General features: G+C 44.7%; 1 protein-coding gene across 1 annotated transcript; it reads left to right on the top strand.

Annotated features, from left to right (window-relative positions):
- The first annotated feature begins 27,402 nt into the window (after positions 1–27,402).
- On the top strand, positions 27,403–82,592 carry LOC147712387 (putative G protein-coupled receptor 139). Its single transcript, XM_086920328.1, has 2 exons — positions 27,403–27,618; positions 80,385–82,592. The coding sequence occupies exons 1-2, from the start codon at positions 27,546–27,548 to the stop codon at positions 81,383–81,385; spliced, it is 1,074 nt and encodes a 357-aa protein (XP_086776454.1). The 5' UTR covers positions 27,403–27,545; the 3' UTR covers positions 81,386–82,592.
- Positions 82,593–139,868: the final 57,276 nt, after the last annotated feature.

The raw sequence follows: 139,868 nt of genomic DNA, 5'->3' as shown, positions 1-139,868 counted from the left end.
GAGTACATCTTACGTTGGGTAAGAGAGTAATTTCCTGGGTAAGAGAGTGATTTCCCCGATGTATTTGTCTTAATATCGGCTTCCACTGGAATTGCGTTCTCTCCCTGATATTCTCTGGGCTACAGGTCCTAATGATGTTGGCCTTTTGCAGATTCCACCCTACGTTGTTACCCTCAAGTCGAATGCTAAGCTACCTCGCATTTCCCAATACAGGATCTCTAGGGATGGCGAAAGAGCTCTTTTAGCGATTATCTATGATTTGGTTGAGAAATGTGTGATTGAAGAAACGAGAGGTAATGTGTGTAACAGTCCTGTTTTGCCTGTCCTTAAGCGTACTGACTCTTCCCAGCCACCTGTGTATCGGTTTGAGATCGACCTTCGAGAGGTCAATAAGATTGTTGTGCCACAGTTTCCTGTTGTCCCGGACATTACTGCTTTACTGACTATGATCCCTGCCTCAGCTGCTTGGTTTTCTGTTATTGATCTGAAGAACGCTTTCTTTAGTATTCCAATTGCCGAAGAAAGTAGGGATATTTTTGGCTTCTCTTTAGGAGGCCGCAGTTTCCGGTTTAAGCGCGCTCCTCAAGGTTATTGTAAAAGTCCCTCCATCTATAGTCAGGCTTTGAAAACTCAGCTTGATACTTTTGTCTTGCCTCCTGGTGCGACTCATGTTCAGTACGTGGATGATTTGTTGGTCGCTGCTGATGATGAAGAGATTTGTAAAGAAGTTACTCTTTCTTTGTTACGGCACTTGTCTGACCTTCACCATAAAGTGTCACTTTCATAGTTGCAGTATTGCCACCAAGAAGTGACCTACTTAGGTCATCTCTTGTCGAAGGAGGGAAGACGATTGACCCCAGAGCGTATACAAGCAATTGCTCAAATGACTGTACCATGCACACAGAGAGAGGTGCATGCTTTCTTAGGTATCACCTCGTATTGTAGACAGTGGATTCCGAATTTTTCTTTGCTAGCGAAACCTTTGTTGGCACTTACTCTTAAGGACACACCAAACCCTCTTCCTTGGTAAGACGAATGTCAGAGAAGTTTTTCTGAATTGCGCGATGCTTTGTGTTCTGCTCCGGTGTTGGGTATCCACGACTACAGTAAGCCTTTTACACTCTACGTACATGAGAGAGAAGGTTGTGCGTTGTCAGTGTTGACACAACAGTTTAGAGACAAGCAGCGCCCATGTGCGTATTTTTCAGCTACATTAGATCCGGTAGCTAAGGCGTTGCCTAGTTGTTTGAGAGCTACAGCGGCAGCGGCTGTTTCTATCCCACAGTCTGCTGGTTTGGTATTGGATAATACATTGATTGTGATGGTCCCACATGTAGTGGATACCTTATTGAATAAAACAAAGACTCAACATCTTACTAGTCCACGTTTGTCAGGTTATGAGTTGACTCTTTTGGCTAGTCATGTGCACACAAAGCGGTGCAACACATTGAATCCAGCTACATTGTTGCCGATTTCTGTAGAGACAGATGCTCAGGAACAGCATGATTGTTTTCTCCGAACAGAGGAGGAAACGAAGGGTAGAGTTGATCTGAAAGATACTACTCTTTCGAATCCAGGTGGTACCTTATGGGTAGATGGTTCATGCTTTAAGCTTCCGAATGGCGATACGACTGCAGCGTATGGGGTTATGACTTTGCACACGATTGTTGAAACTGCACGTGTTGCACAGAATTCAGCTCAAGCAGCAGAGTTCATTGCACTGACGAGAGTGTGTGTGTTGTCAAAAGGAAAGAGAGTGAATGTGTATACTGATAGCCAATATGCATTTGGCGTGGCTCATAGCTTTGGGCGCTTGTGGAGAGAGAGAGGATTTCTTACTTCCCATGGTACGAAAATTCAGCATGGACAATTAGTGAATGAACTTCTTGAGTCACTTACTTTGCCCATACAAGTTGCGATTGTGAAATGCAGCGCACATAGGAAGGTTACGGATGATGTTGGTCGTGGCAATGCATTTGCAGATGAAGTAGCGAGAGAAACTGAAAGATGTGACGAGTCGGATGTATGTTGCAGGTCCTGCTAGATGGGTTACGGCAGGAGGAATGTGTGAAGATACAATAGAAAGTGTGAAATCGATTCAGGCAGAAGCTACTGAGAAAGAATTGAGTGTGTGGAGAGAGACTACGGGAATGTTGGATTCGACTGGCTGTTGGGTTGAGTTGTCAGAACACCGGCGATGGTTGTTGCCTGATGCGTATGTGCTTCCAGTGGTTACGATGGCTCACGGATTGGCTCACATCTGTTCAAAAGGGATATGTACGTTGTTTGCTCCAGTCTGGCAGAATGCTGGAATTCCTGAATGTGCTGAGAATCTGGTTAAAAACTGCATGATTTGCTTGGTGCATAATCCTGGCAAGGGAACCCCAACTCCAGCGGGCCATTTCGCTCCTCCAACGTGTCCGTTCGAGGTGCTACAGTTAGACTTTATTCATATGGAAAGATGCAATAACCTAAAGTATGTCCTTGTGGTTGTTTGTGCCTTTTCCCGATGGATAGAGGCCTACCCCTAAAGGATAGTACTGCTTTATCTACAGCCAAGGTTTTGCTTAAAGAGTTTTTCCCTAGGTATGGATTGCCAAGGATGGTATGGAGTAACAACGGAAGTGAATTTGTGGGTCAGATTATGAAGAAAGTGTGAGGGGGTTTTGGGAATCAGGCAGAAATTTCATGCTGCGAATCACCCCCAGTCATCTGGCTTGGTCTAGTGCTACAATGGCACTCTTAAACTTAACTTGGCCAAAATACAAGCAAGCTCTGGTCTAACATGGCTGGATGCTCTACCACTGGCACTTTTGTCCACAAGAACGACAGTACATTCTCGTGTGGGACTTAGCCCATACGAGATTGTTTTTGGTCGCCCGGCAAATGTTTGGGGTGTGCCGAGGCCAAATAAATACAGTGATATCGAGTATCCTATGTTGGTTGATTACTTACATGACTTGACTGCTAAATTGCGTGTTCTTCACCAACAGGTGCATTATACTTTACCTTCAGCCTCTGTGGATGCAGGTCACTCGATTCAACCCGGCGAGTGGACCCTCTTGAGAAACTTTCAAAGGACAAAGAATCTGGAGCCGAGGTGGACCGGGCCGTATCAAGTATTGTTGGCGACTCAGACTGCCGTCAAGGTTTGCGGCAAGAAAAACTGGGTGCACGGCACCCATTGTAAAAGGGTACCCTTACCCTTACCATACGATCAGTGGGTCAAGGATGGTATTGCCGATTCTGAGACTGAAAGGGTTCCGAGATTTGTACCTTTTAGTGACGCACATTTGAACTGGACTCAGTCGGAACGTGCGGATGATGAAGTTTTGCAAGAAGCTGTGCCGCCGCATTTGAGACTTGATACGGGGAACATCACTTACAACGCATTTTTTACAACGCACTACCATTACATCGCAACCATTACAACGCATACCATTACAACGCATTGCGCTGGGGGGCGCTCTAGGATAAGGAATATATTTAATTTACTATCCAACACCTTCCCTGCTATCCACGGGGACTGGAGTTGGAATAGTAAATTAAATAATTCACTATCCAGCGCCTAAAAGCATTATGCGTTGTAATGGACTGCGTGGTAAAAACCGCGTTGTAAAGGCATGCGATGTAAAAGCATGCGTTGTAGTGACACCAATCCCTTGATACTACACACCCAGAGACACTCTTTCAGGATCAAACTGTGTCTGGTAAAGAACGCTATAATCTACGGACTAGAATGGACAAATAAATTTGAATTTTTTTGTGAATTGCACTCTTTGAAACAAGAGACTTTTTTTCTTTTTCTTTTTCGAGCCACCATCCGGGTTCAGCTGCAGGGTCACGGTATAAGTTCTTAAGGGGTGACCCGCGTATTGACGAAAGGTCTGTGGTTCTAGGGACGTCTAGGACGCAGGGACGCACACTTAAGTGAAGAAGGAAAATTGCTGTGAGCAGCACTTTAGAGGATGGAGTCTTTTGTAACTGAGAGAGTTGTTGAGAGAATAGATTTTAAGATAAGATTTTGTACATTGATGCGTAACAAATGTTTTATTATATTGTGTTCTTTTATGTTTTTAAGTATCACATTAGCTTGTGTGGGTTGGATTGTTTATGCTACCCCACTGATATCTGCACCCACCTCTCAACCTATGCTTTCCTCTACTACTGTTTATTTGCACCAATTTTATACGTTGCCTGAACATGAACAGACAAGGAGGTCAGAATTTGTCAACAATTCGTTTATACAGCTGTTGCATCAGCATCAGTTGGTAGTAATTACCACTAATTGTTGGGTTTGTGGTCTTATGCCTCATACGACAGATAGAGGTATGCCCTATCTGGTTTTGCCTTTTTCTTTCAACGGGTTTGTATGGGCTTTTCAGACTATGTTCATCTATGAAATGAGGTATATCCCTTACGTTCCGTGAAAGACAATCCGAGTATTAGTGCCTTGATAAAGGGAATAGTGGATATGATCTGAGATATTGATGCATATAATGCTATCCCTAAGGATGAGGCACAGGCTTATGTTGGTTGGAACATGACTGGATATAGTACCAGTTTGACAGAGAAGGAGAGACGAAAAAGGTCTCCCCCGATTTGGAATGTACCCCATCGAGGCCACTTTTGTTTGCAAGGTAGTGGTCAAAATTTGAGAGCTCAGCTAGGTAAGATTGTGTGTGCTCAAACCTATGTCTATTCATCTCAGACTTCTCCGTTTGTGCCAGCTAAAGGCACATATTTCGTTTTTCACGACAGAGCCTACACATGGTTACCGTCTGATTTTTCAGGAATATGTTATGTGGTGTTTCTGCTTCCCCCTACATACACTACTACTTCGGACTATCATAGAACAAGATATGGTAGAGGTGTCTTCGATCAGGAAGATACTGCAGCACATGAAGTAGGAGACTTTTTCAAGGGTTTCCTACCGTTTGGGGTTATGGCCAATAGCAGGAATATACAACAACTTAAAAGAGTGGTTGAGGCCACTATAAATGAAACTGCAGGTGCCCTTAGTAATGTTACAGCTGAGCTTCAAGCGGACCGTCTTATGACGTTGCAGAATCGTATGGTGTTAGACGTCTTACTTGCAGATCGAGGAGGGGTATGTACATTGATCCCATCTAATTGCTGTGTTTTCATACCAGATAATGCCCCTACAGTGTACCAAGCCATCTCGAGATTGCATAAGATCTCTGAGTCTATTCATGTAGACAAAGGAGACTGGTCATTGACTGGATGGTTTTGGGGACTACTGTTCAGATGGGGATGGAAGATTCTGATGTTCCTTGGTATGTTTTTAGCTATCCTCTTCTCCTGTTGTCTTTGCATCCAGTGTGGTCCCGCCATTTGTAGTCTTTGTGCTACCATGTGGGTGCGGAGACCTGTCTCGAGAGTAGTAGAGAGTAACAGGATGATGCTCCAACGACACCTTGATGATCTAATCAATATTGATATAGACCTAGATTCAGATTAACATGAGTTTAGGGCTATTGACTACGTAATGGCAAAAGGAGGGTCTGAGGTTCTGTAAATCCTATCTCGTCCCGTGAGATTATGGTTCCGTCACGATTTTGGTGAGGTCGTACCGTATTTAGTAAGTTTGGCTAATATGGAGTGAATTTGTCACGTTAACTAGCAAGTTCATTGCGTATTCAGAACCTTTGTCTCGAATATGGGTTCCATTTTGTTTGTGCCTCCATTTTGTGTTGCCATCACGTAGGCCGATGAATGTGGTCGAACGAATAAAGCAACCTGGCCTTTTCGTACCAGTATACATTAACTGGGTTCTTCTTGACTTTAAGATGAACTGTAAGGACCTGACTCCTTCACCTGAAACTGACCCTGCTAAGCCAATTTCCTTGGTTGATCGGTGTCTGAGATTGCCAATCAATGTTCAGGACATCGTTAACTTTTAGTTTCTTTACACATGCCTTATCTTGCTCGTTATCTGTCATTGTTTCCTTTCTATGCTCCTTCATTATATGCATTGTGCTTTCCATTATAGGTTTGTCCGGCTAGTGGAGATTGGATTTGGGACATTCCTAATAATTAACTTTGGGTTGGGTTCTTGCAAACTGAGTTTTCTGTCATGTGATACTTTGTTCGAAAATCTACCTTATTGGCTAGAATTTTGTGCAATAGGCGTACATTTGAAATGTGAATATTGTGTATAAAAAGAGATGTCTCGCCTTACAAAATTGAGCAGTCTCCTGAGAATTTACACTGTGATGTACTTCTAGGATCACTGTTACTAGCTGCAGCTAATAAATTTGGTCTTTGACGCCACCCAGAAGTATTCCGTGTCTCTTTATACCAAGACAGGTGAATCCGAAGACTTTGGGCGTGCCCCTGGCGCCGCTGGGTTTAAGACCCGGTTCTTCATCCTGCCCAGATACTCGATCGGGGTAAATGCTCTTGAAATCTCAGCTTTCATAACAGAGGAGGTGTGGCTGTGATATTTTGTGCTGCATGCAGGATTTGCGGCCACACAATTCTTAGCTGTCAAATCCCTTGAAACCTCTTCATTGTTTGTGTAGACCAGCGCTGGGAGATGCCCATGGGAGCCACAAGCCGCACTAGTGAACACAGGCTGCATCTGCCACTGTCCACAGGTATACTTCTTCCCCAGGGGGGAACCTTTTGTCCCCTCTAGGGGACAGGTTGAGACTATTTACTTAAGGGGCTGGTCAGCAGTGAAACTCCAATCACCGCCGCAGATGAGCTACTGACCGGCAGTGCTGATACGTGCTTCTCTGCTGTTTGATAACACTGCGTGGAAGTGCTTTTAAAGCCCTTCACATTTCATCGTGGAACTCCTCCTTCTTGCGCTGCTCTCACATTCACCATGCACATTGTTGCCTTCCCCCCCCACGCTACACTATAGTCGTGTGACACAGCAAGTCAGGCTGCAAGTGTTTAAAAAAAATATGCAGGCATTTATTGGGAATATATTTCCATTCTGTTAGCACATAATCGTTTCCCTCTAAGTAGCTGCTCCCACTTCAGCGCTCAGTATATTATCTAATCTGAGCCTGGGGAGTTGAGCAGGAGCCGTAACATCATTTAGCCATCTCTAGGATACTCCCTCTGCTCCACGGTCTTGACTGTTGCAAGAAAAAACGTTGTCAGTCCTCTTCCTGAGTGGGCTTTGCTCCCACGGTATTAACAATTCTTGCAGTTAAGCGATTCTAGGGCAGTCACGGCTCATGGGTGGTGGCCGGGTGTATGGGGCACATGGGGGTTCGCGCTGTGGGGGATGTTAAAAAAAACTTACCTTACCGAGTCCCGCTCCACCTCTGCACCTGACCGGTCCTGCACACGCATTTTCCTGCTGCAGGAAGCAGACACCCCCCGCCCCCCTCCCCTAAGCCAATCATAAAGCCGGAATGGCAGTGGTGCAAGCCATTTCTCCCTGAGCCCCAATGAGGCATACCTCCAGCCGCCCCTAACCAGGCATACCCTACCTTCTGCTTTCTCGCACGTTGAGAGGCAGAAACATAAAATGGTATGTAAAACACCATTTTATGTTTCGCCTTCTCTCACTGCGACAAAGCAGTGGTCGACGCTCCTCCGCCCTAATGGAAGAGCCACACCTGGGCTAGGGGTACAGAAGTAGAGGGGAACTAAGCAAATGGATGCTGGTTACAAAGTCGGGAAAATCCAGGTTTCTCAACCCCGAATGACGTGCAGCGAGGAGTGGTGCATTACCCACTCAGCATCTTGGATACCGTCAGCATGCCAGAAACAACCTCAACAATGAATCATGATTGGTGATCTACGTGGCTAAAAAAACGAACAGTGGTGTTCTTGCGCTCGTTCTGAGGAGTAGATTGAAGCTCCCAAAGGCCTTTATACTGACCATTTAGATATAGGACACTCGAGCTGTTGGACACCAGGCACATAGCTTCTATATACAAGATAGCCTCAACCTTAAAGGCATCCAGAAACAAAAGGTACCAATCATGGCAAACTCCACTGACTATCCATACAACAAACATACAAGAAAAAGACAATAATCAACCTTTAAAGCCTGCATGAACAGGTCCCTATGCCACGGGCAAGTACAGACGTTAGACTCAAGTGTACGCTGTTGGTTTCACGTAACATGACCAGGCACATGAATCAAACAACAAAATAGAAATGGCACAATATTCAACTCATTTTCACGACCTACCAAGTACTCAATCGCAATATTCTACCACTCACTTATGGCAACATACCAATATGGCTGTTCGAATGAAGAAGATCACCTGGAAGCAGTTAGTAAATCCCGCACCTTGAGACCCTCGCAGGTGATTTGCTGCCCTTTATAAATCCCTTACTGATTCATTGATTGAACACCTTCACCCACAGCAACCAAACAACATGACATTTGCAAGACAGTACATACACCATATGCCACTACCTTCTCAGGGCCTCACAAACAACACTCCGACTCAGCCATCCATAAAGAGTACCGCTCCAAAAGTAAACTTTACATCATTAGCATATACTTCAACATATAGAATACTAGTTCTCCCACAAAGATCAAAACATAAGCACAAAACTGACTGACACAGGCATTAATTGTGTCTGCACTGAAGGCATAGCTAATATTAACCCAGTGTCAACTAAACAACGTGATTGCTTACCTACAGACTACCATGAGCAGCCTAAGCGTAAAAGACCCACTAAGAAGCTCATTTAATCCGACTACTAATACCAGCAATGCTCATATCTGTTATTGGAAGTCGGCCATCATCTCATGGATGTAATAATAGCTGCCACTTTATAGCACTTGCTTGCAACATTCAAACTTTCCACTAGACATTTTTTTACACATCAAACCAATGGTAATTGCAACTATGAAACCATTTGCTATGAAGAAGAATACCAAATACAGTGTTTTTGTCAGTAGCAGAACAATGCTCGGTGGTGCCATTTCATATATAAGAAAACTAACCGTAGAACACAGCTTTCCTCGAGGCACTAGGAGATAAACATCTGTTGTCTAGTTACCCAGTGTCTGCCGTTTCAGACACACCCCTTCCCGGTTACTGATCATGCATACGCCAGTAACTCCACCGGGGTGGAAGGAGTAGTGGAGTGAGCTGGGTTGAGAAAGTAGGACCATGAAAGTCGCTTTAGTAATCCTGAACTACCACATGAATTGGTACCCCTCGTTCTTATTCCCCTGGTGTAGTGTAGTTACTATATCCCTGATAGGCTGTGCGTGTTGGAATAATATACACTATAGATTTGACATAGGACTGATTAAACTTAATTACTCGTGTGTGCCAGCTAACTCAGAGGTCACTAAAACTTTCTCGAATGAACAAGAAGGGATTCATTTCTGACTACCGCATAAACATGATAACTTTGTTTCCCTTAGAGTCGGAACAATATCTTCAAAATCGTGGAAACAATATATTACAGTTTCATTCAGTCAATTGTGTATGCTTTGTTTCTACAGAGTTGCATAGAAATAGAGAGACGGGCATTTCAATGAAAGGGTTCATTGAACAGTCTTCTTTCTCATGCAAGAGATATGAACTGCTACAAGTGTAAGACAGAATGCGAAGTATAAAACGTACAGCGTAAACAGTAATACAAAATAATATTGTGATGGCATGGTCTGTAGCTATGACATATATAAAAATACATACATAAATAACACAGGTTAAAATACTCAACTGGTGCTTCTAAAATAATCCTACCCCAGTGTACCTAACCTAAGTCTAGTACGAGGGAACAAGTAGGTGCTGTTTTAGCTATAGTCTAGTTTAGTTGTGCCAAGAATTGCCGAAAGTTTCTCTAGGTTCTAATCAGCTCCATACCTCAGAATGAGAGAGGCTGGTATCTCTTTCCCAGTACTCGTTCTCTAACACCCCGCAAGGGGAATCAGAAACACTGGAGTTGGATTCTCGGCTAGGAGGATGACAGCGTCTGGTCAGTGCGTCATTTGGGGACTTGACTTCCTTCGGGACGTGCTGTGGCGAGCCACATCATGCAAGTAGGTAGTTGAACCGCATCATGCCATACCATAGCAAGTGAAGGTACATTTATACCTTGAAGGTATTTAGGAATGCCTGTATTGACGTGTAAGTCTGGCATATGAATGTCATGAATGAACCCCTGAGGAATAGATGTTCATGGATAATAAATGAGTTCTTGGAGAAATCAATATCCAGGCAAGGGAAAGTCCTAAAGGCTTAAGAGTCTGGTTTTCCAAGAACTTGTTGTGACTAAGAGGATCGGATGTAGTTGACCATGCCTGTATTTGGTTAGCATGAGCAATGCCTAAATAAGGGCTGGATTTCTATGCCTAAATAAGGGCTGGATTTCTATGCCTAAATAAGGGCAATGTGAATTGTAGCTATAAAAGGGCATATATCGGGAAATCTGTATAATATATCTAAATCAACACAGAACACTGGGTTTTACCCATTTCACCTGGAGATTTCAGTAGCTTGTATACCACAGTGGCGGCTGGTATATAAGGAGGGTTGTGGGGTGAGAGGAAAAAAAATAAAAGTTATAAATAAATAATACAAAATTACACTTACCTTTTAATCCTAGTGCAATGTCAACCTCGTTTGAGTCTTCTCCAGGAGGCAGGCTCCAATGCAGGACCAGGGAACTGCAGTAACCAATGTTGGTGCTGCTTTCATGCAGCATAAAAGAAGCACCAGTATCGGAGGGAGTGGCCTCCTTCGGCACTCTTGTGGACACTGGAGCCCTATGCTGTCTTAGACAGCTGGGTTAGAGAGGTTTAAACTGCACATTTCTGGCTGGCTGTCACAAGACGGCCAACCAAAGAGACATGCGCTCTTTAAACTGAAAGTGCAATGCCCATCACTGCATTCTACTGCTGCCTGACTGAAATAATGATGGATGTAACCCAGAACTCTTGACTGGGGTGAATGTTTTGATTTGTTCTGCATTCCGTCCATCAATTGTGTGTCACTCGTCTGGCAGCAGCAGCAGAAACCAGAAAACCCTGCCTCCCTGTCCTGACATCCGTCTCGGGATGGGGTTTTTAAAAATAAAATGGTAATAAATTAACTATATTATACAGATCAACGAGAGAGAGAGGACTAGGTAAGCTAGCCCGTATCCCCAGTATTATATATATAAATCAATGTGGGCTAGCTAGTAAGAGGGAAGAAGTTTTTTAGGTGACTCAGGTACGTCAGCAAAAAGATAAGGAAAAAGCACTGTTTTCCTTAGAAAGCCCTCACCCACCGACCTAGTCGGTGGCATGCTTCATCATCGGGCCCACCACAGTGGCACCGAATGTGCCCCGGGTGTGCTACAACGCCAGGTGACTGCGGAGCTGGTATATTGCTGAGTGTGCAGTGAAGGGATGTGATACGTGAAGTTTAAAATGCTATACAAGAGGTCCCAGCACCCGAGGGTTAACAATATTTAATAAACTAGGCCTCTGTTAGCTGATTAAAAAGGCAAAAGGACGTTAAAGGAGTGTTACAATGACCTCCGGCGTCCAGTGTGGTCTACATGTTTCAGCCAGTGCCTTTTAATTCTAAGCTGGCTTTCCTCAGGACCAAAGAGAAATGTGAAAAAGTGCAAAATTATAATAAACTTAACTTAAGTGTGTGTCTGGTTTTTACTATGTGTTGCGCACGCTAAGGCGCTATAACTGTTAGAGGGGGATTCCCTCAGGCTTTTCTACACAGAACACATAGGACAAGGACAAGACGTACAGGGGAGAGTCATATTAGGGTTGCATGAGTTAAGGAACCACTGTATGCCGACTTTTAAGGTGGTGTACGACCTATATGCGGCTATGGTGAGCTCATGGAGACTCCATGGAGCTGGTGAGGGTATAATGAACCGTTAGTGAGGGGTGGTGGGCTAAAAAACGAAATCACAAGGTGAGGTACAGGTAAGTATTGGTACTAGGTCCTCACTCTGTTATTTCTCAGTAAAAAGCCTCATGGGTCGCCTGGCAGAGAAAGAGACCCTGTGAAGATAAATGAGATATGCAAGGCTATCTAACCTGTAAGGAGAGAAGTTGCTTACCCCAATGGCAGGATTAGGAGGTAGGTTGTTACTCACGAGTAGTTCGGTCTGGTTCCTCCTGGGACCTAGTAGTCCATCCGCGGCGCCCGATATGCGGTGAATGGGCCGCCTAGTATGTTATATATACTCGTCTCTTAATCTGTTTCACCTATTCGGGATAGAAAGAGAGGGAGGGATGCGCGCAGACCGCCATGTCATGGTGGTCCTGTCTGCGCAGGTGCGAGAAAGCAGCGCGCGTGATAGCGCATGCACAAAACTATAATGCGCGTCTCCACGCATGCGCAAAGTCGAGCTGTCTTCGCGCATGCGCTGTGCCTCGCCGTGTCAGTTTACAACGCGAGCGCAGATGATGGTCTAGTATGCGCTTGCCTGTAGGGCTTCAAAAACAGTGTTTGAAGTGTCAAGTGCGCGTGGGGGTATTTAGCATATATTTTGAAGTGCTATATAGAAAATGAGAATTACTCACATGTGCATGATACGCACTGGGGGACAAAGGGAAGGTCACTGTGGGAGAGGGAGGGTCAGAGAAGCGGGCGCTCATGCAGGGATGCACTGGCAATGGTAATCTACCTTATACAGGTGATATGAGGAAAATGATCCACGCTAGTATTAGGTACAGCTAGATTGGTTTGGCAAACCAGGGGATTATATGGAATGCATGCAGTGCTGTCAAGCAGTGCTATCAAGTAATGAAATTTCAGGCAGTATGTTTGTGCTGTGATTATACAGTTAAGCTATTCCATGGAATAGCGTCGTTCAGGCCATGGATGTGAGTGGCTAGACGGAACATAACACCCCCCGAAGCTTTGTCTTAGACTGCGCTGCCCTGGCTCTCAAAGAGAACTATTTTGAATATGAAGGCACGTACTACTTGCAGACGAATGGAACGTCTATGGGCAGTGTTTTTGCCCCAAGTGTGGCAGGATTGTATGTGGCCCATTTTGAAGACATACACGTACAACAACCCACCAACCCTTTCTCCACAAACATAAGAATGTGGCGTCGATATATCGATGATATACTTTTAATCTGGAAAGGAAACCAAGAATCATTGGACAACTTCATGCTTTGGGTTAACCAACTAGACCCCTATTTACGCTTCACGTGTACCAGCAGTGCCACTGAACTACCCTTCCTGGATTTGAACATCAGACCTGAGAATGGGAAACTCACTACCACCACCTTCTACAAACCAACAGCAACCCCCCCCCGCTAATCTCTGGTGGCCTACTGTTTTGAATCCCCCCCCCTCTCCTGTACAAGCGGCTCGTAATCTTGGTTTTACCTTTGACAATGCCTTGTCTGGAAGGGTCCAAGTCAATAAAGTGGTAGGTGCCTGTTTTTCCAAAATGCGAATGATCAGGAAAATTTTTCCTTACCTCCCGCAATCATCTCGCAAAACAGTTGTTCAGGCACTCATTACCACTCACCTAGACTATGCGAATAGTCTATATGCTGGTGCTCCCCTTTACCTAATTGACCGCCTGCAAATTGTCCAGAACGCGGCAGCGCGGCTCATTGGTAATATCCCCGCTCGTACCTCGGTCAGGACATACCGGGAAGAGCTTCACTGGCTCCCCATAGCCCGTCGCATTGATTTTAAAATTCTGACCCTAACATTCCGAGCAATCCATGGAATCGGCCCTCTCTATCTGAGAAAGCGTCTTATGATCTCTTCATCAGTTAGACACCTAAGATCTAATAGTTTGTGTCTTCTGAAGGTGCCAAGATTTCGGCTTTCTCGTAGTGGCGGCAGATCGTTTACCGTTACTGCTGCTAAGCTCTGGAACAGCCTTCCGCTTGATCTCAGGTTGTTGGACTCTGAGCTAGCCTTCCGTCGCCAACTTAAGACCTGGCTGTTTACTATTCATTAGAGCTGCAGTTCTTTAGGCTTAGTATTTTCTTTCTGGATTTGATGTATGCTTGGTTTGCTCCTTTGTGGACTCTCTTGTAATCTCAGCGCCGGGACACTTCCGTTGGAGGTAGCCGTGCGCTTTATAAGCTTCAAATAAATAAATAAATAAATAAAAAGAAATTCTTTGTTAAGGTTTGACAGCTTCCACCCCCGACACCTGAGGGAAAACTTGCCCTACGGGCAGTTTTTACGCATCAGGCGTAATTGCAGCAACATCAAGGATTATAAAAAGCAGTCTAACGACCTGGTACACAAACTCAGGGACCGTGGCTACCCCTCCAGGATAATAAACCAAACCCGCAAAAGAGCTAGGAATCAAAACAGGGAGGCACTCCTAGAAACCTTCGACAAACCTGAGGAAGAACCAGTCCTTACCTGCGTAACAACGTACAATACAGTATCGAACCAAGTATCAAACATCATACAACGAAACTGGAGAATCATTAACTCCGGCACCAGACAATGGGAAAAACCGTGTTTTGCCTACAAAAGGGCCACCAATCTAAGGGACCAACTGGTTAACACCAGGCCACGCACGACAACTCAGAGCAAAGACAACACCATTGTCAACGCATGGGGCCTGCCCAAAATCACCGGACACCAACCCTGTAACAACTGCAGCGTGTGCCACCTAACATCCCCGTCCAAAACACTTAACTTGGAACCAGGTAAAACCTGGACACAGCGACAGTTTACGAACTGTAACTCTACCAACTTGGTATACTTGATAACCTGCAGATGCGGCCTGAGATACATCGGCATGACAACCCGCAAAGTACGCACGAGAATGACTGAACACAGAAGCACAATAAGATGTGGGAAAAATATCAGCAAGCTCACAGATCACTTCCTGACCCACAATCATACACCAAATGACTTCACCTGGACCGTCATTGAGAAATTTGACAATGCCAGAGATGAGAGATTTCTCCTACAAAAAGAACAGCGCTGGATATACCGTCTAGCCACTCACATCCATGGCCTGAACGACGCTATTCCATGGAATAGCTTAACTGTATAATCACAGCACAAACATACTGCCTGAAATTTCATTACTTGATAGCACTGCTTGACAGCACTGCGTGCATTCCATATAATCCCCTGGTTTGCCAAACCAATCTAGCTGTACCTAATACTAGCGTGGATCATTTTCCTCATATCACCTGTATAAGGTAGATTACCATTGCCAGTGCATCCCTGCATGAGCGCCCGCTTCTCTGACCCTCCCTCTCCCACAGTGACCTTCCCTTTGTCCCCCAGTGCGTATCATGCACATGTGAGTAATTCTCATTTTCTATATAGCACTTCAAAATATATGCTAAATACCCCCACGCGCACTTGACACTTCAAACACTGTTTTTGAAGCCCTACAGGCAAGCGCATACTAGACCATCATCTGCGCTCGCGTTGTAAACTGACACGGCGAGGCACAGCGCATGCGCGAAGACAGCTCGACTTCGCGCATGCGTGGAGACGCGCATTATAGTTTTGCGCATGCGCTATCACGCGCGCTGCTTTCTCGCACCTGCGCAGACAGGACCACCATGACATGGCGGTCTGCGCGCATCCCTCCCTCTCTTTCTATCCCGAACAGGTGAAACAGATTAAGAGACGAGTATATATAACATACTAGGCGGCCCATTCACCGCATATCGGGCGCCGCGGATGGACAACTAGGTCCCAGGAGGAACCAGACCGAACTACTCGTGAGTAACAACCTACCTCCTAATCCTGCCATTGGGGTAAGCAACTTCTCTCCTTACAGGTTAGATAGCCTTGCATATCTCATTTATCTTCACAGGGTCTCTTTCTCTGCCAGGCGACCCATGAGGCTTTTTACTGAGAAATAACAGAGTGAGGACCTAGTACCAATACTTACCTGTACCTCACCTTGTGATTTCGTTTTTTAGCCCACCACCCCTCACTAACGGTTCATTATACCCTCACCAGCTCCATGGAGTCTCCATGAGCTCACCATAGCCGCATATAGGTCGTACACCACCTTAAAAGTCGGCATACAGTGGTTCCTTAACTCATGCAACCCTAATATGACTCTCCCCTGTACGTCTTGTCCTTGTCCTATGTGTTCTGTGTAGAAAAGCCTGAGGGAATCCCCCTCTAACAGTTATAGCGCCTTAGCGTGCGCAACACATAGTAAAAACCAGACACACACTTAAGTTAAGTTTATTATAATTTTGCACTTTTTCACATTTCTCTTTGGTCCTGAGGAAAGCCAGCTTAGAATTAAAAGGCACTGGCTGAAACATGTAGACCACACTGGACGCCGGAGGTCATTGTAACACTCCTTTAACGTCCTTTTGCCTTTTTAATCAGCTAACAGAGGCCTAGTTTATTAAATATTGTTAACCCTCGGGTGCTGGGACCTCTTGTATAGCATTTTAAACTTCACGTATCACATCCCTTCACTGCACACTCAGCAATATACCAGCTCCGCAGTCACCTGGCGTTGTAGCACACCCGGGGCACATTCGGTGCCACTGTGGTGGGCCCGATGATGAAGCATGCCACCGACTAGGTCGGTGGGTGAGGGCTTTCTAAGGAAAACAGTGCTTTTTCCTTATCTTTTTGCTGACGTACCTGAGTCACCTAAAAAACTTCTTCCCTCTAACTAGCTAGCCCACATTGATTTATATATAATAAATTAACTATATTATCATTTTATTTGCCATATCTGGGGGTAATTTGGTTATTGGAGCATTGCTTCTCCATCTTAATGCAGAAGCCGCCCCTGGTATATTCAAAATCTGTGATTTCTGTAAAATGTAATACTATCTAGCCTGTTCTGGTTGTACCACTGTCTTTCTCAATTCCTGTTGTAAGGTTTGTGGATGCATGCTTTACTCCTGTACTTCGTGACCGTGTAAAACAGGACAGCTTTGTCCCACTGATATACCAGCATTTGTTTATCTGCTTTTATTACCTTACCCTTCTCTACTAGGAAGAATCTGCCTACAATTAATGTTAGTGATTTATAGCAGAGAGATAGAGAGACATGATATCAATATACATCATGATGTTCTTGGGTGTGTAAATAAAAAGATTGCAGTGCCTGATATCGAAGCAGCTGTTAGCAAGAGGGTAAAGAGTAATATAAGAGGAATGCTTTGGTACGACTGAGTTTGTATGGCAGAATAATATGCTGTCAGACCCCGTTCAAGGGACAGCGAGGGAGGCAAGGGCTACTGCTCTCCAACCATGGTAGTTGAGGTGATTTGCCACTGGTGACCACCCTACTGTGGCTTCACAAACTGGTCAAAGTACACCCTTTCCGCATTTGACTCTCATGGTAGTGAAGGTGAGCAGCCAAAAAGCTTCTTAGGAAAGTAGTTTAGAGGACATCCACACAGAAATTAAAATGTCAACCAACAGACACAATAACATATTGTCAAGCCCAGTGCTTATATTTTAATAAAATAAATTACTTTAATCTCACAGCAAAATGAAATGCCAGACAGCACAATTAGAGTTGTCAGTTACAGTGTTGTACTGCTGACTGCGATTTCCAGTGACGTGCTACTGTCCTTCGGTACACTCCCCCACTCTAGGAGTTTCCTAGTGTCTAGAACCTCTGCTGTATATCATTGTTCTAGGTTTGAATTAGGTAGAGTTCACTCAAAAGTACCTCAGTGTTTAGATGTACAAAGAGTTCAGTTCACTTTTACCAATTCAAGTTCATGCTGTAAAAGGTTTAACTGTGGTCTGAGGAATTCTCCAGCTTCCCCAGTCTCTCATTCCATTTACAGTTAAGCCCTGTGGTACCTGGGTTACTGTAGATGCTGCTCTAGCAGTAGGGGGTGGGCAGATTTAGCTGTCCTGCTCCAACAGTGGCAGTTCTTGCGCTGGGGAGAAATGACCTTACTGGGCGAGTTCAGCACATTGGCTCACGCGGTAGGAGCAGTCTTATGGGCTGGGTGCAGATGGAATTGGATGAGTTATTCTGATGGAGTACTACAGAGTTCTTCAGAGACCTTATTGTTACTCTAAGTGCACTTGTTGGGATGGGACTACCCCCTGCATTCTAAATGGGCATATGCCCTTGCCCATGAAGTCTGGACTTGCTGCACGAGGAGCTGATAGTCTACCTGAAGATTAGAAGGATGCCTATCAGCTTAGACGGGTGGGGGGGGGGCCTGGCCATGCAAGAGTAGAGAATGACACACCTTCCCATCCAATTACAAGATATAGACAGTAGTCCTATGCCCTCTATGGGGGTACAAGTTGTGTCGTTCCTTCAGGTCACAGAACAGTGACAGGCCTTAGCCTCTGCACACTTGCTAGATAAGTGTGTTGCCAGGGCTAAACAAAAAGCCAGAATACCAGTTTCACATGCAGTCAGGCACTTAGGGCAAGGGCATATGCCCATTTACAATGCAGGGTATAGACCTGTCCCAACAAGTGTACTTACAGTAAAGATAAGGTCTCTCAAAAATGTTGTAATAACCGTACAAACTGAATAACCTGCATTAAAGTATGTATGGGAAAGTCCTACACCAGATATTCAAGCCCCCTCAAAGGACTCGAACAAGCACTAGCAGAGTAAATCAGTTCAACTTATTTTGCGTGTATATAATTGTTGTAATGGCTTTATGCTGTATGCAATGCACAACCACAACACACACAAATATACCAACACAGAGACACAAACAGTTACCCACACAATATATATCTATAATAGCCACACATACCGGCATGTTCTTTCTGAGTTCACCACAAACCCAATCAGACTTCATCCCACATATCTGTCTTTTCCCAGCCTACTAATAGCATACATTTTCGTTTAGTGGAATTCAGGCACATATTTTCAGTGTATGTAACCAGTGTATATGTAATCCATCTGCAGTGAAAGGTTTCCTCACACCACTGCAACGAAAGTGCAGATGCTATGGGACTTATCCACGTGCCTCAGTGCAGCTCCTGTAAATTTAAAGAAGCCACTGGGGCAATGCTTGTAGAAAGCACCATTACTGAAATTACCACACTGCAACTCAACACCACCTGAAATCTGCATCCTGATTTCCACGGTGTTGTCGAGTGGTTCAACGTTACTTTTGAAAAGATCAGTAATCACTGTTCTCGAGGCCAATAGCACTTTCCATTTTGGGACAGGTAGTTATTTTTCATACTTCTATTAGTAGGGGCTTGAAAATACCAGCAAACAAGTGTTGTTGGAAAAAGAGCAAGGGGGTGACTGAAGATGCAAAATATACATAGGTCCACTTGGAAGCTCTAAGGTGAGGAGCAGTTTGCCCTCTATGATTAATTATACCATGGTACTTTTTAGGCTGAACCCTAAGAGTCACTAAATTAAACTGAGCTCAATACCCTATTGGTTATAGTACAGAGCAGACAGGCTTCATATAGGGAATTGTGTAAAGTATGTATGCACTACCAAACAGTAATGAAGTCAAAACACCAAGCAATAAAATCCCAAGCCAAATTAGAAAAATAGAGTAAAATATAAAAAGAATCATGACACTAAAACAACAACAATCCTATAAGTGAAACTGGAGCTCTGAATATTTAAAGTTGCAAGTAGAATTAACGCCAATAAGCACAAACAGCAAATAATGGTCTATGGAAGTGGTAGACTCGATCTTGGCTCAAATTGAGACTAACTGTAATGAAGCCCTGAATACAATAAAAGTGGATTGATCTCGGTCTAAAGCCTTGAAGTAAACATTTTTAATACGTTTCTAAGTCCCACTTCAGAAAGGGAAACAATCCTCCCTGGGTGGGCTGCAGCTGAAATTGTAGCTGCCACAGTGTAGCTGAATGCAGGATACCTGAAGCACTTTGGTCCCTTAGGAGCTTTGGAGATTTCTTGTGAACACACAGAATGGAACTTAAATGTTTTTTCAGAGGTTGGGGTACCTTTGAGCAGGATGAATCTGAAATCCAATCCGAAGCTATGAAAATGCTGATCAGATACTTTTTCCTACAGGTTCCTTGAGCTCTGGAGGAAAAGGTTTGAAACTTTTACAAACTTTCTTCTGGTACCCAAACTTCCAAAGGAGTACATGTCTAAGGCTCAGAGGACCTCAGGAGAAGGCAATTAGAGACTTTCAATGTGTCACGCATAGGCCAACAGAAAACTCCAGTCCAGGTCCAGTTGCCACTAATCAGGTGGGCACTTCAGGCAAAAACACTCTTGCAGCTTTTTTGTTGTCTCTTTAACCACACAAGACGTCAGCCAACCAACACTTGGAGGCTACTTCTTTGTCCTGTGTACAAGAGAGAGCAGGGCCAGTCCTGTCCTTCATGGTTCCTCTGAGGTTACAGAGAGCAGGCCTAGAACTCTTCTATCTTCTGCAGGTCCAGTAAGTGTTCTGAGGAGGTGCTTGGGTTGCCATATTTATGCCTGGCACCAGCTATAGGGTGGGGGTGACTCCTAGGTACTTACCAACTAGTGAGGTGAAGGTTTTTTGGGGGAAGGACAACCCATTATTTCAGCAGTTCCTGTTTGCCCTACTGCAAACAATCCCACAGTGCCTCTTACCCTCAATATCCAAGATGGGCGAACCCTTCTTCCCTTTTCCAGAGCCTATGTACCCACCCAGAGGTGTGGCCAGGTTAATGAGCAGTCGTCTCCTCTGTGGTCACTAAAACAGTTCTGGTGATATCTTTCCTCCCACTTAGTTTGGTTCCAGCCTAACTATTGTGACAAAGGCTCGGCCTTCCCAAGTATCATGTGACCTATTCTTGCAACATGGCAGGACCCATTGAAGTTAATGAAGGTCCTGGGTACGCCATAGCTGGTGTTCCTGCACAAGGAAAGCTCTGGGAGCAGTTCTCACACCTCTTTCACTCCTCATTCAGGTGAAGCACAAGCTGGGCAGTGGCTGAAGAGCTAATGAAAAGTAGCGTCCAGCGAGGCACGATGGCGCCCGTTTCGGACACGTAGGTGGATCGGTCTTGCCCCTACTCACGGCGATTGGGAAATTTGCCACAATGTTGCCAGCTTAGTCCTCCAGCGATACAGTTTATCGCACGCTGACATTGTCAAGGTTTGGGGGAGCATTAAAAAAACAGAAATACTGACTTTGTGACTGTCCCGGATTCGGCTTGGATCTGTGTGCAGTTTAGCGCTGCGTGGAGAGCCTGAGCCCTGAACCTGAGCCGAGCCGCCTACTGGAGTAGCGTGAGGAGTGTGGGCGGTCTTCGACACCCGGCAGTCGGTTCTGGGTGAGGGCTGGTGGATCGAAGGCTCCTGTCTCTGAGTGTTGAGTGGCTGAGAAACACGATTGCAGCCTCTCCGTTATGCCACTAAAAGGAACGTGTGGCAGGCCCCGGGCACCAAACACAGCGAATTTGGACGACAGTACAGCTGGTGCTGAGGTGAGCGAGGCTACACGAGTGGCTGCTGCTAAACCTGCAATGAGCGCTGCTGCTGGCGTGTCTGCTGTAATGGATGCTGCACTCAGTAGAAACAAGGATGGCCGTGAGAAGAAAAAGATTCTGGTGATATTTTCAGTAAATCAAGATAGGGGTAAGGGTAAACAGCCTGTTCTTCCCATCAATGACTCTGCTCAAATAAGCACCACGGCAGATTTGTCTCTCAATATTGAGGTTAGTGAAGCCCTAATGCAGAATGTTGCTATAGCTATTGCTGAGAATGCGGAGACTGGTGAGGGGAATACTAAAGTTGTCTCTGAATTTTATCCAGCTACTACTATTCCCCTAACATCTGTTGGAGACGCTGACTCGGGAGAGCGTGTTGTGATTTGGCGACCCGGGGGGACATGGTGCTGTGGGCTAATGAGGGCAATGAATATTCCTGTGGGCTTCCCCGCTTAGTAAGGGAGGATCAAATGCTCATGCCAGATACAGAATCAGGTCATTTTTACTCACTCTCTAATCACTCAAACTCATCCTGTGAGGACCTAACATTACAGTATACAACGCAGATGAGTGTTAATGATGGTAGTGAACATAGTAGCTCATTTTTGGAGGAAGCAGGAGAGCTCAACGAAGGGCAATCCCTCACTGTTCACAAAAAATTAGAGTTAACTATCTGCAACGGTGGTAGGACCACAGAACGTCCTGTATCTGAACAATTACCTCTTGGTGAAGATGAGATATCTCTCTCACTCATATATCAGTCAATTATGTCTCATCATGCAGAAACAAGGGAGAAGAGTCAGAGAGTTCAGAATATTTGAAAGAAATTACAAAATTCGGTCCGACAGATGTCAAAATCGCATGCAGAATTTCTGTTGAGGTTTAATGCAGCTGAAGCGCGGATCTCGAATCTGGAGGATCAACTGGCTCAACAAAAAATTAAAACTGGCTCTATTCAATCGGTTAAGGACGACAAGCAGTGGAAGATAGCCGATATTGAAAATCGTGCTCGTAGGAATAACTTAAGAGTGATTCAGATTCCGGAGGGGAACGAAGGACAGGATCCTCGGCGCTATATCGTTGAATTATTCACAAAAGCCTTCCCGGAGTTGTCTAAATGGGACTGGGACCGTGAAATCAAGAGAGCTCACCTCTTTCCATTTAATAGGCGTGTTCATACAGGTAGTGGTTCTATGCAGCTAGTTGAGAGACCAAGAGCTTTTTTGATTTCACTTAATAGCTTTTTGGCACGTGAAGATGTATTTCATCTAGCATAAAAAAAAAAAGATTGGCGGGGGATTTTGAATTTTTTGTGCAGCCGGACTTCTGCCGGCATACGGTTGAACTCTGACGGCAGCTATGTGAATTGATTCCTCGATTTTAGGCAAAAGGTGCTCAAGCCTATTTGTTAAATCCAGCAAAGCTGAAGGTGATCTTCAAGGATCGCACTCACTTTTTTTCTAACGAAGGTCCCGCTAATGAGTTCTTGAATTCAGTTTAGTGAGTGCTGGGGTTATATAAAACAATAAATTGTAGCAGTGTATTTAGTGTGGAAAGATATTTTTGTGTTGGCATAGTCTTATTTTTTTCCTTTTTTGATATACTAGAATTAGGTAGAGTCAGGAGTAGGGGCAAGGGGGAGTACGATCACCTGCATCTACAGGACCATGTCTCCTAAAGCCTTGTTATGGGGGGGTGGGGGGGTTGGTGTGGGGGAGAGGGGGGGTTCTGGGGTGGGTCCCCTAGGTGGGGTAAAAAGGGTCAAAAAATCACAGTTACTCCAGGAGGAAATACAGTTAGAGTTGTTTCTCTGGCTTGTTGTATAATTTGTGTTGTTATCATGTTTAATATAATGGTGTGGATAGAAGTGTTGTTTAACTATCATTATGACAGTTAAGGGGGTAAAGATCTGTTCATTAAATGTTTCCGGCCTTAACCCCTTGCGCGCTAGCGGTTTTCCTGCTGTGTGCTGGATTTTTCAAAAACTCGCGTTACATGACGAGCTCAGCTCGTCATCAGCATACGAGCGCCGTAGCTGATGACGAGCTGAGCTCGTCATCAGCATCGAAGGGGTTAAAAACTCGCATAAGAGAAATAGAGTCACAGCAGAGTTGCGTAGTATTCAACCTGACTTGGTATGTCTCCAAGAGACACATATACCTTGGTCACAACGGGCAATTTTAGGAACATTTGGCTTTTCTTTAGTGGTGGCCTCAAAACAATCCTTTATGATTAGGGGAGTGGCAATATTAGCCAAATCCAATATTGTTAGTGTGGGTCATACTTTAGCGGCTAAAGCAGGCAGATGGGCCATTGCTGATTGTATGATTGGAGATATTGAATATACAGTCTGTACAATTTATGGCTTCAACTTAGACGATGCTTCTATTTTTGAAGCATTAAATTTAGAACTAGCAACTTGGGGGACACCTTTGATAGTATGTGGGGATATAAATATCAATTTATCCACTGTAGATTTGCAAACGGTGCCTCGCAATTATAATGGTCGGAAACTAAGAGTGTTTAAAGCTTTATATAATCTTTTAAAGGATCATGGTCTGATTGATGACTGGGGTACAATAAATCCGGCAGATCCTGGGTTCACTTATTATTCCTTTCCCCATAAAAAGTTTGCACATTTTAGATTATTTTTTTCTATCTGCCCTGTCATTAGGTGGGGCTCCAATTCAAATTTTCCCAAGGGTATCTTCTGACCATTCTCCAATTGTACTTTCTTTTACCGCCACTGCCCAACATCTGCCGGTAAAAACATTTTCTTTTGACCGGAAACTATGTTTGAACAAAGATTTTCAGGGACATATGCTTAAGTGGATTGCTGAGTTTTCTTCTATTAACAGAATAGAATTTAATGATAAAGTAGAATTTTTTTCTAGCTATTACAGAAAAATGTATTTCAGAAAAAATACCTTTTGTTTGCGTAATGCTTCTAAGGCCTTTCAGTGCCTTCCAACTGTCACCTGACAGATGGTGATTACCCTGTGGTGAGGTATGAACTGCTCCCAGAATCAAACAATAGACCGACCTGAATGGTCAGAGATAACCCATCTGAAACTGATATCATTTGGAGGGGAGAATCCTCTTTGACATTAAAGTGTCAATTCCTGTTTGAATGTCACACCCTGCCGAATGGATCTGCTGGGGTTTTTTCATATGAAACTTGGGGCATAATTCAAAGATGCCTTCCCTGTCACAAACACATGTTAGCTGACACTTGGCCAAGGCTCCTCATTTGTCCTGTAGCCTGTCAGGCTTCATTCACTGTGGGACTCTCTTTGACATTACAGTGTTACAGCCTGTTTGACAGGTCTGCTGGATTTATATATAACATTTTGAGGTTCACTCCATAGTGGTGAAACAGAATGCTAAAACACTTTGTGAGTATCAACTGTCTGGTTGAGGAAAGCTCATCTTTGAATTTACCGGACTTCTGTGTCTGAGTTTGTTTGTTTCGGGGAACAGGGACTGCCTAAAACTGGATTTTAGTGGTAGATATTGAGAGAACTCCAAGATTTCCATAGTACACTCCCCTCACACATGCACACAAAAGCCCTCAGACCACAAGTTCAGTGTGACTGAACCTTCGGCCATCTTGAAAATGCCCAAAAGGGTAAGGTTAGCGCCAGGAATCGTAATCTCATTAGCTAGTGCATCTCCAGGGGTCTTTCCCACTTCTAGTTCATGCCAGACATAAACGTGGCACCTCCAGGCACCCACTTCAGAACTCTCTTGGACCTGAGGAAAATCAGAAGAGGACTGAACCTCCTATTTGCAACCTAAGAAGAACCCTGGAGGACTGGACCTGCACTTTATCTTGTACATAGGACATAGAATTGAAACACAAGGGTCATAAGGATGACCTCCTGTTACAGTTACAGAGACACAACAATCTACAAGGGGTCTTTTCCTGCAACTGCCCAGCTGATAAATGGTGGCTCGATTGGACTCTCCTATTGACCTCTGCCTGCCATCCTGTGAGTCTCTAAATGACTCCTGTGAGTTCTAGGGGGCCTTTAGAAGTTTACTCCTGTGGTGGATTGGGTCATTCATTCATTCCTGCTGTTGACAAAGATCTTACTGTGTGGCCCATATGTGACTTATCTATAACTTGGTGAGATATCTAATAATTTTACACAGTCATCTGCCCCTTCAATATGTACTTTAACTATAATAAAACATGCATCCTCATTCTGTCGAATAATGACAGGCAGTGAGCTAATGGGTGAGTTATGCCCAAGGAGGGAGCATAATCCAGTTATCTACCCATCAACTCTGCTGTCATCCAGCACCCAGTGTATGTGCTCTGCCCCTTAAAACAAACAAAATTGGTTAATTCCTAATTTGCATATTTAACTCTCTTGTGAGGTCATGGTATATGGTTTGCAAACTACTCTCATGGCATGGAAAGTTTAATATTACCCATGGACTGCAGGATTTTTTATGCCATCTACTAGTTTGACAAGGAAAACAGGGCTTGAAGCCATTGCAGCCTGCTGCTGCAGTTTAAACCTGCAGACTGATCCGTCAAAATAACCTTTTTGATAGTGGGGGAAAAAATCAAATTTTAACTATTAATAAGTCATCCCTATGTAGGATTAAAATATTATTTCTGCTAACTCAGGTTTGGAACAAGGTAAGGTAATAGTTCAACCAATATTTTGATTTTCTTTACTAAAGATCTAATAAAAAAATGAAGTTAGATTTTTACTAAATATTTAGGAAAGGAAACTTTTTTAAAGTTACCTTTTTCTGCCTGAAGCTCCTGTTGCCTAATTTGCATTTGCCTGTCAGCAGGTGCCCTATCAGTGCTTGACAATACTGAGGTGTAAAAACTGCTGCCAAAGCAGATCAATGGCTTAGGTCTGGTGACAGGATCCACCATGCATGTGAATCCACCAAAGGGGCGACTTCGCTGGGCAAGAAAGTTAAGTTGATCCCACTCAGCGTTTTTGCTGCTCGAAAATCCTGTTCAGTGGACCCTTGCAGCAATTCTATCCAACTTCGATGTGACCTTCCCAAATACAGCATGAAGCCTTGCCTTGCTGGAGAATTCTGAGCTCCAAAATCGATACTAACACTGAACGTAGAAATCTGACCTGGCAAAGGTGCCAAAAGTATCTGAGTGACAAGAACACTTCCCTGGTTGCAAAATTTGAACTTTTCCTGCCTGAAGTTTTCCCTGCCAAAACCAACGGCTTTAGCAGGCCACTCACTTACAGCGAGCATAAGGAAGGGGCAGGATATGTCTAAAACTTTATGGAAAAGAGTTTTATTTAATGGCATTTTACATAAAAGACCAATAATACATATACTTTGCATCAGTGAATTCCAATCCTGCCCCACCACTTCCACAGATCGACCAGTGCAAAACAGGCATATGGCCTGACAAGTGGATGCAGAAGCAACTTCTGTATCATCCAACTGGTGCAAAAACATTTTTTGTTTTTATTGTTGGTTGAGTGTACCTATGTGTTTTTGCTTTTTATCCTGTTTTCTAAACGTTGGTACAAAATTGCTCCACAGCAGGGCGGTGTTTCAGAAACTAAACATGTGACAGATTGTCACAAGACCACAGTAACCTTCACCAGATGTTGATTCCAAATGATGCCAATCACGTTTATAGTTTAAATTGTTGATAGATCTGTAACGTGTGAAGTAATGAACAGAATAATCTGAGCCCTAGGTATGTGCCGGTCACAGTACAGGCCTGTCAGTGCTCTTCCTCTTTCAGCGTTGTTTATCACGGAGCACTTCATTCAGCCAGCGATAGCCAAGCTGGGCTTTAACTCTGCAATCAGCATGTTATCCGGGAACACTAAATGTGGGCCATAAACTACCTGTATATTGCATATGTCGTTAAAGCGATATTCATGCATCTGTGCTAAGGCAAATTACATCTGGGCCGGCAGATTCATGACGGAGATAACGTGACACATTGCACTCCCAAGGAAAATAACAGTGCCACTCAGGGTTTGTCGACTGACGTAGATTGGGCGAAGAGACCTAAAGAGCTCGGCCCTGCCCACCTCCCGCGCTTGGACGCCCTGCGAGGTTCCCTTCTTTTCCTGTTTCACGTCGCAGCCCACACTCGGCTGCAGGCAGCGCCGGCTGGGGGAGTAGGTTATGGGCCGCCATGACACGGGCCTGTCTGGTGACGCCGAAGGCACCCCAGATTTGAACTATTGAGACGGCTGTTGTGCTAATCTTTGAGAAGAGGAAGACAATGGCTGACACTCACTGGATGGTGTATCTGCAGAAGATATTTTATCCACTTCTTGCTATCGTTGGGATTCCGTGTAAGTAGAACAAATATTCCACCTCTTGCCTCTTGCGTCCACCACCCTGCCTTCCCTTTCTATTTGTCTCGCACTTGCCGGTTCTTTTTCATCCCTGCTTTCCAACCTTGTCATTGACATACCATCTTTTGTGCCTTCTTCTATCTCCTTTTTTCTCTCTTTCTTCGCTTGCTTTGTTTCAAAGTCTGATGGTGAAAAATAAATCCTGCTCCCAAAAATGAGTTCTGATGCCCATCACTTGCAACCATTGGCAAAAAATAAGCTCTGCAGGTAAGAGTCATCAGTATATGTTCTAAGCAGAGACTTGAGCATTGATGGAACTTTGTACTGTGCAGAGCTCTGACCTGACTTACAATTTTTGTCTCTATTAAGCAACTTCTGTCATGCACTCCAGTTAGTAGTCTATTACACCTGGCAACTATCTTTAATATCAATTTATGACCCCAGACTCCTCGCCGCTGTGCAGTTTGCTGTATGTGTATTTGTTCAATCAAATTGTAAATGCAGATTGTGAGGGTAGGCTTCGCCTATCACCCTGTTGATTACCAGGCAATAGATAATTTTAATGAATTAGAACTGTTAAGTGCTCTCTCTTGTGGATGGGACCTGGAATTCTAGCATGCTTTATGTTTGAGCCTTTTAGGTTCGCTATGTCATGCATGCTGTGGCAGCGCAAGGACTACAGCGGGCATAAAGTTCCATAGATCACTCAAGGTTATTTGGGCTTCTTCCTTGCGAGCTTTTGGGCAGCCACTGCATTTTATGTGGCACAAAAGCCTTTTCTGTACATGCAGATACTTCAGAACGCATGCTGCATGTGGCAGCTGATTTCAATTCGTCACCGATAACTTCTGGAGTGAAACTGTATCCAAACAATAAAACATACCCCCCCCCCCCCCCCCCCCACGTCCCCCGTTCCCCGTCCCCCACACTCCCGAACTTTATAAAACACGGAAGGTCTGATTTACAGTATAGTATAGTAATGAGTCCAGATCCGATCGACACAGTCACCATGGTACAAAGTCCAAATATAACTCCAATATTCCAATGAATTTCAATATTTTCTGGGACAGGATTAATTTGTGGAATGTTTTGTATGTATGGAAAAAGAAGAAGTAAAAGAAGGAACAAGAGATAGAAAACAGTTTTGAGCGATGCTACCTTTATATTACTATTTTTGAGGTTATGGAGGCATAATGGATATGTATATCTGTCAATGTTTTAATGTCTCTTTATAATACTATGTTTTGGGTTATTTTGGCATAATGGATACGTATATTTGTCGATGGTTATTGTCTCTTTAATTTTCTCATTTTACATGTGTTGTTTATTTCAGCCGTGAATTATAGGATTCAGATGTGGCAACATTACCATAGATTGGATGATGTATATTTGTATATTACTATATGTCATTCTAACCATTGTAACACAGTTTGGTTACCCAGGCCTCTATTTACAGATTGCGGATCTGATGTTAGTCCAAGAGATAATATGTTTTAGCTATAATTATTCTTTATGTACTATTTGTACCTGATGGCACCGATTTTCTTTTTCTTTTCACTTTATCACCCCATCTTTCTGTCCCCTACTCTTTTCTCCTTTTTTCTTTTGATTGGATTGGAATTACATTTATGCAACTCCTCCCACTTGATGGTATATATTGCCATTAGTAATACCTTATCAGTACTGTGGACATTGAGACTTGCTTAGGATACTAGGATTGGAATGCAGGAGTAGAACGTTGAGTCTATAGATGCTTAAAATGTGGGATTGATGAAATAGTGAAAATGTATTTTAAGGACAGTTAATTATAGAATGGTTAAGGTAATGATCAGTGTTGAGAACTTAGCCTATGAAGCGAGCAGCAATATATTTTCTCACAGCGTCAGTGTCGAGGTCTCCATACACCCTCCCTCACTTCCCATATTAGGCAGCATGACGAGTCAGCCCAGTGGACGTGCGCAGAGGGCGCGCCGGCGGCGCGCCAAAGGCAAGCCCGTCCGCGACCAGCTGGGACCAGGGGCCACCCCCCCTTGCTCCCGGTATAGTTATTCCGCTAGGGCATTAAGGTCCTGGGCATCGGGAGACTATGGCTTGAATGAGCGGATCCTCGAGAACCTTTTGGAACATGGGTTATTGAGAGATGAGGTCGTGGGTAAGCGGGAACCTGCTGCGGCCATTCCCCGCCTTGATAAACTATGTGGACTTAATATTAGAGTCCTGAATACCCGCTCCCTGCAAAAACACCATTTAGAGGTGTTTACCCTGCTCCATATGAGTGATATTGACATCTTAGCTCTCACAGAGACCAGGTTAGGGGATTCCTCTACCTCGGACATCATTGCGGCCCTTCCAGAAGGCTATGAGGCCTTTTGGTGTAACAGACAGGGAAATGCAAGAGGTGGTGGTGTGGGTATTATCTTCAAGAAACGGTACATGCTCACCAAGGTCCTGGCTGAACATCTTGAGGGGACAGACCTACTGGGGGGTAAAATCCTGTTTAAAAACTCCTGTCTATTGCTTATGGTTGTGTACCGTCCCCCACAGTCCCCCCCTACTTTCATTGACCTTTTCATTGAGGTGGTTATGGATTTATGCACCCATTATAAAAGGGTACTAATAGTAGGTGACTTTAATTTCCATTGGGACAATCTTCAAAAAGATCCCTTAGCACGCCAGTTGGACTCGAAAGCACTCGACCTTTGTCAGCTGGTAGATTGCCCCACACACACTAAAGGTCATATTTTGGACCTAATTTGGTCATCACAGCCATTAGCCACACAGATAAAAGTCGACCCCTGTATCTGGTCTGACCATTTTTTAGTTAGTTGTTGGGTCCCGAGCAAAGGTCGGCCATTGCAGTAACCACCAGATTGGAGACTAACGCGTGACTGGAAGAAGGTTGAAGCCAGTCATCTGGCTTCCGCCTTGGGCGCAGCCACTAGCACTAACCTCCACCATAACAACCTGGCACAGGAGTATGATCAACTTACAGCAAGCCTTCACTCTGCCCTTGATCAAATTGCGCCAGTGAGAAAGGTAAAGATTAGAGCCCATGGTTATGGCGCTCCCTGGTTTAATGATAATCTCCGGGACTTGAAGAAAAAGCTGCGCCAAGCCGAGAGGAAGTGGCGGTTAAATTATAAACCAGAGGACCATAATTCATATAAAATCCTGTTCTCCTCCTATAAATCTGCCATCATGGAAAGGTAGACAGAATTTTATGAGGGCAGAATTCAGCAGGCCACAAACAAGCAAAAAGAAACCTTTACAATCTTGAAAGAGCTCAGCCACAATACGGGGGCAAAATCATCAGCCCCCCCCCCCAATTGATAGTGACACCTTTCAGGTGTTCTTTCTTGATAAGGTTGATAAAATCCTTATGGAGATAGAAAACTCCTCAACCAGCCGTGGCTCTAATCTCCAATCTATAGCCCCTTCTCCTCTGGAAGGCCGCCTTGTGGAATTCCCCCCACTGGATGCTCAATTTCTCCTTCCTCTTGTGTGTCGGGTGAAATCAGGCTCACCAGCAGATCCATGCCCCCCAAGAATTTTCCAACTGGCTATTCCCAGTTTGGAAGGCTCAATTCTCACGTTATTGAATTCCTACCTGGAAACGGGATCCCTCCCGCCCCCCCCATGAAAGAGGCAAGAGTCATCTCCCTACTCAAAAAAGCCGGTGCGGATGCCTCCGCCCTTAAAAACTACAGGCCAATCTCCCAGCTCCCATACTTAGCCAAAGTGCTGGAACAACATGTCCTCAAAACACTTTCCATCTTTCTTGAGGAACATAGTCTATTACATCCTAGACAAGCTGGCTTCAGAGCCCATCATAGCACGGAGCTGGTGATGCTATCCGTTCTGGATGAGATGATGGTCATGGCGGACAAGAAAGTATCAAGTGCCCTGATTTTATTAGATCTGTCAGCGGCATTCGATACGGTCAACCACAAAATCCTCTTGTCTCGTCTTGCTAATGTGGGTATAGTAGGATCTGCTTACCAGTGGCTCGAATCCTTCTTGACCAACCGGACTCAGAGGGTACAGTTAGGGGATCTGATCTCGATCGCCGGCCCCCTGGTTTGTGGTGTCCCGCAGGGCTCGGCGTTGTCACCCTTGCTTTTTAATCTCTACCTCCAATCATTGGTGGAGATCTTGGCCAAATTGGACTGCCAGGTCTTCCATTATGCAGACGATACTCAGCTGCTTGTACGGATCAAGAACTCCAGTGCCTCTCAGGCACACGTACAAGAGGTGCTGCATTTCACAGCAGGTTGGATGACCGATAACTCTCTTAAAATAAATCCTGATAAGACGGAGATCCTGGCCGTTCCTTACACCAATAGTCCCTGGTGTAACCTGTTCTGGCCGCCGGAACCGGGAGTCATCCCTAATCCAGTTCCAGTGGTTAGAAGCCTAGGCATTAAAATCGATGCCGACCACTCTATGAACAATCAGGTGTCGGCGGTGGTTGGCACCTGTACAAGGATATTGAGGTGTTTGCGAAAACTTGTTCCTCTCCTTACTACCAATTCCCTTAAGGTCATTGTTTCCACCACAATTTTATCTCGGTTGGACTATGGGAATGCCCTGTACATTGGCCTCCCTTGGAAATTAACACGGAGATTGCAGGTGGTGCAGAACGACGCAGCACGTCTGGTTTTTGACCAACCCAGACGGACTCATGCTTCCCCCCTGCTGGCTAAATTACACTGGCTACCCATCAGGCAACGAGCCTCATTTAAGGGCCTTTGTATAGCCCACAAGGCCTTTGTTTAGCCTACGGTCGAGCCCCAGCTTATATTAAGGACCGGGTGACAAGCTATATTCCGGCTCGGACCCTACTCTCTTACGTAGCCTGTCGTTTGGTCAATCCCCGGTTTCACTTGGCCCGCAAAGGCGGTATTGCCTTCTCCACCTTGATTCCATTGCTTTGGAATGATTTACCTGACAGTCTGCGTAAGGAATCTGCCATCCTTCCATTTAGGAAAAAACTTAAGACTATCTTGTTCCTGGAGGCATTGACCACAAAATAACTCATTCACTTCAGCCACGCACATTGTCTGTTGTAATTCTTTCCTCTAGAAGCGCGAAGAGACCGGATGGTGAACCAGCGCTATACAAAAACTAACATAACATAGTATACATACATGCGTGACTTAGCGAGTTGAAGTGCATTAGAGGATTACGGTATCGATTATGACGAATAACGGATGTGCAGGGGCTAACATTACAGTTAGAACTTGCATTCGTACTCTAAAGATGGTGCCCGTTTCTTAAGAAAGTATTGAATATAGGTCGATTCCGTGGGTAAACACTCTTTTTTGTACTAGCCACACCATAGGCTAAGAATGTGATGACCAGTAACTGTTGCTATTACAATGCTCGATGACTGTTATCAACACAAGTATTTTGTATTACAAAGAGGCATTACAAGATGGCACCCATGACCTGCAATGGACGTTATTACTGTGACCGGTGAATTGTAGTTGTACGGTTTTATATAATTACATTAACATTGCACGTTTTGTTATCATGATACTGGTAATCTCCCACAGGCGGATTATATTTATTAATTCATTTGGAATTTTGGATCGTATTTGATGCACCCATAGACATACACTTCGTGGCTCCTATGTTCTGTTGCACATTTTAAGATGGCGCCTATGATTTTGAATTATAAAAGACATTACAAGATGGCGTCCAAGTAGAACGCCGGTTCGGGGGAGTGAGGATATTCGCTACCTCCTCTTAGGGTGAGTTCCGAGACCGAGTTCTTATCTTGGAGTAGGAAAATACTACTATTATAGTTTGTATAGTGACAGTTGCCTTTGGATATATTTTACAGAACTTGAATACTAAGTGAAGAATTGATTCAGTGGAGATTTACCACATTGGGAGGAATACTAATACAAAGAGGGACGAAAATTGAGGGTGAGTAGGCAGCTGTGACAAGATAGTAGAAGTGTCTGGGGTGAGTTAGTAACGATCTAGTAACATCATTTATTGTATACTTTGGATTCTAGAGAATTGCTGATTCTGACTGGAGAACTGTTCTAGATGATAAGGGAACGTTCTGGCTCATGGTTTTGAAAATGATTACGCGGTAATATGAGCACAGTTTTATTTCTTTTTCTTTTGATTTTAAAAAAAGGGGATGTATGCAGAATTGCCACACACATAGGGTGGCTATCAGGCTTTAGATAAATAACTTGATTACTCAAGACTTTATTTTATTTATTCTGTTGAATAGGTTGGTGGCTTTGACGATTTGATTCAGGGGGAAGTAGATTGTGTGTGATATGTTTCAGGATTTGCGGATAAGAGTTTGGTTTAACGTATGTGGTCAGCGTTTTTGAAGGTTTCAAACAACCAAGATATATTATCATTTCAGGTGGTTTTGATGGTTAGACATGCATATTGGAGGAAGATGAACATGACTATTGTACTTAACAAACAGGTGACCTTCTTCCACCTTAAGGATTTTCTTGCTTTACTCATTTCTTTAATACCTTTTTGACATCTATTTTTAACTTGATGGTGACTGGCATCTTACATTGGGCACATGAATGAGGTGCTACTGATGAATGGGCTTGGGGTCCGTTCTTTTTTCTTTCTCTCTTTTCACTGGGACCTTGCATAATTATAATGACTTATTTTTTTTCTGGTTTTCTACTGTGGATACAAAGGAGGTTTCAATCATTGTAATAATTTTTATTTGGGTTTCTGCCCTGAGGAAGTCAATGTGTTTATTCAAGTCACGAAGAAACACGTGTTGGCTGCTACTTTTGGAGAAACCTATTGTATCTTTGAGATGAAGGAGAATTTGAAGAATTAAAACGCTTTTGGATCACTTACTCTGGAATATTGGAGTTATATTTGGACGTTGTACCATGGTGACTGTGTCGATATGATCTGGACTCATTACTATACTATATCCATGAGATAATATGTGTCCATTATTTTGAGTGCTCGGGAGGTATTTTGTTAAAGTTTGGGTTTACCGTGGTAAACCTTGGTGGGTGTATGGTAACCGCATCTTCTTCCCTAGGAGCACCCTTTATAATATATACTGTGTTATTCTAACTGTATCCCCTTGATCGTGCAGAGCACCCTGTTGTCTGTGGGTTACCCCCCTTTTTTCAGAGTGTTTTGCTTATGTTGCCGCCATATGTCTTAAAATAATTGAAGAGACCATTTCCCTCTCCATGCTGTACATTGTATTGTATTGTATTGTAATGTATATGATAGTAAGGCTTGCAGGGGGCATGCACTGTCGGCATCTACAGCTTGGTAGAATGGTTCAGGGTTAGGCATGTAATCTCCAACCAGAATAAGCATATCTCAACCGCTGTATTTGTGGGTAGCCTACCTCAAATGTATATTGGTAAGGCTTCTAGGCTCTATATATAGTCTGCCTCTAGGGAATGGTTAACTCGCCCAGGCCAGGAGCCTGGCACCAAATTTCCAACAGGCATTGGTGTACCTAAACATCTTGTAGGGTGTATTATTTCTATCCTTGAGTAGGTTGACGTTTCTATAATGTTATTAAATAGTGAGATCCATTCCCTAACATCCTTTGTGTTTCTTTACATGAGCAGAGGTCTTCTCTTGGCAGTGCCTTTTTCTCCATCGTTAGAGCTTTTTGTGCCATCGAATCCACCAAAACCGTAAAACTGAAGTGTATGCAGATGAATAATGTAAAACAAACTTTATTTCGAACTTAAGTATTTCTCAAACATGCTGCAGTGCCTTAGACTTCACTTATTTGGTGTATTGATGTATTGTGTCTTTTTCAAACCCCAGCTTGCTCATGAGGTCAAGGTGAATACTAACTGGGAATGACATTTACTGTTTACAAACACTTCCTTAACCACCTTCCTATCTCCTTTTCACTGTCCCATCACAAAAACAACAGAAAGCGGTCACAAAACACATAGTCTTCTTCTGGTAGAAGACGTTCTTTGAACCAGTAAGTAGCCTGAACCATGTTTACCCTGGTCTTCGTAGCAACAATGCTAGATGAACAGATTGTTTGCCTGGTAGCCCCACTTCTGAACTTTTTTTTAACAAAGGAACCTCTAAAGTGAAAACTGGCCAGGGATTTAATTTGCAAGAGGGTAGAACCAGCGCCCATTCTCCACTATGTATCTATGGCAAACTGAGAAAAGTATCCCTGTGCCACCAGTAAAAGTCTGGACTTGCGCAAGTCTTGTACGACAAGAGTTTGATGCTTTTCTTGGTTCTCCTTATACTGTGGAGGAGGGACAGCTTGCGAGGGGCTTCCCCCATGCCACAAGTTCCTTGGATCCTTGTCAGTGTCCTGACCATTCGCCTTTTTAGAGAAAGGAGACTCTCAGTACAGTCTTTCTTCTTCCTTCCTTCTTGTCACATTTTCACCCCCTCGGGAACATGTTCAGGACCCCCCAGATGCTGCAGTCTTTTTCCCAGACACGAGCCACAGGCACTCCTCCCAGTCATGTTTCAAAATCACCCGAGGAGCACACATCAGTCAGGGAGCAGGGACTAGCTTGAACCAGCAAGTCAATGACGTCTCACCTGCTGATATCTTGGCCGCCACGCCCCTTTTCTAGAGGTGCCAGCTGTTGCACTGAAATGAGGTAAACAGAAGTGAGTGTCACAGTCTCTCAAGCCTTGCATGTTAATGTGGTGGTGCTAAAATGTCAATACAGCAGGCAGCTTGCCCTGTGACAATAACTGAAACTGTGAATGCCCGCGGAAAAAGAAATTATTTCAGAGAATTCACATCTATTCTCTGGCAACAATAATGCAGCTATTCATCCCTGCCACAAACGTTCACGATGAGGTGCTCACAACTGCAAATTAACTCGTGAACTTGTGGAGTTCGGTATTGCACAAAAGATTTCGATTACACAAAATACATGCACATTTCTCAAGACGTTTCCAATAGTGGGGAAGACATTTAAAAAGTGAATTCTATGGAGTTGGGTCTAATGTTCCCAATTACATTTCATGAAATTCTCTTTACTGATAGGGCAAACTGTAAATTCCGTACATATTAGTAGAATATTCTCTTTCTTAACATAAAGCCAAATTGTATTTGCTAAAAAAGGACTGATCCGAGTCAAATAACCATGTGGTCCCCTCCAAGCACATGTCCATAACCCAAAAAATCCTCAAATGTTCCCTCTTAAGTCTCAATACTGTGGGTTAATTCAAGCTGAGGATGTTTATTTAAATCCTGAACCTCAACTACGTCTTTGGTGAAAGCAGACCCAAGGAGCATCCAGGAAGGAAACATATTCTGCCTCAACCTGGACCCGGGTGCACATCCTCTGCCTCAACTATGAACAGGACAAGATTCTGCAGCTGGAGTTTGTTAGAATTTGGGGTCTCTGGTTGGCGCAAGTATGCGCTTGTGACAAGCAGGGACCCTCTCCAAGTCAGGGCAAAGGATGACCCCTTAGAATTACCCTTGCTCACCCTCTAGGTGCGTGGCGTGAGCAGCCAAGGCTATTCTTCAGGCGTTATGGAGTTAAGCTCTTGTAATAACACACACAGTAAAATGTACCAATCCCCCCACAAATGGACACCAGGCTAGTATTGTATATAAAAATACGTTCCTTTATGTAAAAATATATATATATATATATATATATATATATATATATATATATATATATATATATATGTAGATATATATATATATATATATATAAGTAGATCAGACTTATCACAAGACCAGTATAATACAGGTTTAGGCCACAAGATCTTAAAAATAGGAAGTGTTTCTTCTCAGTTACAGTTAAAAAATGATTCATTTTAGTCTCTTTGACCTTCAAAAATAGTTCTTTTGGTTGCAAGTTGCTTTAACAGAGGATGCACAATGTTCAGTCTTTTAAGGGGTTAAATGCCTCTAAGACCGCTTCACTGTGCTTCAGGCACTGTTTTTAGGGGTAATGCACTGTCTGTTCAAGGCCTGGGCCCTCGGGAGCGCTCTTTTGCGCTCCGTACGATAATCTGCGCCGGCCCTACCAACCCTCACGCATCTCGCGTGAGATGCGTACACCGAGCCCTACCAATGCTCACGCCTCTCGCGTGAGGCGGCGTACGCGGCGTACAATGGGGGCCCAGGAGTACGAGGCTACCAGCCTCGGGGAAGCCAGCGGACAGTGCGAACAGGGGCACAGCGCACAGAGAGGCGTACCAAGGCGGGGAGGCCAGACGTATCGGGGCAATCACCGCGCACAGTGCTCAAGGGGAAAGAAGAACGTTGCGGGCCCCCTGCCCGTGGTGAGCACTGTGCGTTGGCGAGCGGCGTTGTTTTCCCACGAAGGCAGATGCGGGGCACGCAGCGGCTCCGGTCAGAGCGAGGCTGGCGCCCGAGGCGTCCGGGCTTCGATGGGTCTGTTCTCTGTGTCTAGGGGGGACGTCAGGCGGGAGCGTGGGGAGTGCACCAGCGAGCCTCCAACGGCGGTGATGCGGCGATCCCCCTTAGCGGGGGAGAGCGGCTCTGCGGAGCGGGGCTCTCCCTCGGCGGGGACGGGGGACACAGTTGGATCACGGCCTCGAGGAGGGGCTGGGGGGGCACCAAAGATCACGCCAGCGAGCCTCCCAAAGCGAGGTGACTCAGTGATTTCCCTCAGCGGGGGGAGAGCGGCTCGACGGAGCGGGGCTCTTCCTCGGCGGGGACGGGGAAACGCGGTTGGGTCACGGCCTCACGGAGGGGCTGGGGTCACCAAAGATCACGGCTCCGGCGGCGCAGAAGTCCTTGCAAACGAGCAGAGAGCAGGTTGAGCCAGATGGTCCTGTGGCTCAGGTCAGGGGGCAAGCTCAGTCAAGCCCTTGGAGAAAGTTTCAGCACAAATCAGCAAAGTCTTTTTATCAAGTCTTTTCCTCTCCTTCTTCAGCAAGGCAAGCAGCAGGCCAGTCCTTTCAGTGTCTTCTTCTCCTTCTAGTTGGGCAGAGGTTCGTTGTGAGAAACAGGATTCTGATTTACAAGGAGCAGGGCTCCTACTTTTATACAGCATTTCTTTTGTCTTTTCAGGCCAGGGGTGGCCTTTGCATAGTCCATTTCAGTGTTGAAGCACTCTGTTGTGCAGTTCCTGGCTTTTCCTTTCAGTGTGAGGGGCAGGCACATCAGACGCTCCACAGGAGGTGGAGCCAGCATTGTGTGGACAGGGGCAGCCAGGAGTACCTTGTTGACAGTGCTTCGCCTTTCCTGGACCAGGTGTCGACTGAGTCATCAGTCGCTCCCCAGGGGGCGGAGCCAGCATTGTGGTGGCAGAGCACAGCCCTATTGAGAGTCCAGGGGCACTCCCACCTCCCACCAAGGTGTGATCCTTGCATTCACCACCTGTCATCCACCAGCCCTGTCACTCACATAACCCAGACAGTCAGATACACATCCTAGCAGAGGCGGGCTGAAATGGTTAGGCAAGCAAATGCTAGCTTTCTAAAAGTAGCATTTGCAAACACAGGATATTAAAATACACTTTACTAAAAGATGTATTTTATTATTCTGAGTTCAGGCATACTAGACTTGACTTTCTACCATGTTCCCTGAGCCTGCTGGGATTATAGGGTGTAATAATTCCAGCAAAACGAATTTGGCTGTAATTCACTATTAGGACATGCCACACACATCAGGGCTTGTCCTACCTTACACTTACAATGCACCCTGCCCTAGGGCATTCCATAGGGGTGACTAATATGAAGTTAAGGGAAGGTTTAGAGGCTGGCAAGTGTGTGCACTTGCCCAGCCAGCATGACAGTACCCGACTGCACACAGGTTCTCCAATGGCAGACCCTAGACACATTTTAAAAGGCTGCTTCTGTGGGTGGCGCAACCAGTGCTGCAGGCCCACTAGCAGCATTGGCATTTAGAAGCCCTGGCACTCCTGGTGCACTTTACTGGGGACTGACAGTAAATCCAATGAACCAATCATGGAAATCAATCACATATACATTTTGCACAGGGAGAGCATATGCACTTTAGCACTGGACAGCAGTGGTAAAGTGCCCAGAGTCATTAAACCAACAACAACAGGTCAGAGAGAATATTGGAGGAAGGCAAAAAGTTCAGGGATGACCCTACTAAGAGGGCCAAGTCCAACAGAGTTCAAGGCATTTCCTCGGCTTACATGAAACCTGCATTGCCCTGAATCAAGTTTAATGTGCACTATGAGGCATTAGGGAAACAAACTCTTCTCTGGGGCAGGAAAACCTTTTCTGCTCGTTCTCAGCCCGTGGCTGTAGCAACCAGTCTCAGTACAAACACGAATGTTGATATTTGGTAGCCATCGGTAGTAGATGCTATCCATGGTTTGCCTTTTAGTATCCCTGGCACTGACCTTGATACTCATTCTCTGGGAGCACATAAAGACAATGACAGGTGCAGACATGAAACAAGGACCTGAAGTTTAGCTTCTGTGTTTTCCACTTCTTGCCCTTCTCAGCCACAGAGCTTCAAATAGAATGCTTGGTAGGGACTAAAGGTGGGACAAGGAGTCAATCCTGCGATGTCAAGGTCACAAAAGTGTGCAATGCCACTTATGGTTCCCATGGGGATTTGGTGAATCAATGTTTATGAATACTGGAAAGGATCAATTGATTGACGCTGATGGACATACTCTCTACTTGGATAATCATATTGTTTAACCCCTTCTGTGCTGCGCGAATTTTGCTGCGGTGCTGAACGTTCCATTGGGCCTATGGAACCATGACAGAACGGTTCCGTCATAAGCACAGGCCAACCGACGCTCATGACGGAACCGTTCCGTCATGATCATGGAAGGGGTTAACCTAATGACATCCTACACCTGCCAAATGTTAGACAGTACCAGGCTTCTAGATGGCAGCAAAGAATATTATAACTTTCCTTGAAGTAGAAACACCTATATTTCTCTTGGACACATTTAGTTTAGTAATAGACAGTTACATAATCCCAAAACGAATTGAAACCCTGTAATGATGCATGATTAAGCCAAAAGGGCTTTGTTGTGGTTTGGAGCAGCTATGCGCCATGACTGTGGACGCCGCCTGTCATAGAAACATATGCAGTGGCGGCTAGTGGAATTTGAAATTGGTGAGGAGTGTGATCAAAAAACTAATTTAGTCATGCAGTTGAATGAAGCGAGCGAGCTTGATGTTTATCAGTAGTGTACAGGGGGTACCCCACCCAAGAACACTTTTTTAAAATGGTGTACAGTGGCGCAATTTGCAGCACAATTTCTGTGATAAATGGATACAACATTCAGTTCTTATATGCATTTGTAAATAAAAAATCATTTAATATTTAATTGGACCAAAAATGCAGTTCTTGAAAGCATTTATGAAGGAAAATTGCCCAGCTGCGGAAACCTTGTGCTCCTAATTCCTGCCTTGCCTGAGCAGGTCTGTGCCCCAGTCCTGCCCTGAACCTCCTCTGTACCCAGGTTTAACCCTTCCCTAGCCACCCTGTGCTCCTTCCATGTCCTAAAGCCACCCTTGAGCCCCGGTCCTACCATGAAGCATCCAGTGTGATGTTCTCTAGCAGTGGAGAGAGCAGTCATACCTCAAGGGGACATGTTTTGAGAGAAGTGAGGTGCTTCTTAAAATGTGACCTATTGATAGGTATACTGGCAGCTCGTTTCCTGGTTGACCTCTAAGATATCCAGGCTCCCAGATCAGTATTACTTTATGGGAGTTCACTTTTCCCATTGTATACAACTACAAAAGTTTGAATGTGAAGAATAAAAAGAAGGACCACAGACCCCAGCACCTGCTCCCACAAAGAAACTGGACTAAAATCACTGACGACCAGCGTTTACCGCCCCATTCTGCAACTCCATCCCAACCATCACAGACCCCAACATCGCAGACCGAACTCCGCACAAATGGATCTCGGACAGCGTCAACACCATAGCCCCCTCAAGAAGAACAACAACACACACGCCAAGAAAGCCAAATGGTTGACTACCGAACTTCGAGAGTACAGACTCACATACCACCACCTAGAAAAGACCTGGAGGAACTCCAAATCCACAGAAGCCTACAACAACTTCAGAGCGGCCGCTCACGTCCACCACCAACTCATCAGAAATATGAGAAAAATAGCGATCAAAGACAGAATCTCCACACGCGCGCACAACAGCAAAGAACTCTTCCGCATCATCAAGGAGTTCGCCCAACCCACCAGCGATTCTACAGACATTCCTCCCTCTCAAGACCTCTGCAACAAACTCAGCACCTTCTTCCACCTCAAGATCAAGAACATTTACGACAACTTCGGCGAAGACTGCTAACACACTGAACCCTCACCATCCACCCGATACCCTGAAGCCAACGATTGACAGCTGGACAGCCTTCACCACCGAAGACACGCTAAAGAAGATGAAGTCAATCCATTCCGGGGCCCCCATGGACCCCTGACCCACCACATCTTCAACAGAGCCGCCAACACCATCGCACCCATGCTTCGCCACACCATCAACCGCTCCTTCGCAAACGCCTCCTTTCCCGACGACTGGAAGCATGCCGAAATCAACCCCCTTCTGAAGAAGCCCTCAGCAGATGCTACCGTCCTCAAAAACTACACACCCATCTCCCTGCTCCCATTCACAGCGAAGGTCATCGAGAAATCCATCAACAGCCAACTTGCCACCTTCGTCGAAGAGCACAACATCTTCGACCCCTCCCAATCCGGTTTCAGGAAAAACCACAGCACAGAAACCCCCCTCCTCACTGCTACAGACACCATCCGCTCCCTCCTGGACAGAGAAGAGACAGTAGCCCTCATCCTCCTCAACCTCTCAGCCCCCTTCGACACAGTCTCTCACTGCACCCTAACACACAGACTTCACGACACAGGGATCGGAGCAAGGCCCTCGATTGGGTCCAGTCTTTCCTCTCCGGCAGAACGCAGCGGGTCAGACTCCCTCTTTTAACCTCAGACCCTACACCAACCACCTGCAGAGTCCCCCAGGGATCCTCACTCAGCCCTACGCTGTTCAACGTCTACATGGCTCCGCTCACCCCCATCGTCAGAACGCACGGACTCAACATTGTCTCATACGCAGACAACACCCAACTCATCCTCTCCCTATCCAACGAACCCAATGCAGCCAAGCACAACTTTCAAGAAGGCATGGAAGCAGTCGCCAAATGGATGAAAAGCAGCTGCCTACAACTCAACACTGATAAACAAGAAATACTCATCATGGGCCCCCACCCCAATGCCTGGAACAACACCTGGTGGCCCTCCGCCCTCGGAAACACAACCACCCCCACGGACCACGCACGCAACCTCGGAATCATCCTGGGCGCCAAACTCAAAATGGACCGCCAGATCAACTCCGTCGCATCCTCCTGCTTCCACACCCTCCGCCTCCGATACAAGACTTTCAAATGGATCCCCCTCGAGCACAGAAAGACCCTCACTCACGCCCTCGTCACCAGCAGACTTGACTACGGCAACACACTCTACGCTGGAGTAAACAAAAAATTCACCGCAAGCTACAAAACATCCAGAACGCCGCTGCAAGACTGGTCCTCAACCTGCCAAGACACTGCCACATCTCCCAGCACCTGTGCACACTCCATTGGCTCCCCATCAAAGCTAGAATCACCTTCAAGATTATCACCTTCAAGATTATCACCCACGCACACAAAGCCCTCCACAACACCGGACCTGCATACCTGAACAGCCGACTCGAATTCCACGCACCCCAAAGGACCCTACGATCAGCCCAGCTCTCCTATGCCATGGTCCCCCGCACCAGGAAGTCCAGATCAGGAGGAGGCACCTTCTTCCTCGCAACCAGAGCCTGGAACACCGTACTGCTCCACCTCAGAAAGACACATCACTGCCATCTTCACAAAAAACCTCAAACCATGGCTCTTCGACAGACCTCCTCCTTGATGGGCAGGAACCTGCACCTCCCCAGTGTCATGAGACCCTCAGGGGTGAGTAGTCGTGCTCAACAAACCCACGATTGATTGATTGATTAAAGGACAAAGTTATCTGCGCAGACACAAAATGCCTGAAGCATTGTCTGTTTCACCTCACAGAAACTGACGCCCGAGTTGGTTAGATAGCTTGGGGGAGAGAACATCCGCTGGAAAGCTCTATGCTATCTGAAAATTTATGGTTTTTGTAGTGCCTAAATACATTCCTCCATTCCGTCGTATGTCTGAGTTTACTAACCCCCACCCTACACCACCGACAGCACGCCCTATGCGTGCCGCCACTGGGGAAAGCTGGAAAGCGTGTCAAACTTTGCTAGGAGTAATGGGTTTGCTAATCTGTTTTCTACAATTATTTCAACAGCAAAAGCTGAGTTTTGCTAGAACTCCCACCCCCCCACCCCAGAAAACGTAGCATTACAGTATTATCCGTGAACTTCATACTTTTCAGTCATAGTTATGGTTGCGTAACCGCACGTTTCGTTAAATTCACAGTTAGTTCAATGGCTAATTGTCCATGCTGCACAAATCTATTTAGCCTGCAAGTCAAACGGTGAAAATCTGGCTACTAGGCACATCATTTTTCAACCTGCGAGTGAAAGGTTGAAATGCTGGCCCAGTGTGTATGTTGCACAAATCTATTTCATCAGCAAGCCAGCTGTTGTGATTTTTGGCTAGTGTGCATGTTGCACAAATCTGTTTAACTTGCAGAGCAAATGTTGACTTGTTGGCCTAGTGAGCATGTTGAATAGATCTGTTTCACCCATGTGTCAGGTGTTAAAAATGTTGACCAATTTCGATAAAATGCCAAGGGAAGAGTATTGCGGTACCACCCCCCGCACTCCTCATTTCCATACACCCCCTTAATAAGTCATACCTAAAGTGCCTTGATGGGGGCTCTACCTAGATAATAGCATGCCTAGGTGGGTGTGATTATACAGGCGAGCCCCACACTGGGCTCTACAATACGCCTAACAAGTGGCTGCCTCCACGCTAGGCATGGGCGAATTTTGCGAATCTCCCATTCGCGAATTTTGCGGATTTGCGAACTCGCAATCTGCAAAATCCGCGAATTCTCGCGAATTTGCGGATTTTTTTTTGTGTTTGCGCGGGTTTCTGCCAGTTCGCGAGGGTTTTGTACAATTTCGCAAACGCGAACTTACCTGTCGGGTCGCAAGTTTTGCGAACTTGTTGTTTCTACGTGTCCAGCCTGTTTGGGACACTCTTCTTCATCACTGCCACTCTCTGTCACCACTGCCACTCTCTGACTACTCATGCCACCCTCTGGCCCACCCATGCCACCCTCTGTTTCATTACAGCACCCTCTGGTTGTCCAGTGTACATTATTGTGGCAAAGCAAAGCACACCTTCCCTGCCTCAAGTGACCTGAATTAATTTGGGGCTGATTAATGTGTCACAGAATATTTTTTTAGCTGGCACCTGCTTCCTTAGTGCTTCCTGATTAGTGATCTTTTGCACTTGCTAAGTGCTTTCATTGTTGCAAAATTAGTTACAACACCTGCCCTGCCCCAACTGACAATAATGAATTAGGGGCTGATTAATGTGTCACTGGATTTGAACTTCCAGCCTGGCTCCTGCTTGTCTGCCTTAGCTGTAATTCAGGACCTTTGTGTAACTATTCTGAGGGTCAGAGCAGGGTCACATAATAGTTGCAAGTAGGCAACTGAACTCTGGAGGGGCCCCTCAGGAAGCACTACAGGAAATGGCTACTAATGATGAGCTTGAACTTTTGAACCTGGTAAGTAGTTTCAGTTTTGCTAAGATCGTATTTCTGCAATTTAGCGCTTATTCGCGGGGCGCGAAGTTGAACTGGGAAGCCGCGAACTCACGCGAACAGTGCGAGCAAGCCATAAAATCCGCTGCTCGCGGATTTGCGGATTTTGCGGGAAATTCGCGAATCTCGCGGATTGCGAATTTACCGAAAATCCGCAAAATCCGCGAGCGGAACGGATTTTCCGCCCATACTTACTCCGCCCACCCCCACACACATATAAGTTCTGCAAACCTGCACCGCAAAAGTTCAGAATCACTTAATTAGAAAATGAACTGGGGGAGGTACGGTGTATGTCTGGGGGAGAGTTGGGGGCAGCAGCTCCTGCGAGGTAGCACGGGCCCTGCCTAGGGGAGCAGTAACACAAGAAGAGTGGGGTTTGCCAAGGGACTGTGGGGAGGGCAGGACTGGTGAGGCACTCTGACGCATGGGCACCTGCTGTGAGGTGGGAGTACAGAGCAGGGCCTGCTGAGTGGGAGCAGCGAGGACAGTACCACCATCTCATGCCCCCATCTTTTGCCCCTCTAGCCATCAGTTGTGGCACAGGGCTAAAAGTAGCAAGCAGCAGCAAGAGCCATTCCTAGACAGAGACTTATCTGGAGAACTGTAGCTCCTCAAGGCAGGCAGTTTCAGTGCGAGCATCCTTGCAAAGGCCACCGCTTCCCTCCTGAAGAGGGGAGGGGCAGCTCAGGGGCTGGCGCCATAACCCACACCGAGCCCCAGTGGGAGAACCGGTTCTCGGCGCCCAAAAGTGCCCAGAAGCACCAGGCGTAGAAGCTCGTCCCCCACGCCCCTCGCAAGAGCGCCCGGTGGTGCCAAACCTCGGCCAATGGGGTGCCGGGGCTAGGTATGAACCCCCCAATGGGGGTTCAGCACCTGGACAACAGATAGTGCGAGGGGGGGAGATAAACTGCCTTTCTCCCAGGCAGCTCCTAACTACGTGGAGCGGGGAGAGCGGCGCACCAGAGCGGATTTTTTGGAGAGCTGGGGACCCGGAGACTCAAGGTGAAGCGCTGCAGCTGCAGGACAAACCGAAGAAGAGCAGAAGAACCCTGGGGCCTCATCCTGAAGAAGAGGACCCTGCTTTAGCCCAGCTGGAGTCCGTCTGAATGGTGCACCCGTTCTGCGGAGGGCAGACTTGTTGTCGAGCCAGGAGCCGGATTGGGTCTGCGGCATCCAGTCCGCAAGAAGTACACCCCGTGCAGCTGCAAGTGTGGCAAAGCGGAGCAGCAGGAGGCGATATTGCAGGAAGTGCAGGCAGAGCGGCAGTCTGGGCAGAGAAAGGTCGTGGCCGTATCGGGACCTACTAGTGAGTCGTAGCAGTGGCCTGCGTATCCCCGCGGCAGAGGGCGGCTGACCTTCTCCCCCGTCACCCCCCACTCATCTAAACACCGGCATGGTGGGAACCGTGGCCTTAAGTGGGCGCACGCAGGGTCAGGTTGCAGGCGCATTGGTGATTCCCCGGAAAAGCGCGGGAGAAACCTAGCTGCAGCAGCGGCCCGCGCTCCACTGCCTGGGCAGGCGATTGCGGCCTCGCTCGCAATCACCAGCGTAGCATCAGCTTGGCAGAGACTGCGGCCATATTGGGCAATTAACTTGACCTGTGTGCGAGCTGAACCCCTGTGCCAAAGCACTTGTTGGGCCCCAGCGCGGCTGGACATGTGATCTCAGAGGCAGACCAGGGGAAGACACGAACCTTGGCGCAGCTTCCTGCTACCCCAGGGAATTAACAGGTCATGGTTGGTGCATCAAAGAGCGGCAGCACCCCGCCACCAGACACGAGCCTCCCATCAGCTCCCTGTTATTTCAGAGGAAAGCAGGAACAAGACATTCAACGGGAGCAGGACTACTTGGCAATCCCTCCCTGCACAAATCAAGAAAGCAATACCTCATTTTGGTGCATCCAAGGGCGGCAGCACCCCGCCAGGAGCAATGTCAGAAGGGCAGCCAGAGGATATTGCATAGCTGCTGAGGCGCATCATGGAGGTGTCAGCAGTGCACGGCGATGAATGGCTGCAACCACACCTGGGCCAGGAAGGAGGTGAAGGGTCAAGGGCCCAGGAGGCTGACAACGCAGGCCCACCATCACCCAAGAAACGCAAAACCACAGCCCAGACGAAAGCCTCCAGGAAGAAACCACTGAGAAGAGAGCGGCCACCTGGGGACACAGCGGCAAGGACAAGTGAGCACTGCGGGGCAGTCAGCAGAGTGAGCATATTACCACAATTGTCCAAGAATGTTTAAATCAATGGCTCCCTTGTTATTTAAGGGCCTGGGTCAGGGGATAGAAGGGCTGGGGAAGCAGCGCGCAGAGGAGACATCAGGTATCCCTTGGCACCTATTAGACCCTGGCTGGGCGCGACAGTCTAGACTACAAGGGCAAGTGACTCAGGGTGCCCAGGGCGAGCAGGGGTCCCCAATGGCGGAATGGGGGTACACAAGCAACACAAGCAGCCCAGCGCAAGAGGCAGAAGCCTCAGATGCGTACGCCAAGCCATCCCCGGGTCCTGCCTCATTGACCACTAAAGCCACCGGTTTAGCAAGCCATATTCCTTTGCTGGTCAAAGAAAGGATTTGGGGAAAGGAGTTCATAGACATTTTTTCCTTACTAGAGATCCAGCTGGAGGGCTGGACCTCAAAACCTGTGACAAGAAAGATGAGGATAGAAGGGAAAGGAGCAGCGCAAGAAATATTAGGAACTTCGATAACACCGTTAGAATTATGTCATGCATCATAGTTGAAAAATTCCCGCGCTGCACAGCAGACCTTTGGCTATATGAGCCAATATTCACTGGGAAGAAAAGCAGTTCCCCGGGGATGCATGGCTCGAATATGACAAGGGTTTCAGGCAAAAAATGCAGAGACTCCCAGAGATGGAATGGAATGAAGAGGATGTATCAGGATTTATTCACAAAATGCTGGTGGCCAAAGAGGTAAAGGCTTGGGCAGGAAGAAGCGACCAGTCCTTTCGGAACCACCAAAACAAAGGGAGGGCAAGGCCTTTCACAGAGCAAAACACAGCACGAGGAAACATCCATCCTCCAATGGAACCACAGCAATTTGCTGGAAATATGATGTGGGGGAGTGCTCATGGGGGGCAACTTGCACATTCCAACATGCATGTTCCAATTGTGGAGGTAGGCATGCAGCAGTGGGATGCAGTGGCAAGCAGCAGCCTAAAGGCGACAAAAAGGATAAGAAAAGAAAACACTAGCGCAGAGCTGAAAAGGGGAGAGGGACCACAGGGCCTGCAAGATTGTCAGCTAGCCAGATCCCCGATTAACATACAGCAGCTGCGCAGTCTTGCGAACAAATACCCTAACAAAACGGCGCAGCAGTTTTAGTGGAAGGTTTTGAAGAGGGCTTTGTGATACCATTCACAGGCCCACTACCACTCGGGGAGGGACAAACAACCTAAAATCTGCAACACAATACCCTGGGGTGATGCGCAACAAACTCAACAAAGAAATGTCATTGGGTAGAATAGAGGGCCCCCTTCCACCACATTTGCAGAAGGGCTTGGTTATCTGTCCTCTTGGGGTGGTCCCCAAGAAGGACCGGGGGCAATTTAGACTCATCCACCATCTCTCATTTTCCGAAGGGACATCAGTAATTGATGGGATAAGCGCAGAGGCGTGCTCAGTAGGATATGCATTGGTGGACGATGCAATTGACCTTGTAAAAGTCGCGAGGTACGGGGCTCTCATGGCCTAGGCAGACATTGAGTCCGCCTTCCAGCTCTTACCAGTACACCCTTCCAGCTCCCACCTGTTAGGTTTCCAGTGGGAAGGGGACGTATTTGATGACAAGGCAATGCCCATGGGTTGTGCAATATCCTGTGCATACTTTGAACAGTTTGCCACTTTCCTAGAATGGGCCTTGCATGACAGACACCCGCTGGGCGGGAAACTTCACTACCTCGACGATTTTATGTTCACGGGCCCCACAGGGTCCGCAGTTTGCGGCAGCACACTGGCCGCGTTTGAGGAGCTTGCCGGGATCTTGGGTGTCCCCCTGGAACCGGAGAAAACAGTAGGCCTCACCACAAAACTCACGTTCCTGGGCATAGAGCTGGACTCAGTGTCAGGAACAGCCAGGCTGCCTGAGGAAAAAGTGAAGGATTTCATGGCAGAAGTCAGGGGCCTTTGCGGTCACAACAAAGCAACACTCCGCGAAGTGCAATTGGTAATTAATTGGTAAGCTCAACTTCGTGGCAAGGGTAATCCCCGCAGGGAAAGTCTTTGCTAGGCGCCTCACACAGTTGACATCAAGCATCACCCACAAGCACCACCAGTTCCGCCTAGGGCTGGGGGTCAAGCAGGATCTATTAATGTGGGACAAATTCCTGACAGATTTTAACGGTGTCCTCATCTGGAGAGAGGGATGGGTAACAGCTATACAGATAGCTCTATTCACAGATGCTGCCGGGGGCACAGGTTTCGGGGCAATCCTGGGAAAAAAGTGGTGCGCAAGCCAGTGGCCAGAGAAGTGACGAAGGCATGTCACCACCAGTAATATAACATTCCTTGAACTGTTCGAATTATAGTAGCCTTGACAGTATGTAAATGTGAGCTGAAAGATATGAAACTGACATTGTGGTCAGACAACAAGGGGGATGTACAGGCAATTAACAAAGGCACAGCAAGGTGCCATGACACTTTAAGGCTAATGCGACAGTTGATTAAATTACAGCTGGAAGGGAACCTGGATCTGAAGGCACGCCATGTTCCAGGGGGGGACAACGCAGTATCAGATGCCCTGTCCAGGTCACAGATGAGTTGTTTCAGGAAACTGGTGCCAGGGGCGGACAAGGAGATGACCCTTTTTCCTGCATGTGAGAAGTTGGCCTGATATGTGATGTCCACTGTTTTAGTGGGCACCCTGTATCAGTCCAAACAACCCTTATGGTGATGGTTGTAAAGTCAACCTTATTGACCAGCTATCCTAGTGGTAGCATGGACAAAGCAGTCTTAGGCTAATACTTCAGAGAGCATGTGAAGCCAATTGTTTTACCAATAATAACCCCTTGAATATCAAATGAAAGGACACCACACAAGGTATATATCAAATATATATGTATTTATTACTAACAAAACCCCTCTGCACTCTTTATGAGGTCAGAGTTTGAGATACAGCACAAGTTACTCAATAAGCATACTATAAGTTGCACAAATACAATTCTGCCCTAGGGGCCTCATGAACCATATTATAAGTAAGTGGTATAAGAACCACTTCAGAACAGGTGACTAGGCCTAGGGCCTAGGGACTCTCTGGGACTACACTGAACAACCACATGTAGGAGTCTCACAGGAGGCGTGTGCAGTGTCTAAACACACACGTGAGTTTTCATAGACTTTCAATGGGAATGTAAAAGTTTGAAATTAGTTGATTTCGGACAGTCTGGGTGGACTTGCGGGGAAACCCATTTAAAACAGGACATTTGGGAGCACCGGAGTACTCAAGTTACCTCACCCAGGGAAGCCGGGTGCATAGGTGTGAAGTCGTGTCGGGTTTTGTCGTCGATTCCTATGGAGAGCTGCAAGAAGATGCTGCAGGCGACCAGGAGGAAGATGTCTGGATGGATCCAAGGGTGGATTGAAGAAGTGAAGAACCTGAAAGCAGAGGGGACAGAGTCTAGGTCACTAGCCAGTGACCAGGAAGGAACTAGGCGATGTCGAGCTGCAAACATGTGAAGAAGTGAAGCTTGTCTCTGCAGCCACGTGGACCAGGAGGCGTCGACGACAACTAGAAGCTGGATACAAACTGTCCCACAAAAGCTCTCGCTGTTGGCCATGTCGGCTTCCGGATTGGAGTCAACAAGCCTTGGCAAAGGCAACCCATGCAGGAAGTGAAGATTGGCTTTTTGTACAGACCAGCAAGGTCTGTGGAGCTTCCCCTTTACAGGAAAGCAAGAACAAGCCCAGAGCAACCAGGCAAGCAGCATTGTTTCATAATGGAGTCTTCAAGATGGCCACTAGCCAGCAGGCTAGCAACCACAAAGACGCGTCAAGAGGAAATGCAAGAGCAGGCCCCACGCGGCACTCGTGGAGTGTGGAGGGCTGAGCTTCGGTGCACTTACAATTCGGTGTTCCGGCTTCTCAAGTCCCAATGCACAACTTCGAGAACACCTCAGAAGCTGCACAATTTAGCAAAGAGCAAAATGGCCAGGTGTCCGGTCCCACGTCTCTCGTGTCCGCCACGAGTCTCAGCTTTGCTGGAAGTGTGGGTCGGGGTCAGAGAAGTCTGGAAGTCCAGTCCTGTGAAGCAGGGTCATCGGGATCCTTTGGGAGCAGCGACAATGCAAACTGGCAATTCGCTAGGTGGTGCCTGTTTGCGCAGTGTGGTCACTCCTTGACCACAAGGGAGATTCTTCAGTCTTCTAGTTGCAGTAGAATGTCGAAGGTCCAGAGTTTCATTTCAGAATTTCAGTTCAGAATAATCTAAAGTTTCTAGACTCAGCTCCTAGCTTTATACGAATTAAAGGGGTTGGATTACCTGCTAGGTCCCTCCTATGGGTGGAACCTGGGAAGGGGGTGGTTACACCCCTTTCCCTTTGTCCAGTTTCGTGCCAGAGCTAGGGCTGGAGTGCCCCAGCAACTGGTTTGAACCGGGCTATGCATGGAGCTCCTTGTGTGCCCCAGGCAGTGTCTCATTTAATTCAACCCACCCTGCCCCAATACACTATAGCCTGTCTGGGGAGGTGCTGGCACCTCCCAAGGCAGGAAACCTATTGTCCAGGCCTCCCTCGCTGGAACATCTCCCAGCTGCAGGAGGTCCGACTTGCGTCTGTGGCAGCAGCATCTATTTTGTGGTGCTGAGGCTCTGTTTAACTTTAACCGGGTAAAGCTACAACTACATGTCTTCTCCCGCTAGAAGGGTGGAATGCTACCCCTGCCGCCAGGACTGGCGGGGGGGGGGAAGTATTCCAAAGCGTATGACACCTTACACGACATGTTTAGATAAAGCCAAACCATAGTTAGCATTAACCGCGAGGATTATAATGCACTTAGGAGTATATGGTATGGCTATATCATAGAACAGCTATAAGGACATGGTTCCAAAAGCTGCAGACAGGCTCAGCTCATGCTAGAGCACCATTTCACATAAAACCAAGCACTATGCCTTCAGGATTGTCAAGGCCTGCTATAGGAGTGACTTATAGGTATATATGTGTCTATATATAATGGTAGGTATAGGAATACAATACCTAAGCAAGGGGTGATTACACAACCTTGCCCCAGCTGAGTGATCAGCCAGTTGTGTCATTTTGGATGGCCAGCCAGGGGTGACATAATACATGCTGCAGCCCCTGGTAGGCCTTGGATGCACCTATGCCCTGGGCACCTATGGTACACTATACAGGGGCTCACATTGTGACCCAATATCCAATTGGAGATGTACCTAAAGTACATGGAGTCCATTTTACAGAGAGTGCAGATAGCCTGGGGCCCTGATTAGCAGGATCCCAGGCCAACTAAGTAAAACACCAGCTAAACACTTGCAAAAAGTTGGGGTAACCATATAGTCAGATATCCACCTTCCTACACTGCAGACCTGTGGGACCTGGGGGATAGATCTATCCACATTAGTGAACCAGTCCCTGACCCCAGAAGCATTCCAACGGTACAAGAAATATGCAGCCATGGTAATGAAGATAGGGGGCATACAATCACTGAACGATAGGCTGGGGACACAAAGAGCAGTGGAGCGATTCATACAGTGGGCTTTCACCAGCAAAAAGACACGGTCATGGGCACAGGCCCACCTGGCAGCCATAGCCCATTTCTCCAAAATTCACACAGAGGAAGATCCTACGGCATCCCTGTACCTCAAGGCGGCACTGAAAGGGTGGAAAAGAGCTGAAGGGGCAAGGGCGGATAGCAGGCGCCCCATCGACCTCAAGAAGGTGTGACAGGTAATGGAGGCACTAGCGTTATGTACAAGCGACAGATTTTAGCTTCAACTTTTTCAAGCAGCCTTTTCCACTGCATTTTCAGTGCCTTCCGCAGTAGCAAACTGGTGGCACCTAGGAAGCAAGGATCAGCACAGCGGTGCCTCCAGGCCACAGACTTCAGACCTAGCGCAGATTCAGTGGAGATACTCTTGAGAAGATCAAAAACGGACCAAGCAGGGAAGGGAGCTGTGATACAGTTGCAATGCATTAGAGAGAGCAAGTATTGTGCAGTGTGCTGCTTATTCAGATATATGGTGGCCCTCCCCGCAGGTGATGGACCACTTTTCGAACATCAGAATTGGAGCAATCTGAGCAAATTTCAGTTCACCGCCGTGATGCGCCAGGCCCTTTTCAAAGCTGGGCTCCACTCAGAATTCTTTGCCCCCCAGTCTTTTAGGATTGGAGCAGCTACCTCGGCATCGCAGCATGGCATGCCAGAGGACAGAATACAAGCAGTTGGCAGGTGGCGGTCCCGGGCATACAGAACCGACATCCAACCACAGCTACTATAGGTCACATGGACAAGGGACGGGACCACTCACCTTGGGATGCCGCACGGCAGGGTAAATGACACAGTGGGTCACTTTGGGATGCCGCATGGCAGGGTGTCAAAGGATAAGTCAGGGCGCCTCCAATACTGCAGCATCCGCCTGACCTAGCAATTCTTTTCTCCAGCAGGTAAACATCCCCGGCTGGTGTGGGTAGTGGGACATTCCTTTGTGTCCAGGATGCAGACATGGTGGCGGCAGGGAGACTACAGGATGGCGGCTAAACCCAGAGCCACTTGCTTCCGCTGGGTAGGGCAGCCTGGGATGAAGTGGAGCCAGCTGCCGGTAACACTCAGAAACCTGCTAGCCGACTCAGCATGGCACCGTACTTGCTGATCATATGGCAGCTTGCAAATGACCAATATAACCACGTATCATTCTAACGATGACCAAATAACCAGTCCATGTTTATTCCTAATAAAACTGCAGCCAACAACGACCACAACATATACAATCCTTGTTGGCTACTTTTATTGGGATACCAGGGAGGCAGGGTTGGGGGAGTATCGCTACCACGGAATGGGCGCAGTGCGAGGGTTATTGCAGAGGCTGCCGCTCCCCCCCAAAGGGGGGGGGAGGTGGCTCAGGGGCCGGCGCCATTATCCAAGCCGAGCCCCAGAGGGAGAACCGGTTCTGGGCGCCCAAAAGCACCCAGAAGCACCAGGCGTAGAAGCTCGCCCCCCACACCCCTCGCAGGAGCGCCCAGTGGCGCCAACCCCAGCCAATGGGGTGCCGGGGCTAAGTATGAACCCCCAAATGGGAGTTCAGCACCTGGACAACAGGTAGTGCGAGGAGGGATATAAACCGCCGTTCTCCCAGGCAGCTCTTACCTTTGTGGAGCAAGGAGAGCGGCGCAATGGAGTGTATTTTTTTGGACCCACCCGCCCACACCTAGTTTTCAGCAGTGTCGCAGTGCTGGACAGCAACGCAAGTGTTTGCAGAAATTGGTACAATGGTTGGCTACAGAGACACACCGGCAGGGTGGTGTGTAGAAGTAGGGCCACTCACTTTTGGATGCCGCATGGCAGGGTGAGGTGGCCCGGCTAAGGAGGGGAGTAGCAAAAGGAGACGGCACTCGCGGCCCAGACCCGGCCGTATGGCAGGGCACAAAAAGGTAGCGAGTTGGGGGCCTAACACCTGGGAGAAGCTACCCCTCCCTACATGCAGAGGGCGTGGGTGACCAAACAAATGGTGGTCTTAAAAGTAACATGACAAAGAGGACTACCAAGGACTAACAAAAAAACTGATTTGGCGGGCCATTTACGAATTGGATGTACCACAATATAATATGCACAATATGATGACGACATGTATGATTTATGACCAACATATGGCAGTTCGCAAATGACCTATATAACCACGTATCATGCTAACAATGACCAGATAACCAGTCCATGTTTATTCCTAATAAAACTGCGGCCAACAACGACCACAATATATACAATCCTTGTTGGCTACTTTTATTGGGATACCAGGGAGGCAGGGTTGGGGGAGTAGCGCTACCAAGGAATGGGCGCAGTGCGGGGTTAAGCAGTGTATTGACACAGACCTATGATGAGCAACAGGAAGATTACTCGTCCTACCAAGACCCTCCTCACAAAAAGAGAACCGTGACCGCATGCACCTCTCACCCAAGAAATCCACTGCAGAGCATGTACCAAATCCACCATTGACATAAGCGTGCTAGACGTGCAACATTTTCATTGTCTAAAGGTGTGTGTATTCCCACATACCTTCAGAGACAAAAGAGAAAAAAATAGGAGTGCCACGTGACTCCATTTTGGAAGAACTACATGCTTCTCAGATAATTCAAACGCAAAGCAGAGACTTCAAGACCCAGAATGCATTAGAACCCATTCTAACAAAACAAGAATTGGAAATCTCATGCTAAGAGAAACAAAATCAACCTGTGACCATATGCTTTCGGGACTTGTTTAGACTCAAGAGTTAAAGTAAAGTTTATACAGCTTCGAAGCAGTAAACTGAACTGATGCCTCTGACAACCACAAGACACATCAAACACACAGGCTGGCACGCACGAGGCAACGGCTCCAGGCTGGTCCCTGGCTCACCTGGCAGACCCTACGGCTCTGGTTTAGAGGTTGCCAGTAAAGTCCCAAAGTTTTTTGCTGCCCCCTCAGTGCTTATGCGATTTGCTAGCCTCTGATTTAGATGATAAGAGGTATGGTTTAAACAGATACTCTTTTAAAGCATGTCCAGAGTATCTGCTTACAGTATGCGTGTGACCCGATGCATTGCATGCTGTTTGAAAGCGGGCAATGGCATCTCGGCCTTCTGTCCCAACCTGCGTGCCTGGTTGAACCAATCAAGATCCTGCAGAGTAAAGCAATTATTGACTTGGCAACGCGCTGCGAACTCTCCTTAGGAGATTTGGGGCTCTGGCAGCAGAACCCATGCTCCTACACTGCCCACTGGAAAGTGAGGGTTTAAGTGCGCATGTTGGCCTGGAAAGAGCAAGTCATGCGTCCAACCCGATATGCGCGCTTTATCTTAAGGCAGGCGCACAATGCCCATTCGGCTGAAAGGGTTTCAGCCCCGCCCCCCGTCGTGTGTGGCAGCCCGGGCTGAGACAGCTTCCCGGGCACACACACAGCCGCACCCGAGTACTTCACAGCTCTATAAAAGACCATTTACTTGCTAACGAGGCTTTGTTGTTTATTCACCCCTTCTTGAACCCCTGCATCTCGACTCTGACTATCGCTGGAAGAATGAGCCCCCCCAATTTTTTCTTAGCCCCCCAAAATTTGGCTTTAATTGCTTCTCTGCCTTAAAGAGCCTGTCAATCCTCAGGCTCCGAGACATGCTCCAATCTCACACGTTCGCCCTCTACAGCTGGCTATAAAAAAGCAAGAGCCGTTCCACGCACTTGCATCTATAAAAACAATGAATAAAACAAATGTTTATATCGCTTAAGTAAACTGGGGGCCCAGCAGAAATAGAAACAGTGGGGCAATGCCCCCACACCCCAACAAAGAAACCTCCACTGAGAAAATGCACTTGTGTGGCTCTGGGTCACCCTACAACAACCTGGCTGAAAGGGGAAGCTGTCTTCAACCACTTCATTACCAGTGCACTGTGCCTCAGACACAAGAACGCTGATGCGCTCTTGGGTAACATACACTTGCTGTAGAAGGATCAATGCCAAATGGCCCCAATACTTTCAGAATACTACATTTTATAGTATACATGATCAGGAATTTTCAGTTCTGTTAAGGACACGCAGGCCAGGATTATGCAGTCTATTCTTCGCTTTTTATTTTCCTTCAGTAGCCATTCAACTCACAGATGTACATATAAACAGCCATGACTAGAAAAGATCCGACTCTTCTTCTCGTGAGGTACCAATGCCACCTGTAAAGTAACGTTTTGGATTTTTCTTGCTTCTGATCTGAAACTGAAGTAAACACAGCGTTAAGTAGAAAATTCAAAAATGTCCTTAAATAACAAATGTATGGTGGATATCAATAAAAAGAACCATTTCACATATAAAATGTACATTTCATAAACTCCACTAAGAACAATTTGGGTAAGCTACTCCTTGCCTCCATGTCCATAATAGACTTGAAACTTCTTGATAACTTATTATGAGTAATTAGGTATTTGGTTGAAGGGAGAATGACCCCTGTTTAAGGAACAGCCACAATCCCCGTCAGGGTGAACCACAAAAATTCACATGGCCTCTGTACCCTCCTTTTCGGAGTGGTACACCCATATTTCTGAGCTGTCAGGGTGCCCTGGGTGGCTACATCTCCTAGCTCTTCCATTACTGGTGACCACTTGTTCCCCAGAATAAAGTCAAAGGGCATCTGAGAACTAACTATCACTCACCTCTGGGTCACTCTCACCCCACTCCAGGGATACCAGGGCCATGGGGTAGAATACACCCTGCCCATGTGCCTGAGTTACACTACACCTGACTGGTGTATTGCTCTGGGGAAAACAGGATTTATACTACCATGGTCTGACTGGCCCGTGTTCCTCAGAGCAGTGACAGGGACTCATTCGCCTTGACTTGGTAAATTGACTACTCTCATACTCAGGGATCATAAGTCTACTCTCTAAGTTCACCTCCCAACTAAGGGGGATTTGGGCATGGTTACCTCCTGCCCCTGGGGACTACTTACCCTGCTGGCCATATTGGCCCGGTTGCATGTTAAATTATCGCTTACAAAAATATCAAATCCCTATACTTAAACAGGTAAGTACAGTAATATCGACTCAAAAATATCGAGGTAAAAAATATCGACTCTAAAAATAACATAAATAAAACATAATATTTAAATAATATTAATATTATTAACAAAATGAATTAAATGTAATATATATTTAAATAATTATAACAAATAAACTTAATGTATTAAATATAAACACAAAAAAGTGTACATATACATGTATTTACTTAAATACATTTTATTAACTATTATCTGTATTGAATTTATAAACTTTTTAAATTATATAAAAATAAAATAAACATATATAAATAATTAAAAATAACATTTTCTATATTTAATTAACACATTAAACTATTTAAAAAAAATACAAACATTTAATAACAAAATAAAAATATTAGTAGTTAATACATTGGATAGCTAAGGGTTAAAAATTACTATTCCCACTCCTGTGAGAGCAATATTAGGGAAAGCGCTGGATAGCAAAGGGGTAAAAATGACTATTCCCACTCCAGTGAGTGCAACAGTAGGGAAAACGTTCGATAGGGTAGGGGAAAAAATTACTATTCCCACTCCAGTGAGTGCAACAGTAGGTAAAGCGCTTGATAGCGGAGGGGTAAAAATTACTATTCCCACTCCAGTGAGTGCAACAGTAGGGAAAGCGGTGGATAGCGTAGGGGTAAAAATTACTATCCACACTCCAGTGAGTGCAACAGTAGGGAAAGCGGTGGATAGCGTAGGGGTAAAAATTACTATTCCCACTCCAGTGAGTGCAACAGTAGGGAAAGCGCTGGATAGCGAGAGGGTAAAAATTACTATTCCCACTCTAGTGAGTGCAACAGTAGGGAAAGCGCTGGATAGTGTAGGGGTAAAAATTACTATTCCCACTCCAATGAGTGCAACAGTAGGGAAAGCACTGGATAACGGAGGGGTAAAAATTACTATTCCCACTCCAGTGAGTGCAACAGTAGGGAAAGCGGTGGATAGCGTAGGGGTAAAAATGACTATTCCCACTCCGGTGAGTGCAACAGTAGGGAAAAACGTGGATAGCGTAGGGGTAAACATTACTATTCCCACTCCAGTGAGTGCAACAATAGGGAAAGCACTGGATCCCAAAACAATAAAAAACAAAAAATCAACAGTTTTATTAAATTTAATTTCCAAAATTAACATAATTAATATATCATTTTAAATATATTATTATTAACAAGGAAAAATTACTATTCCCACTTAAGTGAGTGCAACAGTAGGGAAAGCGGTGGATAGCGTTGAGGTAAAAATTACTATTCACACTCCAGTGAGTGCAACAGTAGGGAAAGCGGTGGATAGCGTAGGGGTAAAAATTACTATTCCCACTCCAGTGAGTGCAACAGTAGGGAAAGCGCTGGATAGCGAGAGGGTAAAAATTACTATTCCCACTCTAGTGTGTGCAACAGTAGGGAAAGCGCTGGATAGTGTAGGGGTAAAAATTACCATTCCCACTCCAATTAGTGCAACAGTAGGGAAAGCACTGGATAACGGACGGGTAAAAATTACTATTCCCACTCCAGTGAGTGCAACAGTAGGGAAAGCGGTGGATAGCGTAGGGGTAAAAATTACTATTCCCACTCCAGTGAGTGCAACAGTAGGGAAAGCGGTGGATAGCGTAGGGGTAAACATTACTATTCCCACTCCAGTGAGTGCAACAGTAGGGAAAGCACTGGATCTCAAAACAATAAAAAACAAAAAATCAATAGTTTTATTAAATTTAATTTCCAAAATTAACATAATTAATATATCATTTTGAATATATTATTAATAACAAGGAAACAAATATTTACCCATTATTTAACACTATAAAATGCACAACAAACACCTACAATTAATTTTACATTAAATTCAATAATCACTAATTAATTAATGAAAAATAAGTTATTAATATTTATTAATCAATAACAAATTCATTACTTACCACCTTTCATACCATTTACACATATTAACAACAGACACCTAAAATTAATTGCACAATTACAATTAATAATTACAAATTAATTTTAAACTATTTAATAATTAATCAATAAAAAAATGAATTACTTACCACCCTTCACACAATTTACACATATAAACACGACAACACACACCTAAAATAATTAAGCCATTAACATCATTATTTAATAATTAACTAATCAAAATTAATTAACAACTAATTATTAAAATATAATTAATTCATCAATTAACACATTAATTATTCAGTACATTTTATAAAATTAAATTACTTTCCACCCAATTCCCCTATAAACCCACAACCCGCTACGGAACTAAAAACACAGAATTAAACTTAAAATAAATTAATAACTAGTAAAATTAATAAAATTACAGAACATTCTCATTAAAAACACTAAAATACATAAAATTATTAATAAATCAATATTTTTGTAAACTATATTTTTGTACACGATATTTATTACAACGATTATTATGTAATCGATATTACTTACCTGTCAGTCGATATTCTTGTCAACTATATTTTTGTTGTCGATATTTCTTCCCCATAATATTTTTGCAGCGATATTTCTGTCTCAAGATATTTTTGTGGCAATATTTCTACTTTGCGCCAATGGCCCGACCTATAGAGGCCCCACCAGTGGGTGGTTTCTAAGGACAGACAGAGACCCTCTGCTTATGTCCTAGCTGAGAACAATTGGAGCAGCGGGATTGGGAATCGGGCGACATGGGCATCACCCTCCAGAACCTCCCTCCTCTTATGAGAATGAGCATGGGGAACCCTTTCCCCCTACCTGGCTCTGGGACTTGACTGTGTCTCTTTTAACCTTCCCCTCACTCTGCTAAGCGGAACCTGAACCACCCTTCTTGGGGTCACTTCCATATACCTTCTTGTGGACCCTGGTGCTGATCCAGCAACCACCTCTTTAGCAGGCTCCCTGTGTCAGGGGCCTTACTAGCCACAAGGTGTTAGTGCAGCTCGGTAAAACAAAAATTGAACATGTGCTCTCTAGCAATCAAGTTATACAGCACTTTGTAATGAATCACTTCACAGCCCTTCATCCAACCATCTGGTTTCTTGGAAAAATGATCCCTACAATCCAGCCAGGACTGTAGGGATAGCTTTTTTGACTCTCCGAAAACTTTTGCCTATACCTTCCTGCCCATTTTACCTGGGGATAACTGATCCTCCCTCCCTTCATTGGGAGCATGCCCGCAGAGGCTAACCCCAATCTTCTTTAGGGACTTTATTCATCTCCAAGGCAAACAGTTGTCTATGCTATCCCCACAACAAAGTTAGGCACCACATCCTCAGGGATGGGGATTCCCCTTTCTCCATTGGGCAATGGGGTAACATTACTACCAATACAGCTGGGCTCTGCCTGCTTGTCTCTGATGTCCAGCTCCTTGAGACTGAGCTCATGGACCACCTTCCTCTCCTCCATGGCCAGTCTTTCCCTTGCCATTATCTGCCCTAATTCCAACTTTAGCTTGGGCAGCTGCAGTTTGAGCTTCCTCTCCACTTTATTGACCTCCAGCTCCTCTGGGAACAGACCTAGGCAGATACCCTGCTCCATGCCCCAACCTGGGCCTCTTCTGGGGGTGAATGTGCTCCCCTTGCAGCTCACGTCCCAGGTCTGGGTACTCCATCCCCTTATCACTCAGGTTTACCCCCTCCTCCTCTGGGTCATCCTCCTCTCAGTTGGTCTTCAACCTCTGTACCCTCTCAAGGGCTATGTTGGCTACCTTGAGATCCAGTTTGGTAGCCTTCCTATCTGCCTATAGCCCCTTCCCTTTGCAACGCTTCAGCAGCTCAGCCTGCTTAGGGTGTCAAACTGGATCATACCCATCTCCATGGTACAAAAAAGGAAGGCAGGGCACAAACATCTAGAAAAAGGAGAAAAATAGCCAATAGAAAACAAAGAAGAATTTGAAAGAGAAGTCAACTCTGATGTTGAGCATTATCGCAAATATCCATATAAATAATTTGACACCAATGTGAGAAGTTGGGTTTTGGTTGAAAGGGGTGTAACCCCAAATCAAGCAAAAGCCATAATTCCCATCAGGGTGAACCATAAAAAGTCCAAAATTAACCTGTGCTTAACCCTCTGGTATCTTGCCACAAAAGCAGTCAGGCTTAACTTAGATGCAATGTAAAAGTATTTGTACACCACACACACAGAAATAAAATGAAAATATAACACAAGATAAACCCCACACCAGTTTAGAAATAGGCCAGCAAGTATGCTATAAAATGTTTGATTCTATGACAAGATCGGAAGCTTCAGATTATGCAAGTCTAAAGCGGATCGACAAACAAAGAACAATAATGTCTTAATGGTTTGTAATCCAATTCCTTAAACATTGTATCCAAACACCAGTCCACCATGTGAATGGTGTTTTGCAGAACTACACCAAAATAAATGGATTCAGAGACTGCTTCACCTCTAAGTGAGCTCCAAAAAAATGAAATAGCAATGCCTCCTTTAAATAAAATCCATCTGATCCATCAAGGTCAGAAGGTCAAACAATGGAAATATGTAGTAGGGGACGATCTGAATTCTGCAGTTACCGTTTTGTAAGCTCTTACGCAGTGTACCACAACGAATTTGCTTTCACCTGGAAAGCTGGGAAAGAATTCTGTCCTCCTTAATATGAGAACGGTAACTCCTTCTTGAGTAAAGTACTTACCTGCAAGATCCAATGCTTCAACATCCAACACTGTTTTACACGAAGCTAAGCAAAGACGCATGGCCAGGTTGGCAGAATTTGGATTCCTGGTTAAATACTTATCAGACCATGCCTGGAGAAATTATTGAACCATAGAGACCTCTCATAAAACAGAATATCCAGGATGACAAAGTGAAGAAAATCTAATTCCCACACCAATTTAGATACCAAAGGATGCTCACCAATGGGTTGCTCTTCATCCAGTACGACCTGAGAAATAGGTGTGCTATACAAGTTCAAAATGTTGTAGGATAGACCTTCAGATGCCTGAGAAAGTTATGTCTGTTGCCAGAGGGTCCACACCCTGGTCTGTGTACCAGCATGACTATCTGCCCTAAGCTAATAATGAGCTTTTGTGAGTAGAATCGGACCAGGTCTTATAGATAAGCTTGACAGCTTGCTTTGAAAAATTCTGGCAGTAGCCATCATCCCCGGAAACTCTCCAAGCAACCATATGCTGTTGATTTTGGATGATGAACAGATAAGGTTGACTTACTGGGTCCATAAGTAGATTTGGAAGAATCGGAAAACTCAAGGGATGTTGGCAAGATAGTTCTAGGAGGACTGGAGACCAAAGTTTAGTCCTCCACACATAAAAAATTGAAATCACCTCTGCTTGCTGTTTCCTTTTTTGAAGAGCTACCCTCAACACATAGAAAGGTTGGAAGACATAGTTCAAACCCTTCTAGTTGTGCATGGACACATTCGTCGCCAGAGTTGAAGTGTCTTGCTTCCAAATGTAACAGTTGCAAGTGAAAGTTCAGATGAAAGGCAAAGTTATCAGTTTGGCATGGACCCCAATTCTACATTATCTTGGCAAACACATATGAGATCAATTTTCATTTACTTGAATCCCTGCGGTGTCGGAAATTCCAGTCTTCTATACTGTTCTCCCTACCTGGGAGGTGAATTGCTATGACAGATAAGTTGTGAATCATGTAGTAAGGCAAATAGTCTTTGGCATTCTTCGCATATAGTTTACATGCTGCACTGCTGGAACATTGTTTATTTCCAGGTAGCACAGCAGTGATATTTCTGGGTGCAAACCACAAAAGATTCGACTAAAAGTTCCAGACAGTTTGGTGCTATGGGGCAGAACAGGTGATATATCAGAGCCGGGGTTGCCCAAGTAAAGGGGAAAAGATATGGGGTGCCTGGGCCAAGCACAGAGGCCATTGATAGATACCAGGAGGAATGCTTTGCGTTTGCTTGAAAGAAGTGACGTTAAAGTTTACGCCAAGAGAATGAGGTTATCTGATAGCTGTAATTATTATGGGATGCACACCATGCTTTTGAAATTTGGGTCATGTGTCTCTCCTACAATGACATTTTGGAATTGATGTTGAGCTAAAGCCTGTATTATGTTTAATGAAAAGATCTTTAAAAAAAAAAGTTTCAGACAGTTAATGTGTTAAGACAGTTCCTTCTGAGATCATATTCCGCCCGTTGCTAGTTCTCCACAGTTTGCACCCTAGCCTATACGATCACTATATCTGCAAGAGACTGAAAATGAGCCTTCCATTCCACACTTTTATATGGTCGAGTCACACTGCAGATCTTGTTGCATGTATGTCGAAAAGTAGAATTAATCAAAGTATGAGAGACCCCTCCTCAGTAAAGGATCTTAAATCTCTGAAGGGCGAGGTAGTGCATAGGTCCTGGGATGACCTCCTGCTTGGAGGAGGTTACAAGACCTACTAAACTGATTATCCAGATGATAGTGATATTCTCTTTTGCAAGGACCCAGAAAAATTAGTTCTTTATGTAAAAAATCGTTTGGATTAGTAAGGACAAAGAAGCTGAAGTGGAGTCTATGGCAAAGCCCAAGAACGTTATCTGTTTTGAGTATTGAAGATCTGATGTGTCTCGGTTCATTACAAATCCAAGGTTATAAAAGAGATCCTTGTCATGTTTTGCTGGTATTTCAGGGTGAGTGGTTCTTGAGACATGATCAAGATGTTGCCTAAATAAATGATTAGACAAATCCCCTGAGTTCTTAGAAATTCCACCATTTGTTTCTGTAACTTGCTGAATTACCAAGGAGCTGAAAACAGCTTGAATGGAGTGAATTCCTTGACACTGATAACTAGACAGAAAGACGTTGTTGGTGGGGATTCTGAGTACATGGTTACATATCTTGTTTCTGAATTAGTAAATTCCACTATTTTGTTTTATTACTTTTAGCTTTTATAGCTAAAGCGCTATAAAAGAAATAAAATAAAATAGTTGTACTTGAATTGTTATTTGTGTAAATACTGGAGTGTCCAACATATCTCACATTCGCATATTTGCATAAAACTGGGTCTGAACTGGGGTAACGAAGTGAGCTGAAGAATGATGATGGATTCAACCCAGATCTGTAACTGGGGGTGAGTGTCTGAAAAGTTTCAGCACACCGTCTATCATCTCATTGTGTTTGCTTTGTTTGCCCTAAGTTGGCAGGGCATGGCCAGACGTGGGTTCCTTGCTCACTTTGCCACTGGATTCAAGCTAGCCTGGCTAATGAGGGGTGTTACCCCGAAACCGGTCCCAGGATGCTTGTTTCCGCTCCAAAGAGGACCTGACTGGGCTGGACTGTTCCCATGAGGCAGAGGGTCAAGACTGATTTGCATATAGCAGGGTCTGAACTGGGGTGGCGAAGTGAGCTAAAGAACAAAGTTTGATTCAATGATGTGGAGAAGTGTGGCTCAATGGTTAGAGCGGCAGACCCTGATGCAGAGGTCTAGCCCGGGACAAGTGTTCAATTCCCCGCCTCGGCAGGTCTTGGGCTCAAAAAAATTCCATGGACCTGATAATTCTCGCCTCGGTGCCTATTCCAATCATGGAATCCCACTCTGCAACTCTGGGCAATAGCTTGCTTAATCTCCACAACAGCCCCCACAACGCTAAGGATGCCTGGCCTCCACCTTGGGGGTGCCCAGGAGTGGACGCCTCACAGGGAAAGCCAGGATGGGTTCAACAGCGGTATTCGTACAAGCGCCTTGAGACCCTTGCGGGTGAGTAGTGCGCTATACAAGTATCAATTTAACCCCAGATCTGTGACTGGGGGTGAGTGCCTGAAAAGTTTCAGCGCTCTGTCCATCATCTCCTTGTGTTTATTCCGCTGAAAGCAGCCAGCTTTGCAACAGGGTAGACAGCAGACAACAATGCTACCAGACCTAGAGGGGACAAGACACCATTATCTGCAAGGTTCCATGAGAGCCCAGTGATTACTGATAAGCACACATGCCAGAGCGATTCAAATTCAGTCAAAAACATCCAGTATAAAAAGCAAGGAATTGAAGGATTTCCTGATCCTAGTACACAGATCTTTGCCCCAGCCCCTCCGTTCTGGTAAATCTAGCTGCCAGCTGCCATGCCTCACTTCCCAGACTGCCCCCACCCAGAACAAGAACACGTACCAGACAAAGACCCCCTCGAGCTTTTAGCTTTTGTTGGACGCAGACTTCAGAAAGAAACAGCAAGACACCCAAAAACAAAGGGGCGTGGCTAAGCACGCAATGGCGGAGGACGTGCCTGGATAGAGCTCCGAGCCGAGCTCCCCTTCCATGGGCCATAACTCCGTTTTAGTTATCCCGAATCGGCCTACAATACCAGCGGAGCTGTACGAGGTGGACATCTGCTGCCCTGCCGAGTTTGGAGCCGGGGGGATGCTCTCAGCCGCATCAAGGGAGACATAAGTTGGACTGCCTCCCTCGCTGGTTCCTGATCGACGACCGCACCTACACGAGGCCGGGGACTGACTTTCACTGCAGGGCCCCGGAGCCGCGGCCTGTGCCCACGGAGCTGAGGAGCGGCAGCTCAGAAACTTGCGCGGACCTGCCGAATTTGCACCATTGCCCTGCTACCGGGAGAATCTATCTCCCGATACCTGCCGCAGGCGCTTCCCAGGGCGGAGGAGTCGTGTTCCGGGCTGGGTAGCTGAGGTGCTGCCATTAATTACTGCCGCTGTGCGGCCAGCACGGACTCAAGGGTGCCCGCGACTGCCGGCAGCGGAGGTGTTGCCTGATGATAAGGAAGGTGCCCGCCATCCACCACCCCTGCCCCCGTAACTGACTGCCGAGAACACCTACGCAGATATAGGTGAGGACCCCTACTTGAGCTTACGGGGGTGCAGACTGCACTAGATGGTGGCGCCTACCCACCTCAACCTTCCCCTGCTGCACTCCCGTCTTCTGGCCCACCACGGGGTATGACCTACTTGCATAGACTGGCAGCAATGCTGCCCCGCGCCCCCACGAGTCTTGGTGCTCCTGGCCTCGAGGGCTGAGCGGCCTCTCCAGGATCTGAGGTGATCACTGCGCGCACTGCCAGCGCGACACGCATTGCATTGCCCATGTCTGGGGGTACCAGGACTAGAACTGGCGCTGGCGGTACACAGACAAATGGGAGAATGGAGAAGGCGGCGAAACCGCTGACCTGGACCAGACAGCCTCTAAGCTCGACACGGTGCTGGCGGCGAAGGAACGCCTAGAGGAATCAGTGCAACTGACCCGCACCTCCCTGGAAACCAAGATAGATAGCGTCGCTATCGATCTTACGCACCTGCGGGCTGACCACAAAAACCTGGAGGACCGCACCACCAACCTGGAGGCCACCACTAAAGATCTTGTGCCTAAAGTCGCACAAACGGACAGACACGTGCAATATCTCCTCAACCGCGTGGAGTTTTTAGAGGATCGTGTGGAGGATGCAGAAGGGAGGGCACAAAGAAATAATGTGCGCATTGTGGGAATGCCGGAGCGCTGGGAGGGGAGAGAGCCTGCGACGCATATGGAGGAATGGCTGCGGAATCTGCTACTAGGAGGTGCACTCTCGCCGCACTTTGTTGTGGAGCGAGCACACCGGGTGCCGACTCGACCGCCCCCGGCAGGATCTAGCCCCCGACCGATGCTCATCCGTATCCTGAATTATCACGACCGCAACGCTATCTTGCGAGAAACCAGGAAGCTGCAGGAAAATCCGGGTTGAGAATGCTAAGATCATGTTCTTCCCTGATTACACGATTCAGGTGCAGCGCCAGAGGCACTCCTTCTTGGCAGTCAAGCAACAGCTCCGTCAGTTAAATTTGAAGTATTCCCTCCTTTTTCCAGGACGCCTATGGGTGGTGGTCCAGGATAAAACACACTTCTTCACCACTCGAGCGGCGTTGCAGGCGTCGCCTTTGCCACGCTTCCGAGGACCCAGACGCCACCGCAGAGGCAGGTCGTCGCCGGTGCGAAAGTCACGCATGGTGACAGAGGTTGGCCCTCCAGCTGAACTTATTCAAAGTGAACAACAAGAGGCCCTCCGTATGGTGGCGGAACGTAGCGGCTCCTCGGACACAGACTCTGCCCTGGAAGCCAGTCCACGCGAGTTGCCCAGTGACGATGAAAATATATATGGGTTGCCGGACTCACAAATGTCTATGGAACCGCCGGATGTCACCCCGCAGAAAGCTGATCTGATCCACTGAATGTGAGACTGGCCGCCTGGAGAGCATTGCTTGTCTCTGGGTATTTCTAACGCCTTGTTGGACCCGATTTCTGCTGGGCGATTTGTGGGTGCAGATAGCTGGAGCCTGGCCCCAGACTAAACCTAATCTACGAACTGAGTTGCACAGCGAGTACTGTCCCGGTTGATGAGGCAGTTGGAACATTCTGGATCTGTTCGGTGGTTGGGCGGGACTGGCGATGGTGGCTGCACGAACTTTAGGAGTGATGGGGCAAAGCATGATCTGCCTCTCGGCGATACCTGGACACAGAGTACTGTACTTTGTGGGCCTTGGGACTCCTGGTCAGAAGTAAATCTATTCCAATTAAGCCGACTGACACGAATAGCCTGTATGGAGGGATACATCCTCTGCTTGCTTTACAAACGCACCTGTGATAGTTGAGCCGAGTGCTCAGTAACCCCCCTAAACTTAAGAGTTTGCTACCTCATTAGAGTGTTTTGGACGACGACATGTTCTGCTGTCGACCTTTTGGCATTGTTCAATTGTTTCTTATGTTCCAAGTGCTGGTTGATTTGTTTTTCAATTTCTCTCATCTCATGCAAACCCAGAGGGTACACGCTAATTCCTCCATTGTGACTTTAGGTGTGTGGCCCGGAGGGGCATCACATTGGCTGTCTGTGGTGGGCGGGTGGGGGTGTGTGGTCGTGGGGAATGCCTGGATACATCATGTCGACGATTAAAATCTGCCCATGGAACGTGCGCGGCATGCATACGCCATCACGCCGATACCAAATGTATTCTTACCTTAAACGGCATCACATTCATTTAGCCCTTTTACAGGAAACCCATTTAACTGGCCCGGAAATGCAGAAATTACATCGTAGGTGGCGGGGGCAGTTGTATGCCACTGGATATTCGGCCTATGCCCGAGGGACGTTAATTTGGGTACAGCCCGGGACTCCGTTTGCACTTTCCCAATTTAGGGTGGACACGGAGGGCAGATACGTAGCAGGGAGGCTTCTTTACACGGCTGTCTGCGGTGCTGAAGCACTGGTACGGCATTCCTTTGGTGCTGGGGGGTGACTATAACTGTGTCCTGGACGTTGCCCTCGATCGCTCCTTTCCGCCCCTTGCTAGTGCACCGGTGCATGAGGCCATGAAGGCGCTGACGAATCGGGCGTCGCAATGGGTCTTACATGATGCCTGGCGGAGTCGCAATCCACACACTAGGATATACTCTTACTACTCGGGCGCACACACACTGCATGTTAGGCTGGATAGATACATGTTAACAAGTGACTTGCTCCCCCACGTCACTGACACTTACTATATGGGTCGCACCCACTCCGACCATAACCCTCATATCCTAGAACTAGCATGGGAGCGCCCGCATCTGCCGAAACTCACCTGGAGGCTCCAACCTGATCTATTACTAGATGCCCCATTTCGCGACACGCTATCGGTGCATCTTGTACAATATTTTGAAGAAAACAATCACACTGCATCCACCCCTCAGCTCGAATAGGACGCGTTCAAGGTTATCACTAGGGGCCATTGCCTAGGTGCACAAGCTGGTATGCAGAAACAAATAGATGGAGAACTGACACGCATTGAGTGATTTGCTGCAAAAGGAGCGGGAGGCGGTGGAGGGTGACGTGGAGTAGAAGCCAGGGAGACACATGCGCGACTATTAGATAGGCTAAGACATTTGAACTATACAGCTCATTCAGCGCGCACACATCACCTCGGGGATAAACCAGGCAAACTGCTGCCGTGGTTGATCAAGCAAGATGCCCAGACCACACCAGTGACATCAATATGCGCTAAACAGGGTAACACTGTATACACGCAGAGAGCCGTTCATGATGCCTTTGCGGACCACTATGCGGACCTTTACCGGTCCCGACTGCAAACCTCTGCTACTGACATAACAGAATATCTTTCTGATATACCCTTCCGTTTGACGACTGGAATTGAGGTCAGCTGACTATCGACTCTGTAGAGACTTACCAAGGTTTCTATTATCGTACCCTTCTGATATCTAAAAGGGACCTCCACCCAGTACTATCGTACTATACTATAAAACGGGCTTACATTTTCCTGTGGTACACTGTGGATAGGTTTCGCAATATTCAGACATGGTATAACTGACTTCGACATGAGTTTTCTGCCTACCGTTAAAAGCGATGAACAATAGAAGATTTTTCTAATATCTTAGCCGTGAAGATAGACATGAGTTTTCTACCTACCGTTAAAAACAATGAACAATAGAAGATTTTTCAAATATCTTAAGCCGTTGAAGATAGGAATTTTGGGCATTTATTTTCCATCTTTAACATCTCTATCATTATGGAGTACCCATTTTTGGGTGAACATACTCCGACCTACTAAATTGGACCCTGGACAGCATTCCTATCTGCACCTTTATCTTCCTTGCCTTGAAAAAGTCTCTGTGAGACGAAACACGTGTCGGCGGTGTGAGCTGTGAAGTTGTTTTAATAATATGGATTTACAATAAAAATTTGGAAGAATACGACTTGGCTTGGATCTCTGAATTTGGAGTTGTGTGAAAAAAATTTACATTATATATTGATGTTGTGGACTAACGCAAGATATAACAACTGGTGCTGACATTAGGTGGAGTGCATAATGGCCTGCTCTCAATTTTTCTTGATTTCTAGGCACTTCGTGCCTTATAGACACTCCTGGTGGTGGGTGTGCATCAGGCCACTAGAGCACCCATTACAGGTGGCATAACAACCACCACTTTTTGTACTATACGTCTGAAAGAATATTTCTCTGAAGGACATTATCTCATGTGCTGACGTTTTCCCTATTGTTAGGGGAACACTGCCACCATTCCTCTTGTGTATATCTTTCTGATATACCCTTGCCTGGGTTAGACAAAGCACAGCGTGACGAACTAGGCGCCCGCTGATGCCTGAAGAATTGTGCGCAGCCATTTTTTCCCTCTCTAATGGTAAGTCCCCGGGTCCAGACGGGCTACCTGCCGAATTTTATAAAGCTTACTCTATTATCTTGGTTCCGGAACTCTTACGGATGTATGAGGCGGCCTTCACCGACTCTGCCCTCCCGCCCATGCTGAATGAGGCCAACTTAATCTCCCTCTCGAAGCCTGGCAGAGATGGTGCTCAATTAGGATCGAATCGCCCACTGACCCTCCTCAACACGGATTACAAAATTCTGGCTTCCACACTAGCCCAACGCTTAGCTCCCTTGGTGCCCAACCTCGTCCACACCGACCAGAATGGTTTTGTGCCAACTCGTAGCACCTCACACAACATTCGATGCTTGTTTAGGGTACAGAGCTTTGCCACAAGTCGGTGGCCCCACTCTGGATGCTTGGTGCTCGACCTTGAAAAGGCTTTTGATTCCATAGAGTGGCCTTACCTGGTGGTGTTACAGAAATATGACCTTGGTGATGACTATATCTAAATGGTGGAGCTGTTATATCAGAGGCCCACAGTGCGGGTTCGTACAGGCAAGCTGCTGTCTGTTACTATTCTCGTGCGTAGAGGGACCCGACAGGGATGCCCCCTGTCCCCTTTAATCTTTTCATTGGTGATGGAGCCCCTAGCAGCGCAGTTGAGAACATCTGATGCAGACTGGGAAATCCCCCTAGCTGATGGCCTACACACAATATCGTTGTACGCTGATGACCTATTACTCTATGTCAGGGACTTGACTTGTTTTCCATTAGCTCTAACTACCATCTTCCATACCTTCGAGACAATGTCGGGGCTTAAAGTCAATTGGGCCAAGTCTGGCGTATATTCCTTTGATGCCGCCAGCCGGAGAAAGGCTCAACTAGTACCCCACAAAATTTTGTTGCCTTGGTTTGTATATTTATAGGACCCTCACGGATGTGTTGGAGGGCAATTTAGTACAGGCGATCTCCTCCCTGCAGGCGCAGATGACCTTTTTATTGTATTATTATGCCAATCTCCCTGTATATGTCCCCATACGCATATTCCGAGAATTAGAAACCTCGGTTCGGAATCTTATCTGGAATACGGGACGGCCCGAGTGGCTTTGAGGACGCTATATGCCTCCACAGATGCAGGGGGCCTGGCAGTTCCCAACCAGGAACTTTATTATTTAGCAGCACAGCTGCAGTGGGTGGCCGGCTGGCTGAGTGGGAAAAATCTGGGAGATACCGCTACGGACACCACAGTCCTGACGCTCACGCAAATTCACACACTGTTTTATCCTCTGACCAAAACCCGTTGTCCAACACAGTTGCACTTAGCAGTAACGCGTAGGTGCTATATGAGAAGCTTGAAACTCATTAGCTCCATGAAGCCGTACGCTCCGATGCTACCCCTACTGGGGACACCCAGGGAGAGCGGCGTGGTCACAGAGACGGTGTTGAGCAGCTGGGCGCAAGCTGAGGTAGATACTGTAGGAGATTTATATGCAGAGGGGATGTTGGTCCCCTTTGAGACTCTAGCCACTGACATGGGCATCCCAGCAGGACAGTTTCTGCTACATGCAACACTCATACGCACGCTAACACGGGCCTGGGGCGACCTCTCTGAAGAACTACCAACTCATCTGCTAATACAATATTTGCACGTCATGGGGAACGGGTCCCACGTGGTACACTGGCTTGCGCAGGCCCTCCATACCCACACACAATTTTCTTCCCAGCGCCTGCGGGACAGGTGGGCGGAAGACAGGGGACGGGAGTGGACAGACATGGAGTGGCAGTGGTACTGACTGGCGCAACGAATATACCGCGCAACTCCCGCTTTAAACACATTCAGTTCTACATCATACACTGTGCTTATTTGTCTCCAGACAAAATCAATCGCTACTTCGGGCTCACAACGTCTGAGTGCCCCAGATGTGCACTTATAGCTGCAGATCTTTTGCATATGTTTTGGTCATGCCCCTCGCTACACGCCTATTGGCGTGCAGTGACAGCCTCCTTAGCTTAAAGTGTAGGCGGGGAACTGCAACACACATGGGAAACATGCATCTTAGGCCTCTACAAAAGAACAAAGCAGACAAGAGTTCCCACTAGATTCTGGGACCTTGGTTTAATCACGGCGAAAAGGTTAATTACTAAACGCTGGAAAAACAGCGAGCCCCCCCCAGGCGGCACATTGGCGCTTCTCTTTTGACAATTGGGCGAGAGCGGAAAGCATAACACTACATAGGGAAGAAACAGCGGGATTACGATCATACCCTATAGCACAGTCCTGAGATGACACCTTGATTGTCTTTCACCGGGCGTGCCTTCAATGTGGAATTACGTAGACGCACTCTCTTTGGCCCAATCTGTGAGCGAGACATTATCACAAGAGGTGGCCCAGTGCAATTTTTTCATGCCTGGATTCCACCTGGGGAAAAGTCATTTGCGAAGCAGCGTTAACATATTCACATACTGAATTCTGATAACTCGGTTCCTAACGTGCCGAAATCCTACTGTCGACGCTGAGGCCATTATTGACCCTTGCACCTCCCCTCTGAACCCCCCCCCATCCGACCACATCACCTACATATCCCCTGACTCCCAAATAAGCCACATCTCACATTAGATGCATTACATTAGCGGTAACACAACATTGACAACCAGCCTCTCTTTTTTTTTCTTCTTTCAGATTTTTTATATATTTTTTTATTATTATGTATTACGTTATTGTTGCAGTTTTTGAAGATAGTTTCAATGTTCTGAATATTGATTTGTACAAGCACCCCTTTGGGCTCTTCCCAATGACTACACTTGCGGATTTCGTTACACTGGTCCTATAATTGTTTAATGATACACACTACTAGAGGCACATAGGTGAGACTATACCTTTGGAACAGAATCATCAGCTGCTAGGAAGAACGGCTAGACAGACCACGATGTCATGCACTCTTTGCATTTCTTTTGCTTCATGTATCCCCCGCACCTTTTAACAACTTAGGTAATGTGGCACTACATTATTTTGAATTGTATTTTCCTTTTCTCTTCTATGTGAACCCACCACATTTTGGAAGAATGATTCCTTAGTAGACGTGCCTTAGGCTGCATATTTGACATGTAAGATATGGAGCATGAGTAATACCATCGTAGCACACTGTTGTCTCTACTGCATATCTTTATATGACTACGAGTTTTTATGATACATTTTAACTATTGGTACTTTTGATATGTAAAGCAATCCACATAAGAAATGCAATAAAAGGTATTCAAACAAAAAAAAAAGATACCCAAAAACAAAGATAAGCGTAAGCAAACTGCTATAACTCCTTTTGCCGGCTCAACAACTCTGGAAGAAGAGCCAATAACTTAAACAAACAAACTCACCGAAAACTGATCAGCATAGCCACTAACCTTCCTCGGTCAAGGATCTTACTGGATGGAAGAGTTGGTAGAACTCAAACAGTAGAAAAAAGTAAAACAACATACTGCAGTGGATGTCTGCTTGCAACACATTTTAAAACAACCCATGCTTACAGACAATGCCATGCAGGGGCAAAACCAACATACCGCAATGGAGCTTGAAGCAGAGCAACAAAAAAAATTCTTAATTTATCTTCAGCACGTAATTGATAAATTGTGGTGTAAAATGGCACCCATCCTAAGGCTGTCCATATAACCCAGAAAGAGTGGAGCAAAATTGAGCTGGCATGTTTATGGCAGACGACCATGTCAAAGCTGTAACTGGTGAAGAATGCAGTAGCTAGACTTACGCTGGACATTCTTAAACAGCAGTCGGCATCAATAGGTCTAGGTGATCTGCATTGGCTTTCGGCAGAGAATCGTATATCCTTTAAGGCACTCTGCATTGTTCATAAAGCCCTCTACTCAGCAAGTCCTGCGGATTTTGAAAAATGTTCCAATTGTATGTACCAGCCAAAACACCTCCACTCTGCAGATTGAATGTTTTATGGACAGTTATCCAAATAAACTTGTTTTCTACCTAGCTGCAGCTCGTAAGCATGTAATTATTCCCAGAGTCCACAGGAAACGTGGGGAGGCAGAGCCTTTTCGATTGCAGTAGCAAGGTTGTGGAACAGTCTACCCCTCTATCTTGTCTCCAAAAAAACACATCTTCCCTTTAGAAAGGCGTTAAAAACCTGGCTCTTTACACTTTAGCAAGGCATAGGAGATCTGGGAAATATTACCATGCTCTTTTCTTTTTTTTCAGTTCTTGCCAAGCAGCCCATCAGGACTACAGCGCCTTCATACCCATGGGCATTTGTTGCACTCAGAGATCAAGATCATGATGATCATCATCATATGCAGTCCCTTGGGGTTTTGATCTTTAGGTGTCCAGTGCCGTCTTCTGCCCCTGTACACAGCATCCCCCCCTAGAATGCATTATTCCCTCACTTGTGCTACCAGAGTCCAGGTTTCCTAAACTGAAAGTAGCATGTTTCAAAACGGAACCCTTTTTTCTTCTCAGCTGCAGTAGTTGTAAAGAACACACATTTTCCATCCAGTTGATCTTGAGGAGAGACAGATGTCAAACATATTATACAAGCAAGTTAAGCTGCCATTCACACTTAATGATTGCCAGATGTTGAGGAGCAGAGCTGAGGACATCAGAAAACCTTGGCAGAAGAGGCTGTTTTGAAATACAGAAAAGAAAAAGAGGGAGAAAAGAAAAACAAAGAAAGATTATAGGTGACCGAGGAGAAATGTCTGCCGCAGGAGGTTGAAAAGCAAAACGAAGGCTTTGTTCGGTCCAGCAGTCATTTGAAGCGTGAAGCTGAATGTCTGCATATACTAAAGTTACAGTGATACAGAGAACTGCACAGTGGTCCTGCACAGGGTGCATAACGCACGCGTTCCTCAGGAGTCACAGGGTTTTAAAGCAATGGACCACAAATGCATAGCTTCGCGAGATTACAAGAGACTCTAATAAAAATAAACACCAATGAGCTCCATAATCAGCACATTCTAAACAGTTACAGATGTAAGACAATATGAAAATAAACTCAGGCCAGTCACACAACCACAATGTCTTCAACATTTACAGACTTAAGAAAGCACGAAAATAAATGCAGGCCAGTCCCACAATCTGCATACCTTAAATATTTACACACAAAAGAAAGTACGAAAATAAATGCAGGCCAGCAGCCCCGCAATCAGCACATCTTAAATATGACACACTGGATAAAGTACAGTCAGGCGCCTGAACACCTGATAGTTAAGCATTATAGAAACTACACACCAGAAACACCAATATTCAGAGTGGAAAGAGGCTGAATCTTTGTTATACAAAAGCTGGGTGCTCTTTTTCATCAAGCATACATGGATTTCTCCCTCTGATGTGTTTGTTCAGTCTAGTTAGTTTCCAGGTTAGAAGCTGTATGCAGCACCCTCACAGCCCAGACTGTAAAGTTTTGAACCCAGGTGCATGTGGGATGCCACAGTTAAAGCTCACTAAAGAGAGATCGTGGTGTGACCACAGAGTATCCTGGAAGACGTACCTTTCTTGATGTCGCAAATGATTAAAAAACCATGACATGCTGTATGTGTGGAACTTCAACAGAATGATGAGGCATAGCAGCACATATTAAAGGCTGTAAACTGGAAAAAGCTGTGGGCCGGGCATCAGAGTCTGTGTTGTGTTTGCTTCATAGAGACTTTAAGGCAATAAATGACTTAACCTCAGAAGTATTTTTTAAATCTCAGCGGCTGAAAACTGCACACCTAGAAGATCATTATCTAAAAAAAGAGTGCAATGAAACAAAAAGAAATACCCAAAAAAAGAATAAATCTTGTAAGGGGCCATTCGCCAGGGCCGAGAACCACCCATGAACAGGAGGGACAATTGTGAATAATTAGCCACAGAAAGGAAAGGAATTTCAAAAATCAAACACAGGAACAAGTGGCAAGTGAGGGGTGTGCTCAAAGCCCACAGAGGAGATACAGCATGTCCCAAAGAGAAGACCTAGGAATCCTAGAAAATAGGTTAATGACTTCCCACCACCCATCTGTGCTGCTTCCAGGGAAAAACACCATAAATGATCTCATTATCCAAGACAATTAAATAGCATGTGTGGCCCTTGAAAGTTCAATCTCAGGCAGCTTGATAAATAAACAAATTGATCGCTCTCCTGGTATTCTCACAGAATTGTCTGGAGTAAGCATGGGCGGAAAATCCGTTCCGCTCACGGATTTTGCGGATTTTCGGTAAATTCGCAATCCGCGAACTCTCGCGAATTTACCGAAAATCCGCAAATTCGCATGCCGCAGATTTTTTTCCTGGTGATACAATATTGCAGCGTGCGGCGTTCACTTACCGTCATTCAGCGTTTGCCAAGTTGTTTTTCTCGATATTTTGCGAGTGCTGCGCCATTTTGGATCTTGCTGCGGGATCCCGCGGGAGTTTGGCGACGCATCGCGAAAGTTCGCAATTGCGAACATGTAGGTGCGGCGGGCAGCAACAATCTCGCACTCGCGAAATTACAAAATTTGCAATTCTGCACAAGAAATCCACTAGCAAGCAGCATAGACCTTCTGAAAATTAGGATTTTTATCAGAATAACTCCTCAGTTTGACATTTGCCTGCACTTTTTTGGATTTGAGGCCTTTTGACTTTCTTTGGATCACTTTTGGATTAGAAATCAACTTTCACAAGTAAGTTTGTTTGTGGCATTACAGTTGCTGTTCTGCAGAAAAACGAGTTTTGCAAAACTGAAAGCACTCAGCAGGTGCAAAAGTTCACTCATCATTAGTAACCATTCCCTGCAGTACTTCCTGAGGGGCCCCTCCAGAGTTCAGTTGCCTATGTTTGTTTGGGGCATTACAGTTGCTGTTCTGCAGAAAAACGAGTTTTGCAAAACTGAAAGCACTCAGCAGGTGCAAAAGTTCAAACTCATCATTAGTAACCATTCCCTGTAGTGCTTCCTGACTGGGGCCCCTCCAGAGTACAGTTGCTAGTTGCAACAATTCTATGACCCTGCTCTGACCCTCACAGCAGGCTCATAGAATAGCTACAAGTAGGCCACAAAGGTCCTGGAAAAAAAATTGCACTGCAACAGAAAGCAAATTACAGATAAGGAAGCAGGTGCCAGACTGGAATTTTAAAACATAAATCAACCCCAAATTAATTCATGTCAGTTGAAGCAGGGCAGGTGTGCTTGCTTTCCCCCCCCCCATATTCTACAGTGATGAACCAGAGGGTGGCATTGATGTACCAGAGGGTGGCATGGGTGAAACAGGGTGGCAGTGGTGAAACAGAGGGTGCTGGGAACCTGTGATGATGAACCAGACGTAGAAACAACATAGTCGCGACCGTTGCGAGCCGACAAGCAAGTTTGCAATTGCGAACTGGTACAAAACCCTCACGAACTGGCAGAAACCCTTGCGAACACACAAAAAAAATCCGCAAATTCGCGAGAATTCGCGGATTTTGCGGATTGCGGGTTCGCAAATACGCAAATTCGCAAACGCCAGATTCGCAAAATTCGCCTATGCTTAGTCTGGAGACAGATGTACTGTCAAGAACCAATTATTAACTCTACAAAGTGTTCTTTGTCATGCCAAAAGTAAAGTGATATGTAACTTGCCCATCTCTAAACTAATGTGAAAACTGATTCTTTGCAAAACTGAGATAGCATCTCAACACTTCTCCAGAATCTGAAAGTAGTTTAGTCAGAAACCTTTGGGAGTCTAGTGCTGAAAAAATATATACATGTACATGTTAATTGTGTTTAATCAAATTTTAAAAATTATTTTTTTAGTCTACATTTTTGACATCTGATTGTTAGTTGATAATAAACAGCAATGGTTCACAACATGAACACATGCCTATTTGCAACAATAAACTGTTGTGTTAGACAGAGTCCTTAGGGCATTCTAGGAAATCTCATTGACTATGATTAAGTTAAAACATGATCTGTTTTTCTAGATAAATGAAAATGACTCAGTAGTTCTGCTAATTTTTGCTACGCAGCCATATTCCATATAAGCTTGCACTTTCTCAATATAGGACCCATATCCAATTTCTGAGGTCAGTACTGTGATGGCATACATTCTCACATGTAAGTTTCCAGAGTATGCAATATAGGGGCCGATTTTTTTGTTGGCGGTAAGCATACACTGTTGCAATGATGGAGTATGCTTACTGCCGATAATGGTCTGTCCACTGAATTTAGAAGCAAGCAGACCATAGTTAGGCTGCAGCGGAGACTACTGAGTCTATGCCATGACCAAACTTCTCCAACTGCCCAATGGAGTAAGGGCCATCAGAGATTTGGTTATATATGTTCCCCCACCAACTTTGGACGGGCAGACATATAGCCGTTTTTACTGCCCATCACAGCCATGAAAATCCTAGCAGTAAGGGGCATTAAAAACCAAAAATGGCCCCATCTCCATGTGAGATGACTCATGGCAAAGAGGGGCAATGTCTTTGTTTTTTTCAAAAACAAAAACTTTGTTTTTAGAAATTAAAAAGCTTTGGAAACTTTGCTATATGGCTCTGTCATGTTTGACTGAGCCATACAGCAAAGTTCCACTGCATTCACAGGAACCGGCTTCATAGCAGTTGCTGTGAATACTTTAAATGTCTACCGGGTAACAGACATTTCATAATATGGCAGTTCGGACCTCTGCCAGGGCGATGGAGTGAATTACTGGTGGAGTATGGCCCAGCTGGTAGATTATAAATCAGGCCCATAGTTTGGACAAGACAGTTATGCATATATCATAGGACATTGGAACCCAGTGCAGGTTTTATATCTAGGTTTTAAACCTGCCTGTTGTAAACTTGCTGATATGGTGATTTTAATTATCAAATATGGCATAAAAAACAGAAAACACTTGAGGAATGCATAAACAGTTGCATAAATATTGGCATAGAGGCCCTTGGGTATCAACCCTTTCCTTAGACTCAGAATAGGAAAACCCCATTGAAACATCAGGCCCAGAGTGCAGTTAACTGCAGCCTCAGCAATAAAGCGAGGGTATCCACATGAGCGTGTCATGCAGAGGAAACCCAAAGTGGCTTTTGTTGCAAAAGGAGAATATAGAGTCAAAAATATCCTTATGTCCCCATATGGTGTCCTTACAATTCCCAGTGACATAGCTCGCAACAGAGGAAAACAAAATGTAGGGTTCTTTAGTGTGGCTATAATTCTGCAGCTTGTTTGGTGATATGTCTTCAGTTCTTCAGTGTCTGCTTGCTTTTTGTAAAACATATTTTTATGTGAGACTAACACATTCATTTATTTTTTCAAGCCAACATTGTGACTATTTTGGTCTTCTGGAGGAGAAACTGCATGCTGTCGGCATCCAGCCGCTACTACCTGATGGCCATGTCTGTGGCGGACACGATGGTGCTCATTTTCATTGTTATCCTTGAGTTGATTGTCAAATACCACATCCCCGAGCCCTTCTGGTTCAAGAACCCCTGGTGCACGATCCGTGACTTCTTCAACTATGGTGCCTACAACACTTCGGTGTGGCTGGTGGTGGCTTTCACAGTTGAGCGTTTCATCTCCATCAACACATTGAAGCTCAAGGCTCGCATCTGCACACCTAGAGGTGCTCTTTGTGTGATAACAGCTGTCTTTGTATGCAGCCACATCTGTGCCATTCCTTACTTCTGGGCCAATGAGTCCAGAGCAAACAACAAGACTGGGAAAATAGAGTGTTTCTACAGTACCGGTGTACCACACTTCTATGTGAAAGGGCTGGTTTGGTTTCAGACTACTTTGGCATATATCATCCCTTACATCATCATATTCACCTTGAATGGGTTGACTTTACGGCAGATTTACCGCAGCAACAAGGTCTACAATGGCATGATTGAGTCTTCCCAGAGATATCGCACCACCACCCACTTTCGGGCTCAGAAAAGGAAGTCTGCCGTGCTTCTGGTTACAGTGTCAATGACCTTCGCCTACCTGTGCACCACCCGGTTTATCACACAGATCATTTTGCGAACCTCGTTTTATGGCATTAATAGAAATGACTATGAGAAGGCCATCAATGTGGCAGCTGATATAGGCACCATGCTTGACCTCACCAACGCTGCTGTGAACATGTACCTGTACGCCTGCACCCAAGCCCGGTTCCGACAGGAGGTGCTGTCATGTGCAAGAGCTTTGCTGCTCCCGTGGAAGCAGAAAAAGCACCCTGAGGTGGTCTTCCAGATAGATTCGGGTCTGCAAAGTCCGACGAGGAGGGTTACTGAGGTGTTTTCCAACAAGAAATGTCTTGAATCTCAGGCATCATAACATTTAAAAAGTCTTCACCCCATTACATCTCAGACCAAGAGACAGTCGAGGGCAATGGCTTGTATATGGGATTGCATGCTGTTGCATCCGTGTGCTCGTTAGTAGGATAATCCTTAAATAATTTACCCCTCCACTGATCCGCCTATACCCAGCTATCCCCTAGATCTCCTCTCATGTTTATACGACCCCTTCTGTTTCCCGTCATGCACAAGAGAGATATGCTTTGTTCTTGAGAGTTTTATATTTTAATTCAACATGCAAAGGCAGCCATGTGCATATTCCCTGCACTTTCTTTTTTTAATCCCATCCCACAACACATTAGCTGCAAACTCAACAATGAAAAAACAGTGTTTCATCTAGCATAGGATAGATATATGGGGCATTTGCACAGCATACGCCAAAACTTTGTCCCTTGCTGATTGTAGATTAGGTGTTTTAATACCAAACTCAAGCATTTTTCATTGATTAAATTATTGGGAGACTGCTCTTTAACAGCAAAATACTTGTTTTTCATTGCATCTTGTTGGTAATTCAATGTTTTATTATTTATGTATTTTCCTTGCGAAGCGTTGCAACCCGCCTCTGGCAGCCTTAGATCACCCAGGCAGGAGATACAAAAAGAAGGAAGGTGTAAAACCCCAAAGCATTGGCCCTCGCAAATATTATCCCAGGGGCCAAAAAGTATGGTCTGTGATGTGACCGAGGGCCGCATTGAAGCCAGCGAGGTGGTGATTAGGCGGTGCAAGGATTGATGGTAAGATGGGTGTAGGGAAAGTGAAGCATACACATCTAGTAGTTGAAGTGCACAATATGAAACTAGAAAACCTGGAATTAATCCTGGCGTCCCCACTTACCACATCGTGTGGTCCTAGGCAATTGTTTTTTTCCTTTTCCCTACTTATAAGAGGGCATTGAAATACATGACTTCAGGATGTGCACTGTACAAAACCTATTCCTGTGCTTAATTTACCAAACTATAATGTTCATGTATAAAAGGAACTGAGACCCCCAAAGAGGGCACTTAACTACTGACTTGCCTCTTTTGTTCACTATTGCCATTGTTGACTAGGTGGGGGGGGGATGAATGTTTCTAAATTCATGTTTGAAAACTATCTCTTTTAAAATAGTACTTTTCAGTACTTTGATATAATCTGATGTACTAAGGTGAAAATGTTCTGCTTGTTAATTAAATACACTTTTAGAATTTTTAAGAGACTTTATCATATTTCTACACTATTACAGCAAGATGTCTTTGAAAATGAAGGTGTTCCTAAATTTAAACAGTGCAGGACTCCCTAGTGACTTCCCTTCTTTAACGTCAATTAACCTTTAATTAAATGCTAGCTGTTTATTTAACATCGTCTTATTAGAGGGTCTGCTGTTGGCCATGGGGCCACAGGTAAAGGTCAAGAGGGCGGCATGCGACCCCAGGGCCGTACTTTGAGTATCAATACCCCGGACAAAAAACAATTGTCCAGCTGAGACTCACTGTAGGAGCCTGCCTCAATGTAAGTTTTTTAACAGTATAAAGTCTCTGATATGTTGGTTCAAAAGTCTCATAATTGCTTTTGGCACGCAAGCCACTACCTACACCAAGGCATCTTACCACCAGCGGTGCACTACCAAGGCTAGATTGTAAGCCATTACATAAACAAATAAGGTCTGATAGAAAGGAAGCTGATCATAGGCATAGCTCAAAGGGTACAATTTCAGTGGCTTCCTGATTTTGAAGAAGCCATTTTTGCGAAATTTCATCTATTAAAAAAACAAGCATTGACAAAGCCAATAGGTGATTGCAATCCGAGAGCTATTTGCGTTGTCAATGTCTTTTAGCCATGTTGAATAGCAGCAAGTCAAGCAAAACAACACCAGGGGCATGTCAAGTAACACAACGGGGGTGAGCAAGCCACACAACATGGTATGAGGCATTGGGAGGTTGGGGAGAAGGGAAATAAGCAAAGTAATGGGGGGGGAGTCAAATAAACAACACGGGGAAGGGATGGTGGACTGTTGGGATTTACCTTTATTAAAAAAGCATAGTTGTTTTTTCATTGTGGAACATAAAATGTACATGCCTAGATATGTGCAACACTTACAGGAAGTATAGCAATGTGGCAGACAGGAAATAATGCAGTGATTTAATTTAGATACTCTCATGAAATAGGGTTGCAGGAACTTCAAATGCTGTGCACATTAATACTACCATTGCTAAAAGCCTTTGCAATTAATATGGAGCTTGGGAATAAAAAAAGAGGCATTTCTTTTCTAAGTGTGCCACTGATTTGCTATAAACACTAAGTGCAAACAGCTCTGCAGAACACATGAATAAAAAGAGGCAGTGCTGCTCTGAGACCAGCAGCCTGCTGTCTGCAGTTACCAGGCCAGTCCTTAATTAAAGCAAGCCTCGCCACTGAGCTGTGCCAGGCTGAGAGTTTTTCCCACAGTGCTTATGTTGCAACCTGTTGCTGGCAGTTTGCGTACAACATCCATGCCTTGGAACCCAACTCAATCACCTAAACTCAGAAGAGAGGACAGAGCAGGCCGCACTGTGGATGCGCTGTGACATTATTAAGGCACATTATAACACTGCACTGATAAGTACTTATTAAAAGTGATAGTTTTGTTAAGCTGGTTTTCTGAACTCACATATTTGAAAGTGCTTTCATGTGCGCTAATGATGAAAAAATGTTTTAGTGAAATAAAATATTTGGCCCAGAGCACACATTTTAATTGACGAAGCTGAAATATATCCAGGTTTTCTAATTTCACTATGTACAACACAGTCAGGAAATAGGTATCTATTTGTCTTTCCTTATTCTGAGGCTTTGGAAGCTGTGTGCTTTAAATGAGCACTAGTTACATTACTCAAGCTCACAAGCAGTGTGTGTAGGCATGGGGAGATTAAGTGTTGCCCCAGAATCATAGGATGTCGACAAACGCCAAGAGGGTTAATGAGGGGCACAAAGCAGATCATATTTTTGCAAAAGAAGATATTATACAGGGAGAGCAATACATTTAAGTGCCCTCCAGAGACCTCCAGGACCATCTGTTTTCATTCACAGTTGAAGTAGAGGCCAGTTTCGGGAGGGAAACACAGCAGTAACGGAGCAAAGAAAGACACAAAAGCAATTCAGGGGCTGCTGTTCACTGCTGTACACAAAGGAGCCACCGTGCGACCAGCACTCCCCCTCCACACTTCTCCCTGTCTGAGAGAGGATGCTTGCAAAACACACCAAATATGCCTAAAGTAAAGGAAATACAATGAAAATCATGCACCAAACAGCTTCCGGCAAAACGGCTGCAGGAGCTTCTAGTTTCACAGGCTCAACACAAACGAGAGTCGGTGGCGGTGAATGGGTGGCTGTAATCAGGAGTTGGGGAGTCTATGACAGAAATAGTGGGTGGGTGGGTGTGGAGAATAAATTAACTAGGGCAGAGGGGAAAAACACAAGAATTCATGCGGAGTGGTGAATCATCAAAAAACGACTGGAGCAGAGGCAAATTCACAAAGCACGAATGTGGAGTGCTGGAACACAAAGAGAAAAGTAGCACCAAAAATGTGAGTAGCAGATGGGCGCAAGTATTTGATCCATGCTCCAGCACAGGGCCAAGCACAAGGAGAGGACTTAAAATAGGCATGCCTTCACAAACTAGAATGAAGGAAATGAGAGTGACACTGTAGCAAGCAAATGAAAAGCTGTTGACGGGCTCTAAGCCCATAGTGTGTTAAAAAATTGTCTCAAAGATCAGAGTACTAAAAATCTTAATAGTGGCTTAGAACTAAGCCAATACTTACCTGAAAATACCATTTGTTGATCTCAACGGTGTTCCAATTTTCATGCATCTGATTGGTCAGCACATTGTCTGCTTTCGCTTTGCACATCATCCTGCTCTGCTTTGCCTGTCTATGCGGTGGCGTGGAGCTTGGCCCAAGTTCAGCTTCCGGTCATTGGCAACTGGCTATTTGCCGGTGTCCTTCCACTGGCTATGCACTTCGGAAAATTGATATCTAGCACTCCATACAAGTGCATCTGCAGGCCATCTCCTCTCCTCCTCAGTGTTTTATTTTATCTTATATAGCGCTGGCTAGACCTGGAGGTATCAGAGCGCTTTACATGAGGAAGAACATTGTTTCAGAACATAGTTACACAGTTACATCAGTTGCTGGAGCATAGTTACATGAGTGTTCTTCCCACATTCTTCCTAACACATTGCCCCACTCACTATTTTCCTCATAATTACTTCCTCCTTCCTTCTTCATTGCTTGTCCATCCCTCACCCCATCTGCCCAGCTGCTTATCCCTTCTCCCCACTAATTTCTCCCATTGCTGCTCATTTTTTATTTGTGTGTGATAAGTTCATTTTAGTAAGCGCAGCAGTTTAAATCTTGAAAATGCAGACAATGAATAACTTGCTTTTATGTGTGTATTTTAGGTGTTTGAAACATGTTGTTTTGGCTACAAGGAGCCACCATCTCTTTGCGGAGTTTTATTCTGTGGAAGAAGGAGGCTTGCAAAGATGGGGGGGGGGGGGGGGGGGGGGGGGGCGGAGCTGTGCATCGAGCACCTTACAGCAGATGACAAAATTCCAATAATGACTATGTTTTTGTTATATTTATATGTTATGTGGTTCATCACTTTATCATTACTCACATCTTTCATTCATTAGAATGTTGCTTTCTTATGATGCCTTAGATGGTTCTAAGATGATGTCATGCCTGTAGCATCAGTGAGCAGTTGGCCCAGCTGTGTCTAGCATGAAGATGTTCAGGTCTTCCTTTGAAGAATAAATCTACTTGGCAATATTCCCAGATCTTCTTGGTTTATTTATCATAACAAATTTGGCGACGAGGGTGGAGCGTTAAAGTGAAAGAAAAGTGTTTAACCTCAAGTGATTAAAAATTAAATGCTTTGTCATGGTATATAGTCAAGAAATGTCTTCTTGGGCAGTTTAAATAGCAGACAGTCACTGAGTGAAATGAGATACAGTCAAAACATAATTGAATTCTCTACTTACATACAAAGCACAGCATCAAATTAAAAGAACAGAAAGAGGAAAAGAACACTTACGTGAAGGGTGCAAGCAGTTGAAAACAAGGAAGTAAAACCTGTTCACAAAAGAAGATTTAGTTATCTACGTTCTCATTGGTTAGTTGTGAATACTCCTAACAAGCACTCTAGGACTGTGCTGCCACCTACAGCTGGAAAGTTGTAGTGCAAGCCATATAATGGATGTAAGTACTTCAATAGTAATTCCACCAGCTTTCTTGATGTCTCCAGGTGAGCCTAATATTGAATGGGAGGATTGGATAGACTGCTTTGAGAACTATTTAGTGGCCTTGGATGGTACCGAATTCCCAGCTGCAAGAAAGAAAGCATTACTGTTAGGAAATTTAGGGAAAGAAGGGCACCATATTTTCAAATACCTGCCGGATGGAGAGGATTTGGATGATGTATATAAAGAAGCTGTCATGAAGCTAGAAAAGAGATTTGCAAAGCATGTAAATGTGGTTATGCAACGGCATAAGTTTTATACTCAGCCCCAAAGAGAAAATGAAAGCATTGATGAGTTTGTTGCAAGGCTGAGAGAACTATCGGTCAGTTTGGTGCAATGCAGGAGGAAATGATTTGTGACCAATTTATAGTTTAATGTCATTGCAAAAAAACGCAAGAAAGACTGTGGGCCTCGAGTGATTCAACATTAAAAGATGCTATTGCCATTGCAAAAGTGGTTGAGGAATCAGAAAAGTGCATGAAGGAAATGAAAATAAGTTCAAGCAGCAATAAGGAAGTCTCAATTGTGGAAGAAAATGGGGAAAGTGTATGTGCAGTAAAGAACAAGACTCAGAGCAACCATAGTAATGGAAACAAGTTTCAAAAGAATTTCAACAGAACAATAGGAAAAAATGGCGAGAAACATTGTCTAAGATGTGGGAGCACATACCACTTGGTGGATTCAAAACAATGTTATGCAGTTGGGAAAGATTGTCTTAAGTGTGGTAAAAAGGGACACTTGGCACGCACGTGCAAACAACAGTATGAGAAAGTGGCATGTGTGAATGATTCAACACCCACTAATAGAGTTGTCGTTGTTGATGGTGATGTGGATGTGTTGGATGTCGGTGGTGTAGAGCGAAGAAGAATACGACCTGAGGCGAATTTTGAGATAAATGAGAAAATTGTTTTATTGATGGTGGGTACGGGTTCAATATACACCATCATACCACAAGAAATCTATGATAGGACATGGGGGAGTGGGACATTATCTAGGTCTGATGCGAAACTTAAATCATATCAAGGGAATGATATTAATGTGGTAGGTTGCATGGAAGCAAAGATAAGGTTTGAAGGAAGAGAAACTCATGGGAAAGTTTATGTGGCACAAGAAGGACCACCAATTTTGGGGTGGCCGCACCAATTTGATTTGGGAATTAAAGTAGACCCCACAGCGGAATGTCCAGTCATGAGTGTGAATGCAAGTTATGCTGACAATCTGGATGATGTGTTGGATAGGTTTAGTGGTGTATTTGAACCAAGACTAGGAAAGTTAAGAAATTATATGCAAATGCAAGGGTGCCACATGACAGAGTCTCATTGAGATACTTCTTGGGTTTAGTGGAATGTTACTCGAAATTTGTGCTGAACTTTTCACAAAAAACGGAATGTTTGAGGGAGCTAGTAAGAAAAGGGAAATGTTTTTGGGCTGGTGAGTGCCCCAGTTCAGTTTATGTTTAGTTTTGGAAATGGTGATAAGTTTGTGGGGTAGCAAGTGCCCCAGTGCGGTGTATTTAGGGAGGCTAGTGCCCTATGGTGGTGAGTTTTGGGGCGGTGAGTACCCCGTGCAGTTTGTTTAGGTTGGTGAGTGCCCCAGTGCGGTGTATTCAGGGTGGTTAGTGCACTACGGTGGTGAGTATTGGGGTGGTGAGTACCCGTGCAGCTTGTTTTAGGGTGGTGAGTGCCCTATGCTGGTGAGATTTTGGGGTGGTGAGTATCCCATGGAGTTTGTTTTAGGGCAGTTAGTGCCCCAGTGCGGTAAGTTAGTGGAGTAGCAAGTGCCCCAGTGCGGTGTATTTAGGGGGTTAGTGCCACATGGTGGTGAGTTTTGGGGTGGTGAGTACCCTGTGCAGTTTGTTTTAGGGTTGTGAGTGCCCAGTGCGGGTGGTGAGTACCCCATGCAGTTTGTTTTTAGGGTAGTGAGTGCCCCAGTACGTTGTATTTAGTGCCACATGGTGGTGAGTTTTGGGGTGGTGAGCACCCCGTGCAGTTTGTTTTAGGGTGGTGAGTCCCCAAGTGCAGGGTGGTGAGTACCCCGTGTAGTTTGTTTTTAGGGTGGTGAGTGCCCCAGTGTGGTGTATTTAGGGTGGTTAGTGCTCTACGGTGGTGAGTTTTGGGGCGGTGAGCACCGTGTGCAGTTTGTTTTAGGGTGGTGAGTGCCCTATGTTGGTGAGTTTTGGGGTGGTGAGTATCTCATGAAGTTTATTTTAGGGTGGTGAGTGCTCTATGTTGGTGTGTTTCTGGGGTGGTGAGTATCCCGTGCAGTTGTTTTAGGGTAGTTAGTGCATCAGTGCAGTGTATTTAGGGTGGTTAGTGCCTTACGGTAGTGAGTTTTGGGGTGGTGAGTACCCCGTGCAGTTAGTTTTTTTAGTGTGATAAGTGCCCTATGCTGGTGAGTTTTTCGGGTGGTGAGTACCCCGTGGAGTTTGTTTTAGGGTGGTGAGTGCCCTATGCTGGTGAGTTTTGGGGTGGTGAGCATCCTGTGCAGTTTGTTGTAGGGAAGTAAGTGCCCAGTGCGGTGTATTTAGGGTGGTTGGTGCCCTAAGGTGGTGAGTTTTGGGGTGGTGAGTACAAGGCAAGCACTAAACTTCTTCCTTCATGGATGCGGAAGCCTCTGTATAGGGTGATTCACCGTGTTACAAACAGTCTGTGTTTGAGAAGTGTTTAAAAAATGGAGTGTAGGTATGATAATGAACAGTGTTCAATATGGATCCTGATGAAGGTTTGGAGATTTTCAAATAAACAAGGTGGTGAGTCTTTGCTTTGTGATGTGGCAATTGCTTCTGATAGTGATGCCATGCCTGCAAGGCAGGGAGATGGGTCTGGTGTTTCATGCATTTTGAGGGATGCAAGTGAGAAAAGGATACCTGCTTATTTGAATGTTTATTTTTTTTTAAATTTTACTTTTGTTTACTTGTTATGTTTCAAGCTGTATTTAATACATGTTATTTTAATGTTCGTTGTGTTTATAAAGGGGAGAGATGTGTTATATTTATATGTTATGTGGTTCATCACCTTATAATTACTCACATCTTTCATTCATTAGAATGTTGCTTTCTTATGATGCCTTAGATGGTTCTAAGATGATGTCATGCCTGTAGCATCAGTGAGCAGTTGGCCCAGCTGTGTCTGGCATGAAGATGTTCAGGTCTTCCTTTGAAGAATAAATCTACTTGGAAATATTCCCAGATCTTCTTGGTTTATTTATCATAACAGTTTTACAGACATGGAATTGTAACAGAACAACCAGCATATTCACATACACCTAGACAACCTGAAGCACACTGATTTGGTGAGAATCACAAGATACTGTGGGGAAGTGCCAGTGCATGTATTGAAAATGATTGGATGATCAGGTTTCAAATTGAACAGCTTACCCACTGATGGAGCAAGGATTCGCACGTTAAGCGACTTGCTTGTATCATGAACCTCAAATAATGTTAATAAAATAATCAACATGTTTGTCTTACTAATTTTGCACATTTTTCATTATACAGGGTTTCCCAGAGACGCTTGCCTATGTGTTTATTAACCTTAATACGCTTGCACATTAAAATGGTCGCTGCTACGCGGGAATTTTTCGACTGCGCATGCGTCGATCATACCCATGTGACGTGACGTACTCGCAGTTCTGGTGGGAAAGTGTTTGCTCATGCGCAATACAGCTAACATGGCCGCTCTGTGTTCTCACATGCTTTAAGCTTGCATTGCTGCTTTCGCAAAGCTGTCTGTTCTGCATAAACAATAATGCTATAGTTTATATTACAGTAATGGGTGCAGTACAGTGGTTCATTGTCTACAGTGAAATAATTTTTTTCTATGTTTTAAAACTCTTCCTTTTCCACTTCATGTACACTTCGAAACTTGGCCCGTTGAATTATGCTGTGCCCCATTTTGAACTATACTGCGTCTGCACGAGATCTGCAAGCCTCCAGAGCAGATGACCTTTGAAAAACTGCCAAGGAGCCGATTGACTGAGAAGATGCTCATGGGAACCTCACCTCACAAACCCAAATTAAATACAATGTATTTGTAAAGAGAACATTTATTGTTATACGAAATGAAGACATCATGAGAACCCAAATTCAATGGGCGGGAACAAGATTTAAATAAGAAGCCTGAGAAAGTCTAAAATTTAGGTGGTGTGATGACCTGTCCTCCTCCTTGGTCCAATCAAAATTGGGGATCCTTACACTTGCAACATTGAGGGGTTGTACACTGACCCGAAAAACAGTATAACTAGCCTAGGTTTAGCTAGAGAAATTGTCCGACTTGTCCGAATAGCTCACCTGTCACTGACCGAACGCACTCTATAGGTGACTGATACAGAGAGCTGCGGAGCACTCTGTTGGGAGGTTCGAAAAACCCATTGCGGGGTTTTGACAATTGAAAGTGCTGGCGAAGCACTTTGCTGGGAGGTTCGAGAACCCAATCGGGGTTATTGGCAGATTCCTTGCAGAGAGGGAGTAGCGCAGGCGTTGCGACCAAAGCTGCGGGTGTTGGTCGTACCCTTTGGTGAACCCGGTCCTGATCCGAATTCTGGGGTTATCCTGTCCTGACTGTCCATGAGCTGTACCTGCTTGCCTACTGGCACCTAAGTCCTTGAGGGTTCCTTCCCGTCTTTTCCAATCTGACCCGTGGCCACAGTTGGTCTTCACTCTATCCTAGGTAAATATAAAGTCTGTGTGGGTGAGTACTTATCTATATTGGTATTTTTAATTCTCGAATATTGTAAAGCGCAATTGCATATGTTCCTTTTCTCCCCTGTCCCTTTATAAATGAGATTTTCATGCATTACTCGTCTATTAGCATGTTCCACTTTTTGACCTACCTTTAGTTAATGCTAAATTGTTTCTAGTTTAGTATATGTTCCTTATCTTACCCTCCCTCTCTGAGATAAGCTGAATTGAATAGTATGTTCCAATCTTACCTACCCTTTAGTATTTGAGCTAAAATTGAATCTCGAATTGCAATAAGTTTCTTTAACTGCTCTAAAGACTCTTGTATGTAGCATGTTCCCTTGCTTTACCCTCCTTTAATCAATGTTGCGAAAGATTGAAATCTGAATATAGCATGTTCCCTGTTCTTACCTTCCTTTTATTCAAAGGTTATTAAATGCTTAGCATAATCTATCTCTTGCATAGTTATACGCTTTTAATGATTTTGATTATAGATAGTCTTATAGCGTTTAATTGCCTGCTCATGACATATGATGATGATGATGATTAGATAAAATTTTGAACCTACACAGAGTCTGTGGTATTTCATATTTCTCAAATGTTTATAAATGTTCTTGACTACCTAATATTTCGACTCAACTCCCTGACCCTAGGTGATTGGGTTCCTAATATCTACATTGCTAGGTTATGGATACAGGAATAAAATAGGTAAAAGAAACTCAAGATATACTGATAGAAGAGCTTGAGTCACCCAAGGTGAGGGTTAAGTTTATAATAAATATTTATGGGCCCAGGTGAGTATTTAGTAAAGTTATCTTAGCCGGGTGGCCTGCGCGCTTTATCAGTATTCTTTTCTGGTAAGCAGAGGTATGGTTAGGGATTAGTTAAAGTTAGGTAGCTAGTTAGTTAGTAGGTTAAGATTCATATTTTATTGATCGATGAAATGTGTTATTATTGAAAAATGTGTTATTATCAAATGTGTTATTATTGAAAAATGTGTTATTATCAAATGTGATATTATTGAAATGTTTATTTGATGCCGCTATATTGACGTAAATGTATTAACAACAATTGTGTGTACCTGTTATATGTTTTGTTTGTAATCCCCGGGGGCAGAATAGCGGGTGGTAGAATAGAAGCGACATCGCGGCAAGGTCACTTATTCGAGGAAAATTAGTGCATGGTTGGGCAGAACTGGAAGCACTGATTAGGGTTTTCTGTATGAATGATTGAATAAATGAAAGTAACGAGTTCGCTAGCAAAACTTCTATTGGGATATAACCTAGTAAGGGTCACACGGAAGGAGTAGCAGGTTTGTTGGAGCTTGATTGATAGCAAAAGGGTTCGCTGGTGAAACTTTAGACATAGTATATATCCCAAAGTGGATGAGTCAAGGGAGTAGCAGGTTCTCTAATGCTTGTATGAAGAATAGGCAGAAGGGATCTATCCGCAGTATATGAAGAGTAGACAGAAGAAGTTTACTTGCAGTAAAACAAATCTTTCCTTTCTAGACACTCGAGTACAGTGACGAATGTTTTACGTTGTAAATTAAATGAAGCACTTGCAATTTAAGAAATACATTGAATTTCAGTTACCTTGTGAAGGAGGGAGTCAGTCACGGAGCTGCGCTGACGTCACTCTGTGCCGCGCTGGTATTGGTTGAAAGAGCGGGCGTGTAGCTGAGATAGTATTGTGAAGGAGGGGTGAGCGCAGGAGCGTGAGAACTTGTCTCACGGGAAAAGCTGCGCATCCATTGGTGGAACTTATTTGCATTACAAAAAGAATAACTGTGGGTCAACTATGTGTCTATGTGTGTCGTAATGACTCGAAGTGTACTCTAGGTGTGTTAGTAGAGCACACAACAGGATATCACACTGTATGGGAAGATATCCATCAGTTACTCTCCTTTTACCGCCCTTTCATCATCTGAACCACTTCCCAAAGTGGAGAATCTTTGTTGTTGCCACCTGTTGTGGGAATGGCTACTGTTGTAAGGTAAAGGACTGAAGGGGAATAGTATTAGTAACTGAGAGCAGTGCAAGAAAGTGTTGTGAGAAAGAAAATGTGCTCTATGGTAAAATTGAATAGTGAGCGCAAAAATATTTTATTCTGGTGCCGTCCACTTCCAAAGTTAACAGCAATTCAGTGCAAAATAACCAGTAAGTAGACCTAATACTTACTGGCCCGATGTAATGGTCGACAGGTGTCTGCGGTAGTTTAAAGATCCCAAGGTATCTCCCGTTCTTCAGGACCTATGTCTTTTGCTACTGCTCCAAACTGAAAAATATAAATAAAAATTGATACAGATATCACCTGTTCAAACCTGGTAGTCCTCCTCTAACGCAAGAGGACCGTGCCTCTCCTCGCCTGGCAACAGCTCAGGAAGATAGTGCACCGCTCTGCCCGTCGGTACACTCTGCAGCCATACAGCCCAGATGGCTGCGGGAGATACCTTGGGATCTTTAAACTACCGCAGAAACATTTCGACCATTACATCAGGCCAGTAACTATTAGGTCTACTTACTGGTTATTTTGCACTGAATTGCTTTTAACTTTGGAAGTGGACGGCACCAGAATAAAATATTTTTGCGTTCACTGTTCAACTTTACCATAGAACACATTTTCTTTCTCACAACACTTTCTTGCACTGCTCTCAGTTACTAATACTATTCCCCTTCAGTCCTTTACCTTACAACAGTAGCCATTCCGACAACAGGTGGCAACAACAATGTTTCTCCACTTTGGGAAGTGGTTCAGATGATGAAAGGGCGGTAAAAGGAGAGTAACTGATGGATATCTTCCCATACAGTGTGATATCCTGTTGTGTGCTCTACTAACACACCTAGAGTACACTTCGAGTCATCACGACACACATAGACACATAGTTGACCCACAGTTATTCTTTTTGTAATGTATATCATGTTTAGGGGGCAGTAACTGCGTGGTCGTTCAACATTCCCTGGGACCCTCGATTTATCTGTTTGGTGTTATTGGAACTTATTTGCAACCACAGTGTTGATTGGTTGTCGAAAATTAAAAGACGCGCTAGCATTGGAAGAATGTAGTAAACAGAAGTACGTATTTTCGCACAATTTAAGTTTTAGCGAAGTATATGTGGTATCCGAGATATCCAGAAACTATACCTGATCCGAGACACTTAGGGTTTGCTAAGGAACAGATGTTAAAAGGTAGACCTTACAAGATGTATGGAAGCAAGAGAAAAATGACTCTTGTAGACAAAGTTAAAAATTATTTCAGGAAAGACAAGCCGATTAAGACTAGAGAAAGAGTTATTATTCCACCACCAAACACTCCCGCTTCATTTATGATGTTTGACAGAGGGTATCATGCTTGTGTATGGTTGGAAAATTGGGTGGAATATACCAAAGATGATGGAATTTTAGCATTCCCTTTAAACGGTACCTTCAATGGAAGAATTTGTGCAATTTGAGAAACCGAATGAATGACTTACATCCCAGACCTAGATTGACGCAATATGAGGCTTTAGAAGAATGGGAGATTGAGGCCTTTGAGCGAGACAGACCCAGGATTGACAAAGGAATAAGTAAATGGTACCCGAAATTGCACCGAGAAGCAAAAGAAAAAAAAATGAAACAGTGGACACAGAATATGATAGTGGAAGGACTTTACCCAGTACTAACCGTAGAGGAGCCTAAGGGAGGTAAAAGGACTGAGAAAACTAGACATTTGATGACTACTGGTGATTCTGATGATGAATACCTGGAGGATTTATTAATGAAAAATCCACCACCATATAGTGAAGAAACAAGAATAGTAAACCCAAAAAATCCGTTCTTTAGGCCTCCCTGTAATGAGTGATCAAGCACCTCAAATCCAACTGCTCCATTTCATAGGCCCTCCTGTAATGAGGGGTCGAGCACCTCAAATCCGGCTGCTCCATTCTTTAATCCACCTTTAGTTCCGCAAGTGATACACGAGACCTCCCTTGAGAGAGTATTACAAGAAAGAGAAAAGGAAGCGTTAAATAAACAGAGAAGTTCATTAACTCGGAAAATATCCCAGTTAAATACAAGTCCTGAAGCTTTGACAATTCCAGTAACCATTGGCCCAGTTGTTCCATTGTACGGAGATAAACCAGTTAGTCCAAACCCTCCAGTTATAACGACATCAGTAGTACAGCCAAGAAAAGAAACCCTGATAGTAGATGATCAGGCAAGCGAATGCAAATCAGTGATTTCCTTAATGGATTTACCAATACGAGAGCCTGAAAGTGGTTCCATTAGAAAACCTACACCTGTAACCGCAAGGGAAGTACAGATAGAGACTTCATCAGGAACAAGAAGTGCCATTGTAGTAACTCCTGAAGAAATAGACAGATGGACCCGAGAAATAGAGAGACCAAAAATGCAGTCCAAGCCATTAGACATATTTAAATTAAGAATTGAAATAGAAGAATTGATAAATGGAAATGTGGGATTGGAAAGATTGAATGTCCTTAGTGAAGACGAATTGCAGTTTGTCTGTAAAAGCATCACTAGAAATACAAGGGTGTTTCACGAAAAACTTATGGATATGGCAGCTAGCATGGGAATTGACATTGGCTGGTCTAAAGTGTTGCGCAGAAACCTTATCGAGTAGAATTTTCTGACAAAGATTTAGAAAACATGAATATGTCAGGGAAAAAGGTTCAGATTAGAGAGCTGATGAATTTGATGCAAAAATGGGGTGATCTAGAAAAATGGAGAGCGAGATGGGCAAAGAAAAAGGAAGAGGTGCGGTCAAGACAAATGGCTTCAGAATTCGTCCTAAAAGAAGCAGACAAGGTAGAAAAATGATGTCCCATGCAAGAAGTACCAGGTGGAGGATATGTACATGTGCCATGGTCCAGACAAGATATTGTGTCATTTACAAATGACTTTCCAAAAATACGAGAAAAACCTGTAGAATGGTACAGACAGGTTGAGAGATTTGTGAAGGTTTCGAAATGCCTCCTGAAAGATCTAGATGGTTTCTTTGACATTGTAGTTCCTGTGGATCTGTGGACAGAATGTAAAATTGCTGTTGATTGGCCAAATGAGGAATACCCTAGAGACCTAAATACAAGAGCTCCGTCTGAAGATGTAATGAGGAAGTACAATCAGGTAATGTTGTACCTGAAAGGAAAGGTGCCTGCAAAAGAGACAGACTGGACCCGAATAGATAGAACTACTCAGAATCGAGATGAAACCGTACATTCATATTATGAGCGTATGTTACAAGTGTTCAAAACATATAGTGGATTGGACAATATTGAGATGAAGTATATGACCCACTTCATTTATCGATTTGTGCTAGGGTTGAGGCCTGAAATTTCACAGTGGATCAAAGACAATAAAATTTGTTGGCAAGCTAAGCCCATAGATGAGGTCCTGAAATATGCAAAGTATTGTGAAGACGAGCTAAAAAATAAGAAAAAAGAATTGAAAGAAAAAGTCATGTGGGCACAGATAAAATTAGCAGAGCACCAAGAACAGCACTTAAGTAAAATAACAAATACTCAGAATCAGAGCCCTGGGGGTGGAGGAAAGCCAAGGGTAAAAATAAGTAGAGAAGAGGCCAGGAAGAAATTTCCCTGCCACGGTGCGGAGAGATGGGGCACTGTAGGCACGAGTGTTAAGCTGTGCAGAATGATAATGTACAAATTAATGATTTAAATCCACAGGCACAGAATGAGGGACCACAGAAGACACAGCAACAGGTAAAACAGAATCAGTTGCCTTGTGCACCTAGGCCAAACTAAAGGAGCAAAGCACAACAGGGTGAAGAAGCCGAAGTTTGGGAAGGAAGGGAGGATAGAAATGCAGCAACTTCGCAATTCCTGTTAAATGATACATTCCTCTGTGATGAACCTTACTGACGGTGCCTGAGGGGGGGGGATGAGGAGTGCGTCCTTGGCGCCTCCTTGCCGGTAGACCAGTCAGGGCCATACATTGAAGGAAAGGTTGAAGGAAATGACGTCACCTTTCTGTTGGACACTGGTGCTACCCGTTCTACTTTGAGAACAGCAGACGTTCCAAGCCTACCCCTCTCGGGAGAAGCGATCCAAGTAGTGGGCGTTTCTAATAAATTAATTAGTACCCCATTTACAGAACCCGTGGAAATTAAAATATGGAATTTTAAAGAGATGCATAGATTCGTTGTTTGCGATTCAAGTCCTGTGAACTTACTAGGACGAGATTTGCTGTGCAAAATGAACTGTACCATCTTTTGCACTCCAAATGGCATTGAGATTCAGACGCCAGATGAAGACGGAATATACAAATTAATGCTAATAAGACCTGACTCAGAAATTAAAAGACTGACAATACAAAACTTACCTGAAGAGCTCCAACAGACAGTGAAACCAGAGGTATGGGATTTTACTGGAAAAGATGTAGGTTTAATGGCAAATGTTGACCCAATTAAAATAGCCATAAAAGAAGATGCAGTTTACCCGCATACACGACAGTATAAAATGAGTGCAGAAGTAAAAGCAGGGGTTGCTATTGAAATAAAAAGGTTGTTGGAAGCAGATATCATACAAGAGGTGTTGAGCAGTCCTTGTAATTCGCCCATAATTGGAATAAAGAAACCAAGTGGTAAGTACAGGGTAGTACAGGACCTGCAAAAGGTTAATAAAATTGTTGTTCCTTGCTGTCCTATCGTGCCAAACCCTGCAGTGATCTTGTACCAAATACCGTGGAATGCTGGATGGTTAACTGTTATCGATCTGTGCCATGCATTCTTTTCGATTCCATTGCATCCAGACAGCAAATTTCTTTTCTCATTTGAATTTGACAGTCATGTTTACGTTTGGAATTGTGTTCCTCAGGGGTACACAGAGAGTCCTTCGATTTATAATCAAATTCTGAAAAAATGTCTTGAAACCCTGGTATTGCATGGAGAATCAGTCCTGGTGCAATACATAGACGACCTCTTGGTGGCGTCTAAAAGCAGGAAAGAATGTTGTTGATACCATTGCCTTACTGAACCATTTAGGTGAAGGGGGACATAAAGTGTCACCAGACAAACTACAGTTCTGTACCTCCTCAGTGAAATATCTGGGGCACCAGATAGAGAGAGGTATCAGGAAGGTTACTACAGAAAGGATTAGAATAATTCGAAATATGGAACTGCCTAATACCTAGAAAGAAATCAGAATGTTTCTTGGAGTTGTAGGATCATGTTGGCAGTGGATTGTGGGATTTGCAGTCCTAGCAAGACCATTGATAAAAATGACAAAGAAAGGAGCAAAAGACCCAGTGGAATGGGATGAGGAATGCATGTCAGCTTTCACTAAATTACGGGAATGTCTGTGTACAGCTCCCGCATTAGTAATGCCTGACTACTCAAAGGATTTTGCACTGTTTTTTGACACACGAGACAATTGTGCACTTTCAGTCCTGACCCAAATTCATGGTTTAACCAGACGTCCTGCAGCATATTTTTCCTCTACGTTGGATCCAGTGGCTGCTGGATTACCTGGATGTCTGAAAGCAGTAGCTGCAACTTGCATGAGTCTAGAACAAAGTGAATCCATTATTATGGGACATCCTGTAACTGTGTATGTTCCACATGCAGTTGTAATTTTTTTGACCAGAACCAAAACTCAGTATCTCACACCTAGTCGGCTGACTAAGTATGAGAGAATTCTTGTAGGTGCAGGAAATGTAACCATTGCCCGTTGTAATATTTTGAATCCAGCTACCCTATTACCAAAATCTCTCACAGCAGAAGTAAAAGGGGAAGTTGAGCATGACTGCCTTGAGTATAGTATAAAACCACGCCCAGACATAAAGGAGGTGCCACTAACTGATGAACATTACGAGCTATTTGTAGATGGCTCATGCATGAGACATGAGGACGGAGGTTTAAGTGCTACTTATGCAGTATGCACTTTAGGAGGTCCAGTGGAAGCATCCTATTTATATGGAGTCAAGTCTGCACAAATATCCGAATTGGTTGCATTGGCAAAAGCCTGTAAATTTGGGAGTAACATGAAAATAACCATATGCACTGATAGCCAGTATGGTTATGGGGTTGTGCATGACTTTGGCCAATTGTGGCTACAAAGGGAGTTTCTGACTTCTTCAGGTACTCCTATCAGAAATGGAAATTTTGTGCAAGAATTACTGGAAGCAATCCAATTACCAAAGAATTGGCAGTGGTCAGGTGTGCTGCTCACAAGTCTGGCGATGACAAAGTGACAGCAGGTAATCAATATTCTGACCAACTGGCCCAACATTGTGCAAAATACAAAATGGCGATTAATAAAAAGATGGTGCTTGAAGGAATAAAAACATGGGAAGAAGTGAGAGATTTGCAGAATGCAGCAGAACCAAAAGAAAAGGAAAGATGGATAAAATGTGGTTGTCGGAGAAGTAATGAGGATGGTGTCATTGTTTACCTTGATAATATGCCTGTGTTGCCAGACTGCCTGCTTGCTCCTATGGCTAGAGTGATACATGGAGACACACATTCAGGAAGAGACGCCATGATACGTGTCTTCAGGCAAACATGGTTTAATTCGAAATTCAGAAACATAGCAGAGGCACTCTGCCAAAGGTGTCTAGTTTGTCAGCAATTCAATCCTGGAAAGAAAACTGTAGTTTTGCCAGGAAAAATTGGGAAGGCAGAAGGCCCATTCATACGATTACAACTTGACTTTATTCAGTTACCCCCATGTCGAGGAATGAAGTACGTCCTCTTCATTGTCTGCCTATTTTCCAAATGGGTAGAGGCTTACCCTGCTCGCAGAAATAATAGCATCACTGTAGCCAAATTGTTACTTAGGGAACTGATACCCAGGTACGGGTTTCCAGTCACAATTGAATCAGACAGAGGTGGGCATTTCCATAGCGAAATAATAAGACAAATCTGTGAAGCATTCAAAATAACGCAAAAACTGCACTGTGCATATCGCCCAGAGGATTCTGGAGTGGTAGAACAACTGAATGCCACAATAAAATCAAGATTGGGAAAAATGTGTGAATCTACTCAAATCGAATGGCCAGATGCTTTGCCACTTGTTTTGATGGGACTCAGAAGTATTCCAGATCGGAACACAGGCTTGAGTCCACATGAGATACTTATGGGAAGAGCAATGCGGCAAGCATGGGTGCCAGGATACAAACTGATAAGCATATCTGATGATTTGGTACTGGAATACTGCAAGCAACTGGGTGACCAAGTGCGTTCTATCTCTCACCAGATTGGGGAAGACGCCGTCGCCAGGCCAACAACTCCAGCACATGACTTGAACCCAGGTGATTGGGTCGTAATAAAGAAACATATTCGGAAGAGTTGCCTCGCACCAAAGTGGGGAAAACCAAGACAAGTAATCCTGGTTACCACAACAGCTGTGAAGTGTGCAGTTGTGCCACGGTGGATCCATGCCAGCCATATGAAGAAAGTAACTGAATATGAAGGAACTGAGGCTGAAGGTTGTGCAGCTGAGGGGTCTCCTGAAATTGGTCCTGAAGTAGCTGAAGAAGAACAACCGAGCTCCAGTCAAGATGATTGGGACCCAGTAATCGACCTGACTCTCGATCCAATAGGAACAAGAAGACAAACCTACTTAGATAGAGAGTGGGATAGTGAGGACGAGACAGGAATAGAAGAAGACGATCTGATTATCGAAATCCAAATCAAATCTGATGAAGAGGAAGACCAGATAGGGAAAGAACGGATTATTGATACTCCTCCTAGAACTCTAGAGCCTGAAAAGGGACCTATAGAAATTAGAGCAGAAGTTCAAGCGGAAGAAGATCAAAAGTTCTGAGTGCTTGAACAGGATCAGATAGAACTAGACAAATGTGATCAGGAAGAAGAAATGGAAACAAAACAAAGCCAAATCCAGCATACACCTGAACACGGCCAGCTTAGCAACCAGGCAGAAGAAACTGAATTAAGACCTGGAACTAGTCAGACAGGAAGGGAAAAAGAAGACAATGAAATAGATGTGCCACAACTGAACGAGAATAAAAGAGCACTTGAAGAAAGCCAGATTATAGTGCCAGTTAAAAGATTTAGAAAAAGTGATAAAGTACCTAGATTTGTCAAAAGACTGAGACTGTATTTAAAGACTATTGACGAAGAATTTGAGCAAGAAAATCAAGACTCCAGAAAAACTGATCAGTCTGGGACAAAACCTAAAACAAGAAGTGCCCGAATAAAAAGACTGAATAACAAGTATCAAAGTATGAATGGACTTATCTGGTGTTAGAAGACCTTGAAAACCTTGAAATAAGTGACAAAAGTGAAGAAGAATTGATTGCTGATCAGACTGACGAAGAAGTGAAACCAACCTGAAAGTTGCCCTGTGCAAGCAACCTGTGCAAAGTTACAAAGAGGGGTTGAAGCTTCTTTTTAATCAAAATGTCTGATTCCTCTGTGAATGGAAGATCAAGACGAAATTGTTGTAAAACATGCTGCAAAGAGTGTTTATGTATTGTAGCATTAGTACTTATATTATGGATAGGACTAACAATTACTATTCCTTACGTGATGAGTAAAGATACTAATTTGTACCCTACTAAATCCGTGACAAAAGACACAGAAGAGCTGCAAACAAAAATTACACCACAGAGAGTGGAGACACAAGAGAAAGTACTTAGCCTTAGACAAACTAGAATGGACTTAGATGCACCAGATGAGGAAGGATTGCATTATCCTAGAATTAAGAATAGAACTCATTTGACTGTATTTGCAAACCTTTTAGTACATTAAGTAGAAGCAATGGAGATAGAGACTGTTATGTCTGTATGAAGTTACCTACTTCAATAGCTGAGGGTGTGACCTACCATCACTTGCCACTAACATATGGAATTTCCTGTAGTATTTTAGTTAGTTTATTCTATAAGAGAGGACCTGTACAGTATTATTACTCTAATTCAGATGTGATATTTTCTGAACTTCCTATACGTGGAAATCTGAATCCTGTACATACTAAGAGTGATGTAACACATTATATGGGAGAATACTTTCTTACTATAGGTACAATAGATTTAGGTGAAGCACATAGAAATAACTTAACAGGTTCATTACACGAACAAGAGAAAATGTTTCTAAATATGGCAGAGAAAAGAAGAGAAAGTTTCCAAAGAAAAGCGAATGATAAAAGGCAGAAAACTCCGAAATGGGCTGAAAATATAGGGAGTACCCCAAATGGTGGAGCTAATGCTGGTTTGTTGCTGGATTTCGAAAAGAAGGGGAAACTTTGTCTTCACAGAGAAAAGACTAGTTACTATAATAACATATTCATTGGTTCCAGTGAATGCGAACACAATTACAAGGCAATTGGAGGTTGGGGTTTAAAAAATGGGTCAGAACCTGTGTTTCCCGGAATTTATTATATATGTGGAAACAAGGCTTATTTCAAATTGCCAGATAACTGGTATGGAAGCTGTTATTCTGGAATTGTCTTCCCGAAAATATACCATGTGAATGAAGTCTCTGGAAGCAATGAAAACACTAATGGATTAATGCGTAGTAAAAGAGAAAGTGTAGGAGAAATAATAGGTGATATATTTAGTGCATTGATACCAACAGTGGGAGCGGCTCTGAATACACACAGAATCTGCAATTTGTCAACAGTAGTAGATCGGTTATCAACTGACACTGCTGGAGGTTTCTTGATGGTCAATACCGAATTGGTTGCGGTCAGATCTATGGTTTTACAAAATCGACTTGCTCTTGATACACTATTGGCAAAAGAGGGTAGAGTCTGTAGAATGTTGAAAGCGCCACATTGTTGCACGTATATTCCAGACAAAAGTGTTGAAATAAGAAACATGTGAGAAACATAACTAATTTGGAAAAAAGCTCAAACCACTGGATGTTGATAGTGCCTGGAAGAGACTAACTGATGGTCTCTCCTCTGTAGGTAATTGGTTTTCTAATCTAGGTAAAAGTCTTGTGAGTAAAATACTGAGGCCAATAGCGGGAATAGGTTTATTAGTGTTCACAATAATAATTAGCTGCAAATGTCGAAAACACAAAAAGAAATATACAGTCAATAGGAGAGGAATGAAACGGAATGTTGAAGAACTTGAACTAGAAGAAATGAATAATCAGATATATAAAAGGGTGAATCTTAATAAAGATGCAGAGAAAAAGCTGAATAGAAAGTTTGAAGAGATTGAAATGGGTGAAATGTGAAAAGTTAGCATCTGGTTCCATTAAAAGTGATGATAGTAAATATCATCAAAGATGGTATTGATGGAGCAAATATTCGCACGTTAAGCGACTTGCTTGTATCATGAACCTCAAATAATGTTAATAAAATAATAAACATGTTTGACTTACTAATTTTGCACATTTTTCATTATACTGGGTATCCCAGAGAGGCTTGCCTATGTGTTTATTAACCTTAATACGCTTGCACATTAAAATGGTCGCTGCTACGCGGGAATTTAGACTGAGCATGCGTCGGTCATACCCATGTGACGTGACGTACTCGCAGTTCTGGTGGGAAAGTGTTTGCTCATGCGCAATACAGCTAACATGGCCGCTCTGTGTTCTCACATGCTTTAAGCTTGCAGTGCCGCTTTCGCAAAGCTGTCTGTTCTGCATAAACAATAATGCTATAGTTTATATTACAGTAATGGGTGCAGTACAGTGGTTCATGGTATACAGTGAAATCATTTTTTGCTATGTTTTAAAACTGTTTCTTTTCCATTTCATGTAAACTTCGAAACTTGGATTATGCTGTGCCCCATTTTGAACTATACTGCGTCTGCGCGAGATCTGCAAGTCTCCAGAGCAGATGACCTTTGAAAAACTGCCAAGGAGCCGATTGACTGAGAAGATGCTCATGGGAACTTCACCTCACGAAGCCAAATTAAATACAATGTATTTGTAAAGAGAACATTTATTGTTATACGAAATGGAGACATCATGAGAACCCAAATTCAATGGGCGGGAACAAGATTTCAATAAGAAGCCTAAGAAAGTCTAAAATTTAGGTGGTGTGATGACCTGTCCCCCTCCTTGGTCCAATCAAAATTGGGGATCCTTACACTTGCAACATTGAGGGGTGGTACACTGACCCGAATATAACTAGCCTAGGTTTAGCTAGAGAAATTGTCCGACTTGTCCGAATAGCTGACCTGTCACTGACCCAAAGCACTCTATAGGTGACTGATACAGAGAGCTGCGGAGCACTCTGTTGGGAGGTTCGAAAAACCCATTGCGGGGTTTAGACAATTGAAAGTGCTGGCGAAGCACTTTGCTGGGAGGTTCGAGAACCCAATCGGGGTTATTGGCAGATTCCTTGCAGAGAGGGAGTAGCGCAGGCGTTGCAACCGAAGCTGCGGGTGTTGGTCGTACCCTTTGGTGAACCCGGTCCTGATCCAAATTCTGGGGTTATCCTGTCCTGACTGTCCATGAGCTGTACCTGCTCGCCTACTGGCACCTAAGTCCTTGAGGGTTCCTTCCCGTCTTTTCCAATCTGACCCGTGGCCACAGTTGGTCTTCACTCTATCCTAGGTAAATATAAAGTCTGTGTGGGTGATTACTTATCTATATTGGTATTTCTAATTCTTAAATATTGTAAAGCGCAATTGCATATGTTCCTTTTTCTCCCCTGTCCCTTTATAAATGAGATTTTCATGCATTACTCGTCTATTAGCATGTTCCACTTTTTGACCTACCTTTAGTTAATGCAAAATCGTTTCTATTTAAGTATATGTTCCTTATCTTACCCTCCCTCTCTGAGATAAGCTGAATTGAATAGTATGTCCCAATCTTACCTACCCTTTAGTATTTGAGCTAAAATTGAATCTCGAATTGCAACAAGTTTCTTTAACTGGTCTAAAGACTCTTGGATATAGCATGTTTCTTTACCCTCCTTTAATCAATGTTGCGAAAGATTGATATCTGATTATAGCATGTTCCCTGTTCTTACCTTCCTTTTATTCAAAGGTTATTAAATGCTTAGCATAATCTATCTCTTGCATAGCTATACGCTTTTAATGATTTTGATTATAGATAGTCTCATAGCGTTTCATTGCCTGCTCATGACATATGATGATGATGATGATAAGATAACATTTTGAACCTACCCGAGGTCTGTGGTTATTTCATATTTCTCAAATGTTTATAAATGTTCTTGACTACCTAATATTTCGACTCAACTCCTTGATCCTAGGTGATTGGGTTCCTAATGTCTACATTGCTAGGTTATGGATACAGGAATCAAATAGGTAAAAGAAACTCAAGATATACTGATAGTAGAGCGTGAGTCACCCAAGGTGAGGGTTAAGTTTATAGTAAATATGGATCCAGGTGAGTATTTAGTAAAGTTATCTTAGCCGGGTGGCCTGCGCGCTCTATCAGTACCCACTACGATTTAGGACTGGATGACACCAGTCGCTTATAGACACAAACGGCTGCTGGTAAAAAGCGGGGGTCATCACTGCACATTGTTGTCAAATGCAACCTATTCCGGATGTGGCTGCAATCCTCTGTACAAGTGCTTGTAGCATGTAAAAATAAGCATGATGAAGACAGCATTGACCATGTTTTAATGCTTTTTTGGTTACTTAAGACATGCATAACAGCAGCAAGCGCTGCTGTGTAGCATGTCTAAAAAACATTGACAAAACCAAAAGATTTCAGAGTCGAAACCTATTGTCTTTGCCAATGTTTGCTTATTCTCAGATAAGTGGGGAGAGTATTTCAGTGGGAGTGTTCAACATGGCATGGAACTAAGCTCAGCAGTATAGTACAGCATAAATATTACCCTATGTTGTTGAGTTTCAAATTAACAGATGTTACAGCTGTGTCTATAGTATCCAGTGAATCATGTATTTCCTCATTAGTTATATCGGTTTGGAAAATCCGACTTAATTTTGCTGCTACCTGTATACCGTCATCGCTAGCGGCTGCTAGTAGTTTCTGATAGACTATACCAATAGTTCCTCGACCTGGAGTCGGAAAGAGTACAGGTCGAGGAGGTACAGGAGGGACTCGCCATCTCTAATATCCTCTGACCCCGTAAAAAATAGTCCCTTACTTGCAGATACTTAACAATTTACTCGGTAGCAGCCCAAACTCGTCTTTCAAGGCTAAAAAGAGACTGAAACCCTTGTCCATCAAAAAGCTGACGAAGTTGAGAAATACCCTTGTGCTGCCAGCATCTACCAATATGATAGTGAAATATGTCGGGCAAGATGGGATTGCCCCACAACATCGTATATGGATGCAGCACTGGCAAAGAGTATTTCTCACAGATATCTTGCCATATCCTAGTGATGTCTCTAATTATCTTAAACTTGACCATATGTAGTAATTAGGGTCAGCCATTTTGTAAAGCAGGAACCCAGTGTTTGGTCCACAGGCCAGTTGGTATGAGAGCCAAGCAGTACTTGTGTCAGGCCGACTGAGTAAGCTTCGAATTCGACCCACAAATGCAGCCCAAAAATAAAATTTGAAATCTGGAAGCTTAAAACCCCCTTGTTTATATGGTAGTTTGATATACCGAAGACCTATCCTTGCATGTCTATAACGCCATATAAAGCTGCCTACGGCACTATCCAGGCACTTAAAAAACGTCCACAGAACCTTTAAAGGGATTGTACGATATAAATTCAAAAATTTTGGGAGACTATTCATTTTCACTCTTTCGCACCTCCTATATATGCTAAGAGGGAGCCAATGCCAATTGCATAATTTTGCCACAACAGTTTTAAGCAATGGTTCACAGTTCAGAGAGACCACATCATCCACTCGGCTACTAAGACATACTCCCAGATATGATGCTGTTGTTTTAATCCCTAATATTGGTGAAGCCTTTTCAGGTTGAAAATGTTTAAATTGTCTGGGTCTTCATCAGATTTAATTTGTAGCCAGAAAAAGAGCCTCTCGTGTGATTTCGGCTATGGCTTCTACTGGAATAGAGGAAAAAATGCTGATGTCGTCCGCATACACAGTTAATTGTAGCTCCAGACCACTATTTTATTTTAATTTAGACACAATTTTATTTTAACTGTTATCTGTCTTTTTAGTGCATTATGGTTCCGGGGTGTGTGACGATGCTGTGAGAGAGCAAAGGGGCACATTATCGGCTGCCTGCACTCGTGTATTTTTTAAAAGTGCTTAATTTTAAAAACGTGTGTGTCGATTACTGACAGTCACCTTTCTGTGCTCTAACACTCCCCGTTCCTCCCCGAGCCCAGCTCGTGGTGTGGAGGGAGGTCTTCCTATCCCTAATCACTTCCGGCGGAAGCAGGGGTGTGCGGTCTAGTCATCCGACCGCCGCATTCCTACTTAACCGATGTGCTGGACGACGCGCAGCGGACGTGCGCAGCGGGCGCGCCGGTGGCGCACCGGAGTTGTGCCAGACCCCTTCCCGTCTGCGCCCGTCCGCGCCTGTTCACGGCCCAGGGCCAGTCCTTATGCTTCAACAAACGCTGACTCTAGGCGAACTTACTCAAAACAAACTCTTCTGTCCCTTAGAACTCCACAATGCACTAATGATACCTCCTTCTCCCCTCAGCACACACCCCTGATCTGTCCAGAGTGTTCGTTATCTCTTACTGCTCTTGCATCAACACTAGACATTTCGGCGTCCAATTTCTTATGTAAATCAACTCCAAAACTCTCCTCACAAATCTTTAACTTTATTCGTCTAAATTGCAGGTCCCTCCCCAAGCATAGTAGAGATGTTTTTGACCTTCTCTGTTCCTCCCAACCTGATGCCCTGTTCCTCACGGAGACTTGGCTAACGGACCACTCTGGCCCAGATATTGCAATCGCTCTCCCAGATAATTACACCTTCTTGGCTAGTAACAGAAAGGGCAAGGAGGGAGGGGGAATAGCCATTATCTTTAAAAGAACTCTCTCCTGTAAATGGGAGGACATCGCGATCTCTAATTGTGAGGCTGGGTTGTTTAAGCTGCTGCTATCCCCCAATCTCACACTTACAGGCGTTTTGATTTACCGCCCCCCCGGTCATGCCTCTTCATGGGCTGCATCTCTATCAGAATGTTTAGCTCCTTTACTACTGATGTCAACCAATTTCCTCATTGTTGGTGACCTAAACATTCATTTTAACGATACAACATGCCCAATTAGCACTAACTTACTGTCTGACCTAGCGGCCATGAATATTACCCTACACAACTCAGACCCTACCCACAAGGCGGGCAATCTGCTCGACCCTATTCTATCTAACTTGGATGCAGTATCCTGTAAGCTCCCCTTACCGGTCCTGTGGTCTGACCACTTTGTGCTAGAATTTTCCATTTCATTTGCGCACTCCCTTAATGACCTAGCTATCGCCCCTAAACCTAGAATGACCCGCAACTGGAAGAAATTAGATTGCAACAAATTCAACTCTGCATTGTCTGATTCTATGCCCCTCACTGAGATCAGTAGCATTGATCAAGTGGACGTCATTCATCGCTGGCTTACATCTGCTGCAGACATTTGTCTCCCACTTCGTAAGCAGACATTTAATATACACCACCCTCCGGCCCCTTGGTTTAATGATCAGCTAAAAAAAGAAAAAAACAGCTGCAAACATCTTGAGCGGAAATGGCGCTCAGACTACGACCCACAAGCTAAACTTCACTATAAAGCTGCTCTAACTAAATACCATTCCCTCTGCAAAACTGCCAGAACTGAATATGTTAATTCATCCATTCTGAACGCTCAAAATCGTCCTAAAGCCTTGTTCAAGGTAGTGCAGGAAATCTCGGGTGCCACCAGTCAACCCAAGGCCCATTGTTTAGATAAATCACAATGTGATTCCTTAGCAGACTTCTTTGTCTCCAAAATCGAGAGTATATATGCCGATTTTGGTCCATCTAATGTTCATCCAGTTTCTGAACCTACTGCTTCTATTGCCGCAGACTTCTCTCAGCTGGAAGGGGCGGAGATTAAGGTCTGGGACCCACTGACTCCTTCCATACTACTCAACTTAGTGAAAAGCATTAAATCTGGTTCCCCTCTTGATCCATTCCCTCCTCAAATCTTGCTTACCCTTGACCCACCCTCCCTAAAACTCATAGTGGATCTATTGAATACATCTCTTAGGGAGGCTAAGGTCCCCAACTCCTGGAAACATGCGATGGTTGTACCATTGCTCAAAAAGGCCAATGCTGATCCTAGTATTTCCGCCAACTTCCGACCAATTTCCCTGCTTCCAGTCTATTCCAAGATTCTGGAAAAACATATAAACAAGCAACTTACTAGCCATATTGAATCTCACAACAATTTACATCCCTCACAATCTGGTTTTCGTTCTGGTTTTTCCACAGAATCCACTTTGCTGGGAGTCTCTGAAACCATTCGCCATCTGGTAGACAGAGGGGAGACCGTGGCACTTATTCTATTAGATTTAAGTGCCGCATTTGATACGGTCTCCCATCCCATCCTGATTAACACTCTAAAAACATCTGGCATCACTCATTCTGCCCTTGAATGGCTCATTAGTTTTTTGTCCGATCGGACATTTCAAGTCTTTTCGGCCACCTCGATGTCAAAAATTCATACATCTGCATGTGGTGTCCCACAAGGCTCCATCCTAAGCCCCCTTCTCTTTAATTTATATGTTCGACCCTTAGCGGACATTGCAGAGCAGGCAGGGCTCTCTATATTTTCATATGCAGATGACACACAGATTATTTTTTCTCTCTCCACCAGTCATCTTTCCACTACATCATCCCTCTGTCATGGACTAAACAATATTGCCTCTTGGATGTACAATATTAAGTTAAAACTGAACGGAGGGAAAACAGAACTTCTCCTATTTGGCAACAATCCTGCCTTATGGGGACCCTCCCACTGGCCTGTTCAAATGGGCACTCCTCCCAACCCTTCGAAAACTGCTCGTAACCTGGGAATAATATTCGATGATCAGCTGTCCATGAGACAACATGCCGTGAAAGTCTCCTCCATTTGTACAACCATCCTCAAATGGTTGTGGAAAATCACCTGGATGCTTCCTCTTGAAACCCAGAAAACCGTAGTCCAGGCGTTAATAACATCTCGCCTGGACTATGGCAATGTTCTCTTTCTGGGTGCGGGCAAAGAGGTCATTCGGAAATTACAAACGGTTCAGAACATGGCAGTCCGTCTCCTATGCAAACTACCTTATAAATCTTCCACTTCCTTGCACCGTCGTAGTCTTCACTGGCTAAACATTGACAATCGATGTAAATTCAAGGCTCTTTGTCTTGTACACAAACTTAACACTGGCAAAGCCCCCCAGTATTTGAAATCTCTTATTCATCCGTACCTTCCTTCACCCACTCTTCGTTCATCTAGCCAACATAAACTCCTGATCCCCAGGACGAAGAGAGCCAGAATGGGAGGTCGATCTTTTGCTTTTCTGGCCCCATCCCTGTGGAATTCTCTTCCTTTATCCATTCGGATGGAATCCAACTATCTAAAATTCTGAAAGGATGTCAAAACATGGCTTTTTGATCTTTAGTTCTGCTACTGTACACTCTCCTCATTGGTTTAGCGCCGGGAAACCTCCGGGTAGCTGTGCGCTCTATAAAATTAAATATAAATAAATAAAATATAAAATAAATAAGAGACACTGCAGATATCCTGACGTGTTACAACAAATGCCTTATAAAAGGCTCAATATAGAGAGTAAACAATAATGGGAATAGCGGCAACTCTGCTGCATATCCCTTCGAACAGCGAAATGGGCTAAAGAAAGGCTGTTGAGCTTAACTTCTGCTGTTGGGTTACTATACAGTTTCTGAACCACCAAGATGAACCTTTGACCAAGGCCAAATGATGACATAGTAAACCATAGTGCTCCCCAAGAAACTCGGTCAAAGGCCTTCTCGGCATCCAGCATCAACATCCCTATATGTTGATCTAATTGACCAGAGACGTGAAATGTAGCAATAGCTGTATTAATATCAGCTGCCATGTCTCTACCTGGGACAAAACTGTGCTGTTGTTCCGAGACTAACTGATGGATAATAGGAGCCAACCGAGAGGCAAGGATTTTAGAGAAAATTTTAGCATCGGCATTGATCAGCATTATAGGACGATACGAGCTCATGTCTTCTACCAATTTCCCCTTTTTAGGAAATACTATATTATTGGTGATATTCCAAGAGGAAGGGGCATCTTCCCCTTGAATATTATTGTTATATAATGTAGAAAAGACAGGTGCCAAAATATCTTAAAATTTCTTATATAATTCCAACGGGATAGTGTCCTCACCAACAGACTTGCCTGCTGGTAGGATGCTGATTACTTCCTCAACCTCCTTGAGTTCAATATCTTTTTGCAGAGACTCATAGTCCAATGGATTCAGAACAGGTAACATCCTCTCCTAAATATAATCCAGGGCAGTTTATTTGCTAAAGGATGTTGATTCGCCATGTAAATCAGCATAAAAAAGTCTATATTGTTTGTCTATATCTACTGATCGAGTGTGGGATAGACCATCTCCCCCTTTTATTGTTTTAATGTAAGATCTAGCCCTTTGGCCGGCGATCTGAGTGGCTAACAAGCGGCCAAGCTTTTCTCCATACTCCTATTGCTTGGATTTATATGTGTGGTAATTGGCAGCTACCTTATCCATTAACCCCCAATTAAGCTTAGCTCTTACTTCTACAAGCCGCTGATATATTGTCTGTTCCGCCACATATTTTAGAGCAATATCTCTTGCGTGTTGCTGCTCCAAATCTGATAACAGCCTATGTTCCTGCTCCACCTCCCAAGCAAACTGATGATTCTGCATTAAGATATACTGTAACGTGGGCCCTCTTACATAGGCCTTCAAACAATCCCATACCACTCTCGTGGACACAGTGCCCCTATTATTCTCTAGGTATTCCCCTAATATACCGCGAATAGATTTCACAAAATCTAAATTACTAAGGAGATGTCTGGGAAGTGAAAATTCCCTAAATGTTTCTTTATCCCCCCACTGGATCTACCAAGTTAGCATCACTGGATTGTGGTCCGATGTAATTTTAGGACAGACCTCTATAGACGCTTTTTCCAACATAGTTCTATTAATAAAAATCATGTAGATTTGGGAATATAGTTTACGCGGGGATGAATAAAATGTGAACACTGGCATAGTTGGATATAATCTCCTCCAAGCATCCTCCAGTCGATGAATATGGAGAAGTTCTAGGGTAGCGGCCCTAGTCCTGCCCATTCTAGCCTGAGTTGCAGTGTTGGTGGTGTCGATCTTCTTATCAATGATACAATTAAAATACCCCATGACTATCAACTCGCCAGCCCACTTCAATAGTTCAGAGCATAAATGATAGTTGACCACGGGGCAATCGGTATTAGGACCGTAAACTACACATATCGTAGTCTTACGCACAAAAATCAACAGTTGAGCAATTGTCCATCTCCCTTTAGAGTCGGCCAGTGTACATAAAACTGTTGCTCTACAATTCATAGATTTTAATATGGCTACCCCTCGAATAGAGACCGACTGTGAGGTACAAACAAGTAAATCAAAACCAAGCTGTTTTAGCTGTGATCTATCCTTGAAAGCTAAGTGTGTCTTAGTAAGGGCCAATATATGAGGTTTAAATAGCAAAACTCCTCCATTACTAGCTAGCGCTTTCTGGCCTGATTGAGCCCCACTACGTTCCAACATATATATTTAAGATCAGACATGAAACTGTATCTGAAAGCTTGATTCGGTCACTTCCTCCCTTGTTCCGTAGTCCATTCCCTTTTGCTCTACCAGTGATATTTTAACTAAAGTGTGGCTATTTAATCCCCCATCCCTCCCCAAACCCTTCCCTTCCTGCTGCATCAGCAGGTCAACCAATGGCCGCTGGCTAACATTCTCTGCCTATCACCCACCCATTTTTAAATCCGCCTGTACCTGCAAAAAGGAATCACCCCCTTCCTCTGCTGTCCCTAATTGATAGCATTAGGAAGAAGCCCCTCCCCCCTGCACTCCAGAGCTCTGCCAACCCCCACCCACTTCCTCCCCCAGTGAATGTGAAAAAGTGTCCAAACAACAAAAAAACAAAAGAAAAAAACAGATGCCAAGAGCGAGCACAAAGGTACTCATCTCTATTGCCCCAAGGCATGCCACCTTAACTTATAAAATCGTCTTCTGGAATCGGACAGCCATTTAGCTAATGCTTATTTAGCATCCTGCTCAGTGAAGAAAAAGTGCGACTGGCCATCTTTAGTAATCTTAAGACGAGCTGGCTCCTGCAAAATGACTTGTGAACACACTGCCTTAAACGGGTCCATTAGTTGACGCATCCCCCAACGTTTGTCCATTGTAGATTTCCACAGGTCAGAGAATGCAAATATAGAGATAGTGTCCAGCTTAACTGGAGCAGATAGGCGTGCCTTTAAATAGAATGCTTGACGTAACAAAAAATTGCCAAAAAACACCAATATTGGCCTTGAATAACTTGGCTTGACTTAGCTCCCTGAGGAATAGTCAAGGGCAATCTATGCGCACACTGTACCTGTGTGTCCATATCCCAGTCTGCTAGGTCTGGGAATGCTTGCTGAAAGAGGCTAACAATATAGGCCCGGGGGTCAGAGCCTTCCTCTCCTTCCGGTAAACCAAAGATCCTTAGTTTCTGGCGCAGTTGATGATTCTCCCGATCTTCAATCTTAGCCTGCAGAAACTTCATTTGAGATTCCTGTACCTTAGGTAGGTTCACGGTATGCGTATTAGCCTCTTCCACTGCTGCAACACGTTCCTGTAAGTTAGCGACCTCAGAGGAAAGCTGTGGGACCATGGAGGTGACATCTGTCAGTGCTTGTTTTATCTCTCTGCTGTCTGTCTTAGCCAGTGAGTAGTATTCTTGAGCCTCCGCTCTCTGAGTAACTAACGCCTGCAAAATTGTGGACAGTGACAACTGGTTGCAGGCTCTTTGTAAAGTTTCCCAATTCTAATGAAGCCAAGGGTGAAGGTACTGAAGTACAAGCCTGGTCCAAAGATGTAGAGGGAACCACAGCTGTAGATGTTAGTGACGGTGCAGGAGACCTGACTAAAGGTAGAACTGGGGGACTGTGAGATCCTCTTTTAATTTTGTAGGTTTCTTGATATTCTGATACTGAGGGCGGCAATAACAAAGCTGAACAGGTAACAGCTCCTTCCTCACCTTCCCAGCCCTCCTGGACTGCTGCATTGAGCACCTATGCCATCTTAAGACCCGGGATGGAGGTCTCCGACCCACAGGCTCTTCCAGGGCGCCGTAGCTGGAGGATCGGTCTTCCCAGCTGGGAGCCAGAGCTGAGCACTACATCAAAATCAGTCAGCGGATCCGCGACCTTGGCGCAGCAACCACCCCCACCACCACCTCCTTTACCAGCTTCAGCGAGTGCTTCTGTGCAACCGCATCCCCTCACGGTACACTGCGGACCATTTCTCCCTTTTGCACCGCCACCAGCACCGCCACCAATCCCTGCCTGCTGCTTCGTAACAAAAACCACCTCGCCGCTTGCCCAGCTTTCCTGCCCGATCCAGACCATTGACTATAAGTACTACTGCATGCTTACTTACTTCTATTTTTTTTATTGTAGCCATAAGTATGTTTTTAGGAGGAGGCGGGAGATATCAACGGTTGCGCCGTTGTCCATGAGGAGAGCTAGACGAGGTGTCCTCTAGCGTGAAGTCAATCCACCATCTTCCTTTTCGCACCACTCTTATCTACACCACTGCCTTCTACAACACTGCATTGTATGCCTCTGAAGTCTATGTCACTATACTCGGCATCATTCTAAGCCAATGCACTCTACACCAATCCATTCTACTCTACTCTATGCAACTCCACTTCACTGTAAACTACTCTATGTCATTGCACACCACTGTGCTCTGCACCAGTCTACTCCATGCCACTCTACTCTATGCCACTCTGCACCTCTGTGCTCTACTATGTGCCTCTCTACTTTATACCACTAGACTCTAGGCCACTCTTGCTTTGCCACTGCACTCTATGTCAATGCACTCTATGTCAATACACTCTATGCCACTCTAAACCACTGCACTCTACAACACTCTACTCTGCAACATTGCACTCTATGCCACTGAACTCTACAACACTCTACTCTGCACTACTGCATTATTTGCCAATGCACTCTACGCTACTGCAATCTATGCCACTATACTCGACTCTGCACCACTCTATGCAACTGCACTCTACATCACTCTACTCTTCACCACTCTGTCATTGCACTCAATGCCACTCTACTAGGCACCACTCTATGTCACTCCACTCTATGTCACTCTGTTCTGCACCACCCCACTCTGCACTGTTGCACTCTATGCCACTGAACCACTGCCTTCTACAACAGTGCATTGTACGACGCTGATCTCTATGCTGCTGCACTCTATGCCACTATACTCTGCAACACTCTACAGCAATGGACTCTACACCAGTCCACTCTACTCTACGTAACTCTACTGTACACCACTCAACGGTAACCCACTCTATGCTGTTACACTCTACTCTACCCTGCACCACCCTACTCTGTGTCATTCTACTCTCTACCACTCTACACCACTGCACTCTACTCTGCACCACTCTACTCTACGCAACTGAACTTTACGTCAATGCACTGTATTTCACTCTACAACACTGCACTCTACAACACTATACTCTGCAAAACTGAACTCTACTCCACTGAACTCTATGCCTCTCTACTCTGCACTACTACATTCTTTGCAAATGTACTCTATACCACTGCTCTCTGCGCCACGCTACGCTGCATTACTACACTCTACGCAACTTCACTCTGCAGCACTCCACACTACACCACTGCACTGCATGCCACTGCTCTCTACAACACTATCTTCATCTCTACACCACTCTATGCCACTCTACTCTGCACCACTTTACGCCACTTTAATCTGCACCATGCTACGTCACTTCACTCTGTGCCACTTTACTCTGCACTACTGCCCTCTATGCCACTGTACTCTACGCCACTCTTCTATAGTCTGCACCACCGTACTCTGCACCACTGCGCTCTACACCACTGTATTCTATTATTCAGCACTCTAATCTATGCCACTGCATTTTAAGACTCTGCATTGTACACTGCTGAATTGTATGCCACTGCACTCTATGCTACTTTACTCTGTAACACTCTACGCCAATTCACTCTAAACCAGTCCATTCTACTTTACGCCTCTCCAGCGTATGCCACGAAACGCGACTCCACTCTTTGCCACTCCAATACACGACACTCTACTCAACTCTTTGTCATTCCACTTTACGACACCCCACGTCAGTCTCCTCTACACTACTAACTTTTAGCCATGCTGAACAGCAGCCACGCTGGTGTACAACATGGCTAAAGCACATTGGCAAAGTCAATAGCTCTTGCATAATTGAGGCCTTTTTGCTTTGCCTATACTTGTTGCTTGCAGAAGCAAATGCCCTCCTAAAAAAACAAGCCAATTCCTTCCCCCTTTAAAGCATCACTTCCCTCAGAGCACATTCAGAGTACCTGCCCGCTCCGCAGACCACCATGTTTTAGAGAGGCATTGTGCAAATGGAAAGGACTGGCACCTGCAGTATAGATAGGCGAGCCAACAAATTAACAGGGTGAGCCAAGCCAGAACCGAGCCAAGGGTCTAGTTTGGCTCGTAGAGTCTGTCTATGAGCCGAGCCCTGTAAATGTGCCCTATGTAAATCATATAACAGAAATCACATAAAACATGAAGAAATCTCTTTAAAAAAAACAAAAAAACGTTATGTCTCTAACATGTGGAAGCGTTGACATTAATAAATCATATTATAGCACTGCACTGAAAAGTCATTATTAAAGTGATAGTTTTTCAACATAAATGTAAAATCATTTCCTCCCTGGTAAGAGTGCCATTAATGAACTGCAAGGCAAGACTGTTGTCTCATGAATTCTGTAGGTGGCCTAGATTGTAATAGGTAGAACAACATTATAGTGTATTAAGTTAACAGTAGGACAGTGTGAAGCTCTTTTGCATGAAAGGGAGAGAGGGCTCATTAGAGACTTACGGGGTGGGTAACATTTGGTTGGTAATGGGTTACAATTGTTTGTTGACCCACTGTTTAGGGCCATATAGGTGTATATTTACTAAGCTTTTGCATCGTATGTGCATCACAAAAGTGAGACAAATCAATAAAAAATATTATCAACACAAAATCACTTTTTTCATTTTACTTTCCAGCGCAAAACTTGCTTCACACTGGAAATTCCCTTGAAAGTAACGCAAAGCAGCACATAGTTCTGCTTTGGATCATTGAACTGCAAGCGGGCATTCCATGGAATCCCCCATGGTTCTGGACCCAACACTCCATCTACTAAAAAAGGTAGCCAGGGTGTTGCATAAAAAATAACTCCCATTTCAAATAGCTGCTATCAAGGAGAAATGCTTTTATTTCTCCTTTCTTTTCTGACTTTGCATTTGTGCTGCGCTGTACAGCACCCATACTAAGTAGGACAGATTTTAAAGTTAGTCTAAGCATAGTATTTTGTATTGGAATGCTATCCTTTCAGTACAAAACCTATGCTACACTCACGTACAAACCCTTGCATTATGGCGCAAAGGGGTGTGCGTGGTGCTCGGCAGCAAATTTCTGCTCTGACGTTAGGGAGAGGGGAGGAGAGTGCCATATCTTGCGCTCTCCTGCTCTCTTCGTCTCGCGCAGCATTTCTGGCTGCTGAGCTGCATTGCATGAGAGTATATTTAATCTGGGCCTCAGTGTGTGCAGCTAAACGGAAAGGTTGTCAGTAATTATTGGCTCTCCTTGCTTCCAATAATGCTGCCTTTCCGCACCAGTGTCATTGGTGGCCCTTCTCCCAAAGACCAATCATCGGTCACCAGGGCCGGAGAGGCGCTCCTCTCGGGTTCAGTCAGGGGCCACTGCCGAGGATGTCGTAGGTGAACAGGCCATGAAGCTGGAGCCGAGTGCTCCCCTATGATGGCTGTGAATTTGGGGTCCATGTGAGGAATGCTTGAAAGCACTGCGATCCACAGAGTGTGGGGTGGAGCGACTGTCAGTGTTTCTTTTTTTATCCCTCACTGTACTTTGAAAAGCGACCAGTGCGCCCTTGGCCTTCCCCATTCCAGAGAAAGAGCCCATTTTATTATGCTTTGTACTTGGTGCTCTGCTTTGTAGCCAACTAGCCCCCTTCCCGAGCCCTCTGCGCATAGAACCTGAACATCTCCTGAGACCGAGTAAAACAAGTGAGCCGAGAAGTGCAAAAGGATCAGGGTGGCTGTTTTCATATCTACCAACCTGTGAAGAAACTAAAGACTTATTTTAAGGAATGCTGATGTGTTTACACATCTTTTATTGTTTTATTGCAAGCTTATCACAATCCTGCAAATTATTAGCGCTGTCAATGGGAGAAACAGAAGGTGCTTTTAGATCTAGGAACTGAAATAATGTATCCGTTTCCGCCTCAGCTAAGTAAACTTTGTTTTGGCACTTAATATCTGTTTCATTTGTAACTTACTAACAATGATTAGTTTCCGCATTTTTGTTAACTGCATAATGCCGAGTTTAAAACGGGAGAAAAAGACTGAATGCTAAACAAATTAAACATTCAACTGCACGTAGGAGATCTGCTCACCATGTCACCTTTAATGGGGAGCAAGGTCAAGATTGATTTGCATATGGCTGGGTTCCAACTGGGGAGACTTGGTGAGCAAATAAATTGTGGATTAAACCCAGATATGTGACTGGGGGTGAATGTTTGATTTGTTCAGTAATCCATCCATCATCTGTTCTTTTTGCGTTTGTTGCCCATAGTGGGAAGGGTGTGCCTAGACGTGGGCTCCTGTGCTCACTGTGCCAATGGATTCAAGCTAGCCTGACTGATGAGGGTTGATGTCCCAAAACCGGTCCCAGGCTGCTTGTTTCCGGTGTCGGGAGTACCTGGCCTGGCAGTATGTGCTGGACTGTTCCCATGGGGAGCAGGGTCAATACTGATTTGCATATGGCTTGTTCCAAACTGGGGTGGTGTGGTGGGGTTGAGGAACAAAACAATGGATTGAACTCAGATCTCTGATTGGGGTTAATGTTTGATTTGTTCAGCACTCAGTCCATCATCTGTTCTGTCTGCTTTGTCACCCTTGGTGGTAGGGGTATGCCCAAACATTGGTCCCTTGCTCACTGTGCCACTGTATTCAAGCTAGCCTGGCTGATAAAAGTGATGCCTCGAAACCAGTCCCAGGATGATTGTTTCCGGTCCAAGGAGAACCTGGCCTGGCAGTTCAGGCTGGACTGTTCCCATTGGGAGCAGGGTCAAGACTGATTTATATATGGCTGGTTTCAAACTAAGATGGCGTGGTGAGCAAAAAAATGATGGATTAAACCCAGATCTGTGATTGAGGGTGAATGTTTGATTTGTTCAACATTCCATCCATTATCTGTTTTTTTTGCTTTTGTTGAGTTTGAAACGGGGGCATAGAGATCAGTAGTGTAGGGTGCACAGTGGCACCCTTGATTCTGAGGTGCACCCTGTACCCCAAGAACTTTACCCCAGATTTGGTTATATTAGACTACCCATCTCTGAGGTGGGCCATGTTCCTTCTTTGCACAGGGCCCAAGGCCACCTTGCTAGGCCATTGATAGTGCCCCTTCTCTCTTTTTTATGGTTCAGAGCCCTTTTGCTTATGATTTCAGTTTCCTATTTGTTTATGGAAATAATGCAATTGCAGTAAAGTGGTGGTTGCACGGTTTGCTTATACAAGATCTGCCCCTTGCAGGACTTGTATGTACATGATCCTTCATTTATTTTCAAGTCAAAAAGCACATCAGCGCATACAATTATTTTTTGCCCAAAAACAAACTTTAAACTCCAGAACTTTGGACGTGACAAAAAAACACAGAAGGTCTCACCCTAATTATGATTTGAGGGTATAAGGTACTCATTACAGAAGCAAGCCCTAAAGAATTGACATAAATTGTACCTGCCGAAAAATCCCATTGTCATAAGCTAAACAACATTTGAATAAGCCACTTCCTTACAATGGACGTCCTTATAACTGTATCTGTGGACAAGGTCAGATGTTCTCTTTTGCGGCAAGGTCAGAATATTCTGTAAATTAGCATCCACTTCCTTTGCACCTCTCCTCTTCTTCCTAAAGAACACTCAAAATAGCTAAACGTGGCACCCTTCCACTGTATGCTTATCCTCAGTTTATTAGGGTTTCCAGTGGCTGTGCAAGTCACAGCCACTGTTGGCACCGAAAATGTCCCCCTTTGTGCTTAGAAGAGCATATACCCCTTCCCTGAGTGTCCCACTGAGGGTTCTGGATTTTTTTAAATGTTTTCTTCGGCTCAGTGCACACAAGAATTGTGTCACCTCAGTTTGCACCCAGTCATATGAAAATCAGTCTTGACCCTGCTCCAGTGGGAGTAGTCGAGTCCGAACTTCCAGGTTACGTCCTCCCTGAACCGGAACACAAGCAACCCAGGACCATTCTCGCCATAGGTAGGGCTCATCAGCCAGGTATAGCTTGGATCCTGTGGCACATGTTATCAGGGCAGCCGAGATATAACTGATGATCTTTATTTGACCTAGTGTTTCAGGAGGACTTCCCTGTATCTGTAATGTCCATGCTAATTCTCAAGGAGAATAAATATGCTTATCAAAGGGAAGCAATCATATAGGTCACAATATTTTGTGAAGACAGCATAACATGACATAGGAGATTTTGATGCCAAATATTTGTAAATGATTATGGGCAAATGTGTTACTCTACACTACAAGTAGCCATAGGGACATGGGGTTATATTTCGTTTAATGGGACTGTTTGGATCTGTTTGACTTTAATTTTCTATTGTCCATTCTGTATAGGTCCAGATACATCCACACAATTTGTTTATTCGCACTGTAAACAAAACAATCCCAACCCTTATATCACCCTCAATACCACACAAGATCGTCCTATTCCATGTCGCAATACTAGTTAATACTTCGAATGAAGGACATTGGCACTTGAATTACTCAGTTTCTTGTGATGCTGCTTGCTTGAAATGCACTTATTTAATCAAAAAGGCTTTGAAGCACTGCAAGTGAACAAAAGTGATAGGAATTAGACATGAGAGGGAAAGACAAGCCCTTGTGCCTCTATGTGGTAGTGATGCCAGCAGGTTGTGGCTATACTGCAGGCCCATGGGAAAGCGGATCACCTATACGGTGGCACATGGCACGGGCTGAATGGCCTACCTCATGAACAAAACCTTTCCATTACCATACACACTTTCTGCCACAATCACAACCTGGATACTAATCCACCACATGCAATTAGTCTCATGGTAAACCCTGGGGGTTGCTCATTAGGGCCTGATAAAAATGCTTCTTTACATAGTGGTGCATGGCTACTGAAAATTGACATGGCAATGGTGATTTACATACTGAACCATTAGGACCCTGACTTTACTAAGAAGCTTCAAATGTTGAAGTAATTTGTGCCTAGCTACTGAGCTTTACATGTTGGACAATGGAATGCTCTCTTAGCTCTGGAGCTTTAAATAGTGGGTTGATATGTAACAGCCTTTATTATTGACTTGCGTTACATAAAGAGTCATGTAAATACTGACTAATTCCTCACTACTGAAACTGGCATGGGCAATCTGCTGGAAGACTGTGTAGACTGGGATAGTGATTTTGACTTGTATCTGAGTATAATGTGGAGACTGAAATAATGACACTATTTCCTTATTGAGAGTTTTATAGAGTGCATACATGACTTGAAGATATTGGAGTACAGTATACAAGTTAATAAACAAGTTACAGTGCAGCATTTGTTTTAGGAAAAATACAACATCGAGAATATGTACAAGGATTAGATGCACCACTGCCCAGAACTTTACGATATATAACCTGAGGTCAATAGTTGACCGATTATACCCATATAAGGAGCCTTGCCATGTAAAAAAAAAAACTCAGACAAGAAGGAGATGCTTATTAGCACATAAGTGAAAAATATGTTTTTGAGCACCAGTTATCACTAATTATAGGACTTCATATCAGGTAGAAATATGGAATACTTGTTTGTAACTCAATAAAATTAACGATACCCTTGAATTTTAAAGTGACACTTGTCGTGTCCTGCAACTACCCCGGATCCCAAGGAACACACCAGGACACAGGTAGGGACGTCCTTGCTCTTCCCAGGTCTCCCCAATACTGCCCGTCCCCCTTCCCTGGCCGGAAGGGGTGTCCGGTGGCTGGCCCCTCTCTTCAAACTTGTGGAGGGTCCGAGTGCCCTCTGTACCTCGGTCTAACATTTCCCCTTTTTTGTGGAAAAGAAGAAAGACAAAAGAAGAGAGAAAATAAAGATAAACACAGGCAGGACACAGGACAGAAGAAAACAATGCCATCATCATCCTGCTACACTCTTATTGTCCTTATTTGCTTTGCTGCTAGTGGTGATTGCTTGCTGCCTCCATCACTATAGTTCCTCGATAAGTCTCTTTGGTTTTTGGCTCACTCTCTTTGGGTAGGACATTTTGGTTCCCTCTTTTGGTATTTCTTCAGCCTGGTCTCATCTCCAACTTCTGTGTGGTATCCTTTCCATGCCGTCTATGGCTTCCTCTTTGATGGATGTTAAGTTGCTCTTAGGCGCTGCCTCGCCATCTTCCTCATCTGATGTCTTTAGTCCCTTGAAGTGTGAGCTGTTTCTGGTGATCCGGTAGAGGCCTGCTGCAGCTGTTAGTAAGGGCCCCTTGATGTTTATTATTCATAGCGGTTCACTTGAGAAGGGGCCTTCCGACTACCTTGCTTGCCATTGATGCACCAGCATTAAGTCTCCTTGCTTCAGCTTGGATGGTGTGGCATTTTGCTGTGTGTCTGCATACTGTGTCATTTTCCCCTTCGCCCCCTGATCTCATTCACCATTACTTCTATGTGTTTGGCTGGCGGTTTTGCCTCCAGCTGGGGCAATCTCGTCCTGCTTGTTCTTCCCAACACCAGTTCTGCTGGGCATCGTCCTGTGGAACTGTGTGGGGTGTTTTGGCACATATTTAGCACAGTGCCTGGCCCACTGAAATGCCCGTAAGTTTGGCACCTTGGACAGATTTGTGGATGTTTCTCATTAATCTTTCCACCATATTGTTTGCTTGTGGTCACAGAGTTATTTTTTCCCTGTAATGTATGCCCAGTTACGCCTTGATTCTGTGAAAATTTCTCCTGAGCATGGTTGCCCATTATCTGTCTTCATCGTTTGTGGGGAGCCCCGCGCTGCAAATATGGCATCAAATATTGGCAAAGTTGCTGTGGCTAACATTGATTGTTTCAGGGAACATTGGTCCCTAACAAGTAATTGATAACTTGGAATAAATATAGATCCGAAATTAAGGTCTATATGAACTGTCCAGCCGGACAGAGTTTAATAACACAATTGTAGAATTTGTCAATCAATTAAATACAATATCAAAAGTGGGACACAGCCTGTGTCCTACTACTGTATAAGAGACAATTGTGACACAAATGAACATGAATGAGGCAAGAGCAAGCAGTCTGCATACATTCCAAATTTTTGGCAGACAATTATTTGCACAGGGTACACTGTTGTGATTTAAATAGTAATCAAATCAAATCATCCAGTGTACGGTGTCGACAACGTTTCGATCCCCTTAGGGCATTACGGGATCATCATCAGGACATTCAAAATTCATGCCTTATCATACGTAGCGGTATTTAGACTTGGCGTTAATGCCAGTTTGGAATTAATTTACGCAAGACCGCAACTGCAGGTCTGTTAAGGGAGGGGAACACAATGGTCCCAGGAATGGTAGTCGGTGCAGATCCTCAATGGGGTTCCGGGTGCTGCAAGGAGTCAATGCCCTGCAGTTGCGGTCTTGCGTAAATTAATTCCAAACTGGCAATAACGCCAAGTCTAAATACCGCTACGTATGATAAGGCATGAATTTTGCATTTGCGGTGGTGCTGTAATTTCCTTCCTCCGTCATGATGGTGGTTGAGCAGGCCTGCTCCTCCTTATTATTCTTGCCTTTTCTTTATTTGTTCAATTTCCTATTTATTTTATCTGTATTTCTCTTTCTCCTTGTATTTTGCCCCTTCTTTATGCTTTCCCCTATATTGTCTGACTTAAAAATGGCCACCGTGCCTTCCTTGTTGCCTATTGGCTCTTCTGCCTGACCACAAAATGTTTATAATTTAAACAAAAACAATGGCTCCTGTGGGTAAATACTCAACAAGTTATAATATTATAAATGCACAATGGCAATGTGGGTGATATAAAAGAGACGAAAGGTAAGTAAGTGGTATATGCACAAGAAGAATATATTAAATACCAGTAAAAAAGAGAGGGGGGTATACAATTAAACAATTTACACATTTATATACATTTGTACAATTTCAAAACAGTGTAAATTTGTCCCAAGTGAATAAATTCTAACAAAAAACCTAAACATATTACAAAAATTAAGAAGAAAAAAAAAAAGATAAACATATTACAAAAATTAAGAAAAAAAAAAGGAAGGTGACATGAGGTTCTTTAACATGGATTCGTTTTTTGTTTTTTTGCAGAGGAAAAGAAGCGAACCATATATTAATTTTTCAGATAAATACAAAAAGTTGCCCGATTGCGACAACTTATTTTCAAAAACGGTCCGCTTTTTCTAAGAGTTGTCGACGACGTTTCGACCTTATACGGATGAAAGGTCTCTTCAGGACTGAGTGGGTGTGGGGCACCTAAAAAAGTGGTATAAAAAAATATCTACATTAGATGGGTGGACCAACGCAAGGTGAAGGGAGTATATATGGTATAGCAGTCCATGTAGGACGGTTATACACTACCTGCTCGATTCTGACTGCGGTGTGTGCATGCAATTGGTGACACCGTGTGGAAGGTGAATAAAAACAACTTACAGAGATCCCGGCCGGGACCTAGTTGTTGTAAAGAAGGCAAACAGGCGCATTAATGTTTTTTGCTATTTCCAGTAGACGGTCAAGGTCACAAATATAAGGACCAGTGATTCAGACTTACCACTGTAATGAGTAGATGTAACGTGAATTGGGAGCGCAGTCTCGCTGTCTGTTCCGCTCTGCGACTTTAGTACAGAGTTGCCTGTTAATGTAAGCATGTAGCCAGTATTTAATCCCTGCTTTGAGCATTAGGGATTGGGCCATTTACTCACTTTATCAGAAATGCAAGTAACTAACCTCCTAGCACTAATTGGTGCTACAGATGGGGCGATTTCCTTAAATAACAATGTGGCCAACTTGTCTCAAGGATCGGTTACTGTTGGCTCTGTAATGCAATATGAAAAACACATTCTATCATCGAACGCTCATCTGCTAATTGCCGCCACTTTTAGAAAAAGCTTTTTTTGGTTCCATACCTTAAAATTGCCGTGTGGCTTCGGACAATCCCGAGGGTACAACCGGCGTCTGCACAGTGGCAGGAATGGCCGAATGACTACGCGATGTGCGTTAGAACGCCGATTTAGGCTGTTTAACCGAGCGCGAGTGGACACGAACTTAGGACATATAGAAATAAAAAAGTTACTCACTGCTTCGCTTCATGCCCGAACAACATCTATAATTATAGATGTTACATGTAGCCTTTGAGACCCATGGTGGTACACAGATGGACTTACACATATATATTTAGCATATCAATTAACCGTATCCCGTGTTGGAATAGCAGAGTAATTCACATAGGGCAAAAAAACATTACATTAACAATGGAAATAAACAATAACCCCCAATGCAACCATGCTGATTTATGTAGCTGCACTATGTATGCTAATACTTGTGGAGGATCGTAAAAACTAAATTCTAAATTAAAAACACGGCCCATAGGTAACTCGAACCCCTATCCAGCTGGTCATAAAATAAACGCTAGTAGCGATCATGTCCCTAAGCCACTGGGACGGTCATTGGAGAGTTAGGCGTCCAAAACCTCTAAGACAAGGGACACATTTGTAAAAGGAGCATTATGAACAATCTGTTTTTTTTTGCATATTGGAAAAAATGTGTTTCCTGGGGTATTCAAACATTCTCTCGGCATCTTCCCAAAATAGGACTACAGTTCCCAGGACAATTGTGATTTACACATACCGGATACAAGTATCTTAGTACATCTGACTAGCAATCAATTACATTTTAACAATTTGCTCTGTAGCAACTATGTACGATGACATATACAGTTAACAGCGTGTTTCAACAATTTACATCATAGCAACCCTGTGCAAAGACCTTAAAATGGCCACTGAGACACTGTTTGCTGTATTGCCTGACTTCAAGATGACCACCAGTGCTTTTGCTCTCGCTATTGGCTGGCGTGCCTAACTTCAAAAATGCCAACAAGCTCTCGCGAGATTTGGGCTTGAAATCTTCGCTGGAAGCTTGGGGCTTTCTTTTTATTTGGCAGGTGGCTGCAGTCACAGTAGTATGCACTGCATGTTGGGAGGCGGTCGTGGGGGGATCCCTACCCACTTTCTTCACATGATATGACCAGGGTGGGCTGCTGACGTTGTATCCTTTTTCTTTTTCGGGGCATGCGGACCAGGGTGGGCTCCTGGCTCTGTGATTCTTCCTTTGGCCGGGGTGGGCTCCCTATGTCGCTGTTTACTTTTTTGTGGCAGGCGGACCAGGGTGGGTTCCTAGCTCTGTTTCGTCCTTCTGTCACAGGAGACGTGGGAACACACACCTAGTGACAATTCTTGATTCCTAATCCCACCTTCGTGTTGCTAGATGTGTTGTCCTGTGTCTTCCACTGATCTCAAGGAACATATAAGGACACAGTTAGGGATTGTTGTTTTCTTCATTCTTAATCCTTGTCTCGTGCTCATAGGCACCACCTTGCTCTTCCCTAGGCTCCCCAATACTACCCCTTCCCCTTTCCCTGACCGGAAGTGGAGCTCAGTGGCTGGTCTCTCCATTCTTCCTTGTGCAAGGGCCTAGTGCCCTCTGCACCTTGGTCCGACTGCACTCAGGTATATATTAGAGGTACCTAATCACATGTTGTCAGGGCTGTGGCATATGATAGCCTTGTTTTTTATGGTATTTTGATGTTGGCAATATAGAGTAAAAAACATTGCGCTTCTAATTGGCACTGTAACAAATGAAGGGCAATATTTCCTGGCTCACTGTTCGACAGTGTTACTGCTCATTGATATTCGATGGTCACCATTTTCAGTGGTTCACACTGCACCAGATACAATAGTTTCTCATGTGGCACAGAAATATGCCCCTGTAATCAATTGCACTGCATCACACACATAATATATAGGCACCTACATGACCAGAGAAATCTTTCTCTGCGGTACAGTAGGTACACTCTGCAAAACATAAACTTGAGTTTGTAACACTTGAAAACTGCTTGCACAAACCTATTGCTTTTAAAGTAATATGTTTGGAAAACTGCACTGTAAAATGCAACTTTTTTCCAATCTCATGATCTCACATGGAGAGAATTGGACTTGGTTGGTACTCTCTCAATTTGAAATTTGTGTTAAATATATTTAGACCACTGACCATATGTTTTGATTTCCTATGCCATCCCTGCTATCCTTTCTCCCTGTGTGTTTGTTTCTCTTTGCTCCCTCCCACCGCTCCTTCCTTCTCCTGTATGTCGACTTCTTTTTGCTCACATATACCTCTTTTTCTTGTTGATCTTTCCTGTCACTTCCTCTTTCCCACCTTATGCCCCTTTGCTCCAACCCAACTCCTCACTCATCCTTACCACCTTTGAGGACAAATGATATGGGCCACACAAAGAGGTTCAGAAAGTGTCTGAGGTAAACTACTTTGTGGACACATGTACCACAAGGGAATCCAAGAGGGTGTTCCATGTGAACAGGCTGGATCCGTACCTTCAGGGAGACTACACAGTGAATGTCACGGCTATGACAGAGAAGCTTGAGGAAGACTGTAAGTCCCTTCCTGACTTGCTGCATAAGGACATGAACAATGGCACTTTGGATGGGGTTCAGTTCTCCCCCAAGTTAACACCTGAGCAGAAAAAAGAGGCTAGAGAGCTGTTGGGACAGTTTGCCAACATTTTCTCACTGACTCCAGGGTTGACACCTTTCTATGTGCATGACATAGGCAGAGGAGACAGTCTGCAGTGAACCGCAAAATTTACAGAATGTCTGACCAGGTTCAGGAATGCATTAAGGTGGAACTAAAATGTTGGACGTCGGAGTCATTGAGAGATCTCGGAGTCATTGAGAGATCTCGTAGTCCTTTGTCTACTCCTGATGTTCTAGTGTAAAAGCAAGCAGCTACTGACTTGTGGTTTGGTGTGGACTTCTGAATGGCGAGTGAGCCCCTCATCATAAAGACTAGAAGGGTTGGATGGTATGTGTTCAGGATTTTTATTAGACACTCCTTTCCCTTGGTTCCCTTCTAATGACTTACCAGCAGCCCTAAATGAGGGGCTTGCTCGCTACCAGGGGATGCTATGGTGAACACAGGATGGCCAATGATGAAACATGGCACCCGGGGGGGCTGGGGGATGCAGATGAAAGGCCATCCCAATTCTTTTTATATATATATCTTTTTTAAACGTCCATAGAACTTGGTGAGTGGTGTTGCACGTTAATCAATGTACACCCTTAATGCTTCCATTTCTAACAATAATGGCATTACTCCTAGTCATACTCCCTCGCCTTCCTTCAGTAAAAGTGAGGCCCCCCCTCCCACCCAGACCCACCACCAGCATAAAAACTCAGCCAGCCCCACCTCCACCTGTACGTAAACAAGCCAAGCCAGCACTCAGTTGAGAACTGCACCTGGAGGGAGGGAGGATCCTCGAAGGAAGGCGAGGGAGTAGGACTAGGAGTAATGCCATTACCGTTAGAAATGGTAGCATTACCTCCCGTCCCTCCCTCACCTTCGTTTAGTACAAGTGAGGACATAGCAAGCAGAAGAAAACGGAGACGGACAACTGAGTGAGAAAGACCACCAAAATTTAATACAGTGCCCCAAACAAAGCAGATCAACATCCCTGGTCCTGCAAAGAGGACAAGACCCTGTGGTCCAGAACATTATCTAAACGCTCCAGACTAGCAAACCGATAGTGACAGACAAAAGTAGAGGGAGATGACCAGGTATCCGCCCTACAGCTCTCCACCACAGAAGCCCCCTGCAACTCAGCCACCATAGCCGCCATACTGCGAGTGGATCGCCCCTGAACCCCCACAGGAGGATCCACCCCCTTAAGACGGTAAGCCATTAAGACCCTGGACTGAATCCAATGACTCAAAGTAGCCATGGAAGGCTTAACACCTTTCCGAGCCGGACCAAAGTTAACAAACAAAGAGTCCCCTACCCAGAAGAATGGTGAGAAAATTGCCAACCCAAACTTCCTTGAGGGCTCGGGCAAAGTAAGAGGGATGGGTAAATGTGCATTCAAGGGATTTATTCAATTGAATGATTTGTTTATTTTAAGCTAACATTTGGGAGCAAGATGGAAGATATGCTTGCTAATTGATTTCTTTCAACTCGTCAATTCTTTTAGGCAATTTCTTGTAAATGGGTGAAACTCCGTTCAAGAGTGAACAATCATATGGAGTAAATCTCAAAGAGGTGTATGGAACAGACAAAAGCGGGTTTATATATGAAAGTGTTACATTTTATATTAGAATTTTTTAGGGTACTTGTATACAATACATACAATGAAACAAGAAGGTAATTATTATGCACTTGAAAACCTTCACAGTAACAATTGCAACACTTTTTCTTAAAATCAATATCAAAGAAAAAGAAAAACTTATACACTTTTTTCTTTGAGATTTACTCCATATGATTGTACACTTTAGGCACGGAGGCAGCGTGCTTGGGAGAAAAACAGGGCTGAAAACTTTCGCCGGTGGAAAGACTGACGAGAATCACTCTTCGGGGAAGAACGAAGGGCCCATTCCAAGGTTTACCAGACGGAGCCGATCCGCCCTTATAGGGCAAGGCATGCTTCCGCTCCTTTGAAAGCCTTTGATATCATGGCAGGCAATTGGACCCTAAACAGAGCCCGTCCATCAAAAGGCAATTTCAACAGAGCCGCCTACTCCCCAGGATCAGCCTTCCAGGACCAGAGCCAGAGAGAACTACGTGCCGCCACCAAAGACTCAGTGGATATAGCCAAAGATTTAATCACATCCGATTAAATGCCCGCCAACAGCCTAGCCTGCTGCTCCATAGCTGCCAGGAGGTCAGAGCATTCGAGCCCTCCTAAACCACGGCAGCCAAATTCTCGAAATCCTGTACCAAAGACTGCGCCGAGTAGGCAGAGAAAAGGCTAGCCCTCAGCACCAGGTTCCCAGCAGCAAAGAAGCGGTTACGGCCAGAGTCCATCTTCATATCAGTAGCATCCGCCGAGGTACAATCCTCAGGCTGAATCGCAGTTTTGCCAATCAGAGTGGCCAGGATAGAGTCCACCTTCCAATTGTGAGGCAAGGGGTCCTCTCCTCCAAAAGGTAAAGCTTCTGAAGGAAGCGAGGAACCTGCAAGTTATCAATCTCACGCCACTCCCTCAGCACCATGTCCTTGACCGGACCCTGAAAGTGCATGCCCAACCTGGAGGGAGAAGTATACTGAGGAAAGAGACTCCCATCCGTCTCCCCGAGCTGGAACGGAGGGAACCCCAAATTGTCCCGCACATGAGCCAGAACATTCCACCTCTCTTCCCTGGAGATATACTTTCCCCCAGAGGTGGTAGAAGGACCATCATCATCCGACATGGAAACCGCCCTGGCAGGATCCAGCGAGCAAGGATGAGAAGGAGCAGGAGGCACCGGACGAGGCAGGAGAGCCTTAGCCACAGCCGCCTCAATCATGCCCTGCACCTGCTCCTTGGACATGAGAGGCACGACTCCGAGGGCCCCGACTCTGGAGGGAACAGAAGAATCCTCAGGAGAGGAAGAAGATGAAGAAGACACCAGAATGTTCCTCTTAAACGCCTGCTTGTGACCCATGGTAGAAGCACAATGGAGCAGTAAATCCCCCGCCACTAAATGAAAGGGAAAAACCCATCCAGCAACCAATGACAGCCCTCGCCAGAAAAACCGCCAAAAACAGGCCCATAAACATCTCCAAACACCAAAACAACAAGAAAAAGAAGAAAAGAAAAGAAAACGGGCACAAACTCCTCTTACCAGGTCTCCAGAAGAGTGCAGTCCAGGAGGAGGCAGTCACGACAGCCCAACCCGGAAACACAGCCCCAGCCACAGGAGGACCGCCCAAAAAACAGCGGCTTCCTGAGCCACCACTCTGCCCCCATACCACGAGGGAAACGAGGAACGAGGAAACGAGGCATCGCCAGGAGAACCCTGCTGAGGGCACCTCCGTCGCAGAGAACCAACACGAAGACTCCCCGGCACAGCCACAGGGAGGAACAAAGGTAAGTCTCACTAGAGAGACAGAAAAAAACAGGTGGAGGTGGGGGCGGGTAGAGTTTTTATGCTGGGGCTGGGTCTGAGTGGGAGGCAGGGCCTCACTTGTACTGAAGGAAGGCGAGGGCGGGACGGGAGGTAATGAGGGAATTCCTACGCGATATGGTGTTTGAGTCCAGAATCAGGGCTTGAGCAACAACGGTGTGTTTTGTATCATACCAGAGCTTCATTGCTTCTTGACTGGCCTCGAAATTGTCCTTCATCTTTTTACAGAAGTGCTGCTTCTGGTTACGGAATGCCAGCTGACTAAATCCTAAGTAGGGATGGGCCTTAAATTCCATTCCGCTGACAGAGTTTGCAGAGTTTTGCCACTCTGCACTCTTGGAGTAGGAAGTTCAGCAAAAAAACTCCTTAAGTTCCCTCCGGAGTGGTTTTTACCAGTGCACTCCGCTCATCCCTGAGTTTTCTCTTGGTGTGCCTCTGCCATCCATCGCCCCTATCCTTCACCCTCCCCCCTCACCCATCTCATTGGACTTCTGGGCTGGACTGGATGCCACTCCAGTGAAGGCAAACCCCCACAGCCCTAGGCCTCAATACTGAGGCTTCTAAAAGTAAAAAAGTTAGCCCTTGTCCCGGCTGCGCACGTCATCCTGTCTGTAGTAGGAAAAAAGAAAATGGTGCTTACAGACTAATAAACACGTACCTTGTAACAACAGAAGTAAAAAGGCCAGCAACCATGGGAGGTTACAAATGAAGAAAAGGCGGAACTAAGGAGGGACTAACAAACCGTTTACTGAATTTGAATCCTGCATTTACGAAAGACAAAGACAGAAGCCAATGACAAATATGGGCGGAGCTTCTCTTCCATACTCCACTACAGCAGCTCACCAGAGCAGCGTATGCGCGCTGACTCAGGCTCGACCTAAAAAGGACATCAAAACAAGTTCCTATTTGAATTTATAATGATGTCCTTAACTTTACAGGCAAAATCACTGATTGATTTCTGAACAATGGCTGTGTAAACTGTTATGGTAACCCATGTAAGGATGTATTTCCTCTTTACATTTCAAACTTGAGACTTACTCTTGCATTCTAAAAGTGTTCACCTTTTCCCACTATGTTGCATTTCTGTATTTTTTTGGGGAAAACATATTAATTGTAAAAAGTGCTTAATGTCAAAAGAGTCAACACTAGGCATTTTTAACAGGCAACAATTGTGAGCTCTGAAATTAGGCTAAAGTCAGTGCTAGTTTTTCACTGTGCCAATAGCGGGTCTTAGAGATTTCAGAATACATGATCATTCAATGCATGGCCTATTTGCAGATAGCACAGAGCATTGCTCATTGTGCCAATTGCAAATGTGATTTTTGCAAAAGTGTGTAATGTTTAATTCCCACTCACTTCCAAAATTGAAGCATTTTTCAATTGCAGTTATTCACATAAAAATAATGTTTTTACTAGTTTATCTGAAACTGGTAACAAGTATGGGCAAAACTGATAGGTTTAACTTGTTTTAGGTGCATATCTGTTACTGTTATGTCTTTGATGAAAACTCGCAGAGAGTCGCAACATATTGTTTGGGTGGTTCACTGTTTGAAGTATCTGGTGTCAAGCCACACCCCTAATTATACAGACCACACCTTTTAGTAAGTAGTCATAGTTAAGCTTCTTTTGCCATTCCCCTTTTAGAGACTTTCCCTTTTTTACCCTACTTAAAGTCCCAACCAGAGCTTTAAGTGGGATAAAAAAACTGGGGGGGTCTTTCAAAAGGGCGTGGCCAATGTAATTAAGGGTGTGGCTTAAAAACATGTAAGGTAAAAATCTGTGCTTAGCATAGTGTGCCGCCTGACTTGTATTTTGCAGTTTCTGTCATTGCATCCAGATATATGATTCAACAATTAACATCATACCTACAACAAGTCAGGACGACTGGCTTTGTCAGTGGCGGTTAGCTGCATAGGATAAATCAGCAGTAACTATGGCTTGTATATCATACTGTAAAAGCTTCCACTTAAAGCCCTGGTGACACCACGACAATGTTGCTGCGCCCGAGTTTCGAAAAGAGAAGGGAAACCCAGAGAAAGAAGCATTTGCTATGCAATAGGTCTCGCATTAGGAAAGTTTGAGCTATTGGTATTGTAAATGACACATTTTTTATTTATGTGTTGGTTTTGAAAATAGCAAAATTAATAGCTTTGTCATTTACAATGCCAATAGTTTTAACTTTCGCAAATGTGACACATATAGCATTTGTAATGCAATATGTGTTGTATTTACGTGACTTAGATGTATTGATATTACAAATAATAATGGCTTTCATTTTTTAAAAATAATTAATACTTAAAAGTTATTGAAATTTATAATGGCAATAGCCTAAACTTTTGTAAATAACTTTTGTGAAGATTATGTTCAGTGTTTTTTATTGTGACGAAAATCCAAGAACAGAAGTGAAATATTAACATCTTTTGTGACATTTGTAATAAAGTTTGATACATTTAGAGAACATATTTGAACCAGTTGTTGTTGAATGGTTACACAGAATGATGCTGTGGTGGTGCTGAGTGATGTTGCAGTGGCGACGAGTGATGCTGTGTCGTCAAGTGATGCTGTGGTAGAGCATAGTGATGGTGTGGTGCCCCTGAGTGATGCTGTGGAGGTGCTGAGTGATGCTGTGGTGATGCGATAGATAGAGTGAGGGCGATAGATAGATAGAGTGAGGGCGGTAGATAGATAGAGGGAGGGCGATAGATAGATAGATAGATAGATAGATAGATAGATAGATAGATAGATAGATAGATAGATAGATAGATAGATAGATAGATAGATAGATAGATAGATAGAGGGCGAAAGATAGACATATAGATAGAGTGAGGGCGATAGATGGAGTGAGGGAGATAGATAGATAGATAGATAGATAGATAGATAGATAGATAGATAGATAGATAGATAGAGGGCGATATATAGATAGATAGAGTTAGGGCGATAGATAGATAGAGTGAGGGCAATAGTTAGATAGAGTGAGGGCAATAGATAGATAGAGTGAGGGCGATAGAGTGAGTGCGATAGATAGAGTGAGTGCGATAGATAGAGTGAGGGCAATAGATAGAGTGAGGGCAATAGATAGAGTGAGGGCAATAGATAGAGTGAGCGCGATAGATAGATAGAGTGAGGGCGATCGAGTGAGTGCGATAGATAGAGTGAGGGCGATAGAGTGAGGGCGATAGGTTGAGGGCCATAGATAGATAGAGTGAGGGCGATAGATAGATAGAGTGAGGGCGTTAGATAGATAGAGTGAGGGCGTTAGATAGATAGAGTGAGGGCGTTAGATAGATAGAGTGAGGGCGATAGATAGATAGACAGAGTGAGGGCGATAGATAGATAGATAGATAGATAGATAGATAGATAGATAGATAGATAGATAGATAGATAGATAGATAGATAGAGTGAGGGCGTGCACTGACAACTGGTGGTGTGTGTCTGGTGAAAGCGTGTATTGACGGCTCGTGGTGTGTGTACCTTTTGAAAGTGTGCACTGACAGCTGGTGGTGTTTGCATGATGAAAGCATGCACTGACGTTTGGTGGTGTGTTTGTGGCTGGTGAAAGAGTGCACTGACATCTGGTGGTGTGTGTGAATGGTGAAATTGTGCACTGACGGTTGGTGGTGTGTGTATACCTGGTGAAAGCGTGCAGTGATGGCTGGTGGTGTGTGTGTGCCTGGTGAAAGTGTGTACTATGTCTGTTGGTGTGCGCCTGGTGGAAGCGTGCACTGACGGCTGGTAGTGTCTGTGTCCGGTGAAAGCGTGCACTGATGGATGGTGGTGTTTGTGTGTGGTGAAAGCATGTACTGATGAGTGATGGTGTCTGTGCGTAGTGAAAGTGTACACTGACGGTTTGGTTTTCAGTGTAGTTGTGTGTGTATTTGTTGTGTGTATGTTTTTATGTGTGGTTGTATGTGGTTGTGGGTGTGTGTGTGGTTGTGTTTGTGTGTTGTGTGTGTGGTTGTATGTGTGGTTGTGTGTGTGGTTGTGTTTGTGTAGTTGTGTGTGTGTGGTGTTGTGTGTGTGGTGTGGTGTTGTGTGTGTGGTTGCTCTGTAAGGCATTTGCGAGCCTGGCAGTGCTAGAGTTCACACCTTTCAGTGAGAGGCCTTGGGGTAGAGGTGTGCCAGAAAAAAACTCATAAACGCCAGATTGCAGCATAATGTGTACTAAAATAGATCAGCCTAACAAACATGTGCAAAAAACAATACATAAAAAAATAGTTGGCTAACAATTAGGCGGGTCGGATGGTGTTGTGTATGCCTGGTGGAAACGTGCACTGACAAACGGTGGTGTGTGTGCCTGGTGGAAGCATGTAAATATAGCTGGTGTTGTGTATGCCTGTTAAAACGTGCACTGGCAGCTGGCGGTGTGTGTCTGCCTGGTGAAAGTGTGCACTGGCGGCTGGTGGTGTGTGTCTGATGGAAGCGTGCTCAAACAGCTAGTAGTGTGTGTGCATGATGGAAGCATGCACTGACTGGTGATGATGGCTGGTGGTGTGTGTGTCATGGGGTAAGCATGCACTAATGGCTAGTGGTGTGTGTGCCTGGTGGAAACATGCACTGATGGCTGGTGATGTGTGTGTGCCTGTTGGAATCGTGCACTGATGGCTGGTGGTGTGTATGCCTGGTGAAAGCGTGCACTGACGGTTGGTGTTGTGTGCCTGGTGAAAGTGTGCACTGATGGCTGGTGGTGTGTGTGAATGTTGGAAGCGTGCACTGATAGCTGTTGATGTGTATGCCTGGGGTGGAAGCGTGCACTGACAGTGCACACTTTCACCAGGCACACAGCACTAACCAACGGCTGGTGGTGTGTGCCTGGTGAAAGTAGGCACTGACGGCTTGTGGTATGTGTACCTGGTGGAAGCGTGCACTTATGGCCAGTGGTGTGTGTTTGGTGAAAGTGTGCACTGACGGCTGGTGGTGTGTATGCCTGGTGAAAGTGTGCACTGATAGCTGGTTGTGTGTGTGCCTGGTGAAAGTGTGAACTGATGGCTGGTGGTCTGTGTGAATGTTGGAAGCGTGCACTGATGGCTGTTGATGTGTATACCTGGGGTGGAAGCGTGCACTGACAGTGCACACTTTCACCAGGCACACACCACCAACCAACGGCTGGTGGTGTGTGCCTGGTGAAAGTGTGCACGGACGGCTGGTGGTATGTGTACCTGGTGGAAGCGTGCACTTATGGCCAGTGGTGTGTGTTTGGTGAAAGTGTGCACTGACGGCTGGTGGTGTGTATGCCTGGTGAAAGTGTGCACTGATAGCTGGTTGTGTGTGTGCCTGGTGAAAGTGTGCACTGACGGCTGGTGGTATGTGTACCTGGTGGAAGTGAGCACTGACGGCAGGTGGTGTATGCCTTGTGAAAGTGTGCACTGACTGCTGGTAATATGTGTGCCAAAGAGAAAGTTTTAAAGTGTGCAACAAAAAAAACAAGGTGTTTAATGATAGGGAAACTCTGGACGAGAATGATGTATTTTATCGAGGATCTATTAAAGAAGGTAGGACTGGGGCGAAGGAACCATGCCCCGAAAATACACTGCACATTCTGCTTCACGTTGTGAAAAAAGACCAAAACATTACATTTTTCGTAAAGAATTTAAAAAAAACAAGATAAGTGCCACCCACCACATTGTGCCAATCAGGACCAACATTTCCTCTGTGGTTCCCAGCATGCACTCTGGTTGGATGGAATGCAGAGCACCTTCTAAGCGAGCAGAAGTAGTGGACCCTGAAATCGAGTACCTTAATAAGCCAGGCAGTTACCAAACACTACGACTGAATGCTGGATTGAACAGGAGAGCTTAGGTTTGTGGCTTGAATCATCAATTGAGTTATGATCAGACCCAGTTAGACCCGGCCACTTAAAGCCCTGCCAGCACCTAAAAACCATGTACGGATTTAACACCGGTAAACTGAATGTGCAGCTGCCTCAAAACTATTCAAGCAATAAGTATGCAAGCGCTAAGGGTTGATCTCTGTGGCTTGTGGCGCTCAAAAGTCCACACAAACATACAATTAATTGCTCATGCGCTTTCTAGTGAACCGTAAGTGCACTGACAGTTGTTAAAGACAAACTTGGTGAAAGTACTATTTTAACTTCGAGGCCCTGTTTACAATTTTTTTATGTAGGTATGGAATGGTATTGTGAGTGCTCATTGTAGGTGTAATGTTACTATTTTTAAATAGCTGGATGAATGGACAGAAGCAGCAAAATATTCCAAATGGGCAGCACACTAACACAATACATTTCTATGCCAACACACAAAAAGGGCCATACATTTGACCAGGTTTGGACGACAAATCCAATCATTTCCACCTTGAAGGTACTTCCATGCATATGGTCTGACCATTTTTTGGTGACATTCCAACTTACTTTGGCCATTAGAGCTAAATCCCCCTTGGTCGAGGGTGGGACAGTCACATGTTGGAAATCCATCGATATACTAGAGCTCACGAACTTCTTGGCCAGCTCAACACCTAGCCTGGCTCAGAACGTGGATCTTTCTGACACTCAGATCTCTTGCTGGTTAAAAACAGCAAGCGATCACTTTGCCCCTCCCAAAGAAATTAAGATAAACCGAAAGGCAGAAGCTCATAAATGGTTCTCTACCGAACTAAAGGAGATGAAACTATTACTCCGCCAGAAGGAGAGGAAATGGAGAGCTCCCTATGACCCAGGAGACAAGCTCCTCTATAAACAAGAGCAGGTAAAATATAATAAAGCTATTAAGGCAGCCAAGGTCGAATATTTCTCCTCTAGGATCTTAACGTCCACCAATAAATCGAGAGAGATCTTTTTGATTGTGGATGAACTATCCAACCCTGACAGAGTGTCATCTAAACCAATTCCCACGCAGGAATTATGTGATAAGCTGAACACATTCTTCCTAGAAAAGATCGCAGCAATTAAAGCTAGCATTGTATGTTCTCCATCAGCCGAGATCCCGCCTGACTCCTTCAGGAATACCTGTACTATGGATAGCTTCCCTACGATTGATGCTGAATCGCTCATCCCCTAGCTGTCTAAAGTTAAATCTGGATCTCCTCGGGACTGTTGCCCCCCACACATAATGAGGGAAGTCTTCTCTATTATTCCTCAACCTGCCCTATCTCTATTAAATTAATCACTTACTCAAGGTTGCGTCCCGAAATCATTTAAGGACGCCACAGTGGTCCTTTTGATAAAAAAAGGTTGGCGCCGACATGTTAGAACCATCTAAGTACCGCCCCATCTCCTTGCTTCCATACTTAGCTAAGGTCTTGGAGGCACATGTCGCAAACTGTATGTCCGCCTTTATAGAACAGTCTGGACACTTGGATTCCCATCAAGCTGGCTTCCGCCCAGGCCACTCAACTGAGGTGGTCATCTTGGCAGTTCTGGACGAGCTCCGTAGGAAGGCTGACACTGGAACCCCTCAAGCTTTGGTTCTTTTAGATCTGTCAGCCGCGTTCGACACGGTAGACCATAAGATCTTGGTGGACTGTGTCGGGCGTGCAGGCTTTCAGGGAAAAGCCCTGAGATGGGTCACCTCCTTTTTGGAAGACCGCACACAGGCTGTTCGCCTGGCTAACTTTACAGCGTCTGGGTTGAACACCACATGTGGGTTTCCCCAGGGTTCCTCTTTGTCCCCACATCTGTTCAATCTCTATCTGCTCCCCCTGATCAAAGCTTTAAAACAGAGGAAAGTAACAACATTTAACTATGCAGATGATCTGCAGCTTTCCTTCACCATAGATAATTCCATCGACTCTGTTACCAACTTTCAGGATACTATGGTGTTCATCCGCTATTGGATGGATTATAACCATCTGAAGCTGAACCCCAGGAAAGATGGAGGTACTGCTGATAGGAGGTAGTCGTATCTCCTGGGACCCTTACTACTGGCCGGCAGAATTAGGGCCTTTCCCCAAACCCTCCTCTTCCGTAAAAAGTCTGGGGGTGACTATTGATAGAGATCTGTCTCTAAACACCCAAGTGGGCACAGTAGTTTCTAAATGTTTCTTTCAACTGCGAAAGATCCAGAAGATACATCATTTGCTCACCCAGGCAGCACCGACACAAGTTGTGATTGGCCTAGTTCTGTCCCAGATTATGCAAACTCAATCTATCTAGGCCTTCCCTCTTATCAGATCAAGAGGCTCCAGCTTGTACAGAACCAGGCGGCGAGACTGATTTACCAGCAACCCAAGTGGCAATCGGTCAGACCCCTGATAA

Source organism: Lissotriton vulgaris, chromosome 5 (assembly GCF_964263255.1).
Source record: "Lissotriton vulgaris chromosome 5, aLisVul1.2, whole genome shotgun sequence".
Lineage (NCBI taxonomy): Eukaryota > Metazoa > Chordata > Amphibia > Caudata > Salamandridae > Lissotriton > Lissotriton vulgaris.
This window is presented reverse-complemented; position numbering and strand designations above follow the sequence as displayed.

Bases quoted from the DNA above. Each gene is read 5' to 3' on its own strand.
- LOC147712387 (XM_086920328.1), top strand. From the start codon at position 27,546: ATGGCTGACACTCACTGGATGGTGTATCTGCAGAAGATATTTTATCCA. The intron at 27,619-80,384 runs GTAAGTAGAACA...TATTTTTTCAAG, and splicing joins TGCTATCGTTGGGATTCCGT to CCAACATTGTGACTATTTTG.